This window comes from Chrysoperla carnea, chromosome 3, assembly GCF_905475395.1.
Source record: "Chrysoperla carnea chromosome 3, inChrCarn1.1, whole genome shotgun sequence".
NCBI lineage: Eukaryota > Metazoa > Arthropoda > Insecta > Neuroptera > Chrysopidae > Chrysoperla > Chrysoperla carnea.
This window is the reverse complement of record NC_058339.1, coordinates 84637756-84781934: the sequence shown is the minus strand read 5'-3', so window position 1 is coordinate 84781934 and position 144179 is coordinate 84637756. Positions and strand designations below refer to the sequence as shown.

The 144179-nt window shown below is 28.6% G+C and overlaps 2 protein-coding genes across 4 annotated transcripts; both read right to left on the bottom strand.

Annotated features, from left to right (window-relative positions):
• Positions 1–73232: 73232 nt before the first annotated feature.
• Positions 73233–75201, bottom strand: LOC123296612. The gene is made up of 3 exons (XM_044878159.1): positions 74989–75201; positions 73425–73588; positions 73233–73367 (listed from the first exon to the last, which is right to left on the bottom strand). The coding sequence occupies exons 1-3, from the start codon at positions 75185–75187 to the stop codon at positions 73233–73235; spliced, it is 498 nt and encodes a 165-aa protein (XP_044734094.1). The 5' UTR covers positions 75188–75201.
• Positions 75202–82283: 7082 nt separating this feature from the next.
• Positions 82284–135879, bottom strand: LOC123294847 (protein numb). 3 transcript variants are annotated; one of them, XM_044876020.1, is made up of 3 exons: positions 135835–135879; positions 84107–84343; positions 82284–83683 (listed from the first exon to the last, which is right to left on the bottom strand). In XM_044876020.1, the coding sequence occupies exons 2-3, from the start codon at positions 84314–84316 to the stop codon at positions 82352–82354; spliced, it is 1542 nt and encodes a 513-aa protein (XP_044731955.1). In that variant the 5' UTR covers positions 84317–84343; positions 135835–135879; the 3' UTR covers positions 82284–82351. The 3 variants fall into 3 exon arrangements, with proteins under 3 accessions (XP_044731955.1, XP_044731954.1, XP_044731956.1); XM_044876019.1 differs by lacking the exon at positions 135835–135879 and adding an exon at positions 87274–87371; XM_044876021.1 differs by lacking the exon at positions 135835–135879 and adding an exon at positions 84803–84821.
• Between the last annotated feature and the right edge of the window lie 8300 nt (positions 135880–144179).

The window sequence follows — 144179 nt, the reverse complement described above, 5'->3', positions numbered from 1 at the left end:
TTTTACATTCTAACCAACAAATAACAAATAATCGTACGTCGATTAAACAACCAACACAACTACCACGTTTTTGAAAAGCGCAACAACCCATCAGTCAAGCAAGCGCTTCACAGAGTCGCACAATATTAGCGCAGAATGTTTAAATAAGAATATCTTTTATTAGGAACACAGAACATTTATTTACTAAAGAGCATCATTGCGCGCGAACACATACATAATTATGTACTACGATAAAATATATAGGTAGAACGAACACATTTTTTATAATAAGCACGTTGAAAATATAAAATTTCTCAAAAAATAAATAAATAAAAATGAAAATTTGTGTTCCCATGTTCACTTTTTTTTTATAAATACAATTCATGTTATGTACATAATTTTAAATATTTTTCAACAACAATACATGAATGGTCCTGAATAATAAATTTTAAATACAGTGTACCACACCGGTACAAAACTGTTACTATATAGATATACTAGCGGCCCCGACGGACGTTGTCCCGTAAAAACGTAACTCCAATTCATGAATACCTATACTACGTTTAGCCTGTCCGCTAAACCCATCCCGCTAAACCCCAATTTAACTCCTATTTATTGGAGTGGCCTGACCTTCGACCTTTGGCCTGACCTTTGATAGTAGAGCTCGCTGCGCTCGCATATGGCTCTAATAAATGCCTATTGACAATACCTGAATACTATTAAAAATACATAGTACACATAGTATACATAATGTGATATGATTTATATGCGCTCCCACCATTTAATGAAATTTCATTTTTTTGGTACGGAGCCCTCAAAAACAGTTGTACTGGACCAAATTGTAAATCTAAACCATTCTCGAATCTCCACGAACACACACAAAAAATTTCATCAAAATCGGTCCAGCCGTCTAGGAGGAGTTCAATTACATACACACACACACAAGAAATATATATATTAAGATATTTCGAGATTGAATCGTGGAATCTAGCTTGTCCGGAAATGTCTGGACATTTTATGAAACACCAACGTTTTTTTTCATATGATATCGTGGATAGCTGTGGAACGGTTTTTCTTGAACACAGTGAAATGAAGTCTAGCGTCTACGAAAATGTTTCATTAAGGGTTTGCTATGAAAAAACAAGTCAGTTCACTATGTTGATATGACAGTTGAGATATGAATCACTTGAAATATATTTACTACAGATAATATAGAAACTCATTACTCTTGTCCATAATGCACTAAATTACAGGAGTCAGTTTCACGTTCTGAAAGTAAATGCACAAGATCTTTACAAAAATAAGCGGGGGAAGTAGCTCTACTTTAATTGAAACCGTTTTGAGCTATATCTCCATAACCTAGAAAAATCAGCTCTGTACATGGTCGTGTGTGTATGTGTGAATAAGGGAATATAATTGTTTTTTTTTTAGTGTTTTTCACGTTTGTTATTTTTTATCAAGAAGAAACTGAATAATTAGATGATAACTAGGACAAACGTTATCATGGTATAAGGAAAAGATGACCTATAATTACATGAAATGACGGACCATATCATGGCAGAAAAAACTCTACAATCAGTCTTTAACATGCAGCACACGATTTATACGGATAAAGATAACCTTATAATAGTTTAATAGATTTTATGTTCTATGTAAAACACACTTTAGTGACACCAGTAAAATTTTGCAAAAAAAAAAAAAAAAAAAAAACTAATAACGCAAAACGAGATGTAAAGTTGCATTTTTGGTATGTTATTTGGACCCCTGAAGGAAGTGTGAAACTACGTTTTGCAATCAAAACTGCAAAATTTACCGACTGTTTTCAGTTTTTGCACTTTAATTCAAAAACTATGAACTTTTGACATTAGTTCCTGCTATTATTTTGAAAGTAAATTGATTTTGAAACAATTGAAGCCTACCCGTAGCTCCGTATATCAAATACTTTTTGAGATATGATGCTTGAAATATTTACATGGTTTTCAGAAACGTTAAAATTTTGAAATATGCTTAAAACCATCAGAGATAGAGCAAAAAATTAAATGTAAAAAATGTTCCTTATAAAAACATAAACAACTTTTGTTTGAAACAATTTTTTCAAAAACATCATTGTTTTCTCTTGAGATGGCAAATTAGGGCAAAACTTTGGTGTCCATTTTGAAAATATAAAAGATAAAAATTTGTCGGTAACTTCAACTAGTGAGTGAACCTTATGAAAAATTTCTGCAAAAAACGAAAAAAAAGTTTTCTAGAAAATACCTCGAAAAATTTTCAAAATTTTCCAATACTAGTACGAATGGCGACCGGAAGGCGATTAAAGCTGCTTTTTTGGTATGCTATTTGGACCTCTAAGTAGAGTCAAGAGTGTGAAACTTCGTTTTGCAAGCAAAAGTGCTATCTGCGTAATAAGTGTAAAACTTAAAAAGTCCGATAATTTGGAGCACAATTTTTTTTGCTTGAAAATCGTAGTTTTGCACTCCCCTAAGGTATCCAAATAGCATTCCAAAAAGAAGCTTTACATCACGTTTTGCGATTTTATTGAAGAATTTGACTGGCTTAGATTCTCAATACGAGTGTGTGTTTGGTTAGAAAGACCTATCTTATTAAAAGGTTTCTCTAACATGTGTGACATAAACCATAATATCCTGTATGTAGTAAGTTTTCTTTGAATAGATGTGTAATTATATTACAGTAGTGTCTAAATTTTGTATATATTTTAAATTTAAAATTGTAGCATATTACGTCTTTTTATATATACATATAAAAATATATACATGTATAATAACCCAATTAAAACAAAGTATTGATGAATAAAAGTTATGAAAATTTTATGGTCGACAATAGGCGTAGGTAACTTTAATTTGGTTGATTAAATAAATACTTCAATTCATATAAATTTACAATCGAAAATTTTTAACAGAGTATCGACATAAAATATCAGTATTTGCTCCGTGAATGAAATTTATTTCAGGGAATCACCATAGTAACGCCTTACTATTTTATTAATATAATTGGATGGTATAAATTTAATTGGATTGCTATGGATGGAAATATAAGTCTATGGATTGTATATATGTTTTACATTGAAAATTTATTACTATTAGCGAATTGCCGAAGGAAATGAAGCTATTGCTTTTGTACTGATGGTGATAAAATTTCTTCAAATGTTCATCGATCCTACCTAATTTCCTTAAGACAATTCATGGTTTTTACACCGCGATAATGCATCATCCTATACTGCACTCATAATTCGTGATCATTTCGTCAAAAACTCAATCAATAGCGTTCCGCAACCACCGTATTCACCTGATCTGGCGCCGTGCGACTTCTGGCTGTTTAGCAAGCTTAAAAGACCGCTCCGGGGAAACCGTTTTGATACAATAGAGGAGATTCAAGCCGCAGCGAAGACGGAACTGAAGGCAAGCCCGGAGAGTGACTACAACCAGTGTCTCGAAGATTGGAAAATCCGTTGGCATAAGTGCATTGTATCGGGAGGGGATTACTTTGAAGGGGTTGAAATTGATTTGGAAGAATAAATAAAGAATTTGCAAAATAAATACAATATAACCTTATTTTTTGGGCACAGTAGTACATATGTATCTATACGTTTATGTGTCTGTAAACTCTCTAGCGGTCGCAATCAATTTAAGTCCGATTTGAATAAAATTTGGTATCAACAAGGGGTGGGGGGTCCGCAAAGTACAAAATTTTGAATTTTTTCAAAATAAAAAATAGTTTTGTATTTTTTATTCAGTTTTTCATCTTAGTTTTTGAAATAAAATTGTTGAAAAATAAAAATGCAATATTCGATTTTTAGGAAAATGTGTTAGTTTTTCAATCTCTGAGGGAATTTGCTTATCTAACGCAGCTCCTGCGCTAGAATTTATTTTATTAGGGGCAACCCTACTCTTATACAATAAAATCCAAAGCGTTACCTCCCCTATCGCTAAAATATTTCAACATATTTCAAAACAAATGAATTACGAATATCTTCATGATTATTTGATATGACAAACCACATGTATACAAAATAAAACGTAAGTACATGGATTTGGTTTATACAAAAATAATACTTTATAAAGGAAAAAAATGGATTATTTAATAAATAATTGAAATAAGGTAAGCCTAGAGCAAATATTGTTGACATAAATATCAAAGTATATGAAAAATAAATAAATTTAGCCACATGCTTTCGGATTACACACGTTAAATAATGTAGTTATGAAACTGTACCCAAGAGCACTGGTATATTGAAAAAGCACTGGTCGTAGCACAGGAGCTGCGTTAGCTAAGCGAGTTCCCTCAAAGATTTTTACACATTTTACTTAAACACATTTTACTTAAAATCTAATATTGCATGTTTAGTTTTCCAATAATTTTCATTTGGAAAACTAAGACTTGGAACTGATAAAAAAATACAAAAATTTTTTTGCTTAGAAAAAATTCAAAATTTTGTACTTGTTAATTCGAATATTTACCGCTTTCGCTTAGGCATACCACGCTATTAGTGACGCTGCGGAAAATGATCATGTTTCCATCAAATCTAAAGAAGCAAAACCATTCAGCAATGTTTTAAATGTGATCCAAAACCACGATATAAGAAATAATTAAACCACATTCCAGAGACGATGTTACCAGTTCAAATTCCTTAGCGAAAAGAGAGTAACCGTCCTTTCAGAGACGATATTCCCGCCCTTGTCTTGCCGTCAACTTAATTTTGAATTATAACAACATCGGAATATTTAAACATTAAATTTTTTCAAATAAAATTGCACTATCACCAAACAATTACTTAAGTTTTAAAGTAGAAATATTTTAAGAAAAAAGGCTCTTTTTACTTTCAAAACCGTTTTCGAGATAATTCAGTCAACGATCGTGCTCCGTAGGCATCCGTTTCAACGTTACCGAAAGTTAGAATAAAACGTGTGTTTTCACGTGATATTTAATTTTCACCATCCAAAATTTAAGACCTATTTTACGAATTCGAGTTTTTATACAATTTTCTTTCGATTGGTAGCAGTGAATTACCAAAAATAAACTCAGTATCTTAAAATATAATCATTTATCGGCCAATTCTTTGGTAGTGAAATATTGTGTGTAAATTTTTTAGATATTATATTATATTTTATAATAAAATTTAATATCAATGAAACTTTGATAGCTTTATTGTAAAGATAATTTTATACAATTAATGTTTGAATATGATTTCAGTCATGTGACCTTGCAGGAACATAATTTTGAAAATTAAACAACTTTCAAGTGCAGAAAATTTAGGAATTTTCAACACTTAAAACACCTGTAAAATTCTCCAAAAATCCAAAAGTGTATTTGTGAGTTCAACCTAGATTGATATTCCTGAATGATGTTTTACTATGCAGCTTCTTCATAGCATAAAAAAATTACTGAATTGACATAAACGTGTTAGCTGTTAATAGCTGTTGTTATTCCTATAACAAGTAAATATTTCGTAAGTTAACGATCTTAATAATAAATACAAGAAAACAAGCTTTTGACTGCTTAAACATTTAAATATAGTACATATTTTCTTGAGTCCAGAAAAAATTTATCTGCTACCATAATAAGAACATATTTTCTTGCAACAATTTTTTTACTTTACTTTGTATGTTTATCGTTAATGCCATAAAGTGTTCAACGTACAAATTACTTTGCACAAACTAAACAGGTACAAAATTAATTATTTTTAATCTCGTACAAAATTTAAAGTTTGTAAACATTTTCCAAAATTACATTTTTCTATAAATAGACTTCATCATTTATACGTTGTGGCACATAAGTAATGAATAATTTGAATTGAATTTACATATTCAATTAGTGTCTACTACAACATATACAACAAATTCAACGACCTATTACTGTATATTACGGAAGCTTGAATGGCTCACTGTCAATTTATGAGATAGTGGGGCTACAATAGCGTATTTTTTAACTTGTGCGTGTTACTACGCACAAGTAACACGCACAAAATCATTAGTTCACTTCAACAAGTGCACTTGTGATTTGTACCATTATGGAAACGAATCTTTTTGAATGTGTCGGTATTTTGTCATGTGCAGATTTCTAATTAAACGTCATAATAAACACGTCATAATCTAAACACTTAAAACGTTTCAAATTAGTAATGTACAGATGCAAAAAAAAAATTAACAATTAAAGCATTATATTTTTTAAATAATACTCAAGAAAATTTTTAACTAACTACATAAGACAAATTATAAACTTGATCATATTACGATTAAATCCGGCCGAACAATTATTAATAATTCCAGACAGTTTCGGTAGTGTCTAATTAAAGGATAGTCATCACCAACTGGCATCTTCAAAAATATTCGTTTCCATAATGACACAAGTCACAAGTGCACTTGTTGAAAGTGAACTAGTGGCTTTAATAAAAGTTGATTTTATACTAGTGGGTAGTATACATTTAAAAAATAAGCTATTGTAGCGCCACTTTCTCATAAATTGACAGTGAGACATTCAGGCTTCCGTAATCATATAACAAAACAGATTCTATTTTGTACCAAAATTTGTAACTGAAAATAACAATTCATGTGTACATACAAAAGCAGTGTTACACAATACATACACATATACTATATGAGGAGAATGTGTATAAAACACGATTAATTTTCAAAACAAATTGTCATTGTCAAAAGTAAATAAACTGAAAATACAATTACTTTTATGTATACAGTCAAGTACAGTTCTCAACCGAAAAATTTGACCATCTTACTTGTGTACAGCAATAACGATTTTCAATTATGTTCTTCTCGCATTTCTTAGTAATATATGAAAATACTGTCAAAGATGACAAAAAGTGAAATTAAAATCGGTCGAGAAATACGGATGATATAAGCATTTGTTTAAACTACTAATAAGACTGATATGATACAGATTAAATTGGACACAGTATTTGACGCCATACGAACTCCATTTTTTTGCCAGAAAGTAATTATCTTGCTTGATTTTAGAAAAAAATGTCTTTGCTGTTACATGAATGAATTTTTATTAGCAAAAAAAAAACATCGATATTCCATATTCACAGTGTAATTAGCTACGAAGTAAAAATATCACTTCAAAAGGTCCACAACGTAAAACACTGAAGTATGTCATAAAATTTATTTTTTTTGAATAAATAATTTCGAAGTACTATGTAATTTTACGATATTTCAGGCAATCCTCCCTTCCCACAGATTTGGATAAATCAGATTTTACTAGATATTTTTAACCGAAGAAAAGTAATCAACCAATAGAACATCGAAAGAAACCAAGTTATCAACAATCGATAGAAAGTTTGTGTTTGAAATTGAAAGCGCTAGAAATAGTTATAAAAGAAGAACAGATATCGACACCTGGAAGATTCCAGTATGGCAAAGTGAAGTATGACAAAGAAACTATTTTCCTTTATGTTAAAAATTATGCATTTTTAATTTCTTTGCAAAAAAAATTTTTTTTTAAATAAAAAAATCTATTGATGCGCTTGCGTTTGTCCTGACAACCTTCCACGTGAGGAGCGGCAACTGTAGCCGAAAGATCACTTCCGTGGTCTCTTCGGAACTATATAAAAGTATATCGTGCATGACCGACATTTTTTTTTCTGATCTCCATCCACCGAACACGACATAAAGAACATAGTTCCAAAAGTTATTTTTCTATATTATCTAAAAGTATTTCCTGACATTTCCACCAATAAATGACACCTAAACTTCCTTTTTAGACAGAAAAATGTGAAAATCCGGACACCCTCGATTTTGCGTAAAAAAATTAGTTATTTTCGAAGCAAAAGTGATTAAAAATTATTCAAGAGTAGGCTTGAATTTTTTTTGCAGGGAGTGAACAATTGATACAGTGCGGTGTCAAAGTAAGAGCCCCGACTAATTTTTCGGGCGGGGAACGTACCTACTACGATAAAAATTATTCCTGATTTGATCAATTTTATTAAATGCAGATGTACCCACAATGTCCGTCGCTGGTATCTACATCCTATTTACACAGGGATATTCACAAACAGTTTGTGCAATTATTTGCATCACTAAATGTATAAAGATAACTTGAGAGTATGGAATTGTGTTATTAGTCCTATACATTAGAACCCAACGATAATAATATAGTCTCCATTACAACTGTTGTGAATGTAACTTAACAAGCTCACTACAGGAGTATGGACTCGTCATATGACTAAAGAATGATTGTCATACGCCTGACCCGTGCGACATCTGTTTAATTTAACAATAACATCACTAATTGTGGTGACCTTTGATGTGTTATTACATATGTTTACATTGTATACCTTTACATAAATGTGGATAGATAGTTTACATACAGAATGTGATCTGACTGAAATCATATCTAGACGAATAATTCGACACAAAAACATATGTATATGTCACAGCTAACTAGCTTATTTAGTAAACCAGCTACCTGAACAATAGTCAGCCATTTAATCGATCAGCCAGGAAAATGACTAGAATCGATAACGTTTTAATACTTGTCTAGAATTGTCATTTAAATTTACTTACTTTTTGCCACCTGTGACGCTTAAACCCACACACTGTCAATATGGCGTCGATAAGCAACAATATTGCTGGTGTTTCTCACAGTTTGATTGCATTTACACAAAAAAAGTACAATGAAAGAGTGTAGTGACAAAAGTTGGAACCAAATATGATACTATTAAAAACTGATTTACTTGGCAAGAGTTTCAGTACCAACTCAGATACAAATTATGTGGACGAAATTTCGGAGTGTTCAATTTTTTTTAGAGAGGCTGTGGTAACTTAGTTACTTTTTGATGGCCAGTCATAATAAAAATCTAGACAAAGTTGCTTCCGTCTGTCTGTTTCTTATCCTCTTTAAAACTACGCAACGGATTTTAATGAAGATTTTCGAATGGATAGAGTGATTCAAGAGGAAGGTTTTTATACCCGCCTAGCTTGTTACCCGCCCGTTTCAATGGGCTTAGTAGTTAAAACACCGCTTTATAGCCTCCACCTCTCTTGATGTGCACAGTTTTCAATTTTGTTAAATGTGAAATAGTCATAATTCATTGAGTACCTATATCAGAAAAGTTGGCCATGAATGCTTTGGCATTTACTATTTTAAATTTTTACAGAATACTTTAATTTATGGTTCAAAATGAGGATTACAGATCTGCTCCATCTATAATTATCATTTTGAACCATAAATTAAAGATTTCTGTAAAAATTTACCCTACCCTACTGTATGAATGGCCTAAGCATCTGCCAGCCAATTCATTAAATGTTGTATTAGACGCTACGGCTGAATATTATTCAGGCCGCTAGATGAACGAGGCCGTTTAGTAAAACGGTTAGCCTGTAAACTGAAGTTCTAATTAAGCTAGTTAACTGTGACATATATATATATATATATATATATATATATATATATATATATATATATATATATATATATATATATATATATATATATATATATATATACGTAATTGTATGTTGGAAATTTGAAATTTGGTATTGTTGAAACAAAAACTATTGTTGAAAAAGCTTTGTCTAATTAAGTAATCTTTTGTTATATTCAAAAGTTTGTTTTGAAAACAATAGGATTTCTAGTGTTATTTTTTAATTAAACAGGTCTTGAATGATCTTCCCTTATTTCAATGATATTCAACTGGTATATTCGGCATATAAGGAATTCATTGATATCCAAAATCAAAAATTTATTCTTATTAATAATAAAAAAACTGTTATTTACGATACAAGTGGATTGAGCATTATGAAAGTACGCTTGGAAAATTTTCACAACGAGTGCGTAGCACAAATTAGTAAGTCGCAGAAGTACGTTAATAATACGCTATCACACACATGTTATTAGTTCAGATTTGAGCATTAATTTGGCGAATTTGAATTTGTTTGATTTGTTGATGTTATTTGTTTGAAGTTTGAGAATATTAGAAACAAATTTTCATAAAATAAATAACTGAATTAAAAATGTTGCCATTTAGACTTTAAACGACTAAAACATAATTAGAAATATGAATCTATCATACGAAACATCCGCCATTAACAACAATTCACTGCAGATTATAACCGAAAATTACATAATATAAAAATATGAATAACAAATTACCAAAATTAAATGAAATAAACTAAATGACTACCAAATTTAATTTGTAATTTTATTTTTCTACTAAAATATTAACAAAAAAGAGCGTATAATAATAATATTTCTTCAACTTTAATTGTTTATTTATACAATTTTGTTTTTTTTTTATTAACGCTTAAATAATTTTTTTTGTATTTATAATTTTCTTTTTTTTCGCAGTCGAGTCGAGTCGAGCGTCCCTTCTCACAATAAAGCATACACAGAGTCCATTCTAAACGATCTCTAGGGCAACATTATATAATAAATAACATTTGGACGGTGACCATTTTTATGTATGTATTTTCAACGAACAAAAGTGTTGTTGTTTATGTCAATGTATATGAATGTGGGTTTGTTTGTGTATGTGTTGTCCATTATTATACTTTAGGGATTCGTAGCTAAAAAGTCAATGATCACAAAATAGAATCCTTGTGTAATTAACTTAAATGGTTAAAACAATTAATGGGGAGTATTCATTTAGTGAAAAGTACGTGATCTATTCTTTGTGATTTTCAATGGATTATACACGCATTGATTACGGTATAAATATTTTCAATCACACGTCCTTTTTTACTTGTATAGTCAAACTTAGATACCTTGCACACTCAGAAATATGACCACCCAATATATTTCTTATAATTCAAATAATATAGTAAAGACTTTAGTGCAAATTGGATTTTAGTTGGTACTATTAAGGTAGTACGAGCGATAAGGTAAGTTTAGACTTGTGGTTGAAATTATTTGTACCTTATTTTCAACCTTGATGAGGAACTTTGTTATAACTTCATGAATGTAGACGAAAAATAAGAATAAAATTTTCAATATCTGCCTTGGTTTTCAATATCGAAAGCTAAATAATTAAACAAAATTTTCAATTTTCGATATTTTGAAAATTACGTGAGATATCGAAAAATTTTATTCTTACTTTTCGTTTTATAGTGTCAAATTATAACATAATTCACCATCAAAATTAAAAATATATAACTCCGACCTCATACGTCCTTTATAAGTCGGGCAAAATTTTAATTTAAATACTTATTTTTATAAATTTCCACCGACTATTTTTGGAGAAATCTATGAAAACATATCATCCATTTACCGTTTTCCCATAAGACGTATGTTAAATATGCCTAATTTTGAAGCTATTTATTTATTTATATAATCGGGCAAGCCCCTCCAGCCAAGCCTTTTATCCAAAATTGTCCTAGCGCTCGTACATCCTTAACTAAGATTATTTCATATATGGCGTCTACTGGCGTATTTCCAAACTGATATAAGTGCACGAATTATACCTATTAGAAAACTGAGAATAATAATTTAATTCGTAATTTCAGGCTAATGATTGCACTGGATTATCCAAGGTATTCAATAGTGATTGATCATGGTCTTTTATTTTAAAAGTTGTATAAAGTTGGTTTTAGGGGCATGGCAAATGGGGTCTTGTAGGATTACTAGGACAATAGATACCAAAGAAATACAACTTGTAATGGATATTGTAGTCCGATTGGAAGAGTATTGCAAAGGGTACACCTCAAGGAAACGTTTTAGGCCCAAAGTTGTTTTATATTGTAAGAATGTGCCATGTAAAGTTTTTCTTTATGCTGATGATATCAAAAGGATTGTACATGGCAAAGATTTGAAACACATAGTTTTAAACTAAATAAAGTTTCTACAGAATATAAGTTTATTTTTGGAAGTAACATCACCATTTCTTGTCTGGAACTGGGCACTTTTAAAATCTCAAAAAAGGGATGTATAGGGTTCAGCGTATGCAATTAATTTTAAAATTAAATAAAAAAATTCAAGTTTATGAAAAAATTATTAAAAGTATATATAAATTTTGACAAGTAAAATATACTTCTAATCGAGTTTATATACAGTCTACAAACTTTCTAGTTTATAAAAAGTTATAAAATGTCACTGAACCCTCAAAACTTTATTTTCATGGTTAATCGATTTTTTGTTTTATTTTATACGCTTCTAAAATTATTTGTTTCAGTACAGAGAAAAAATACCATTACAGAAGAACATGTTTAATTTTCATCTGAGCGTACATTAAAAGTTTTTCATTTATACGTACACAGTATTATTATTAAATGAAAATTTTAATTTAATATATTATTTAATAAAAAAAAATCATGGATAAACTGTATAATATATATAATTTAAAAAATTTTTTTTGTATATACAAAATTTTTTTCATTTTCGCATAGCAAGTACGCAAATAATTTTTGTCTCTGTGAAAGTTTTGTGACTTTTAACAATGTATAATTATTTAATTCCCATTTTATCTCGATATATTATGCCAGGAAATTATATGTTAATGAATGTTTCCAGATTTTCACTATTTGTACATAATTTACTTTTTAGCGTGCTTTCACTAGCTAAGTATGTAACTGTCCAAAACTCTAAATAAATTTTGAAACTCAATTTAAATGTATTTCTAATTTTTGTACTGATTTAAAAATTTAAAATTATGTTCAATTCTGATGGACAGTTGATGATTTTTGATGGACACTAAAATGGTTCTATTTTCGTAATTTAATATTGAAGTTCAAATTTGCTACGGAAGATAAATTAAAAAAAAAAAATCATTTGGTGGTTGTGATAGAAAAAAAATTATAAAGGAAGTAATTTATGAAACAATTCATTTATTTGAAATATGGAATAAAAATTATAAGATAATTTTTAATTGAAATTTTAATGGTATTTCAAAAATAAAATTGAAAAAAGTCGATAAAAAAATATAACCAAATTCTACAGTTGTTAATTTTTTCATATAAAAAAAATCACAAATTGAAGACTAGGAAAAAAAGTTGACCCTAAGTTGAAGATGAAACCGCTCACGAATAAAAATCCTGATAACTTCGGAAACTTATTTCTCCAAATGAACAATTTTCTTCATTAAGGGGTCGAAACTTATTTCATCATCCAAATTATCCAGTGTTCTTCATTAAGGAGTCGAAAAATGATAAAGCTTCTAAGATGAACGTGCTCTAATGAAAAATATAAAATAAACTATTTTAAGGACAATCCTAAAGTAGTCAAAGCTTTGCTCTAAAGGACCATAAATTAGTCATTTTCAGTATTGGCTCTTGAACCATATAACTGTTTGGAAGCAAACCTCTTCGCTCATCTTGTAGAAAAATTTCATAAAATTGTTAGTCTCGCCCAACAGTTAAATGAACAAAATTTTCATCGAATAATGAATAAATTGAATATTCAGTCTATCAAAGATTGTATTTATTAATTAAAAAACAAGGGAAACCAAACAATGGACTGAGTTAATTGTTGAAATACCATGTATAGAGAGTGTTGGTTACAATCACATTACACATATACCTATACATGTCACACATACATAACTGATAAGCCCATATTAATACATACTATAAAATTTGCATCTAATGTGTACCCTCGAGAGTAAACAATGATGTTTACAAAAAAATGTTTCAAAAAAAAGTTGTTTATTTTTTGATAACATTTTTTACATTTAGACTTTTGTTCTATGTCTAACGGTTTACCAGATGGGTCGTACAGACCCAAGACCCAATTGACCTATGTTGCTCACTTACAAACTTGACAACACTTTTTGCGTCCTGAATGCGCTGCAAAAATTTCAGCCTTATATCTTTTTTATTTTCGAGTTATCGTGTTCACAGACGTACCGACGGGCGAACGAACAACCGAAAATGGACTAATTAGATGATTCTATGAACATCTACACCAAAATTTATTCGTAGCATCAGTATTTTTAATCATTACAAACTTGGGACTAAACTTAATATACTCTGATATATTTCATATATATATATGGTATAAAAATGTATGTAGGGTTATTTACGTTTGATGTTCGTAGAACCTTATACGTAGTACTTTTGTAATTTTTCCACCTTTGACGTCGAATGTAAAAAAAAGGCACAGTAGTTCAAAGTATAGCTATGTGTATTTAATTGCATTTTACAGTATTTGAAGTTTCATATTAGGTGTATGTTTGTTGATTTTTATTAAACAAATTATTTTTTCTTTTCAATGTGATTTTTGTTCCTGTATTATTTTTGTATTTCACTTTTTATACTGAGTTTTTAAACAGAAAAAATCCTCCCCCAATGTAGGAAACTAAAGTAAATTAGCGCCGGGCAGAGAATGCAAAAAAAAGAAGATAATATGTCTCCCAATCAAGAAAAAATTATGAACTTCATTATTTTGGTTTAATTTATGACCTTAATGTCAAATAAATGACATTACACTCAGGTCAGGAGAACGGCATCACAGCATAGCACGTTGGCAACTACAGTGGGATGCCGCAGAGAAGGGTAGATGGACGCACCGTCTCATTCCAAGGATTGATGTCTGGCTGAACCAGAGTCATGGCGAGGTCAACAACTATCTCACACAGATGTTATCAGGACATGGCTGCTTTCGGACTTATCTGTACCGTTTCAAGCATGATGATTTATCGGAGTGCCCGTCCTACCCAGGAGTCAATGAAGATGCAGAGCACGTTTTCTTTGAGTACCCACGATTTTATCTACTCCGATATTTTTATCCAATATATTATTTCCAATGAGATGAGCTGGAGATGATCCTGAAGAAGAGAATTCAACCAGAGACAATAGTTGAATCAATGTTGTCGAGTAAAGCTGCCTGGAACGCCACGTACACTTTCGTCACAGAAGTCCTTACTGATCTGCGTTCCATTGAAAGAAGAAGAGCAAAAGACAGAATTTAGAAGGAAGGTAGAAATAGCACCTTAACCAAAAAAAGAAAGAGCGGTAGCTAATTCCTCCTCTGCGATGTAATGCCTAGAAGGCGGGTCCGTAAGGGATGGGAGGATAGAAGATAAGGGGCTTAGAGTTTAGTGGGTATGGGCGCTAGCGAGTTTTAGTACGACACTGCGTCGAGTCTCACATATCAACAATAAAAGATAAATGAATAATAAACGAGCAACATACAGTTTATTCGCAAAAGTAAATTAAAGTAAATCCAATACAAAATATTTTATTTTACAATTATAATAAAAATTCCAAGCGAACTTATTTGAGAGCCACTGCTTTAAATAAGATTATATGTTATACATGGGGAGTATTGTATAAGTTATGATAGGGCAGGCTAAGATTTTTATTGCTTTTGACCTTATCTTAAAATGCATATAAACTAGTCTGCGCAGTAAAAGACGAATTTTGGAGGTCCAAGAAAGAATAAACGAATAGTACCCTTATATTATAATAATTTCTTGGAAAAAAAATTTTTTTTCCCAAATATTCTGTTTAATTTTCATCTTCTTTCCAGTAATAAAAAAAATTTTATTACAGATATGACAACCGTTCAATATTTATACAAAATTTGAACGATCAAAAATACGAAAAAAAAAATCTCCGAATATCATTTTTATTATTAAACAACCCCAAGAAAACAAAAAAAAAAATTGAAAAAAACTTTTTTTGTATTTTGTTATTGAACAATCCTAAATCAATATAAAAATAGGTACTATAATTTTTTTAGCGTTCAAAAAAAACTGTCTTACTACCAACAAATGTCAAATATTAAATTAAATCTGATATTTTTTGAATTCTCCCTTCCACCATCGTGTTCTCATGTATATGTAATATTCGATATTATCAGAACATCTTAAACTCAATGTTACAAGACGGTTATTATGTTTTGATATTCTTTCAACAGAATTCATCACATTTGGAATTCCGTTTCACATATACCTAACGTAGTTTTGAAATGGAGGAGGATTATACATAAAGCAAAATAGGCACGTAGGCCTACCGGCGCGAGAGTAGATAAGGACGCGGCTGTGGAAGTTTTTCAACAAACATAAAACTGATTGTGGAAGTATGCAAAAAAAGTATGCAGTTTGTTGGTATTGACTTTTATAAGTACAGTTATTCAAATGTATGAAAAACTAACTCATATAATTTTTCCAGAAAGAGAAAACTTAATAAGAAAAAGCAAGTCACGTACATAATAATAATAATAATAATAAGGAGCCTTGATCCCAGTAAATGGGCAACGGCCTTTTCTTTCACAAATGTGAATGTAATCACAATAAGGAAAGAATGTCTAATGCGTTTCTCCACGTCTGTCAGTAGCAATTCTCGACCATGAAATTCCACCGTAGTTTCTAAACTCATCCGACCATCTTTTACGTTGTCTCCCACAATTTCTACTATTCATTCTTGGTGTAAATGAATAAATACGTAAAATGTGTCCTGTTCAGGTCCACTTTAGCCTTTTAATAAACTTTGCTGAGCGAATTTGTGTTTTTGAACGTATCACCTCATTTCTAATTTTATCTCTCCGGGTAATATTGAAAATACAGCGTTACATTCTTCTCTGGCAGATATCCAGATTATTGCTATTGCTCATGTGTGTCAGAGCCCAAGATTGACATGCATACATTAAAACTGGTGTTATGCATGTATCAATTATCTGAGCTTTCATCCTTAAAGAGTAATCAGTTTCACCCTTTAAGTCTCGTACATATCAATAGTCAAAGAATATGAAAAGGTCATAAAGAAGATACGGAAAACACAGTTCACTACAGATGAACTAGCACAATTAAAGCATATTTAAAATTATCAGAGAAATTATGGTTTGAAATTGCGTTTGCAAAATACAATTAGTGCCAAATTTTGATTGGATTATTTCGTTCATTGCAAAACAATATACTTCTAAAACGTATTGATTGATTGAAAATTGCTGAAAGCTTCTGATAGAAAATGCTTGAGAAATTTCACTAATTTTGGGCAATGGATTTAATCGAATATTTTGTTTTTAATACTCTTTAGGTTATTGTCAAGTAATTAAAAAAAGTGAATCTATCCTGAAAATTTTAGTTCAATTACTGGAAAAAGTTAACTAAATAAGCAAAAATCTCGACATAGGTACAATTATGAAGTATCGAATCATCTTTTACTTAATATTGATACATACTTCATTATTTTGATATAATAATAATAACGTTTGACGCTTTTCATTTATTTAAAGAAAAGAAATTTTCATTTTGACACTCTCTCTTTCTCTGTTTTCCAAATCCCAAATGATATAATCTTCTGGTAGCTATATTGTAGCTATTCATATAGTTTGAAATATCTACAACCAAAAATAAAATGTGTTTAAAAGCAGAATGGAACTTTCAACAACTTTAGACGTGGATAAACAGACATGAAATTAAAAATCATTTATAATAGCTTGACAACCAGTTAATAGGTTAAACTGTACGTAATTATCAAAAGGGTAACGATGGTCACCGCACTAGTCGTCGTAGCGAAATCGGTGGACTATTAAACGATTATGGACTATTTTTTAACACCTGAACTAAAAAAAGAGGTGTTCACAGTTTGGCCGCTATGGGTGGGTGTGTATGTCTGTCTGTCTGTGGCATCGTAGCGCCTAACCAGATGAACCGATTTTGATTTTTTTGTTTCGTTTGATAGGTTATTTAATGAAGAGTGTTCTTAGCTATGTTTAAAGTGCGAGCTTAGGATGCTGTACCCGAAAAAACTAAAAAAATTGGCCATAATCCATAAAATCGGATCAGTTTGGACAAGGCTTTAAGGAAAAAGTAATTTAATGAAGAGTGTTCTTAGATACGTTTTTCGTGCGAGTTTAGGGTACCGTACTCCGTAAATTTTGCCGGGGGTTCTTTAAAATTTTGTAAATTTCACTTTTGCAAGCGTTATTTTATGTATTCCCTTCTGTCATTCACGAATATCATCACTTTTTCTACGGTTCCAATAATATCCATCATACCGATGCAAAGGCGGCAAAAGAGCTGTTATTTGATTATTGTTATGTTATTTGATTGATTTAAATTTATCATGTAAATGATTAGTCGTTAATAATTCTTTTAAAATCTTCTGTTTAACAGCTTTGTTTTTTTTTTCATTAATTACGTAGTTGAACCTAACGAGTAAAAATATTAAGTTAACATCTCCAAGTCTACTACATAAATTATTTCAAATAGATTAAACAATAATAGCAAAAGACAAAATTAGTTGTATTTATATTTATATAAATAAATAAACTGGTTTGTATGTTGACTTTTCAATCGGATTTAACCTTAAAACTATTAATAAAGTTTAAGGAGAGCAGATGAGAAAAACCAAGAGACCTTTATTGTTTAGCTATCTTGATACCACTATGTGACATTTGAAAAATAGTAACATCTGCGTCGATGTTGTTTGTACGCTAACTTGTTACACATCGCACGTTAAAAAATTGTCTTTATTATTTCTTTCCAACTATCAGAGGATATCTTGTTTAAATCCATTTTCTTAAGAAATAAAAACTAGTAAAAGTGTTCTTCTCAGCCACCAACTTCTTAAAAAAAACAAAAAAAATTTGTCAGTAAAGAGTCGTGGTTTGATTGCAGCGGAGAGCGGGGGGGGTGAAGGGATTGAAACCAAAAATTCTTTAAGTTACTTTATGTTTATTTTTTCAGTTTTTTTTATTTTTTTATTTTAGCTACGTTTCGATCAATATTTGATCTTCAACAGGCAGGCATCTAAATTAACAAACACAGGAATACCATTGTCAGAACTAGACCAAACTGAAACTAGAACTAGACCACACGGGAAGCACGAGCCTTCAAAATCATCAAAATCGGTTCACCCAGTCAAAAGTTCTGAGGTAACAAACATAAAAAATTACAGTCGAATTGAGAACCTCTTTCTTTTTTGTCTGAAGTAATATAATAATAAATAAACATAATTTTTTTTCGTACACATTTATGTTACCAAAAAAGTAACTATAAATTTATCATGTAATATATTATTATACAAAAAGAATATATGGAACATGATTTTTCGTAGATCGATTCTTGTGTCGAAACTGCTTCCAATGATTAAAATTGGCGACAAAAACATCCTCCAATTAATATCTACAAATGACCCAATTAAAAATAATGTCCTCGACATATATCCTGTTGTGGGTCATTCTCATTAAAATATTTTTTTAACTTTGATTGAAATAAATATAATTTGTTTAGTATTTATGAAAATTTCAACACACACACAATTTGTTTAAAATTTTATTGAAATAATAAATGTTACATAAACAAATTTTAATTATATACAATTTAGTAAATTAATTATTTTAATGTTTTTTGAATAATTTAGGTATTAATTTATGGTTTCAATTTTATAATATTTATATAAAACAATTAATTTACAAAAATATTCATTTTGTTTTTAATATAATATGTAGGTGGGCAAGTTATTACTAAAATTAACAAACTAACACCAATAATAATCTTCAAACAAATAATATAACAAAAACGAGAGGTGTTGTGGGACACCCGGTAGGAATTATGTTCCTTTCGTTATAAATTATTTATTTTTGAATAATATGCACAATGAAGAAATGATAATACAGTAGTATACTATACCTATGTTTTTGTACCATCTAGATATATGAATATCACTAGTATTACAGAATACATGCGTTAAGGAATGCATCTAAGTGAGAGGTATTATACATATGTGTGCAACAAAACTCCCACTCTCAGCATGCACACAACAGAAGATCTGTCGTATCGTATCTGTAGAGGCAATTACATACTAAACACATATATATACAATACCTCTCACTTAGATGCATTGATTAACGCATGTATTCTGTCATACTAGTGATATTCATACATCTAGATGGTACAAAAAAACATAGTATAATAAATGAGTGTATCATCAACGTGAATAATAATCGAAATTCGACTTTGATGTTTAAATTTGGATATAAAATTTATTAAACAAATAAAAGCCATAACTAATAGAAAAATTCTTTAAATTGAAAAAATTGCACGTTATGTCTAGAGTACATTTTTAATTTACTTTATTTTCCGGTATTCTTTAAAAATCTAGAAAAGAAAATATCGTTTTACAGGTTCAAAAATCTTCAAATAGAAATTGTTCAAGTCACTTTAAGACACTCTAACAATCATTCTGGGATATTTTCTCTTTCATTTATTGTTAAAGTTCGTCAAGTATGTTTGTCAAGCAAATTGTTTGATAGTCTACTACAGTATTTGATGGTTGACGACATTGTTTTTCAAATAAGTTTGACGATATTTTACTATAAAATTTGGATCAAAATGTTTTAAAATACGAGTACAGAGGAAATTTAATAAGTATTAAAATATATCGCTCGTAGTTTTATAAAACAGAGTTTTTTTACAACAAATTTAACTCTACATATAATAAATAAAAAATATCACAACAATACTGTTCAAAAAAACAAAACAAAAACACATCATTTACACACCAAAATCACAACAACTGCAAAGTATCAATGAATATGTCTTTAAATTTAATGTTCCACCACAAAAAGAACAACTCGTACAAAATCAATCGAATCATACATGGATGTTGACAATATCGATAATAATATAAACCATCCAACATATGAACATTATTCTTGAGTTTCCACAGCAAGAACACCAACAAGACTATGGTTGGGAACTAGGGGTAGGTAGATTGAATGTCGCGAATAAATTTTATATAACATCAACATTAAAATGTATTGCAAATCGAATATCACACACAATATGAACCAACCCAAATATGTTAAAACCCAATCGTCTATAACATGATCGTAACTACCATGTACGAAATAACATACAGACTTTAAACATTGAATTCATACCATTCGATTTTATAGAATATGTATTCTGTATTCACCAGACACAATGGTTAACAATAACGGTTTTTGAAAAATTTGCATAAAAAAAATAAAATTTGACATTGGGTCAAAGCATTCACCATTAAAAAAAAAAAACTTTTAACAAAAAGAAAACCAAATTCAAAAGAAAAACTTTTCCAAAACAAATTAATATGCACTAAAAGTAAAAAAATAACGATAATATAATGTAGTTAAAATTATTGTTATTTTTGGAGTCAGTGTCAGCCAAGGAAACAACTCTGACAGAACAGTTTGCTACATTAGCTTGGCTGACGTCGATAATTTTAACTACATTATATTATCGTTAATTTTTTACTTCTTATTGCATATTAATTTGCAAAAGTTTTTCTTTTGAAATCGGTTTCCTTTTTGTTAAAAGTTTTTTTTATTTTGTGATTTTTAGTGAATCTGAAGTACACTAACTAATTTGTCACTAAAAAAAGAATCATCGAAGTTGGTTGGTGTGATATTGAGTTATTTGTCCTCTTGTAGTGCATACTTAATGCAAATTTAAGACTTTTATGGTTTTCTAAAGAAATGTCGTTGTCAGAACTGGACCAAAATGAAATGAGACCACACGAGAAGCACCTGCTTTCAAATAGATAAAGAATCATCAAAATCGATTCACCCAGTCAAACAGTCAAATTGATAACATCCTCCTTTTTGTTTGAATTCGGTTAATAAAATAACTATTTTTTGTTCGTCAAGCCTAGTAAATAATCTTTATCGGGTTCATCGGAATTACGATAAAACAGCAGTTTCTTGAAACTTTACTGGAACTAAGGCGTTTGGTGGATGGGTACAAAAATTAAAAAAATGCCCGGCGCTGATTCTTTTTTTCCGACAGACCGACACTTTGTTTTATAGTTTATTACATTGAAAAATATTATTAGTATTGTCAAAGAGGCCGTGATTTTGTGATTACGGTACCCGCTTCTCATGCGTAAGGTCTTCAGGTTGCCACCTATCCATTTTAAATTTTTTTCAATTAAAAATACTTAAATTTTTGCAAAAATAACACCACGGACTTAAGCAGTCAATTTTTTTTTGTTCTACTTTAAAATTACTATATTTATATTTTAAAATTGTTGAGAAATGGCAAGTATTAAAATTTTTTTCAAGCCCTTCATCTTCAGATACTTCCACGAAATTGCGTTGGATAGAAGGCTTGATTTTTTTTTGTATGTAGTTGGGCTAAGTCTAAATCAATCCTGAAAATTTTAGGAGAGGTTGTCCGATTATTTTTTAAATAAATGAAAGTAGATAACATGATATTTAACATTGGTTTTATGAGAAAACGGTAGATGGATCATATGTTTTCATAGATTTCTCCAAAACTAATCCATAGAAATTTTAAACAAACTACTCAAATTAATATCAAACCCTTATAAATAATTTAAAAAAAAAAAAAAAAAAACGTTCCCGACTAATTCAGGATCTATGCAGCACGGTAGTGGGAAAATTTTTTTAAATTTTGATGGTGAATTATGTTATAACTTGACAATATAAGATGAAAAGTAAGAATACATTTTTTGCGATATCAAGATGTTGAAAATTGAAAATTATTAACCTTTCGATATTTCGTAAACTAAGGCAGACATAAAAAATTTTTTGCTTTTTTTTCGTCTACATTTATGAAGATATTACAAAATTCATCATCAAAGTAGCAAATAAGGTACACATAATTTCAACTGCAGGTGTAAACTTGCCTGGCGTTTGTACTACCTTAAATGCTTATTTCTTCTGCTTTATTCATTTAATCAATATCTTTTTTCAACTTTATTTTCCTTGCCGAAAATGCACTTACGAAGAGAAATATTGTACTGAAAAGAGAAGGGATGTGATGTTTTTTCGTAGCCATACAGTCCGTAATATGCTACAAGGATGTTTTCAAAATGTAGTGGGTGTACAGTATATGGTACAATACATATATATATACTGGAATAATAATGTCAAACCAATATTTTTTTTTGCACTGTATATAGCTATAAAGCTACCGTCTATTTTTTTGAACTTATTAGCAGCCAGTCAAAAACTTGTATGGGTGTAGTTCTGATAATAAAATGATCTGGACAAGGCATAATCACCAATTTGGAGAAGAATTATGTGTGTGTGTACGTATGTACGTTCATGGTCATTATTTTCCTGATCGATATCGCGTGAATATGATCCGAAAAGAAGTACATCAATCGGTCGAGTCGTCTCTTTTTTATACTGGGAAGTTATTCGTGTGGACTTCAAGGGTCGCACGAGACCAACCCCACGGTTATCTTCCTACTGAATCCAGAAAAAAAAATCCTGAAAAACGTTTCTCAAAATCGCTCTTGCTCAGTGTTGTTAGATTTCCTACAGACTGATACCACACAAATTTTCGATTTGTTACAAATAAGTTCGAAAATGTACTGTGGCTTTATACCTAATAGTGAATGTTGGTGTACAAAACATAAAAAAATATAAAAATTTTCGTTCAGTTATTTTTGATTTATGTGTATATATTTGTGGGTAATAAATTGTATATTTTATTGTGTTATCGGATAAAAATAACATGATTAGGGTACTAATTAGTATGAATGGTCTCTAAAACACTCTACTAATCCCTATCCCCTCCTTCCAATCTCCAAAAAAAAAAAAATATCAATACAAAATAGATTAAATTTTATTTGAAATTTTTTTTTAAATATCAAAACATAGAACGACTAGTAGAAGAGGCGACAGTAGGCAGTAAACTTTAATTGTATTTGTTAGTTTTTATAGAATTGAAAGAATAATGGGGGGTTTATACGTTTCTAGATTATTAATAGAAACGTAAACACTTATAACTAAATCATTGGTAGACGCATCTTTACACGAAGTTAAGCCAGCAACACTTATTCTATTTCCTAAAATACCTATATGAAATTTAACCTAAAAGTGTTTCTGCTTCTTATAGATATTTTTCCACTGAAACTGGATAAAATCTTCAAAACTTCTATCACGGTAGATTTTCTAACAAAACTCATTCTGAAAAACAAAAATTTAAGAAATTCAAGGGAAAAATAGAGAAAAAGGTGCTAACTCAAGAGGTTAGTTCGCAGTCTAGGAAATTGTCAGTTCATGATACTACAACAAATGAAGTCTACTTGACTAGTTTGTGATAACCCATGGGTTTTGCACAAAAAACAGACGTGATAGAAGTTAGTGGATATTATTTTTGGTTTCAGCATCCTAATAAACATAAAATTTACTAAAAATATCTTATGCAGCTGAAAAAATAACTTTTTTACAGATCTGCGATGTATCTTTGCAAATATCGTAATAATTCACTCTAGCATAGCTCAACTCTTTTTCCTTTGAATCTCCTCTCAAGGATCTCCTTCAGTCTGGAGAGCTTTTTTGAGTGAAATTTAAATTAGGATATCGTAATTGTAATGATAAATTTTTGGCCACGAAGCCGGATATTACAACTGGTGCAATATTTTGGGATGTTTTTATTGCCAGGTATCAAATCGCACCACTGGCCTTTGTGTGTTCCACTTGATTGAATATTGTATGCGATATATCAAGAGTCATAAATCTATTCGTCAAAAGTATTCCGATTTTAAATCCGATCCAAATAAATGAGCTTTTTACTACTCTTCAAAAATTAAAAATTCTGTGCATAACTCAACATTAAAAGTTCTTCATAAACAATATATGTATCTTTATGGTTTGTGTTGTTTTATTCATGTATATTTCATTTTGATTTTAGTTTTAAAGGTGTAATGCTACTGAAGAGGATTGCCAAAACTAATTAATTTTTAAATAAAATTATTTTTAATGTTTTTATTGTGTGTCCTGAAGGAGATATATATGAACAAAATGCTTCATATAGCAAACGGAATGCTCATCTTAATTTGAATAACATTATTATTAACAATGTGTTTCGTCTTATTTAGCCCATATTGTTGACAATCATCAGTAAGTAATTTGAGATTCAATATTTCATATATATATTCTATATAAACTAAGTAATGGTGACCTCTTAATGGTCACGTAACTAATTTTCGATACAATCCTCAGGTAGTATAACTGAACCAGATTATGTATATACATCATAGTAATAAATACTATAAAGCTTCAACGCTTTTAAGCAACAAATTTTCAAGTAACAAATATCTAAATAGTTTACCTAAGCATACCCATTTCTATTCACAGTTGAATCACTTTATTTATTTATAGACTTGTCAAAAGAATAATTTAATGTATTAGATAGAAAACTCACAAATAGAAAGAAATAGAGTATGTGTACAGTTTTGTTTTGTATTCTTGTCTTTTTTATTAAATTTTCGGAAAGAGTTGTGTTTTTTGTCAGTTTGATAATAACGAAAATTGAACCTTTGACAGTGAGTCTTCTGAGTCCCACCAAATGGCAATTAGTCTTTTTCCTCTGAAAATTAAAAAAAGATTCTCTAGATGTAGCCCCCCCCCCCTAGTGTTGCCATCTAGCGGATCTTTTTTTAATCTTCTGAGTAAAAAGACTAATTGCTAACTCCTTCCCATTTTTTTGACGTATTGTGTCAATAACATTAAATTTTCATTATGGGAACACTTGAGCCACAATCTATAAACCCATGAATTTTCCAAATTATGTTTTTTCCACCTTAAACTTCATAGAAAAGCATTGAAGAAAATTAAGGTAGTTGTCCAGCTACAATATTGTCAAAATGTTTTGGATTATATGTGCGATAAGAATAGATGAGCATATAGGAAAGTCAGCCATAGTTTTTGTCTAAAACCGTATCCGCGGACGCTTCGCAAACATAATAGGTGTTCACAATATTCGACTATAGTTGTTTCTGTTACAACACACATTACTCTACTATATAGTTATTTCTGTTCAACTCGTTAGCTTGGACATTTTTTCATAAATTGTTCAACTTTGCATTATTAAATCTCAGCAATGAAAAATTCAAAATATTTTTCTTTTTTTTAAACTCAGAACAATTACATCAATGACCAGTTAGTTTTTTTTTTTTTTTTTAATTTCTGACAGGTTTTTCTTTCTAGAATAAAGAAAACTTGTTTAAACATTTCCTTTCCAATGCTCTTTGTGTTAATGATCCTTTAATTGAGTTAGAGATGCCAACTGAAATTTTTATGAAATTTTTAAGTTTTTTATTATGATACTCTTACTAAGTAATGTAATGTAACTACCTTAAGTAATGAAGAATTGTGGTTCAAAACAAATGGTATTGTGTTTTTAAGTAAATTCACTTATTCTCTGCTGCACTCCGTATAACATTAAACTATAGAACCTCGAAATTGTTTTTTAAAATTCTTTTTTCTCTTGAAAGAAATTTATTTTCAATTTTGGTTCAAAAAAACTCTGAATGAATTTGATACACTACTTTATACATTTTAAGAGAACTTGATAGGCCACTCTCTAACGCAAAAAAAGAGTCGGGACTCTGATCCAAGTGTCACTCATTTTTATGTCTTAAAATATCTCCAAAAAACATTTATAACCAACTCCGATTCTCAATAACATTTATTTCGCCAAATAACGCTTTGCCAATTCTTGTTTTTATGCTTTAGGGCGAGAAGGCAAAAGTTTACGCTTTTCAATTTATCGACCTTTTTTCGAATCGATTTTAAATTTAAATGAAATAACTGCCCATCTGAAATTTATAAAACACTAGAGTGATACCCAGCCGCTTTGCTGAGTTTAAATGTAAAGATTGATAAAGATTGCTCTCGCTTATCCCCTTTCTATAACACTCGAAATAATGGTAAGGATTGTTTTATACAGGTAAAATTCATGTATGGTTTTCTATTTTTTTAAATATAAAATATTAATTATTCATTAAGTATGTCAGGGAAGATGTCAAATTAAATTTATTTTTATTTTTTTTGTTTTTCTTAATATATCTTTATAAATTATATCTCATGAGTTATTCAGAAGTATAAGCTATATTTCCTGTACAGTTTCATTAAAAACCATTCGCTAGTTTTAGCGTGAAAGCGTAACAAACAAACAAACAAACATGCTTACTTTCGCATTTATAATTTATAGGGATTTACAGTTCAGTATTGAAATAACAGGGCTTATATTCAAGAAAGAAAATTCTAATCATTATAAACCGAAGCAAATGTGAATGAATTATCGAAGGGGGCGAAGTGGCGTCCACATCAGAATTCCGATTGATTTTGAGAGCTGGAGCCTTGTCTATGTATATAAAACAATTTTACAATAATTCAAGAACACGTTTCCAAAAAGTCCTTATATGTGTATAATTTATTTCCATACATCACAAAATACAAAGCAAACCATCGTATTCTCCTTTAAAAAAATTACGAACGGGAAAAACATAACATGAAAATGTTCTTTAAAAGAAAGGAAAAGAAAGTATTAAAAAGTGTTATAGAAAATTTTTAGGTATCTACGGTTGAAACGCACAAATTTATTTCTTTGTGTACAATGAACTAAGTTACTTACTTTCTAAAAGAATAATATAATCTTTCCTTTTTGATACATTTTAATAAAAGTTTTTTTTTTTCAATTCTTTCTATATGAAAGTATTTTAAACTTAATAACAAATTTTGAACTCGTATATTTTCAATCAAAAAAAGACGAGAGGTTTCGTGGGACACCTGGTAGAAACTATGCTTCTTTCGTTAAAATTTTTTTATTATTTAAAAGCAGATACCGTGCTTGTCGGACATACCACCGAAGGCACTATATAAAACAAAAATATTACACTTCTTACATTTTTTTTCTTTAAAAAAATCTCATAAGCCGGATGTGTTTGTCCAAAAAAATTTCAATAAGGTATCCATGAGTCCATCCAGTATTTGACACTTTCAAACCATGCAAATCCGTTGCATAAATATGGTGGGAACGCAAATAATACTACAGTTTACCGTAAGACTTAATATGTTGTATGATTTAACTGCGCTTCCTCCAATATTTATTTACTTTTATGAATTTGTGATCCAATTGAGTTTTTAACCGACTTCAACCAAAAAAAGAAGAGGTTATCAATTCGACTGTATTTTTTTTTCTTTTAATGTGTGTTACCCCAGAACTTTCGACTGGGTGAACTGATTTTGATGATTCTTTATCTATTTGAAAGCTAGTGTTTCCCGTGTGGACCCATTTCTTTTTGTCCAGTTCTGACAACGGTATAAATAAGAAAGCCATAAAAGTCTTAAATTTGCACTAAGTATGCACGACAAAAGGACAAATAACTCAATACCACGCCAACCGATTTCGATGATTCTTTTTTTACTGATAAATTAGTTAGTGTACTTTAGTTAGATTCACTAAAAATCACAACAACAAAAAGTCTTAACAAAAAGAAAACTGACTTCAAAAGAAAAACTTTTCCAAAACAAATTAATATGCACTAAAAAGTAAAATAATAACGAAAATATAATGTAGTTAAAATTAATGTTATTTTTGGTGGCGGTGTCAGCCAAGCTAATGTAGCAAACCGTTCTGTCCTTGTTTCCTTGGCTGACACCGACTCCAAAAATAACAATAATTTTAACTACATTATATTTTCGTTATTATTTTACTTTTTAGTGCATATTAATTTGTTTTGGAATAGTTTTTCTTTTGAAGTCGGTTTTCTTTTTGTTAAAAGTTTTTTTTTACAATTTTAATTTGATTTAAAAGAAAACGAAATGTGAAACCAAAATAATTTATTTATAATTTTAGATATTTATTATATTTTTTAAATAATTTCATTAAATCAACGCCTCTTAGAAGTAACAAAAAGCCTTTTTTTTCGCAAAAAACATCCATTTACACATCCAACCCACAAAATCACGCAACAAAACTGTTAATTTTTGTAAACATAATCAATGAACTGTATTCTTAACTTCAATGTACCCGTTTTGCTTATTCAAAAAGCCATTTAAGAAAGAGTAAACTTAAAACGATTTTATGAAATAATGGATCTACGTGAACGTAGATATGGCTACATTTATTAATTTTATTGTCTGTACTTTAACATCAAAATGATTTATGCTTGATACTTTACAATCATAACCCTCCTCTGAATGCAGAAAGCACTTTCAAAGTGTTACATTATTTATGCATTTGTTTGATGTCTGTTGCAATGCATGCATAAGTTTTTGATTTTGATTTTCGCTTGAATTTACAATAATAGTAGAAGGTAAGAATGTAGTACCAGGGGTCAAAATTTACATTTATGTGTTTCTTAAACCATTTTTTAAAATATAACAATGGTAATAGCCTCTCCATATAGCACTAATTCCTCCCTACTTCTAGTTGAAAACCAAGTTTTTCCCTTATTAATTCGTATTCAGCACGTCAAAAAACTTTCAAAAAGTAAACTCATGTTTCTTGGACAAAATATTTTTTGATCAGACTAATCAAAAAAACTCTTTAGTTACTGAGCTTTGGAGGATGTATGATAATATCAGGAAATAGAAGAAACTTCATGAATTCTCGAGTCAACCGATCAAATCTGGTGATGTAACAACGGTAGATGCAAGGTACTATACAATGCCTTATTATTATCTTTATAATTATTGGCTTAAATAAATATACGCCTCAAGATAATTATAATTAACTGATCATAAACAATTGTAACGTTATATAAATTCTCTCATATTATTATTATTAAACATTTAAATTTTAAGATCTAATATGACAACATCGTAGCATAAGTTGTTCCTTCATTATTGTTCAGCATGCCACTTTTAATTAATAAATTGTTACATTTGATATTTAAACTTTGTTAAATAAGGAGTATTATTATATTACAGGGTGTTTGGGATAAGAAGAAGAACTGTTTTATATTTTTGGAAAGATATTTGATGTATCGTAAGAAAAACCTTGAAAAATCCTTGGTTAATGAAATAGACATTTTGAAATTTTAATACCTCTATATTTAATAATTAATGGAAGGAAAATAGGTCAGACAGTTGCAAATTTAATTTCATAAATATACGAGAAAATATTCGAGATAAGGTTAGACCATCTTGATGTGTCTTTCTACCATGTGCTTGCGAACGGCATTTATGAGTGCAAGTAGGCACTAGATCAGAACCATTACCATTTCTCTCTGTCTTAGTCGTATTACTGGTTGACACTGGTTAGGTTGTCGCTGTCTTTCTCGTTATTTAGTTACAGAAGTCTGAGGAACTTCTCTGAGTCACATTTGCCCATGCCTGTTTTAATGCCGTAGGTAGGCTCCAAAAATTCTTTAATGGATATTATTGCATTTCTAGCTTAAAAATATATATCATGTGCATACCTTTAGCTATTACATTAGCATTCGTGCAGAAAATCGAAAAGAATTTTAAATACCCACGAGACGATACCAGCTATTTTACAACTACAAACAAAGCGAAGATATAAAGGATAAAACCATGATGTACAGACATGAAGTTTTGTATTCTACCATTCCAGTAAAATGTACAAAGTACCTTAACAAGAAAATATCAGTATCATGTATCAGTATCTTGACAGACTCACAAAAAAGGGACAATTTTTAAATAATAATCTGTATATCTAAAATCCGATAAATTCATAAAACGACTCAAAATTAAATTTTGGGAAAAAGCATTTTATAATTTTAGAAAGTTTGTAAAGATATGGCAGAACAGTTCTTCCTATGTCACTATTTGCAAAAGAACTTTCGCAATCTCGTAATAGCAATATTATATTTACAGATAAGATAAAGCAAGGAAATTGACAAATACGTGACTGTCTCAATCTCTGTTTATTTTAATGCAGATACAAAAGAATAGCCTTTGACTTAGCGTCTCTAAATTTCAAAAGCCCAAGTTTCCAGGAGAGGTTGAAAAAAATTTATTTCAATTTTAATTAAACAAAAATAAGAAGCTTCAATTTTCTGTGATAAGATATGAGCCAGCACTACCAGCATATATACCATCGAATATCAGCAATACTTTGTGTACCTTTTGATTTTTGATCGTGGGATGAGTTCAGACTCACTTTCTGTTTGATTCTTTTTCTTTGTCTAATAGAAAGCATGTTCCTGTTTGGAGCACACGTATGTTTGTACATATTTTTTCTGATGGTATGTTAAAAAGTATAAGAACATATTCCTCTCTTCAATGGTTGGTTTTTTTTCTTTCATTCGAGAATGTTATACATCACCAATTTCTATTCGATTTTCGTAGGGAAAAAATTATTATTTTTTCTTTTTATAAAAGTGTAAGAATAGTTTACAATCTTTTTTTTGTGTGTCTATTCTTAAGTTTAATAAAAGTTATTTTTTTTCTTGGATTGCATTTCACATATTTTTGTCGAAAAAAACGCATACAAATTATGTAACAAAAGAAGAAATAAAAAATGTTTATTACTTTTTAGTACAATTTTCTTCAGTCTCCATGTTACATGTCTTATGAGATCCATGGTTACTATCTCGTAGATATTGTACCCTTACAAAGTAGATTACTCTTAGAAATCCAATTACTCTTAGATAGAAGACTTCCTAAGGCTGCAAGTAAATGGTTTGATTTAAGACAATATTTTCTTGCTATACTTTAATTTTTAAGAAGTCAAATACTTATTTTATTCCAGCAACTCAACCTCCTTTATAATAAATTACAAAAAGACCCATCAAATTTTTTTCAAAAAATTATTTTATACGTTTGGGTAAGCAATCCCTATCCCTATATATTATAAATATGAAAGTAAGCATGTTTGTTTGTTTGTTTGTTTGTTATGCTTTCCTGTAAAAACTAGCGAATGGTTTTTAATGAAACTGTATAGTATAATAAAGATATATTTTTTTTAAATAAAAACAATGAATAAATAAATTTTAATCTGACATTTACTATTTAAATTTTATACGTAAAATCTGTAATTTATGGTTCAAAATTATGATTATAGATGGAACAGATCTATAATCATCATTTTGAACCATGAATTAAGATATTCTGTAAAAATTTAAAATATTAAATGTCAAACCATTCATGGCCAACTTTTCTGATATACTCATTGAATTATGACTATTTTACATTTAACAAAATTGAAAACTGTGCATATCAAGAGAGGTGGAGGCTTTAACGCGTTGTTTTTTACTTTTAAGCTCAGTGAAACGGGCGAGAATCAGGCTAGTTAATAATATATCGAGAGAATTCAGATTTTTATATACAGAGCCTAACTGCCCGATCAACCTTAAACATTGGCAAAGTAGACGGCAGGAAGACGTCTACTACAAACATAATATAACCGATTTACCTTTTGCATAAAATATTCTAGTTATATCATGTTTACCTGATACAAAATATTTGTATTTTACAATTCTGCGTCTATTAGTGCGTCGTATATATTTGCGCTTGCTTATGTCATACACATACAGATAGATGTGTGATGATCATGACATTCAGATTCAACACAATATATCATATCTCTAATCAACAACAGCGTCGTACATTTCTCACCAAGTCAATAAAATAAATGGTGTGCTTTAATTTATAATCTTGACTGTTTTACTACAACATATTGTTATCGAAATATGTATGAATGAGGGTGAAAAATTGTGTAAAACATCGATAAAAATGATTATTTTTATGGAAAATCACCTTTAAAAAAAACTCCCTCGAATCTGAAAACGTATATTGCTTTTAGAAATACGCATAAAGTTAAATAAAATTTTGTGAAAACCGATAAACATTCTCATTTTTATAGAAAATTGCTTATTTAAAAATAGCTTCAGAAAAGAAAACGCATTCGATTCAATAAATTTATTGTTTTAGGTACAGGCAAGTCTATTAAAAATATGGTGAGCTTTTTTAATCTGATTGTTGTTCAGTTTTTAAAATACATATGAACGAGGGAGGAGACATGTTTATGGAAAACAACCCTAAAAAGCTTTAAAAAATAAAACGTACTCTAATTTCACGATTGTGTTTTACAACATATTGTTCAAGAAATACGCATGAATGGCGATTATAAATAAAAAATTTGTATACAAAAACCTATAAACATTATCCTTTTTATTAAAAACCACTCATTTAAAAATAGCTCCCAAAAAGATGGCGCAATCAACTGAATAAGTTTTTTGGGTAACGAGGTGCAAGAACAATGTATTGGTCTGTGTATTCAAAAATCTCCTTAAGCAAAAAATTAAAATAAATATAGTATTTTTGACATAAATGTTCAAGAAATTTTGAGTATTGAACAAGCAGTGAGTGGAATTTATTATGGAAAGATTTATCCAGTCTTTTTATAAGAGTATTTCGATTAAATTTTATGTGTAGTGAAATAAGAGCGCCACTATACTGTATTTTTAACCGACTTCAAACAAAAAAGGAGGAGGTTATCAATTCGACTGTATTTTTTTTTTAATGTTTGTTACCTCAGACCTTTCGACTTTGGTGAACCGATTTTGATGATTCTTTATCTATGGCTGGTGCTTTTTGTGTGGTCCTATTTCATTTTGGTCCAGTTCTGACAACGACATCCATGCATGAGAAAACCATAAAAGTCTTAAATTTGCATTAAGTATGCACGGCAAGAGGACGAATAACTCAATATCACGCGAACCGATATCGATGATTCTTTTTTTAGTGACAAATTAGTTAGTGTACTACATATTCACTTTAAATCTCAAAATAAAAAAAAACTTTTAACTAAAAGAAAACCGACTTCAAAAGAAAAACTTTTCCAAAACAAATTAATATGCACTAAAAAGTAAAAAATTAACGATAATATAATGTAGCTAAAATAATTGTTATTTTTGGATTCGGTGTCAGTCAAGCTAATGTAGCAAACTGTTCTGTCAGAGTTGCTTCCTTGGGTGACACTGACTCCAAAAATAACAATAATTTTAACTACATTATATTATCGGTATTTTTTAACTTTTTAGTGCATATTAATTTATTTTGGAAAAGTTTTTCTTATGAAGTCGGTTTTCTTTTTGTTAAAAGTTTTTTTTATTTTAAATTGCCTTACTGAAAATTGCTAGATTTAATGAAATTTTTGTATGCATAAGTTTTCATAATCAATCAAATAACAAAATGGTCAAAGTGGCATAAAATGAGGCTATTTTAATTATTTAAAAATTCCATTATCATGTATATTTTAGTGGAAAAACCTTGAAAGTGTATTTTAACCATGATCACTTTTGCAATCTTTGAGGATAAGATTAAAAAAAAAATGTTGCCACACGTTTATTTATCGTTAAAATTTCAAAAAGTACCCCAAAAAACCCGTGTGACGAAAGTGAAAATGTTGGGAACTTTAAACATCCAATTACATCTTTTTAAACACTTTTTTATTAGCTTGGTAAGTATCTAAGTATCCATGTAACGGGCGGAATCTTTGAACGTGATTTTCATCCACTTCAAAACGTTGAATTGAGTTCAAACTTCGTAAACTGTTCAAGGAACGATGATAATACACTAATTTAATAAGTTTTTTCTATTATCCTTCAGGACTAAGGATTACCTTTCGAGATCTTCAAGATTATCTATTAAATAAATTTAAAAAAAAAAACTCCCTTTTGTAGCCAGCTGAACTAAAAAATTGCAAATAATTTCTATAAGTTAAAAAAAAATTTGAAAATTTCATAATGACTTTACTTTTACAATATTAGCCAATAAATTATATATTTTTTTTATACTTATGGAAATTATTTTGTACTTTTTAACTCAGCTAATTACAAACGCGGGTTTTTTAGTTTTTTCAATCTATTATTTAATTATGTTTAAAAAATGGTTATAAAAAAAATGTCGATACTAAAACCCAAAAAACCAATTAATTATTTTACCTTATTTTTAAAAGCCTTACAAAAGAGTGGAGAAGGTGGAAAATTAAAAAAAAATTTGATCAACCTAAACTATCCAACAAAATCGTGGTAAATAATTTATTTCACAAACTTTAATGAAGGTAGGCCATTTTGTTCGAGATCAAATCATTTAAAAATTAACATACCTGCATTAGACAAGTCAAACAATTAACGAAACTATCCTGGCATTATTATGTGTGGCCATAAAAATTCAGTTTTCCCAAAAATAATCCTAAATGTCTTACTTTGATGTTTACTTCCAGTAATATTCATGCTACGGAATCCTAATAGAAATATATTATTTCTATAATTATTGTATGCAAATTTTCCTATTTTGTGATACTATTTATGAAAATTATATTCTATTATAAGAATTTCGTATGATAATTTTTCCCAGTGAATAAAAGTGTAAAGTCGATATTTAAAATATTATAACCAAACATACGAACAGTATAGATAAAAAGTTTTTATAATTCTGCGGCGAATTTGCATTGCGCGAGGCAGATTATTAAATAGTAGACAAGCGCAAATAACAAGTGTCGCACAATGTAGCGCAGAGTATAACTGATTATTAGGAAACTATAAGTAGTACATATTTTGTTTCTAACCTTGTAATTTTTTGTTTAATTCCTAAGGTAGTTCCGACCAAAGTAAGTGTATGAGGAGAACAGTTTTCTATATTGATCATAATAATTATATTCTATTACGGAACTTGTTTAAAATGGACGAAAAGTAATAGTAGAATCTTCGAATATATACCTACGTTTTCAGATATCCAATCATGGATATTGAGAATATATCATCATATTTATAAAACAAAAATTGAAAAATGTCGCTCATTAATCGAGAAACAAAATTCCAGGAAATTATGACTTCGTTAAAAATTTTGATTAAAATAATTTTTTTTAAAAAGTAAAACCGACGAAAAATGCACTTAGGCTTTAAGCCTAAGTAATTTGCTCAAAAGGGAATTATTGAAATCGGAACTTTAAAATTACTTTTTACTTTGTTGTGTATTTTTCGTTATTTCTAAGAGTTTACAACGTCTACTTTCGCACGTAATAAACTAAATCAGTTACACGTATATTTAAAAAAATACCAAACAGAGTTTGATGATGGAACCACCTGGATAGAACCCTTTCAAACAAAATCAGTTTCCCTATTTTTCAACCCTTAGAGTGGGATTTTTTCTAATTTGAAAAGTTCTAATTTTGAAGCACACCCTATCCAATGACAAAGAATTGGATTGCTCTCTAAAAAGCTATGCGGTTAAAATATAAAGTAAAGATTAAAACGATAACTTTGGACAATTTTTGTCACACATTGCTGATGAATTAACTTTCCAAATGAAACCTAAAAAATTGTTATTGTTTTGTAATACAATTTTGTATCGTTTGACGGACGCATTAAAAAATGTATAATAAATATATATTTATTCATTTTTTCTAATAAAATTTATTTTGAAAGATTTTGTAGTACCTACCTTAATTAATTCGATTAAAAATGAATGGACATATTTCTTCTATTTGTAGATTTCATCTATTCGTAGGTCATTTCTATCAGATACAAACATTATTCATTAGTCATTTCTATCTAGATAACAAACATTACCACATTGAAAAGCAAGCTACCTCAAAATCATATCAGTTCATAAAATTTTACAATATTTTGTATTAAAAATTTAAAATTATATTCAAAAAATAAAGATATAACTTTAATGTTATTCAAAAATATGAAGAATATATTCTTCTTTAAAATATTCAAAAATTTATAGATCCATAAATTTAGATAAGTTTAACATAGAATTTTCGAGTAAAGTAATTCACTTGAAGTTATATATAGTTAAGAAGTTCACGCTATAAAAGCAAAGTGTTGTATAAGAATGGTCTATAGTTATTTATATAATAAATATAATATAGGAAAAACCACTTCAATTGAAAATGAGATGTGAACGAGTGAGTATGAACTACATGCAAATATAGTCTATTTTTTATATTTATTGCATTCTAAGGGATGTTATATAATAAGGCCGTTTTTTTTTTGGTACCCAAAAAAAAAACTTTCATTATGGTATCTTTTAGATTGTTCTCTCGTAAGAGTAAAAATTGAAAAATTCACAGTTTTAAAATGCATGGCATAAGAACTGTCTCATTTAAGCATTCGGGAATATTTTTATTTAAAAAAAAAAAAAAAAAAAAAAGCAAAAATAAAACAAAAAACAAAACAAAAAAAAAGAAACAAACAAACCAACAAACAAACTATCCCAAAAAAAAAAAAGAATGTAACATTTCTCACATCAAAGATAATTCAGTGCAATTGTCGTTGCGTCATCAGAGGGCTCGAATTAGTTGAGAAGTGTAAATAAGAACAAAAAATAACAAGGGAAAACGATGACTTTTGTTACTCTAGAAAAGCTTGCAATCATTCCTGGAGTAGTAGATTGAAGATTTTTACGTATCAAAACCAGTTGTATGACCTAAATGTATTCCACGATAGGACCGCTACCACCATCTAATCTAACCTAACCCTTGGTTTCAAAACAGAAAATGAATGCTTGAAGAAACAAATCCTCTTCATTTCGTATTAACAAAACTGTTGATCTTGAATCTTTTAGGACTTTTGATCAGGAGATCATAATTTAAATATACATAGTGGGTAGTATAAAAACACATTGCTCAGATATAGATAGTTAGTTCTATCACACGCATAAAGTAGGTCAATAGTATATTATATCTAGGTAAATATGTCAGGTAACAAAAAAATAACTTCATAAAAGTTTTTAAATTTTCTTTTTTTGAAAGATGTACGAAACAAGGAAGTCAATTTACTTACCCCTTGTACCTACTGTCATATCTTTGCTCCCAAATAGGTAGATCAACATCAGTAGATGTTTTTAGAATAGGTAGATCAACATCAGTAGATGTTTTAGAAGGAAATTTATTATATTACAAAATTACCAATATGGCGGCCACCATTTTCAAAATTTCCTAGGATAGAGGAGGAAGTTACAAAATAACCAATAAGGCGACCGGCCACCAGTTTCAAAATTTTTCTTTGCTCGTCAGTCTTAGCTAAAAAAATTTGCAAAAAGTCCATATTTCCATTTTCGCCTTTCCATTGTGGGGCTCAACCTTCACTGGCTTCAACAAATGGAGTACTACTAGAAACATGGTAATGGTTTGCTTAACATAGAATAAAACAACACACCCCCCCCCTCAAATATATATTGCACTACGGAGTCCATAATTAGGGGCAGTTTCGGTAACATTTGATAGGTTTATTAACAAAAAAGGTGTCTTTTTCAAAGTTACTACCTCGCAAGGAAAATTTAACTATTTTTTAAAAGCGGTAGTGACGTATTTACACCCATGGAGGATGTGAGCCAATCGGAATCACGCTAAATTATTCAATTTGTTTCTCAAAAAATAATTTTATAAAAATTTATTTTAATATTTCTTAGTAATTTTTAGTAAACTTTCGAAAAAAAGTAAAATTAAAAAACATGCAACTTCTCTATTGTTGAGGAATACAATGCATATAAAAATTGTACTAAATCTGCAAGAAATATATTTTGAGATAAAATTCTATATTTACTACTCAACCAAAGTTTTGTGTTGGTGGTGTTTGTTGTTTATGTTATAGTTACCGCTTTTGATAATAACTTCTAGGTTCGTAAACGTTATAACGACTTATAGAAGAAAACTAAATATTATATCGCCTTCTTTACCTACCAAATATTAAAACATTGTCAGGTAAACATATCTATTACCTCCGTCATAACTATAACACAAACCTAATTTCCAAACAAAAAGTTTTCATCAAGTTTTTTTATGTGTTTTCAATATACACACTTTCATAAATTATAAGATCTATAATTTCATTATGGAATTCGTAAATAAAACAAGTTTCTAAAAAATAGAAAAAGTTTAGAAATGAAATGAGCCAGAGTTTTCAAATAAAATCTCTTCGAAATATAGTTCACATTTATACTAGAAATCTCAGGAAAAAATATTCCTCTGTAAATGAACTTTTGTACAATGATGCGTATTACTTGCCCACTACGTAATTCGCTAAAATTGGCCACAATCACCCCGTTAAAGTCTATACCCAGTTCTTCCTCCTGATTTCTGTTAAGCAAGTAAACAATTTAAGCGTTGTGAGTCGTTAGTAAAACGATTCATATCGTAAATGGAATGTTTGAGTGGGGTTGAGTGTGCAAAATATGAGTACCGCATTTTTTCAAGTCATTCTTGATCAGAAAAGCTTGTAGATTAATATTGTGAATCTTGCCAGAAATCCTAATGGTCAAATTTTTGTATACCCCTCTCCTAAAAAACAGTTAAATGACATTTTTATGCCCTGTTTTTTAAGCTATTAAAATGGCCTTTTTATAGTTTTTCCAAACATTAAACTGTTAATATCTCGAAAAGGAAGAAGTTTACGAAAAAATCACAAAGGGTCCCTTTTTGACGTTAAATAAACCATAGAATCAAGAGTAACTTTTACTTGATTCAAAAAAGACATTTAACTGTCTCTTTGGTGGGGGGGGGCATACAAAAATTGAACCAATAGGTTTTCTGGCAAGATTCACAATATTAACGGTACTCATATTTTGCAAACTCAGCCCCATCCAGAGCCTGTTCTAATTTAAAACAAGTGAAAGTTTTCACAGGATTCTAATTTACAGAGATGCAAACACAGAAAACTGAAAATCGGCACACTTATTTAAAACTTAATTGCAAAAATCAAATTGACCAGAACTCAAATTGTTCAGTAGATGCGAATAATTGAAGGGTCAACTTCATAGTAGTAGTTATTCTGGGTAGCCCAAGAAATTTTTCTGCAGCCACTCCAAATTAAGTAGGGTGATCTGTTTTACGAAGACAGGGCAAGTTTGGTTTGGGACATTCAAGCTTATTCTGATATCTAATAAGCGAATTTAATCTGTTAAGAAGCAATTTTGATAAGAAAATGCCATAATAATTTTATCTACGACACCCTGAAAATTGAAATTTTCAGGCTTTTGGCAAATGCCGATTAGAATACCAAATATTTTTCATGCGCTCAAATATTTTCCGAGTTTAGTTTTAGAAGAAAAATTTTATTTATTTATATTTATAAATAAAACTTATATTGTCAATTGTATAGTTGAATTTTCTTTTATGTAATCCGCTCAAACAAACAAACAAGATTGTTTCATTTTTTAAGAAAAATGTATTTTCTACCAAAAGCACTGTATTTAACGTAAATGTTAAAAAAAAAAACTTACATATTTATTCTTTTAAACAAATTGTTCTATAATAGCAGTAAAGTTAATGTTTTAAAATTTCTTTATGCCATATATGAAGTTTTATGCTATGAAATACGCTTCCATAGTTATTATATACCATGTGTTTAAAAAGTTCGAGACTCCCTCTGAATTTTAGAAAATGATAACTGAAAATCATGACCAAGACAAAAGTTGTGAGATGTCTTGGAACAACCACCTACCATGAAGGTTACTTGAAGGTCAAGTTGATATTTTTAAAGTAATAGAATAAAATTACTGAATGGTTTTCATAACATTGGATTGAAATACAAAAAAAAAACTAATTTTACCAAAAGTTTGCACGTCACTGTTCACATCGAAGTTTTGTTCCGACGCACTATGTCTTGCTTTATCATTAATTTTCTGCAAATTTCTGTGAGGTAGAATATAATCAAGACTTTATTCAGGTCTTGATTATAAGAGATCTCACGAAATTTGTCAGGAAATTAATCAATTTAAAAAATCGACTTGACCTCAAATCCAAGGTTAAATTGTATGATCGAAATCTTACAACTTTTCTCTTTGTCATTTTTTTCAGTATTATCTTTAATTCAAGGGGGAGAGGTCTCAAAATTTTAAAGCACCATGTATATATATTTTCCAAGAGTCATCAGATGTACAATATGGTTTGTATATTAAATGTTTTGGGAGTGAACTCTCGCCTAAACTATAGAGTATAGAGTTTGTGTGCCATCTGTTGTATAAATTGATATGCTACTGAGGGTTTTCCATGAAGAATAATAAAACCGTAACTTTAAACACATATTGCTAACAACTTATTTCAGTTTGTCGGACAAAAGAGGTTTATTTGAGAGAAGTATATTTATTAAAAGCTAAGTGACATACACGTATTAATAGTTAACAACTATTCATTGAAAGTTAATAAACTATACTTAATGAATTATTTATTAAATTATATAAAATACTAGCTGTTAAAGCCGCTTCGCTGGGTTGTTTTTGCACATTTAAATATCAAAATTGTTAAATGAAAGACTTTTTTTTTAATTCTCTCTGTGTGTACGGAACAGTAAGATTTTTTTGGCCGATCCCAATATTATGTCTACACTCTCTGTGTGTACGGAAAAGTAAGGGAAAGATCGATAGAAACCCATGGAACATTCCAGAATATTCGAGAAAGTTCTAGAAAATTCGATAGAAATCCATAGAACATTCCAGAATGTTCGAGAAAATTCTAGAAAATTCGATAGAAATCCATAGAACATTCCAGAATGTTCGAGAAAATTCTAGAAAATTCGACAGAAACCCATGGAACATTCCAGATTGTTCGAGAAAGTTTGATAAAATTCAATAAAAATCCATACAACATTCGAGAATATTCGAGAAAGTTCTAGAAAATTCGATAGAAATCCATAGAACATTCCAGAATGTTCGAGAAAATTCTAGAAAATTCGATAGAAATCCATGGAACATTCCAGAATTTTCGAGAAAAATCGAAAGACATTTGCGCCAGTAGCGCCATCTAGTGAAAATTGCACTATTGACAGTGGGGCCTATTGTACTATTAGAACTATTTTTTTAATCTATTTTCTATGAATTCCTAGATCAATCATTTTTAATTCCACCCCCACCAAACTCTCTTATTCACAATGGGAGCCTAAGGGCTACCCAATGACATAATCCCCTACCGAAGGTCAATGGTTAGTTTTAGGGAAAATCGGGGACATACAAACAAACACTCTCTTTTTATATATATAGATATGACAAAAAACCACGTTCATCAGGGAAAGAGGAGATGGATTGCAGGACAAGCTACGTAAGGCTACATGAAGGGAGGGAGGGGTCTAAGAAAGTCTAAAGTATGACCACGTGGTTTATGGACGCTCCCTTTGTAAATCAAACCCTCTACATTTTTTAATACACTAGCTAATTAAAAACAGTTTGATTATTCTATTATCATGTTTGAGAGTGGAAATATTAGAGTAAAGAATTAATCTAGATAATTATATTCATTTTAACTAATATCATCATATTTCTATCACGTTATTAGACTAACAAAAGAACACGAATACTACCGAAAATTTCCGAAGTTAATATTTTTTTCCTTACACCTTTGCTCACGTGATGAGTAAAGGTGGTAATTCTCACAATTTCCGAAGGACTTGAAAAAAAAACCTATAGGTTGAAAAAACTGAAAAATTCATAATTCAAAAAAGATAAAATTATATGAAGACAAAAAATTTTTAATCACATTCACCATTTGAAAAATAAGAGTTATTTATGTTTTAAATCGAGCTGACAGGTTAATTGTCGAAAAACAATTGTTTTTATTATTTGCATTCTTGATTCAATTAGAATGACAAAAAACACAGATATCCAGCAAAGTCATATACTTCTTAATGGAAAACCTTTTACTAGTAGCAGTAATGGATGGTTATTTTGTGATTGTTAAAAGCATTTATATGATATTTTCACTAAAACTATCAACATAAATTATAATATTAAGTAGTTATTATAAGCAGTATGACAACAGTGACACTAGTGACAACAGTACCATGTTTTGTGTGTTGTTAGAAAACTATAATACGGAGAACTATATAAAAATAATCAATCACCAAAAAAAAAACTATAAATAAAACTGTTATCAAACATAAAAGTTTGAAAGTATTAATAAAAACGTGGCACAGATTTTATAATAGTTGGAATATATAAAATGTAAAGAACTACTTGTTTCACATAGATTCAAAAAAGCTGACCGGAAAATAAACTAAAATATGAATAAACTGATCTCTATCTCTATCTCTATGTATTATAAATGCGAAAGTAAGCATGTTTATTTGTTTGTTACGCTTTCACGCAAAAACTAGCGGATGGTTTTTAATGAAACTGTCCAGCAATATAGCTCATACTTCAGAATAACACATGAGATACAATTTATAAAGATATATTAATAAAAAAAATAATAAAAAATAAAAAATTAATTTAATTTTACAATAGCATAAATTACAGATTTCTGTAAAAATAGGTAATATAAAATATTTCACTGCCATCTTTTCTGATATACTCAATGAATAATTACGACTATTTATTTAAAAAACTAGAAAACCATACATATATTTTACCTGTGTAATATGTGATGAATTAACAGTTGAGTTGAGTTGCAAACATAAGAAACTGAAATTGACCCATTCCTTATATCAGGGCTTCTTAAACTATGGGTCGCGACCCCATTTGGGGTCGCGTAGCAAAATTCTGGGGTCGCGAGAGGTAAAAATACAATTTAACAGAAAATGTTTTTTAACTTGTAAAATTATTGTTATAAAGATAAAATAACAATTATCGTAGATAAATATATCATAAAATCTTCTAGTTCGTAAAGATTGTTTGTACCTGCATTTCTATTAAGAGTATTATAATAACTTGAATAACATTTACTATGAATTATGAAATGTTATTGGAATTAATATAAAATATAAATTTATTTTTGCCAATCTCTAAAAGCCAAAATAATCCCGAGAAATAATTATCAACAAAATTTCTTGGTATTTTTGCTGAAGAAACAGCTTTAACACATATTAAATCCCAATATCGTTCAGCGATAAAAAATGTTGAAGAGGTCTTACGTCCAGCAGTTTCAAACATTCCACCAAGATTTGGTTTGTTATGCAATAAAAAACAGGCACATCCATCTCATGAAATTTTTAACTTATACTTTAATTTAATACTTACCTACCACGCAACTACTTGAATATATTCGAGAGAATTAAGATAGTCAGAATCCACTTTTATTTTTGAAACTATAATAAATACAATTTTATAATTTTTTGTGCAATTTTTAATTTTAGATTTTTATGTTTCAAAACGAATTCTAAACTTATATATTTTCATATATATATGTATATTGTTACCTAATAAATAAATCATCAAAAAATATTAATTTATTTTTCTTTTATATTTGTATGGGGTCGTCAAGAAACTCGCAATCATAAATGGGGTCGTGAATTACAAAAGTTTAAGAAGCCCTGCCTTATATTATAAATAATATACCTTTATTATAAACGCAGTAAATAAATGGTGGAAACGCATTTAAGTGAGTTAATATATCAATACTTACCATGTACTAAGCATTTATCTGCGTTTCCACCATATTTTATCAACTAATTTACTTCTGAAATAAAAGTAATGTGATATTATAATACCATGTTCTTTCAAGCAGGTCATTTTTTCTAAACGAGACTGTATGTGATATACATAAAAAGTAAAATAAGATTATAAACTTATCAACTAATACTCTAACTGTTCCAAAACATATTTGACTTCCCAACAGCATAAGCTATTGTTATCAATATTTAAGCAATAATGTTACTTACATTAAATAGCACTACATTTGGGCAATACTGTAGACAAGTACGAATTTTTTGGCAAGATGAATATATAATAATTTTTTTTAATGCAATTTTTCGACTTAGCATACCCGTGGAAATGACAAGAGATGTAAGTTTTGTCATAAGCAAATTTAATTTGGCAAAGAAAATTGTATATTGTTTCCCAAAATTTTTTCCTAATCGGATATCAAAAATTAAAATTTTATTTCAGGAAAAAAAATTGTAAAATAAATTTTTCAATTATCATTTATATATACTTACATTTAAATAAATGTTATTAATACATTTAAAAATATGTTACACTAGAGTGATACCCACCCGCTTCGTTGGGTTTAAAAGTAAAGATTGATAAAGATTGCTCTTGCTTAACCCCCTTTCTATAACACTCGAAATAATGGTAAGAATTGTTTTACACAGGTAAAATATATGTATGATTTTCAATTTTTTTAAATGTATAATAGTAATTATTCATTGAACATCAGAAAAGATGGATGTGAAATATTTTAATTGACTATTTTCACAGAAATCTGTAATTTATGGTAATGTCAAATGACCAATTTTACAGAAGTCTGTAATTTATAGTAATGTCAAATTAAATAATTTTTATATATTTTTTTTATGAATACATCTTTATAAATTATATTTCATGTGTTATTCTGAAGTATGAACTATATTTCTGTACAGTTTCATTAAAAACCATTCGCTAGTTTTAGCGTGAAAGCGTAACAAACAAACAAACAAATATGCTTACTTTCGCATTTATAATATATAAAGATTACCTGAGCCTAGAATTACAGATTCATCTCTTAGACTATTATAAACAAATGATTGTAAAACTAATTTATTAACAAATTTAAATTAAAACATCGTTTACAATAACAAATTCATAAAATAATTTGTTTTGTTTTTATCTAATATTAATTTTTATATATTTATACATTTTATTTTCTTTTAAATATTTGATAAAGGTGGAAAAATCCAACGAAACGTTGTATGAATATTGAATAAATATTCGAAATAAAACAAATATTTTAAAAATATATAAATATTTCATATATAAAAATTCATTCAATTTATATCATCCATATGAAAAATTTTTCGTAAAATTACTTCTAACAAAAATTGTTTTTATGTTTTTATGTTTTATAAATTTTTAATATCACCAAGTAAATAAAATTATTAAAAATAATAATAACAAGTGAAAACAAACAACTGACTGAGTTAATTGTGGAAATACCATGCATAGAATGTGTTAATTACTCTATCACATTACATATACATACATGTCACACATACGTAACTGATATCCCCATATAATACATATTATACAATTTACACCTAATTTGCACCCTAACGGGTAAACAGTGATGTTTACGAAAAAATGTTTCAAGCAAAAGTTTTTTATTATTTTTTAAAGGAAGATTTTTTACATTTAAACTTTTGTTCTATATCTAACCTTTTACAAGATGGATCCAACGGACCCATAAGTCAAGACCCAATTGACCTATGTTGCTCATTTACGATCTTGGCCTCACTTTTTACGTCCTGAGTACGCTGTAAAAATTCCATTTTGATATCTTTTTTTCGTTTTTGATATAAGAATAGTGAAATTTTTGGATGCGACTTGATTTTTCCTGTTACATCATTCGTACTGAATACGAAAATTAACCCTTTTTTGAGTTGAAACCATTGCTGAAACTTTGTATTTTTTGTTCTTATTAATCCCTTACATTGAATTAACGACAGAAGTTGTTTTTCTAGGTGGATACTATATACGAATTTCGAATAATAAAACAGGAAAAATATATTCCGAAAATTTCACTGACCGGCTTATAGAAGAATTTTCGAATAGTAATTTAACACATATATCCGTCATATTATATAATAATCTTATTCAATTATAGTAATTAATTAATTTCATTTAATTTAATTAATATACTATTATCAATACTCATTTATTAATCAACAATTTTGATTAAATTTTCGATTAAATATTAATAATCATGTAAAGTTTATATTATTTATTAAAAGCATTTTGATCGATATATTCATTACTTAAATGTAGGGTATATCTCTCATCAGAAGGACATTTTATAATAGTTAATATATTAAGGCTTTAGAATATATATACAGCCCACAATATCATAAATCCGCATACACTATTGAAGTTATGTATACTAAATAATTAATATTTGAAGTAATTAAAATACACTTGTGAACAAAGCTTTGGGTTATTTTTATCCGACTGTTAAGGTGTGATTATGTTATTTGTGCGTATTTTGTACTAGCTTGATACCCGCCTGATTCACTGGGCTTAAAATTAGAAACCACCGCTTTATAGCCTCCACACCTCTTGATCTCAGTTATCACCTTTCCATAACACTTAAAGGGATTGTTTTACGCAGCTAAAAGATATGCATAGTTTTCATTTTTTTAAATTGTAAAATAGTCATAATTCATCGAGTATATTAGAACAGGTGGCTCGGAATTGTTTGACATTTACTATTTTAAATTTGTGCAGAAACCTTTAATTTATTCTTCAAAATTATGATCATAGATCTACTCCATCTATAATCATCATTTTGAACTTTTGATTTTGAAGTTAAATATACAAAAATTTGGGTAATTCACGATTTATCTAAATATTTTCCATCATCTATGGGGACTCAAAGACGATCCAATATTTATGCCTAAGAGTATAAATTCATTTGTGTTCAACGTAGATATTATAAACTGTAGGATGTTGAGGAGATTTACAATAAATTACTTAATCGAAATATGCCAGACCGTAATTTTAAATATTTCAATTTTTTAAATGTTCTTCATTTCAGACCACACAGGCATGAAATGTTGTTCTCCAAAAAAAAAAAAAAAAAAGTTAAAACAAATTACTTAACACTGAAAAAAAAATTCTTTAAATAAAATCATGAATTAAAATCAATGTCAATTTCCTAGATTTTTAGAGGTAGGAGGAAAATGTGGTTAAATAAACAAAAAGTTTTTTATAAATTTTGTCTTAAAAAATTAGTACCTAAGATATTTTTATTTATGTTTTTCTCTTTTATTTTATTAATAATATAACAGTTTCAAGAAAATATCAGAATGAAACCGAAAAAATTTTCGATGTAAAACAGCACAGCAGCACATTGTTACTACCACTTCAAAAAATAAAATATTTGAGGTAATTTAAAGACTTCTTTATTTCAAAGGAGTCTATTTATATAATAGAGAATCTTCATAAAATAAATTTTTCGAATTCCCACCTAATATTCTTAACACCCACGTTAAAGATCATTGTATATTTTCATGAGTAAAGACAATCGTAAAAAATTAAAACATTATGATTGCCTGATACATGCATGTTAATATCTTAGCATTCTGCGCTTTTTGGTGCGACTATAAAATGCGCTTGTCCTCTATTTGAATCGGCGAAAGGACGAAAAATTACAACAGAATAAAATAGACATATATACATACTATAACTACAACACTCATGCTACTGACACGTTGTTATTTCTTTGTATTAACTATATTGATACTGTGTGGTTCATATAAGCTGACCATACATAACTAAAAACAATTTGTTATCATGAGAAATGTTTCAATTAAAGATGTTGTTTTCAAACTGGACATCTTTTGATGGCCATGATTTTCAAATTAATATTTAGTTTAGCTTTATTAAAAAGATAAATAAGATGCGTGACTGATAACGTAACTTAATAAATTTACCATTTTAAATGAAAGAATTGTTCTTTATTTTTAATAAAATCATTCTTTGGAATCGAATAGATTTGGAAAAACATGAATTTACAATCTGTCTATAATGGTATAAAAATAAGGAAGGTCACGAAAAAATAGACCTAAAGATGGCAGAATTTTGGATATTTCATTTTTTATGGAAATAGGGTACGAGTGCTTTCCCTAAAAAGGCTGCAAAAAGTGTTATTTTAAAATCATTTTAAGACATTTTTTATTACCCGACTGTCAAGAAGTGTTTTTTGCGCATACCTTCTACCTATGTATATCTTGTTTGTAAATTTCTTTATTACCTCATATCTGTCAAACAGCTCGATGGATTTCGACAGCTAAGTTATCGTTATGTTCGTCTTAAAAACCAAGTATCTTTAGTTAGGTGTTTGGAAAAAAAAGACGAAATGGCGGATTTTTGGCGCAAAATAATAATATGTTACTCAAAAAAATTAAACAAACCTATGGAGTAGAATATCAAAATAAAAAAAAAACAAAAAGGGATTACAAAAATATCGAACTTTAATAATCGGGGTACATTAGAATCTAGACTGGCTCAAAATTTCTGGTTTTTAATTTTTTAATTATGTATTTTATTTAAAGCATTTTTAGAGCCGATTGGCAATATAAATTGTAATTTCCAGATAATACAGCCGTATCTAACACGATACCAGATATTTGTCTAATAATTAGAAAAAAACGCTTCCAAATCATTTTAGTGTGGCTCACAACTGTCTTTTTCAATTCTTGGTTCACACGTTCAGTTACAGCATATATGATCGAGCTGGTAAGACGCTTGGAATGACTCGAAGATATTATAGTTCGATTCATGGTAAATTTTTGTTTCAATTATCTTTCATTATATGATTAGTTTAACATATTTTTTCTCGATACGGGTTTAATGAATATGAAGCTTATTTTTCGAGCAACTAATATTTATCAGATTAAATGAATCACCTAGTACTATACACAATATAACTTGTTTGAATATGTAGTATGCACCATATATCATTGTTGTATATATATAGCATGCCAACTAACGCAAGCGAACATACGTATATGTACAATATTCGAGAATTCTCAATGAGGAAAACTTGCGCACATATTACAAATAAATTCTGATAGTATTGTTGCTCTAATATATAATAATATGTACCTACAACGTCCATGATAGTCGCAATATAGCACACAAAAAAATATTCATAGACTTGTAAATCATTTACAAAATTTCCATAGGAAAATTAATTTAATGTTGAATTTTTACTATTTCTTACCTTACCAAGCGTATATAGGCATGAAATACGTCTCTATGTTTGATTTAAAGGCTCAAAATTTGTTTGTAGGTAGTATTTTACTCAAAGAATATGTGGTTAAAATTTCAGCTTAGGTAACCGTGCAAATTTTTAAGAAAAAAGTCATTAAAAATCGATATAAAATACATTGGCTCTTATGGAGGAATCTCAAAAAACGACATATTTTGGAAGTTTGTGATAATTTTCATTTGGAATGAATGAAAACAAATTTGAAAAAAACTTTTTAATAGAAAGTAAACATATTAGCAATGAATTAGAAAAGAAAAAATCTAAGTGTCACCGTCCATATAAGGGTACATTCCTTATACAGAGCAGGGTAGATTAAGGGTTGAAATTATTTTTATCTTATTTTCAACTTTGATGATGAATTTTGTTATAACTTCATGAATGTAGACGAAAAATAAGAATAAAATTTTTCGATATGTGTCTTGGTTTTCGAAATATCGAAAGCCAAATAATTAAACAAAATTTTCAATTTTCAATATTTTGAAAATTAAGCCAGATATCGAAAAATTTTATTCTTACTTTTCGTCTTATATCGTCAAGTAATAATATAAATTTATCATCAAAATTGAAAATATCTATTTTTAAATTTGTGCCCCCACTACCATGCTCATACATCCTTAAACCATTAGGTGTGTTGTCTCACTAAAAATAAGCTCCCAGTAAACGTAATCGCTCTCAGGTGCTAGAGACTTCATGCATACCTACTTTCAATAAGAGAAGAATAATCCAAATTCCAGCCGTCTTTAAAATTCACAATAAGTATATTGTTTTGTTTTAAATTTCACAATATATTGTTTTGTTAAAAAGTGAGTAATAAACAAAATTGTAAAATATTTTATTTGATTTGGAACAAACAATACTTACTTATACTTGTAACTGTAATAAGTATTAAGACGATACGATTACGATTGTCATGAATGCTGGATCTAGGATAGCATATTATATATATTGAAAACATTTTTATTTTTTACTTTATTATTAGCTCCATATAACAAAAGATATATACACATATATTTAAGGGGGAAAGTTGTACCTTTCATCATAATTTATAGATCAGTCTCTAGTCCGAAAAAGGATTGGGATCTGATCTGAATACACAGCGCATCAATTGTAAGAATCCTTCCAGAAAACGTTTATAGTGTACTGCGATAATTTTCATTCACGTTTACTCATTAAAAATGGCCTATTTAACGATTTAAGTTAGGCTATTGATAAAAAACAGGACAATCACGAACTACGGCGTTCACGGGTTTTTCTTGTATGAATCGATCCATGGGTAATTAAAGAAGAAGAAATCGCGAAGTGCAATTAAATAAGATGGTAGAAATTAAAGATAGGGGTGGAAAAGTACCCCTTTTTTTTCTCCAGATAAGTATCTCGTAAACTAAACGTAAAATTTTATATCGGATTAGTATTTTTGAAAAATAAAATAAAAATGTTTTCATGCCAAAATTGGAACAAATAGGAAAAAAATATACGGATTGAAGCACACACAAAAAATAGATTGGCTTTCAGTTTAAAAGGTATGATGAAAAATTTTTGGTAAAAATTGACCGAGATATAGTCATTTCAGCCTGCCTTTTTTCCCGCATTTCATTCCTCGTTTGCATTCTATTATACAAATCATTGTTTTACTCAACGAAAAAAAGTATTTTACGTTTATTATTTAGGAATATATGACAGTTACAAAAGTTGATAAAAATTGACCTAAATATAACCATTTCAACCTATTTTGGGCAAAGATTGGTATGTCGTTTATGAAATAATTGAATACAAGTTGCACCAATATATATTCTTGAGGTAGTTTGAGGATGCCAACGTACTAAGATACAATGGTTTGTCTTTACATAGAATTTCCTGTCCGTCAAGTAGCTGTCCAGTATATTACAATCAGATACCGTGAGCAGTTATTTTCAACCAATTTGTATATTATACCGTGGTCGTGAACGGGTGTTTTCAACCGGTATGTATCTCACGTGGTTTGGAGATTACGATCTTAACCATAGAGACCAACAAACTATAAATTTACTAAAAAACTACTTTGACAATAGCTCAACGTGTCTAAAGAAGTTTTCGCTTAAAAAAAACTGTGTGTTCCAAGATTCAGTACCATCATGGTAGAACACTTTACCATATATCTGACTGTGCTTGTTCTTCTTGTTTGGATATAGAATAGAAAGATAGAATATTTGTAATATTTTTTAGTGTGTTGTTGTCTAGACAGTTGTATAGTAGTATACTATAGTGCATATATTAAAAACATTTTGGAATACAAAAATGTCATTCAAATATTTATATGTTTTTATATAAAAGTATATTTTATTCGTTTTTGTTAATTTACACGATAACGGTGATAATTTTATCTAAGATCCGGTTTAGGTTAGATTAGAGTGGCTGTCCTGGGGTAGGACACACTTAGACCATATGGTCCGTTGTGATACCGAAAAAGGGTTGGCCCATCCCCGGCCACTACTCCATGAACCATTTGGAGCTGTTTAAGAACAGCAGGAGAGCTTTGACGTCGACGGACTTTAGATCGGAGAGATCATCAAAGAGAGTCTGGCACAAGTAAGCCCATCTCTTCATGAAAAGAGCTGGGCAGCGACAGAAAAGATGAGACATTATTTCCTTCTCTTCACCACTGTGACAGCTCCTGCTGTAGTCGTGATACAATGCCAGGCCCAAGCGTTCAGCATGCCTGCTGCCTAACCAGTGTCCTGTAATAGCCGCAACAACTTTGCAAACAGAGGCCCTTGGAAGTGATATAAGATTGTACTCATACCATATCTGTCTTGTAGTACCACAAGTACGTTCCTCTCTCCAGCTAAGATTAGCCTTTTATAAGATATCCTCTTTAAGGAGCAACTTGCAGTTTGCAAATGGAATTCTGAATTTCTGGCAAGCTCGTTGCCTTCGCAATTTCCTGGAATGTCTCTGTGTCCCAGTATCCATACCAGATTTACATTCATTTGTTCCGCCAGCTCATTTAAAAACGCACGGGAGTCCTGTACTACGTTTGACATTAGATAGACTGAGCTGAATGATTTAAGAGCTGCTTGGCTGTAGGTGAAGATTGTAATGTCCCTGCACCTAAGAGTGTTCAGTCTTATACATTCGCATACCTCATGAATAGCCATCACTTCCACTTGATACACGCTACAGTGAACCGGCAGCCGAAATGATAGACGCAGATCGAGATCTTCAGATAAGATCCCACAACCCACGTCAGTGTCAAAAAAAAACGACGCCCTTTGGTTTAACCAGGTTCTCATCTCAATCCTGTCTGGAGGTTTACAGAAGATCCGGTTTACAATACGGAAAATTTTCATGTCAGTGTTAGCAGTGCTATCACGATTTCATAATATCTGTAAGAAAAAGAATCCATAAATGTTCTTCATTAATTCTAATTTCAAATGTTATAATTTACTTTAAAAAAAAAAAACGATGAATATTTAATTTCATTTATTTCAAAGATGATTTATCAACGAATTAAATATATTTTTGTATTTTCTTCCCCCCCCCTCCGCACCTTAAATTTTTAGAAATGATTAAGACCTAGCCCAACTTGATATCAAAAAAATCAAGCTTTTTATTAAAAATTACCTTGGTGCTCGTACATCTTTAAAATCATTTTGAAATTATAGATTTTAATGAAAATCGGTGAATGCAAATTTTCGACTTTTTTAAAGGAGTGTTTCTTATAAAAATGATTACGCTAGCGTTTGATTACATGAACAACGAATTAATATAATATGCTATATATTTAAAAGATATATATTATTCATTCTTATTATTTAAATGCTATGTATCACTATCACAGATTCTTATAATACTTTTTATTTTACTACTAGGTACTTATACAGCGATATTAAGATCATAAAAATCCAAAAAATAAAATATTATTATGGAAAAAATAAATCCATATCCATAAAGTTTACCAGCCACCAACAAAAAATTGATGAACTACAAAACCGTAATTTGAATTCTTTACGAACGCTATACGATTTTGATTTAAGACAATAAAATTTATTCTATTTTTAAAGTATGATGGTACTCAAAAGGTAGAAAGTTCAAGAATTTTTCTAGTATCTATAAAAATAGGTTGAAAGAGCAACGATATCTAGCTTGCTAACAGTCATTTTATATTATTTTGTCTATTATACAAAAGATAAAAGAAATATGTTTCAATGTCTTTCGGACTAAGTCTTAACTTTAACTAAACGTTCGTCTTAAATAAATTTTTATACTTTTATAGTATAAATCATCAGCTTCATAAACTCTTATTATTGGCTAGAAGTTCATCAAAATTATTTTCTAATTCCTACACAAAACCCATTTTTTAAGGAATGAAATTTATCGCCTTGTCAGACTGGGAAACATTTTCTTAATTTTGAGGGAGGGATTCTTCTAGGGGAAAAATCTTTTATTAATTTATGTGTTTTGGGGAAAAAAGTGTTTATCTAGAACGGTTTTAACGTTATTTAATTAAAGTAAGTGAATGATTTAGGAAAATAAAATACGTCAGTATTTTACAGATTTAAGTATTGTGATATCAGAAGAACGATAAAAGTCTTGGGAAGAAAAACCTTATTTTTGAGAACATTATTCAAGAAATAGAACGGCCAGTAATCGATGAATGATCGACCAATCCATTAATTATCGAGATCCGCTCAAGATATTTTTCTAGGTTCAAATTCCTGATTGATAAAAAATAAAAATCTATTTGCTGAATTTATCTAAAGCTACCAACAAAGGTATTATGGGTAGATTCAACATATCATTTACAGATTTCCTTGAGATGCTATTCGTCGGATTTCGATGGAAATCGATGGGTAGGTTATAATCTAAAACTCTTAAAGATTGAGTCTGATATTTGTAACAATTTTTATTAATTTTTTCATGTATGAGTAGAACATTTCAAGTCCAAAATATTAAATAGTTATAATAAAATTAATTTCATCCGAACTAAAAAAATTAAAAATTGAAAACCTTCAATTCTGCATAAATCATTGTTTTAGAACACGTTTCAGGGGAAAGTGTACCTAAAAAAATTTACATTTACGTGTATTTTAAATCTTATTCCTCAATATTATGTATTTTTTTGAGAATTTATATACAGATCGTTTTTGTACCATCTAGGAATACCAATATCACTATTATGGCAGAATATATGCGTTAAGCAATGCATCTAAGTTCTAAGTGATAGGTATTATGTACATGTGTTGAGCATGTAGTTGTAAGACTACAGATACGATACGACAGATCTTCTGTCGTGTGCATGCATCTTACAACTACTATTCTGTCATACTAATGAGATTTATATGCTGGGATGGTACAAAAACGGATTGATTATAAAACATATACCGATAAAATCATTTATGTTAAGTTTTTTTGAAAACAAAACCTTATCAACACACAGTCTTGAGTCTGTTCGCATTCTCATAAAATACTCTCATTTGTATTGAAGTTACTGTATGATAAAGTATTGCCGTAAATAGCTATAACAGTCGACAAACTTAAGACGATTCAAGGTACTACATCTTTCCCTACATGAAAATTTTACTGTATTTTTCAACCATAAATAACTATTATAAGCTAACAGCAATGATATAATTTATGCTTAAAGCATAAATAAATTATTACATGATATTCATGCATACCATAACGTCATCAAACCAAGTCAACAGTTTTGGGCAACCAAGTGCGAATAAATATTCCTTATTATTTATTATAACTAAACTTTATGAAACTGGGAATAATAATTATTATCTTTGAGTAGAAATCTAGTGTTAGACATTTTACGAAATCGTGGGGTGTGTATATTTTTTCAATGCTCTGAATTGTTAATTTATTAAGAACCAATTATAAGAGAATGATACGATGTCATCCACCTGATATCATAACGAAAATATGAAAACGAAAAATATAAAAAATTATAAAACAGGAAATAAATGTATTTGATGGTATTAAGAACAAAAATTCATAATTTTGATTTAAAACTAAATTTTACTAATAACTTTATTAACATTTGGACTAAAAATTCTTTAAGAAAAATTAATTTCAGTGTCAAAAAGCAAAATTAATTAGGCACTTTGTAATTTTAAGTCAACATGTTATAGACCGTGCTACACCGTGGACCGTGGTTTTTGTTAATTGATGAATGCATAGTTGAAAGTTCGTAAGTAGCTTCTTTTTGACGAGTCTATCAAAATTCCTCTACGCTCTCCTCTCGCTTAGATGCATTACTAAACGGACGTATTCTGTCATACTACAGATATGTATATGCCTAGATGGTACAAACACACATGGTATACATGTTATTATAGTATTTGCCAAATAAAATAAATTGTATTTGGAGAGAAATAAATGATATTTGGACTGTACAATTTATATGTATTTATGCAAATAAATGAAATACTACGTTTAATTTACTGTATGTATGCGGAAATTGTTATACAAAATAAATTTCTTTTTAAAATATGAATACTTTTTTTGTTGGAAACATGTTTAAATAGAGAATATTATACACTAGCAATATGTTTCAAAAGTAAATCAAACATATTCACAAAACTTATTAAAAGAACTAATAAAACTTTTTTTAAACAAAATTACATTTTCACGTCTGTATACAGTATTGAGGTAGAAATGAGGAAATAATCGAATATCTTAAGAAATATGTAATCGATTATTGCGAAACCTTTGGGGTCAAATGCTCCAAATTATTTAAATTTTATTCTGGATGTTTACAAATCTGAAATGAAAATTCATAGATTTTATTCTTCATGATCTTCAAAACCGAGTAAGTTACCCTTTAATAAGAAATAGGCAAGTTGAAATGGACCAATCCCTTTTATAGTCAAAATACCAGGGTACAGTTACACAGATAATAATAATAATAATAATAATAATAATAATAATAATAATGAGGTTTAATCTTCGTTCCTCAGACGTACACGTCAATAACAGAGGCCACCCACATCATGATTTTTAATCTTTATTTATTTAAACTATACATCCGAATGCATACAATTAAATTTTCTTATGATGTGGGTGGAGTCGGTTACTTCGATCTTATCCAAGCGACGACAGTGTTATCAATTTACCACCCCATTAATTATAATTGATCAATTTGCCGCTGCCTGGATTCGAATCCGCAACCTCCCAGTCTAAATAGTCAAACTTTTTTCTTTTTTTCTTGCAACCTAATTCAGAAAAATTTACGCTAGCTTTACACTCCTGTAAATTAATAGTAATTTTTATTTATTGATAATATAAAAGGGTCAAACGGTTAGGTACAGGCGATTGCACCTTTTACTCGGTCGGTCAATTAGCCCTACAGTTACATAGATACGTCAACTTTTTTTACTCAGAGTTCAAAAATAACATATAAATGCCGAATATTACTGAAGAAATTTCACTAATAGAATTCCAACGGGAGTAAGGAATTGGAGATTGACCTAAATAAACAATAAAAATCTATCCACCATATGGAAGTGACGTGAGTATTCCACACCAAACTTTATTATATATTTTATAGAATTAATCTTCTTCTTTTTATTATAAAATTTTAAGAATTAAATAAAAGAACACAGTATTTATCATTAAAATGTAAAATAAACAAAAAATTTATTATTAAATATATTATTTGTTTGAATATTATAATTATTATTATACATTTTATTTATTTTTGTGAACTATGAGAAGAGAAAATATCCTCATAAAAGTATATTTATGTAATCATTAAACTTTATGTAATTATGTGTTTGCTGCTTACTTGAGCTTAAGCTTATACTTTGGCTGGTACGTACGTATATCTATGTGTTTTAAAAACTGGAAATTACAAAAAGCACTTAAAAATGCTTTCATATACTTCTTAATTAACCCAATCTAGAAAAGTTTTTCTCTTATTTTCATCAAATCAAACAATATAATATATACCGGCAAGTTAAAAAATATTCAGCGTAGAATTACTTTCTAAAAGCATACATTCATCTACGAACTCCTGCAGAAATCAATTTGTGTTGGCCACACATACTGTGATTTTTACGTAAATTTGTCGGTCGACCTAATATGGCTGATGTTACGCTTAAACAGGGTGATTCATATTCATCATAACAGCACAGCTTGATCAAATGGTAAATAACGATTATGTAATGTAAATTGAATCGAATGTAATTTGTGACTTTTCACTTGTTGGAAAAATGTTGTTATCACTTTTGTAAGTCTCTTTCGACGAGATATCAAGCAGTAAAATCCTTATTTGTCAGTTAACTGCATATTAATCATCTCGTTTCTTTTAAATTTCAATATTCCATACTCAACTGCCCTTAATATCATCTGGTCAAGATCATTTTGGGAAAACTTCTTACTCTAAAAAAACGCCTACTTAATGCAAAATTTAATGCGAACAAAATTTATCTCACGCAAATAAAAATCTGAAATTATTATTTGTATTACACCTTATTACTTCTTCATTATTTGGAAAACTTTCTGTATATATAAAACAATGAATTTTTGAGGGGGCGATTTTTTACAATTATTAACGTTGGATTACACAACTTAGACAAAGTTTTATGTACCCATTTTGTAATTATATACTTTTAAAATCATAGTAAACAAGGGTCAGTTACAAAGAGATTAATGAATTATTTAATTCAGAAAATATTTTATTCCTAGGTTTGGAGTAAATAAAAATTGATGATTGATTCTCTTGTTATAATAGATTTTTATTGACAATCCGAACTTACATTTTTTAGACCGCCTGTCGATTTTTTTTTCAGAACAAGAAACACTAAGTTTGTGAGAATAAGAAACGGAAGAATTGAAAGTTAATATGAGACAAATGGAAAGTTTTGTAATTATCTATCATCTGCCCTTATAAATTTACAGAGATATTTGTAATTTTTTATATTTTGAAACACAAAATTAATAATTTTTCGGTTAGGTTAGGTTATATTGGCTGTCCACGAAGGACACACTTAGGCTATAGAGCCCATTGTGATACCATATATGTGTTTTCCACCGTTCCGCTGATAATTCCCTGTATCAGCTCCTCAATTTCAGAGGCTGAGTGTACCTCCTTCATGCATATACTATGCACTACACCGGCGCATCATAACTATTAATTAAATTAATTGTGTTGCGACGGCTGGATTAGAACCCGCTACCCTAAGCATACCGCGGACGGAATTAGTTACGCCTTAATTAACTGAACTAATAGAGCGACAATTTTTCGGTTAGTATTAATAAAATTGAAATATTTTAGCATTAAACTGTTTTTTTTCGTACACATGAATGGCATGATGGATTTTAATATTCTTGTCATGAATTTAAAACACACGCAATAAATTAAACATAGAATGAAAATATAAATAAATAATGTGTCATTGTCTCTTTGTCTATCATCCAACAGACGTAAAGTCTGTATTTTCTGTAAAATAATTTAAATAAATCTTCACAAGTTGAATGATTTAGTTATTTAGTTATTCTATGCAATGATTAGACATAAAATATATATGAAAATTAGACATAAAATATATATTAATTACAACCTATAATCTATAAGTTAATTAAGTTGTTCAATAGTCTAATAGTATAATGTTTTTAAACGTTTTACAAAGCTCTAACACAAAATGAATTAGCAAGGCCTTAGAATTCGTTAAATACTTATATTGGCCGGGAATGGGCCAACCGTTTTTCGGTATCACAATGGACCCTATGGTCTAAGTGTGTCCTACCCCAGGACAGCCACTCTAACCTATCCTATTTTACCAATTGGTATAAAACCAGAACAAGGTCACTATTCAAATCATTTTAGTATGGTATATCGATTTTTACGAAAATACAAAGGATTAGGACCAATCAAAATATACAGATCGGTATTTTAATAATAAAAAACTTTTAACAAAAAAAAACCGACTTCAAAAAAAAGAACAAAATAAAAATGCACTAAAAAGTAGCAAAATAACGATAATATAATGTATAGTTATAATTATTGTTATTTTTGGAATCGGTGTCAGCAAAGCAAATGTAGCAAACTATTCTGTCACAATTTTTTTCCTTGGCTGGCACCGACTCCAAAAATAACAATAATTACAACTACATTTTATTATCGTTAATTTTCTACTTTTTAGCGCCTTTTTATTTTTTCACTTTTTGAAGTCGGTTTTTTATTGTTAAAAGTTTTTTTATTTTTTTATTTTTAGTGAATCTGAAGTACCTAGTTTGTCACTCAAAAAGAATAATCGAAATTGGTTGGCGTGATAATGAGTTGTTAGTCCATTTGTCGCGCACATAATTATCAGAACTGGACCAAATTGAAATAGGACCACTCGGGAAGCACCAGCTTTCAAATAGATAAAGAATCATCAAAATCGGTTCACCAAGTTAAAAGTCTGAGATAACAAACATTTAAACAAAAACTACAGTCAAATTGAGAACCTCCACCTTTTTTGTTTGAAGTCGGTTAAAAATTAGAAAAAATCACCAAAAACACGAAAATATTTTCATTAATGTAGATTTTTCAGAAAATATGAAAGCTAAGAAAAATTTAGATATACAAATCAATCGGAAATTTTACGTACAATAGCTTTGGGCAAACCTATTTTTTCTCAAAAATGTGTAATTTTCGATTAAATTTCAAAACAACGTGCAAAACCATTGGTTCTACAGGTAAAAATATAAAAATCGGCATGTGGCATTGCTGCTGGAAACTTGATGAACTAATAGACAAAATACCGGATATTTATCTCATGTTGTTTCTCATTATTTAAACCATTTTCTAATTAAGTCTATATTGCCCAGTTTTATTTGAAATCGTTGAAGATAATGAAAAATATATTAATGAATACTCACATCAAATTTGCTGTCTAAGCTTATTAAGGAAAAACTAATATAAAATGCATTATGATTATTTATCTTTCGAATTATTCCATTTTGCAAGAAGAAGTGTACTTGGAAAAAATCAATTTTTAAGCACGTATAACATACATGTCTACCTGAATGTGTATCTTTCTATGTCACTATATCTTCTAGCCGTAATTGTAATACTGATTTTATCTATGTCTGATGGAATGTAAAAGCCGAAGAACTAGTACAAAATATTTTTAATTTTATAATAAATTATTTTCTGCCGCTTCCATAATAAAAATCGAATAAATTTAATTCCAAACTTCGGTTATTGTTTTATTATCAAAGCAATCCCCTAGATTTTAAAACTTCCTAGAATTTATATTCGAGATTGAGAATAATTAAAAACATTATTACATCAGCAGACATTATAATTTCTAAATTTTCCACTATCATATATTAAAATCAAATAATTTGCATTGTTTGCACGAAATATTCCACTACATATTTTCGAATGACACTTCAAGAAGTTTCTGTAGTCTCAACAGTGTGAAGGAAGAGAGTATGGAAGCTTTTTGCAATTTGTATAATATTTATTATGTACCTAACAGCAAATTGCAATGCTTTCAAGAAGTACACCAGAATCTAGCAGGAAAAATAGGTCGGAATTCTGATCCGGGTGCGTCTTTTGATCCTTCCTTTTGATGCGGTGCTGAAATTAATTCATGCAATATTTCTAACAGCTATTCGAATAATTTTCATTCACGTTTACTTTGAACAAGGTTTGAAATTTGTCCTCATTTCAAATCGTCATGTATATCCATACTAAAATGAAACGTTGTAGGTTTTTATACCATGTATATATGAAATATACATGGTATATTAAGTTTAGTCCCAAGTTTGTAACGCTTAAAAATATTAAAAAACCTACGAAAAAAATTTTGGTATAGGTGTTTATAGAATCATCTAATTAGTCCATTTTCAGTTGTCCGTCCGTCCGCCCGTCTGTCAACTCGATAACTCAAAAACGAAAAAAAATATCAAGTTGAAATTTTTACAGCGCACTAAGGACGTACGTAAAAAGTTAGGTCGAGTTCGTAAATAAGCAACATAGGTCCATTGGGTCTTGTTTTTGTGTGCAACTTTGATCAATTTTTGCCCTATTAGCTCTGTTGGTTAAGGCGTTACCAATACTGTCCGCGGTCTGCTTAGGGTAGCTGGTTCGATTCCCGCCGTCGCAACAAAATTAATTTAATTAATAGTTGTGATAGGTTTGTGTACTGCATGGTATATGCATGAAGGAAGTGCACTCAGCCTCTGAAATTGAGGAGCTGTAGTAAGTACTAGAGTCTAAGTTTATACTATATTTAACATACTCGTGTAAAAAATTGCCCATACTAAAAAGTTATGGGACGAAAAAACTCCTTTGTATATAAAAAAATTTATAGACCCTGCTGAGGGTTTTAATGGCATTTTGTGGTTGGAATAATACTTGAACTACATATTTTTTTTTCATAATTTTGTTTTTTTATTATTTTTAAGATATAAACATCAAAATCCTAAAAAACCAGCGAAAATCGATACATATATTGTAAAAAATATAAAATTTGCTAAGTACTGTGAGAAGTACGGGTCCCGAAAATACTTAAACCAACAACTTTAGATTGAGAAACTGCTCGTTTCTGAATTTGCTTGGAGTACCAGTTTTCAAGCTAAATACCGGTCTAATAAGTGTTATAAAACAAGAGAAAACAAACAATTGACTGAGTTAATTGTCGAAATACCATGTATGGACAGTGTTGATTACTCTGTCTGATACTATAACTGATACCTATAACCATAACATACATACTATACAATTTTGTGCTCTCACGGGTAAACAGTGATGTTTAATAATGAAAAAATGTTGTTTAATATTTTATAAGGAACATTTTTTACATTTAAATTTTTGTTCTATCTCTAACGGTTTACAAGATAGGTCCTATGGAGCAAAGACCCAAAGGACTTATGACCTCTTAGACAAATTTGAAAAAATCGTAAAAAATTATTTTTTTCGGAATTTGATGAAACTCAGTTTATAAGGTAATTTTGACCCAAGAAATTCAAAAATCGATTATTTATTTTTTTTGGCGATTGGCCGAGTAATTTTCGAAAAAAACGATATTTCAGATCGATTTCCGATATTATCTCGAGAATTATTCGCCCAATCGTTAAATGAAACCGATTTTTGTATTTTTTGGGTCAAAATTACCTTATATACAGAGTTTTATCGAAATTGGAGACGATAAATTTGTATCGATTTTTTGCAATTTTTTCAAGGGGTACCCCTTAGAAAAATTCGAAAAAATCGTAAAAAATTATTTTTTTCGGAATTTGATCAAACTCAGTTTATAAGGTAATTTTGACCCAAGAAATTCAAAAATCGAGTTTATTTGGCGATTGGCCGAGTAATTTTCGAAAAAAAACGATATTTCAGATCGATTTCCGATATTATCTCGAGAATTATTCGCCCAATCGTTAAATGAAACCGATTTTTGTATTTTTTGGGTCAAAATTACCTTATATACAGAGTTTTATCGAAATTGGAGACGATAAATTTGTATCGATTTTTTGCAATTTTTTCAAGGGCCCTTAGAAAAATTCGAAAAAATCGTAAAAAATTATTTTTTTCGGAATTTGATCAAACTCAGTTTATAAGGTAATTTTGACCCAAGAAATTCAAAAATCGAGTTTATTTGGCGATTGGCCGAGTAATTTTCGAAAAAAACGATATTTCGGATCGATTTCCGGTATTATCTCAAGAATTATTCGCCCAATCGTTAAATGAAACCGATTTTTGTATTTTTTGGGTCAAAATTACCTTATATACAGAGTTTTATCGAAATAGGAGACGATAAATTTGTATCGATTTTTTGCAATTTTTTCAAGGGGTACCCCTTAGAAAAATTCGAAAAAATCGTAAAAAATTATTTTTTTCGGAATTTGATCAAACTCAGTTTATAAGGTAATTTTGACCCAAGAAATTCAAAAATCGAGTTTATTTGGCGATTGGCCGAGTAATTTTCGAAAAAAACGATATTTCGGATCGATTTCCGGTATTATCTCAAGAATTATTCGCCCAATCGTTAAATGAAACCGATTTTTGTATTTTTTGGGTCAAAATTACCTTATATACAGAGTTTTATCGAAATAGGAGACGATAAATTTGTATCGATTTTTTGCAATTTTTTCAAGGGGTACCCCTTAGAAAAATTCGAAAAAATCGTAAAAAATTATTTTTTTCGGAATTTGATCAAACTCAGTTTATAAGGTAATTTTGACCCAAGAAATTCAAAAATCGAGTTTATTTGGCGACTGGCCGAGTAATTTTCGAAAAAAACGATATTTCAGATCGATTTCCGATATTATCTCGAGAATTATTCGCCCAATCGTTAAATGAAACCGATTTTTGTATTTTTTGGGTCAAAATTACCTTATATACAGAGTTTTATCGAAATTGGAGACGATAAATTTGTATCGATTTTTTGCAATTTTTTCAAGGGGTACCCCTTAGAAAAATTCGAAAAAATCGTAAAAAATTATTTTTTTCGGAATTTGATCAAACTCAGTTTATAAGGTAATTTTGACCCAAGAAATTCAAAAATCGAGTTTATTTGGCGATTGGCCGAGTAATTTTCGAAAAAAACGATATTTCAGATCGATTTCCGATATTATCTCGAGAATTATTCGCCCAATCGTTAAATGAAACCGATTTTTGTATTTTTTGGGTCAAAATTACCTTATATACAGAGTTTTATCGAAATTGGAGACGATAAATTTGTATCGATTTTTTGCAATTTTTTCAAGGGGTACCCCTTAGAAAAATTCGAAAAAATCGTAAAAAATTATTTTTTTCGGAATTTGATCAAACTCAGTTTATAAGGTAATTTTGACCCAAGAAATTCAAAAATCGATTATTTATTTTTTTTGGCGATTGGCCGAGTAATTTTCGAAAAAAACGATATTTCAGATCGATTTCCGATATTATCTCGAGAATTATTCGCCCAATCGTTAAATGAAACCGATTTTTGTATTTTTTGGGTCAAAATTACCTTATATACAGAGTTTTATCGAAATTGGAGACGATAAATTTGTATCGATTTTTTGCAATTTTTTCAAGGGGTACCCCTTAGAAAAATTCGAAAAAATCGTAAAAAATTATTTTTTTCGGAATTTGATCAAACTCAGTTTATAAGGTAATTTTGACCCAAGAAATTCAAAAATCGAGTTTATTTGGCGATTGGCCGAGTAATTTTCGAAAAAAACGATATTTCGGATCGATTTCCGGTATTATCTCAAGAATTATTCGCCCAATCGTTAAATGAAACCGATTTTTGTATTTTTTGGGTCAAAATTACCTTATATACAGAGTTTTATCGAAATAGGAGACGATAAATTTGTATCGATTTTTTGCAATTTTTTCAAGGGGTACTACCCCTTAGAAAAATTCGAAAAAATCGTAAAAAATTATTTGTTTCGGAATTTGAGAAAACTCAGTTTATAAGGTAATTTTGACCCAAGAAATTCAAAAATCGAGTTTATTTCCGATCGATTTGCCTATACCAAAATTTTATTCGTATCATCAATATTTTTAAGCGTCACAAACTTGGAACTAAACTTAATATACTATGTATATTTCATATATACATGGTATAATGAATATACACTGTTAACCTATGTGGTAAAACTAAAATTTAAATTATTATTCTATATACAAATTTATATATTATTTACACTTACTAAGAGTAAAGTAAACTATCATACTGTGACTGTGACTGTGACTGTACGAAGTGATGATGTTTACTATTTTAATTCATTCGTGTATTTACATACGACGAAGAATAAGAAACAATGTTCCTACTTAGATGTATACATGTTGGTGTTATACAAATACCTGTATTACTTGAGTAATCTTCAAGGTATTGAACGAATCTACATAGTTTTTACTTAAAGTGTTTATGTTTCATAATCGATTGTTTCCAATCTTTTGATATCACAAATCCGAGTATAGAGTGTTTTTACTCCTGCTCTTTTTGAATTTTCGAAAAAAAAAACCGTTTTTTCAAACGCTGATATATCAAAAACGATGAGAAATGTAAAAAATGTCACGAGATAAAAAGTGTGTAGAATTGTCCGAAATATAAAATCATATAGTTTTCACATCAAATTTTTTACCAGAACAACAAAATAATCTTTATTTTCGTCATGATCGAATTTTTGGGAAAAACCCATCTTTATTTTTTTTAAACGCTTCTGTATCAAAAACAGTGACTTTTAGTGAAAATGGTCACCAGTCAAATTAAAATCGTTAAAAATATAATTTCTAATAGCATTCAAATTAAATTTTTGAACGAAACAACAAAATAATCTTTATCTTCGTCAAAAACAAGTCGGCGAAAATCCGAATTATTGTACAAAATGTTGAGAGTTGTCCAATTTATGAAATCCAATAGTTTTTTTAATGTTAACTTAGAATGTGAAAATGTTTCCAGAAGAGAATTAATGTGGTGTTCAGAAGTAGAGTACTAAGCCCCCCCCCCTCTGGGCGTAAATCGAAAAAGCACAAGTACGCATGTATATGACTTTGTTGAATAAACTCACACAAACATTTTCCACTAGCTCCCATAAAAATCCACTGTCGAGGAGAGAATTCCCTGGTCAAATGCTTCATTTAGCTCCCATAAAAATCCACTGAGAGAATTCCCTGGTCAAATGCTTCATTTCTTACAGTTGGAGATTCTGCCCTTTTTAGTTTAAAATTCTACGAATTTTCTATGGTTCTAACTGACTTTTTAGCCTCCAACTAATAAGAGGATTTAACGTGTCTGTGTATCTGTATATCTGTGTGTTTGTCTGTAGCATCGTTGTTCCTAAATGGATGAACCGATTTTAATTTTTTTGTTTTTTTGAAAGGAAATTTGATTGAGAGTGTTATTAGCTATGTTTCAAGTTCGAGTTTAGGATTCCTCGATCTTTCCCGATCAAAGTACTTTTCAAACAAAGATTGTGCCAGATATTTCGTTAAATTTTTAATTTATGTGGTAAGAAATTATGTAGTACATTAGCATATTTTACTGAATTATTATTAATTGCGCTCCCACCATAATTATTGACCGACACTACTCTGCTTGCGAGAGGCGAAGTAGTAGTGCAGTATCAAATTTTCTAAAATGTAACCTGATTCAAACAATGCTTTTTAAAGCTGAAATATTTTAAACGAAGGGATGTAGAAAATTTCTGGTATTATAAACACATTGTCTATTTTTCAAAACAGACATAACGAATCTAAAATCGTGTTTACTTTTGACACTGGCATATTGCAAAAACAGAGTTTGGAATGCTACAAATACAAAAAATTGTCTAAATTAGATAATAACCGATATTCATCATGTACATAGCTTGGAATATATAATTAATTAATGAATATTAAGTAGTTGTTACTTAATATATTTGATTTAGTATTCAATGTAATTAATATATGTATGAATACAAAATTACATATTAGTAGGTTTATGTATATAAATATGTTAAGAATGTAAATGGAAGTCATTGATGTATTCTCCATAAATTATTTTCAATTGAAATTCTATACTTTGGTATACAGTTAGTTAATTGTAAAAATATACATATTTTAATAAAAACAAGTGAAAACAAACAATTGACTGAGTTAATTGTTGAAATCCCATGTATAGACAGTGTTGATTACTCCATCACATTACACATATACCGACCTATACATATCACACATACATAACTGATAATCCCATATAATACATACTATACAATTTGTGTTTAATCACACGGGTAAACAGTGACCTTTACGAAAAAATGTTTCAAACAAAAGTTGTTTATTTTTTGATAAGGAAAATTTTTTCATTTAAACTTTTGTTCTATCTCTAAAGGTTTACAAGACCCAATTGCCCTATCTTACTCATTTACGAACTCAACCTCACTTTTTACGCCCTGAGTACGCAGTAAAAATTTCAGCTTGATACCTTTTTTTGTTTTTGAGTTATCGTGTTGACAGACGGGCGGACGGGTGGACAACCGAAAATGGACTCATTAGAAGATTCTATGAGCACCCATACCAAAGTTTGTTTCGTAGCATCAATATTTTTAAGCGTTACAAACTTGGGAAATATACTATGTATATTTCATATATACATGGTATAATAATACCATGGTACATGATCCAGGGTGAATCAGTCTCATCAAGTCACATTACCATCCCTTGAAATGTAAAACTAAACTTTATACCATGACAAAATTTGAAAGTAAAATTAAAATTGATTAAAAGACGAAGAAGTTATAAGCAATCAAAGATTATAAGCAACCGAATATACTATTTGGCCCATTTTGTCGAACATTTACAGAATGTTTCTGTTTTGGACCAGCGATGCCGAGGGCAATGCGTCCCCAGGAGGGGGATATCGGAATTCTGATTTCAGTATCGTCATCAGCGACCCTAAAAGCCCCCGGGTATACTTTTTTTTGACCATTTTGTTGAATATTTACAGAATTTTGCTGTGTTGGGCCATCGAAGGGCGAATAACCCCAATAGAGGGAGAGTATATTAGCATTTTAACTTCGAACTCGTGATCAGTGACACCAAAAACCCCCGAGTATACTTTTTTGACCCTTTTTGTTGAATATTTATAGAATATTGCAATTTTGGACCAGCAAGGCGAATAATCCCAGAGGGGGGAGTATATCGAAATTCTGACTTCGGAATAGTGATCAGCGACCCCGAATATACGTTAATGGCCCATTTTGTTGAATATTTTCAAGGTTTTAAAATTTTCAAAAATCACCTCAGAAATGGATTCTAATGATTCGACCTATTTGTCCCAAAGCAATGACCAAACTTTCTATCGTAAAAAAGTTATATGTAGATTTTGATATATGGACCTTCTTAAGCATTTTTGTAAAAAAATTGACCCGATAGGTTGAGGTACAAAAAAATTATCTTTGAAATGCTAAAATGACACGACTATATGTAATCTCTATGGCGCTACCCACATATAACGCCACTGGTGGGTATCTTCCTCTTTGTTTTATTAGGAATTTTAAACATTCATATCTTGCATACTAGTATAAATTTTTAGAAACCAACTTCACTTTTCCATTCGTGAAGCGGGAATTCTTCATCTGAAGTGATAACAAAAATTTAGTTCGATCCTTTATTATAGCGGGTGTACCACTGGGATATATACTTTGTCCTGTACTTTATACCATCTACAACGCAGACATCGTCACTAATGCTAATTATTCAGCTATTTTAGGTTGAAACCAAGATACTTAAGCTGTATGAGTAGTAATGTTTAAAAGAGTCATTGATGAAATAAGTATGTATTCGACTACCTAACAGTTTGAATCTAATACCTACAAATATCTGCAGACACGACAACTTCCCATGACTTTAACGTAACAATTACCAAATCCACAAAATCGCTCTATACAAGCAAGGAGTGTATCGATTGGCAAACTTTGGAAACGACCTCGTTTAAATACTTATCAACACTTACACTATTCGAAATTCAGAGCATGAAACTCCAATTACCTAAAGAACTATTTTCATTCAATAAAATAAAATTGTAACAATTGTAACACGATTATAACAATAATAAATATTTTTATTTTCAAATCAATAAATTATATAAATTTTAAGTAATATATCCAAATTACGTACATATTTTAACACACAAAAATCTATAGAAATGGTAAAAAAAATTGTTGTAAAGAAACTTACGACAGAATATTTATTGCCTATATTAAACGCACTCACAATTCTCACTTGTTAGGAAAAATGTACGTGCACTTTTCATATATTGATACCGTCATATTTTTTTCATTCAGTGTACCGTGTGTTTTTAAAAAATGTTGCACTGAATTATGTCAGTTGTCTTGCTATGGGCATAAGTAGTGTTAGAAAATGTTTATATGCTTATTAAGATAGTATTCTGGTGTAGAAATTTGAGGTTCTCTATACGGCGAGCTTCTGCTGCTACAAAAGAACACAACTCGGTTAGGAAAAATAAATTTGCAAGACATTTCATATGAACTAGAAGAAGGTCCAATGTATGGAGCTGGGATCGCCGATTAATCCAAAGTGAGTAATATTATTATCCGAGCTGCACTGCCGGAATTGTCTCGCAAACTTAAAACGCATTTTTCTTGAAACTACATTTTTTAAACTGGTGAACATGATATGTCAAGTTCTACTCGATCGATTCCTTTGAAATTTAGTTTGAATGTTCTTTATATATCTCTCTATCATCTAAACCTTGGGTTTTTAAAAATTTCAATTTTGAATATCTCAAAAAAATTCGAAAAAGTCAAAACTAAATTTTTTTTTTCATTTCTGAGGTCCAGACGATAGCGACATTTAATTTAGGCTTCTAAACCATGAATACCTCCTTAACAATATTATAATACGATGACCATAAAAATTTAAAGTCAATTCTCTATCGTCTCTATCTAGAGATAAAGTTAGTTAAAGTTAATTGAAGTTCATAATTCATTGAGTATATCAGAAAAGGTGGCCATGAAAATTGTTTGACATTTGCACTTTTAAAGATTTCTGTAAAAATTTAAAATAGTAAATGTCAGATTAAATTTAATAATTTATATCTCATGTGTTATTCTGAGTTATATTGCTGTACAGCTTCATTAAAAACCATGCGTGAAAGCGTAACAAACAAACAAACATTCTTACTTTCACATGTATAATATATAGGGATAACTAGAGTAGGAAGTTATTAATTTGTATACAACTAATAACTCTTCGAGTGTTGTATGCGTATTCAGTTGAGTGGTACAGTATAGACAAAAATTATACTTACCTAAATTCACTAAAAGTTCATATAATCTTGCCATGCATATAATCCAAAACTTTTTGACAATATTGTAGCAAGACAACATCCGGGTAGGTAGTTTAATTTTAAAACAAGTGAAAACAAACAATTGACTGAGTTAATTGTTGAAATACCATGCATAGTCATTGTTGATTTCTTTAGCACATTACACATACAAACATGTGACACATACATAACTGATAATCAAGTATAGTACATATTATAAAATTTCCGCCTAATTGGCGCCCTCACGGGTAAACAGTGATGTTTACCAAAAAATGTTTCAAACAAAAGTTGTTTAATTTTTGATAAGGAACATTTTTTACATTTAAACTTTTGTTCTACCTCTAACGGTTTAATGGTTGGGTCCTACGGACCCAAGACCCAATTGACCTATGATGCTCATTTACGAACTTGACCTCACTTTTTACGCCCTGAGTACGCTGTAAAAATTTAAGCTCGATATCTTTTTTCGTTTTTGAGTTATCGTGTCCACAGACGGACGGACGGACGGACAACCGAAAATGGACTAATTAGGTGATTTAGTGAACACCTATGACAAAAATTTTTTCCTAGCATCATTATTTCTAAGCGTTACAAACTTGGGACTAAACTTAATATACTATGTATATTTCATATATATATAGTATACATGGTATAATGAGGCACAATCGGTCGGTATACACATATGTGTATTATTATATAGTATAAATACAATTTTCATTTTCATCAAAAGATTAATGTTCTTTAAGATTTACGATGTTATTTTTCATCATACTGCCTTGCTTTCTACTTACTAGAGTGGTGTTATGTAGTCGACTAACTGCTATCGTCGTGCACACTTTAAACCATTTTCGTTAACATTTTCTTCTACTTATTTTAATAAATCACATATATTATGAAATCGTTTTACCAATTCAATTGAGGCATTAATAAATTTGTACCCACCCAAGTGATGATTACAAACAAATGTTTCAAACAAAAGTTGTTTATATTTTGATAAAGAACATTTTTTACAAATGTGCTTTCATGGCTCGAAATCAGAATATTTAAGTATATTTTTACATAAATTTTAACTTTTTTCAAATTTCCATATTTATTTTTGACTAACGATAATACCCTATTTCACGATTTTGCCAAAAATTGCACCTTTTTATACGTTAATCTTCTGTCGTCTATAGGCGTCCACAACAAAATTTTTATTTTCATAGAGTTTGAATTAAATAAGTGAAATATAAACGACTACGTTTTCGATAAAAAGTAAAAGAAGTCACTGTTCATACTCGATAAAAATTGTAAAGCACTTCCATTATTCACTTTTTATTATTATTCATATAAACGACATTCAATAGTGCACACAGAAAAACATATAAAAAAAAACAATGACTGCAGGAGAGAAAATGATGGTGAAATAGTTTTTCAAGTGAAACAAAAAGCAAAATGCAATAAAAGATCGGAAAAATACCAATGCCAATATTGTTATATAAAACCTATTTCTTAAAGGTGTTCGACTTCAAAACTATAAAACTAGCTACTTTAAAGTGAAGACAACAATCATTTTATTGAAAATACATTTGTATTTATAGGTGAAAGAGTAACACAGGCTTGGATTTAAATTTTTTGAAACAATTCTTGTTTACGAAAAAATCGATTTGTGTATAGAATCGTAGCTCCCAAATTGATAAACTGATTTTGATTTTTTTTTTTTTTTTTTTTGAATGGTACTTTGATCGAGAATGTTTTTAGCTATCTGTCAAGAAAATCTGCTCAGCTGTTTGAAAATCATTACCTCTTTTCTAGTTGTGAACTTGAAACAACACTACTATCAAATAACCTTTCAAAAAAAAAGAAAAGGTAAAAATCGAAATCTTTCACCCGTTTAAGAGCTACGATTCAATAGACAGATACACAGGCACGTTAATTTAACGCATGTATTTGCAGTTAATCGGGAGTTGAAAAGGCGAAAAAATAACTATTGTATTGAATGGGAATTTTTGATAGTAACTTATTCTTTGGAAGGATCACTGAAATTTCTCAAGAGTTCAAAATAATAGTGAAAACATTTTAAAAATAAATCTTGACTTAAATTAAGTTTTACCTTAATTCAACAAAAGTCTTGTGGTTGATTCCCAAAAAAACACTAACAATTAGCAGTTCGACTCGAGCAGATTAATCACAACCTTTCGGCTTTACAGCTAATTTTAACTAAAGTCTTCTTACATTAACAACTCTAGAGGATTATTTACATCGACCCTATAAAAATAGCCTAAAAAACCTGTCCAAAAAGCTGAGTGTAATGTTAAGAATACCAAATTACCAACATCAGACAATTTGATTTTCAAATGATATTCAGTTCAACTCATCTGAAATATACGTTCCTGAGATAGTCAGACTTCCTTTCAGATTTCATTGTAATTTAAACATCTGAAACTGAAGTAATTTACAAGTGAAATTTTGAAAATTGAAAAAAATCGACAAAGGCGATTTTTTCCTTGTAGATCTCTGCAACTTTTTTTTTAAACATAACTAAGAACACTCTCCATTAAATTACCTTTCAAACAAAATCAAAATAATCCGTTAAGGAACTACTATGCCACAGACAGACACACACACACATAGCGGTCAAACTTATAACACCGATCAAACTTATAACACAATTTACGTCGGGGGTTAAAAATATCTAACCTGCTAAAATATAAAGAAGCTATAATTCTTTAAAAAAATCCAAAAAATACTTTTTGTTATTTATAACCTAATAAGTTCCAATATTTTTCCAATAAATTCGTAGAAAACATTTTCTTAGAGTCATTTATTTATCTGTTAGATAAATAGTGAGACAGAAAACACGAGAATATTGTTTCGAAATATGACCTAATACGAATCTGTAAGTATATAAATATTGTTTCTAGGATGGTTTTTAGAAATTCAAGTAGCATTGGAAAGGCAGAATCGATTATTTTGTATGAAGATGTTTTGAAATTCAGTTTCAATAGTGCAATAAAAACTAAAAACCCACAAAATGCATTTCCTGCTTTTTATGTTCACTACCATGTGTATTATTTCATCGAAATGTTAATAAAGTAGAGAAATTTTCTAAATTTCCTAGCTGAAAAACCAAATTTAATATTAATCTCTTTTTTAATATGTATTTTAAAATAAATAAAAGTAATAAAAATACATGCTATTTTATTTTTGAGTTCAAGCAAGAATTTTTTTTAAAGTCGACCAAAATTTTTCATTTCTCTGTAGGTAGCTGCTTGATCATGTGGACGGACTAAAAATAATCTTGTATGGTCGTCGTACAATTCTACTGGTTTCTTTTGTTGTTTCACTTTGGATTGACGGTAAGTCTACAAACAAACAAATATTAGCAAAGGAACAGATAGTTCTAGTTAGTAATTACTTACTTCTATTAAATAAACCACAATTAATACAAGCATTACGGACAAAAAGTCTGAATACGAAAAATAATTTGAATATTTTAATTTTTTGCCAATTTTTTCCACAGTTATTTTATATTCAATCGTTGGCTCAGCAATATAACAAAAATATATGGACGTTAGAAATACTCCTGGAAAACGAAAACCAACTTTTAGTTTGAAAGTCATATGACTTTCACCAGAATTTTCAATACAGGAAGATTCTGAAAGTATTAAAAGATTTTTTTTGATAAGAAAAATATTAAAGGAACTAACAAAATTTCAAACAGCTGTTGAAAAACTGCGAAAAATCAAAATTGGAACCATAATAGCTCGTTTGAAAACTTTTACTTTCTAGTTTTGGAATCTATTGCTCAAAAATTTATCATCTCTTGCCGCTTTGCACAGAGAGTTGAAATGGTGAGAAATGTTATCCCTAAATTTTTTATGAAGTTTAGAAGAGTACCAAATAGAAAGCTGGTTTATTTTTCTTGAAAACAAGCAATAAAATATTCCCATGCGATCTTTTTGGACCAAGACATTCGCTTTCCAAGCAAAATTGACACTTCTGGATTTGAAATCCTGTATCTTTTGAAATAATCATCGCACTGAAATGTTTTTCATTCGAAAAATTAAACTGCCTTCTTTAAAGCCCCTTCATATTGTTTTGAAAATATTTTTATCACTCATCCCACTTTTCGTTTTTAAAAGATGCCCAAAAGCAGAATTTTTCCATATTTTAGGCGTTTTTTCACCTGTTTGCCATTTTATAAAAAGGCATCATCTAAAATCTTATCATGCTCATTAGAAAATTTGTATTTTCTAGTTTTCAATTTCAACCTTCTGTGCAAAGCAGGAAGAGGTGATAAATTTTAGAGCAATATACTCCAAAACTAGAATGTACAAGTTATCAAACGAGCTATTGCGGTTCCAAATTCGGTGCATTTTCGCAGAGATACAGCCTTTTTGAATTTGATAATAATTTTTCCTTTCTTTAGTCCTTCTAGCAAAAATCCTGTAATACTTTGGTTTAGTATATATCAAAAATCTGAAATTTCTCTTAATTTTCGAACTATTACGCCTTTTACATTTTCCAGAATGCACATATCTTAACCTAGTTCACATTTCTTCCTGTTTACTCTCCTGGTAGGATTTACTAGTATTTTAAACGCTAATCGTCATAAAAGGATAAAAAGAATCGCTATTTTTTCCACGTTATTTTTGATCATCTTAAAACTTTTCATTACTGAAACAACAAATAAGGAACTGATCTTGCTTGATATTATGATTTTTTTTTTTTTTACAAATTTTGCATTTTTGAAATATGCAAATTTCATGCCAAACCGTACTTGTTCAGATTCACCTATTTATAGATATTTCTTCATTGTATTTTGGATTTTTAATTTAGCCCTGTAAAATTGGCACCTCAAGAAATATAGGGTCATCGAACGATACCCATTTTTATTCATAGGTTGTGTGATTAATTTAATTTTGAACCTTGATTAATATTTTCCACAAAAACATCAATGTAAAAATCCTAATAAATGCTTACCTAATACAAATGAACAGAAGTTAACGTCTAACCCATACCATTGCGATTTACGTGATCGTTCGTGATGATTTCGCATATTGATTAATAAATATGTATAAAGTCGGTTCATACAATCAAACAACAAATATAAAATATCTGTTTCATTTAGTACATTGAATAATTTTTTTAAATATGCAACAAAATAAGCGATTAAAATCATTAGACAAAACTAAAAATGTTATATTTATTTACTTTTTAGATAAATTTTTAATACGAGAATTTAAGTCATTTCTGTAATTATACAAATGTTACTTGTCATTTCTATAGCAACAAATAGAAAATGATATAAACATTCGTAGTTTTTCGTAGTCATAAAATAAAGCTCCGTGAAAATAGCACCCCCCCCCTTCCGAAATTAATGTTCGAAAACTACTCGTTAAAAAATTTTGTACCCGTGATAGCTTTTGATCTATTGATTACATGCCTAGAATCTTACTCTAAAATAATGAGACACCTTTAAAGTTTCCATTTTCTGAAATAAAAAATAGGAGAAATAAAATCACCAAAAACGAAATTAATTAACAGATAATACTTATAATTATTAAATATATTACAACGATGTATAATAGTAATTTGAATAAACGCAAAAAATATATATTATATTAAAAAAAAAAAGGAAATATTTTACATAGGCAGAATAATTAAGTATGTATTGTATTAAATTATAATAATTAAAATAAAATCATATTAATAAATGGAACGAATATTCATTTCGATACAGATGTTCTCTACAACAGATTTAAGTTTTCTTTCTTTTTACTTTTTAAGTGTACTTTGTGCCATTAAATACGTCATATTTTGTACAAAAAAGAAACATTTTTAAGGTATATTGCAAACTATAGTCTCCCCATCTGTGAATGAATTAAACAAGTTACTTTGTATAAACACTTTTATATGAATGTGTGTGTGGGTAATAATAAATATGTATATGTGTAAATATGTATAAACGCGCAAATTTTTTCTAACTAGGATCAAAAAATTCTTTAATTTCTTAATAAGATAATTTTTTAAAAAAAGCTCAAACTTGTTTCTTTATGAAACAGTTTTGGCTGTCAAAATGAATTCCACAAGGCTATGTAAGAGTAACAAGGACACAACTATAATATCCACATTCATTTGCAGGAAACCCAAACGCGAGAAAAATTTCCTTTGAGATATGTATTTATTAGATAAAAAACTTTCTGATGCAATATACCTTAATATGAAATCAAAATAGAAATTTTAAATGAACATTTTTGTTTAAATTAAAAAACATAATCACAATAAAGTGGATTCTTGTGTATATTAATATATTGCTCAACAACTAAGGTGAAAAAGGCACATTTTAAAAAATGTATCACATTTATTTTGCAAATTTTGGATAAGAATCGTTTGGGAATGATTTATTAAGCTTTTAGAATAGAATATAAAAAGCGGTTAAAATTTAAATATAAAATTAAAAAATGCATTGATTTTTTCCTTGTATCTTTATAATGGTTTTTTTTTTTAAAATCTGCTTTTTTCCAAAAGTTTTGGAGAAATCCACTATACAACAGGAACAAAAACATATTGTTGTGAATTTTTAATAGTTTCGTCAGGACAAAATATAATGCATTTTAGAATGTTATAATGACTTTTATAACCGTCTGTATTTTTTTTAAATATTCAAATTAAAAATTAAGCTAATTTTCAGGGAAATAATCACTTGTAATTTCCTGTAATTCGGTTGGCTCAACAATCAAAATCGAAGAATAAAACCCAAATTAATATTTTTGAAAATTACTCATTGTGATTGAAGTTTTTTAATTTTAAGCACTATTTTTATTATTTGATTCGTTCACATAACAAGAAAAATATTAACTATTTAATTTTATTTACAAAATATATACAAAAATAATAGAATTATTGTAAACAAAAAATGATAATAAAAAGTAAAATTTTTTTTTTTTTTTTTTTTCAAAAATGTTCCAAATAATCTTTTTCTAACATATATTTTATATAAATCTTGAACTATGCATTGACATAAATTATTGTAGAATTTTTTTGGGAGAAAAACAAATTGTAGAGCTTCTAAGTAAAGCTTTGTATATAACGTTTATAAAGTCACGATACATATAATTTGTTCAGTATGGGGCTTTTATGATCAAATAAGTTGTTTTTAAAAAAACAATATAGTCGTTGCATACCTAAAACCGGGTCTTTAGGATCAGATTACACGCATCATCCCATTTAGGTGTTCTCATTTTTATAGAAAAACAATTACAATTTATATTTACCTAGTATGAGAAAATAATTTCATTTTATTCCTGGCTGTATTTTTTTTTTTTAGAAAATAAAATCCCAGAAAAATTGCGACTATTACTATGAACTTATTTACGAAATACACTAATTTTCTTTGTACAGTGTTTTATATGGAAATGTAAACCTAGTGTAAATGTTATCTTACACTGTTTTGGAATTGAGCTTATAGTACAGTCAAAGATGTAACAGATTAAGAAAAATAAAATAAATCGCTAAAACTTGGTGGAATGGGTTTCTTATTTGTCAAATATCATTCGAAAAAATTGAGTTAGTAGCGCAAATGTTTATATTTGTAAATAAACAATAAAATGTTAATTAGATGAAACAATCCATATAAAGTTAACTTAAAATATTAATAAACAGGCAACTTGTATTACGTACACATATAATAATAAGAGTAGTATTTTTCATGAACGATTGTTTAAATAATCGAAAAATACGAAAAACAAGTTGCCAATTTATTAACTTTTTAAGTCAACGTTATATAAACCGTTTCATTTAAATAAAAATTTATTGTTTATTAACAAACAGCAAACGTTTGTGAAAATAACTAATAGTTTACGAATAATATTTGACACCTAAGGAACACATTCCAACAGGTTTTATCAAAGAGTGATGGTTTATTTCATTTTCCTTTATTAGCCAATTTTTTTTTACATCTTTTACTTTACTATTTGAGATAATGCTTGATTTTTTTATTAACTACTACTAAAATAAGCTTGTTCTAAATATTTGAATGTAGTTGAATTCTTCGAAATAGAAATCAACAGGTTTTTTTATTTTTATTCAAATTAAAAATTCATGTTGTATTCAAATATTGTTCTTTTGATTAACTTCAATATTTAAGTACTCAAGATAATACTCACAATACACTTCCCCGGCGAAACAATGACGCAAGTGCAAATTTTCTTTCTTTTTAAATAAATGCATAATTCTAAAAAATTTGCATTTGGATTGTTTTTGCACCAAAGTGGTGTATTAATTCTGCTTCGCGTAAGTATAAGAACAACTTTAATTTAAATGGAAAATACTGCCATCTTTAATACATAAAGATATCCGAATACAAATTTTATTCTAGAAAATAAGATGCATGTACAGTAATTGTATTAATCAATTTTTTTTAAACATATAATAACCTCAAAGATAACACAGGATTGTCGAACGTCCTTAAATGAGCTGGTGGAACAAATGAATGTAAACCTGATATGGGTCCTACCCCAGGGCAGCCACTTTAACCTAATAAACAATAAAAACGACTAACATATAGTAAAAACGATTTTGAATCGTTCGGCGATTTATAATGGATGGGAAAACTTCCGTTTTATGTTAACAGCTCACCACACGAGAAAAATTCCTAAAATGGGAATACAACATATGAATTGATTATACGTTTTACATACTTTTAAATTATATGATTGAAAAAAATCGATTAATTGTACACATATAGAATTTAATTCGAGTATCTTATATCTATTTTCAATCGTTTTCTTAAAAATGGGACGCAATAAAATGAAAAATAAAGTATAAAGTAAACCGAAAATGAGTTTTAATATTTATATAAAAATGAAAATTTTTATCGATAAACGGTATATCGATATTTAATTTGTTCTGAGAACACAATTCTACAATTTTTCCATTTTATTATTGTATTCAAATCGTGCATTGATATTTCAAAAATTTGATCCCAAAAAATTATAGAATTGCGAATGTAATGATACTTGGTATCGAAAATACATACATTTACTATACAATTTTTTTTCCAAAAAAATTAACGATTATTAAAAATTAATTTAAAGAATATGTATTTTTTACATTTAGTTAAAAAAATGAATTTATTTTTATTTTTTTGTATGTACAAAACATTGCACATATAGTCCAGGCATTGATTATTGGCAAATTCAAGTATGTGACTTCTCTTTAGCTGTATCGAAAAAAATTCGATACAGCTTTAAGGACTTGTATATTTTAGATTTTTAGATTTGAAATTCACTCAATCTAACAATCTGCAATACAAATTCCCGGCCAATAATATTAACGATTGCAGTGCTTTTATCAATTCGAAATATTTTGGACTTTTTTTTTCGTTAAATAATTGAGAGCCCTAAAAAATGTTTAGACATAAAAAAGGATTGTAACTAAAATTTTCTTGTCATTAATGGATTATAATAGACAATTATTGACTATATTTATACTTCAATTATCAAAATTAATATGCTGATAAATATTTGTCTTTAAATTATTTAATGTGGAATCCGCCCTCAACATTTCATTATTTCGCTTTTCGAACAAAATTAATTTTCTTTAGCTAAGTCTCTTTCGATACTATTAGAATAAATAATGATGATTGAACGAAAATTGTATTTTATCAAAGAATTTCCAATATTTTTTGACAAAGTAATATGAAAAAACAAATTTTAACGGAATGCGTAATGATGTTTGATATTTTCTATGTAAGTTACGTTAAATAGAAAATATCAGGAGCGAATTTCAGCACACCGTAAATTATTAGGACATAAATTTATTGCAAAATCCATGTGTGTTTTTTCTAAAATCTAATTTTTTGTTTAAATTTGCATTTTGTTTTTAGTATGACATTATAATTATTTCTTGTCATTGCATATTTTTAAGCAAATCTTTGTTTATATTAAATCTAACAAATGTAAATTTTTTTAAATATTGAGAAATAGACATATTAAATGATTTGTAAAAAATAAGTACAATATTGTTTTTGTAAAATAAATTCTTAAGGTAGTAAAGCAGTATCGAGGATCGCAGTCAACTAATGTTTTATTCAACAGGTTCCCTTTGTTAAGAGAAAAAAATTAGATTTTTTTACCGCAAAGTTTAAGATTAATAATTAATTAAAATTCTGCCAAATTACATCGATTCTTGACTCTATTCTTTAACGCCAGATATTGATGGTTTAAAAAAATTATTCACGATATAGTTTAATTTAATTTTTACTATCATAATTTAATTTTTCTCTCTGTTGTTAATCGGAAATATAAAAACTTTTTTAGATTATTTATAAAGAGTTTATGAATTTGCAAAGTAATATATAAATAAAAATTACGTTGCCTTTTCTTACAAAAATGGGCAATTTTGAGGTTATGTTTATGAGTTAATTTAAACAACAGCTGTTCATTGAATTTGACAGTTAAATTTTAGTCAACTGAGTTTTTTAAAATGTTAATATAATTTTTAATTATTGTTAATAAGTATTAAATTTGATCAATAAAATATGATATTGTTTTAATTATTAAACGGTTTTCCTTCTCGATACTGCTATACTACCTCAATTGATAATAATTTTTTAAGTATGAATGCTTATATTGTTTAAAATTTATGAAGCATTCTCTGTAAATTTTGTTTTAATACTGTAATTACAACATTAATTTATTAATTGCATATTAGATAATTGAATATGAGCAACATATTCTGTTGTACTTCATCTGTATACCAAGGTTACCATCTGTCTGATTTCCACACGAACCTTCTATTCATTCGGGTGCAAACTAATTGAGATTGATAATAAGCGTATATTTCAGAATATGGCATAGAAAAATTGCTTTTAAACTAAATATTTGTTGACTATTTTATCATTTGATGAACTGATACATCTGGCAATCTTGATACAGATTTTGAAATGACATGTAATATAAAAATATTACGAATAACAAATTTTCTTTTTTCAATAGTTTGGAATGGATGCTATAAATGCCAAAAAAAAAAACGCTTTTTCAAAATGAAAATTGAGATCACAAAAATCTAACTGTTGTTAATTATAAAAAATTTTTTTTGTATATTCTGCACAGCTTAGCACCAATGAAATTATTTATAAATATTTTTGTTTGAAAAAAAAAAAATATGATGTACGCAAAGAATTCTTTTTTCGTTGAGTTTTATGAGAAAATTAATTAACTAAATTCTAAAATTGTTAATTAAAGTAAGTACAAGAAAAATAAATTGGTTTTATATTTTAAAGAATTTGCAAAGAATAACTCCGACACTGAATTATTGTGAAAACCAATGGGACCATTGAAAAGATGATAAACTCTGTTTTTTTTTTTCTGAAATTAAAATTATCATTCCATTGTATCCGTTTTTAATCGATTTCAAAAAACTTAATTTCTTAAAAGAACTTTAATATTGGCAATCGTCTACAAAGAATATTTCAAAGATTAGAAAAACGCTGAAGTATTTTGCGTCGAAAGACTCCATTTAACGCAACGTTTCAAAAACATGCAAATTTTAAAATATGAAAACCAATTTATAAAATATAAACTCCTAATAATCAAATAACGTTTAAGGAAGCCACAGCCAAAATGCTATAAACTTAAATCCCTAATTAAGTACTTTTTTTAATATCTGATGTATAAAAAAAAAAACTGTGTTTTATTTTGTTTTCTCAATAAATTAAGTGGGGAAAAACGCAGCAATCATTCTAAAAATAATTATTACTCTGAAAAAAACCATAATTTCGTAAAATGTACGAAATTTAATTTAAATACTGCATATATTATTATTTTTTTATATAAGTACATGTTAAAATTTTTAATTGTTTTTACTAAATTTATTATTCAGTGCGTACTATGATTGAACTAAATAAGACCAAAGAATTACAACTACGTCAAGAATGGAAATGAACAGAAAGGATTTATCCAATTCTACTTAGAATTCCGGCCGAACAGCATTAATTTCACTTTGAATTTAGATAAGTGTAAATAATACCAATTATTGTAATATTTTCCTCTTTTTTGGTTAATTTTAAAACAATTTTTCAGATGCTGAATTGTATACTCCAAGATCCGAGGATAAACTTTCATGGTCGTTTTCGTTCTTGATGTAATCGAAACTCTTTGCTTAAGACTTTTTTCATGATATTTTAAACATTTACTAATAACAAACAAGTTTTATACAATCAAATTGTATCTATAGTTTTATCTTTTTTAATAATTTAACTAAAAAATGTGCTGCCTCTCTTTTATTTAAGTTTTAAGTGCGTATTTTTATATTATTCTTTAAAAAATTTTTATTAATTAAGCTAAAGCTGTACTTGAAATGGTTGAGGTGTTGAGTTCCCAACAAGGAATGGATTCGTATTTTGTCCAACTGTCTCAGGTTTTGTGGCAATCGTAGCCCATTCAGCGTCAAATGGATCTACGTGATGTGGACCACGCGAAGAATATCCTTCAGCTGAACCTAACGATAATGTACGGGAATGAATACCAAATGAGGGAGCTCTTCGTGGTGTTGAATCAAATTGTATAGGACTTGCAGAATTTACAATTTGTCCTAGCCATTGATCAGGTTTTGGTAAAATTGATTGTGTTGTGTTTGAGGATCCTATTGAATTTAAACTGGGATTTGGAGATACAGATGGCTGTGTAGATGATATTGAATATCGTTTTGTTAACGATGGTACTGGCGATGTTGGTTTTGTTAGATTTGGACTAAATCCTGTTAAATTACTTGATAATACACTTGGTTGAAACGTGTTTGAGGAAGTTATATTATTGGATAATATTCCACCAGAACTTTGTGGCAACGTGGTTGATATTGTCAAAGGTGAACCATTAGTAATATTATTTGTTAATGCCGTTGACTTTGTGGTTGCGATATTATTTTGATTTATCGACGATTGACTATTAAAATTAAAATCATCTGAACCACTATGTGTAAGTTGACTTAATCCTTGTGATAATTGTTGACATAAAGCTGTCACTGAATCACCTGGTGATATTTCAGGTATTGGTGAAACTGGCTTATTGGCTGCAGTTGTAGGTGTTGTTAAGTAACTTCGTTGCCGCTCTGCATTACTTGGCAAATCATTAATTCGTAATGACATTTGCCGTTTGAATGGTGAACTTTGAGCTAATTGATTAAAACCACGAAAACTTCCTTGGCGTTCTAACATACTGGGCGTTGCGTGAGGACGTTCAATTGCAAATGGATTTACTGGCGCAGGTTTTGCATTGACATCAACCGCTCGTTCTAATCTTTCAGTTAAACCGGGTTGTCGGAAAGAGCCACTACGTGTGAAAGTTGAATTTTTCGCATCAAAAGTCATTGTAACTCCACATTCTTTGTCACGCCGTTGTTTACGTTCTAAACAAGCAGCGAAAGCACAACCCACAGCATGAGATAATCTCTCACCAGATTCTCTAAGAGCTAAAAATCCATGGCACATCCATCGACGAGTAGTACCATCACGACATATATAACTAAAACCACGTTCATGATTTCTATCTGGAGCACAAAATGATACTTTTTCGATAGTTTGATCAACAATTAATCCTTTTGTTTCTTCTTCTACTACTCTTAAACCATCACCACTTACATGAAGCAACGCACGAACTGGACGTCTCCTGGATGTCTACAAAAATTAATTGAATATTAATTTCAGGTTATTTCATTTTAAAAACTTTAGGCAAACAAAAATTTAATCCATTTAAACGATTAGATTAATAGTTTCCGGAATACCGTCAGGAACATCTCCTCGAATAGGCTCTTCCTATAAGGAATGTAAGTTAAATTGCCATATACAAGCAGTTTCATCGAAATCGGAAATAACAATTTTTCCTCAATTATTTACGATTTTCTTAAAACCCTAAAATAATTTTTGGCTGTGGTTCTCATCTTTTAAAAGGTTAGTATTTTTATTCTAAGTAAATTGAAATATCGCGTGATTATTTTAACAAGCTTGTAAAATGCTAGCTGTAAAAACTTAGAAAAATTCTCAGTAGTTCACGTATTTAAAAAGAATAAACATCCCATCTTTAAAAGAATAAATACGCACCCTTAAAACTTTTAAAGCTTCTTCACAAACTTGCATTCCTCGAGACTCGAATACTTCAACACAGCCCAAATATTTAACACTAAATGTACAAGTTCCATTACGAACAGCTACCTCATCCGCCTGCCATTGATGTGGTTTCGAACTTTCCGGTACTCGTTGTTCCTTACGCCGACGAAACGAATCTCTAAACGAGCGACGTAATCGATCCATTTTACGCGGGGATCTTAAACTCCGTCTCTGTAACAAAATAAAATGATGACGTTTAAAAACAATTATTCATTTTCATAAAAACGTTTCAGACCCTTTATCAACGTTAGAATACATATATTCTAGGACCAGGCATGGTATTTAACAGTCATTTCAGGACGGCTAGAAATTTGGGAGGATATTGTCAAAGTCGTTTTTAAAAATAAATTATTGAGCTCAAAATTCAACAAGGTAGCGTGCTCTGCCGTTAAAATTTTTGAGTTATCGGGAAAAGAACTTCTTATTTGAATATCGTTCTCAATAAATATTTATTAATTTTAAGGTCCCCTGAACGAGAGGCTCCCGGTTTTGAAAATTTTAGACACAAAAAAGTAGACACGATCTTGACAATAACCTATCAGACTTCCAGCTGTTATATATTACTGCAATAATGACTGTCAAATATTACGCCCGGTCCTAGTCTATAGAAATATAAATGTAAGTAATTACAATTGCATGTTAGACAAACAAGTTATTTTATTAATTTTATTTTTAAAAAATAAAAACAACTACTGTGTTGGCTTCTCCATTTCAATAAAGAATTTTAATTAAGGTAGGTACTAAATGTTGTATTGCTTACAACTTGATAGAGACAGAGCCCAGTTATTACTGTTTACTATAAAATAATTACTAAGAAAATAAATATAATTCTACAATTACATGTATTATTTAGATCAGGAGTATGTTATACTGCTTTAAAAATAATACCCGAATTAAAATGTCGAAAGTTGTTTGATTTGTGGCACTGTCGTCAAGTTAGTTGTAGTCAAGCTCTATCTCAACCCAACTTGAATGTAAGTACAATAACTTGACTGCTCGCATTTTAATAAATTGATCACATTGCTAAGAATCATCGCATTCAAATGAATTTATTTCTCTTTATCGTTGCAAGGGAGCGTCCATAAACTACGTAGCTCAATTCCAGGCTCTTTGAAAACACTCCCTCTCTTCATTTAGCTTAACGTAGCCTCTACTCTGATCCCCCTTCGAATGGAACGTTTTTTTATTTTCAAGCTAAGAAGACATTTTGTATTTACTGAAACATTGGCATTGTAAGAATATAGCGTTCGTAAAATATAAAAGTAGTAAATGTTTGAAATTAAATATCCATATACCGCAACTTAAATTGAAAATTATTTTCATTGTACTAAAAAATATATATTAAACCGCCTTTTGAACAGGACACGTGGTTTATAAATTCTTCTTAATTAATCCGCAGAATTTCTAAGAATCGACTTGAAAATAGCTCTCGTAAAGATTTCAAGTAAGAGTTAAATCAACTTAATTATTTTTACGGTTCGTTTTCCTAGCTTGTTTCACGACTTGTGATCTATTAAAACAATTGTAAGCTGGCCTATGTGTCTCAGAAGCGCATAGCCACTCTTTAATAAGGTTTTTCATCCAAAATAAAAATATTTTAAGAAAAAAATGCTTGTATCATAGATAGGGTAAGTAATTTTTTTAGTTTCTTATCTACATGAAGAAATCTAACTTTTAACGCAACTTTTAATTCTCTAATAGATAACGAGTAGTAGTAAATAATGCCAAGATAACCTCCTGATCACTATATTCTTATAAATGAATTTAAATACAGTACTCCATAATTCCTTAGTGTTTCAATTTCATAAAGAAAATTATTATCAAGGTAAATTATTATATTTTTAAAGAATACTAATTATTACCTATCCTACGCGTGCATACCTAGTCTAATTTTAATTGCAAATTTAAACATATTTTTAAGAGTTGTTTTGTCTTGATACAACTTCCAGCAAATGTGGATGTTGATTAAAGACTACAATCTTTTTAGAAGACTGTTCGGTTGTATGATAATATTCGCCTGATGAAGTTTAATTAAAATTAACGAAACGTAGCCAAAATTAAATACAAAATTTACTGGTTTTTAATCTACAAAATATTATGGAGGGTTTTCCAGTAAGATGTTATCACTCATAAAGCACTTGACTATCCTTGTTTAAAACACTGATGGTAATGTGTTACACAAAAATTTGTTCAAATATATAGAAGTGGTAACATCTTACTGAACAACCCTGTATTTTGTATTTGAATAATATTTTAATCTACTAGTCTCAGAAGTTGTTTCATGCAGTGAAGTTGAATCAAAAAAGTCATTTTACTGTTCATTTTTAAAGAACTAAAAATAAATAATTATAAAACTATCGAACAATAAATTGACTTTTGGAAATTCAATTGAGAAATTATAGAAATTTATAAAATTTATAGAATTCCATTTTTAGACTCAATTAATAATTATTTAGAAGAGGAAACTATTGAAGAAAAATCATTTAGATAAACAGTTTACACGAAATTAGTTTTCAGTTCAATAACGAAATATTTGTTCCCATAATTTAAAAGTATGCCATTAAATGACGTATAAAACATGCATTGCGTGATGGTCCATTGCGCATATCTATAAAAATACATTTTTAACTTTTTTTGTATCAATTGTTAAAATGACAAGTGGTAGAATTAATAAAAATCAAAACTGCGCAGAAACTACCAGTGCATGAATTAATAATTAATCGTTCGTAATCTTTCGATCTCTTTTGAATAAATTTATCTTGACTGAATAACTTCGTGTGAATTAGATATAAATTAAAAAATACTGTTAATTACAGTTTAATCAACCTAATCAATAAAACTCATCAAAATTAAATAATTATTTCATAACGATGATAATTTATAAATTAATTCGATGTAAAAACAAATCTGAAAATTGAACCTAATAAAATTAATACACAAAACATAAATCCCGAATTCCCAAATAAAAAAATACAATTTATTATTACTACAAGAAAAACAAAATATTACCAATAACAAAAAAATAATCGACATGCATATACAGAAAATACATTTTTATTTCGAAAATAATAGAAAATATATTGGTTTTGTAATCGCCTTACCACTGTAACATCTCCAAATCGACTAACACTGCGTTCCAACGGTATATGATTCGAATTAGAATTTCCCATTTTGTTATCTCGATATTTTAATTTAATTTAAACAGTCTTATAAAGAATATCACAAAAATAATTGCAAAATTTGTTTATACTAAATTAAACACAATTATTTTTTCTGTTTTTAGAATGTTTTTGAAACATAATATTGAAAAAATATTTTTCAGAAAATTTGTGCATTTGGATTTAGGACCTGTTAAAAAAAATAGAAAAAAAAAACTAAAATAAATAAAAAAATAAAATAAAAAAAATCAAAATAAGATAAAGTCTATTTGTAAGGCTTTAAATAATAATTTCTAGTAATATTAAAATTTATTTTAATTTGTGTTTTTAGAAAACTTTTTAAGTATAAAAATTTGCATTGTAGATAAAACATTCTCTTTTAAAAACATTACATCAAGGATATTTAGTTATTTTATAAAATATTCACTTGCTCTTGTAATAATACATTACTTGATATCAGCAAGTAAGTAAACTGCCTACTATTACATAATAATATAGATTCAATGATCTTCTACATAGAATTCCACAAATATTAAAGGTGAAAAATTGTTTCGAATTTTGACAACTTTTTATAATAGTACGAGATTTATGCCGCAGAAGCGACCAATATTATTAGCAAATAAGAGCTGGCTTCAACGACCAGTTGACTAATTACTGCGCAGTTAACAATTTCATAAAAGTGCAAGTTTAGAGGATGGAACTGTAACAGATTCACGCCCGCTATTATTTGAGGTGCATTAAAAGATACTAAGATCGCATTCGCATACAAAGCATAAGACTCTGATGAGAAATGAACTCATAAAAATGTCCCATACAGCTCCTGCCAATGTTTCACTCACTAATAGGGGATAATCCTGATGTCGAATTGGCCATATTACCCATAAAAATATAAAACTAGACTTGATACCATGGCAAAATTTGAAAGTGAAATTAATTAAAAAACGAAAAAGTTATAAGCAATCAAAGATTGCATTCAAAGATTTCCCCTCTTCTGTTAGCAAACAAAGTTTTATATGTAATCTCTATGGCGATACCCACGTATGACGTTACTAACGTATGACGTTACTAGTGGGTATCTTCCTCTTTGTTTAATTAGGAATTTAAACGTTCATACTAGTAAAGATTTTTAAAAACCAACTTCACTTTCCTGCAAGTCCCGTGAGAATTCTTCACTTTAAGTGATAAAAAAAATTTTGTTCGACCCTCTATTCCACTCAAAACTGTTTACTGGGTCATTAGAACATAATAATGAATTTTTACTGTTCATATGTTGAAATAATGCAAAGGTAATTCCTTCAATTATTTAGGAATTCTTTGTAGAAAATAACCAAGCCCCTACAGTATTTATGTACAAATTTTATGTATATACCGAGTACACAAATACATAAGCAGTTTACGCAATTAACTGGCATTTTTCATTTATTTTTCAGTTAATTTTTTATTTGACACAAATTCATAAAACTTTATTGACTTCTTTATAATCAATAATTATATTGTTACATGTTTAACCTGCTGAAAATGTCATCACAGTTTATGTTTTTTTATACTTGGGCGTTAGTTTTATATTCTTTAAGGCGTAAAATAATTTTATATTCCATCTTCAATATATATATATATATATTTTATGATAAACAATTTTTAATTTCCGTGATTATTAAAATTGATTTTAATCATCTGGAAAATTGAAAATAATATTTCAATAAAATATATATTCACTCAATCATGTATAAATAATTTTTGTAATTCAAAATAGTGTTATGTTTTAAACCGTCCGCACTGAACTTAGCTATAAGAAGGGTTGCACTAAAATTTACGCAAATGATGAGATCTGAAACCTTTGAATTTTCTTTGCTTTAACTTCGGGGCATTCTTTATCAGGCTAAGGACACACATCAAACGTGCGTTTTAAGCATAGAATATTATAAATAGAGAATGCAAGGGATATGCTAGCCTGTAAGTGAATGCGATATGATGAATGAGAGAGAGACTGTTAGTGAGTTTCCCTGTGTCCTTGTCATAAACATATGTACATATACTTACTAATACATATAATAAGTATATGTATATGTATTAGACAAGGACAGAGAGAACTTACTGGCAGACTTCTCTCTCGCTTCGCATATCGCATACACCTACAGGCTAGCGTTCTCTATCTTCATATCTCTATGGTTTGAAGTTATCACTCCTGACATCTCTGTTAAGTTACAGTAAATATTATAATTTTTAAGATTTAGGCCATCGATAGAAATCTTTTTTTTGAAAAAGTTGATAACAAAAAATTTTAATCTGTGCTAATTTGATTAACCTTGGCTACAAAAAGTATAATAAATTACAAGTTAATTATTGTTTTTCAATTAATTGTTATCTTTTATATATTTTCATTTGAATATAATCAGGCTCGGAGGCAAGATTTCGTTCAAGAGATCGGGGTGAGGTAATTTTAATGAAAAAAAAATAATAAAATAAAAAAATAAAAATAAAAATAAACTACACATCTTCAAACCACGAATCAATCCTAAAATGTATAAGGAAAATGGATAATGCTATTATTACATTGTAGTAAGCCTAATAAAATTGCCGAAATTAATAGCTTGTTGTATATAAGAAGTACTGGGCGAATTATAGGATTTCGTTCCGATACTGAATTATTTCGTAGCCGAACTTATCTTCCTATGACTCCGCTGCATTCACACATGAATTAAAGTTATTTATTCATTCATTTATTTAAAAATTGAAACTTAATTGTTCAACCAAACTTCATGATATTTTACCAGTAATTTTGTAACACAACATCGAAAATTTTTAATTAAAAATTTGGATACCTCTACCAGAATGTGTTGGAGAAGTGGGAGGGGGGACTTCCCTACTGCCCCCTTTATCCGTTCCTGAATGTAATAAATGTAAATTTAATAATAATAAATTATAATTACTCTGAATGACTCTGATTCATTACCATGAGATGTAATGTTATATAAATACTATTATTATTATAATTATTATTATCAATTTCATAGAATAATAATTGTTTTACTACAAAAGAAAATGAATATAATGTTTTTATTTTAAGTTTCATAAAACTAATTTCTTTTTGTTTTCATTATTTTATGTAATATTTTTATTTTGTATTACATCAATGAATACGCTTACTTTAGGGCTTTTCCAAACAAATATTGGCTGCAATTCTATCTAAGTTTGTTTTGTAATTCTAACCAGTTTTTACTATTTTTCAAAAAAAGAAGTTTAGGCTATAAAATGGATGAAGCTTTTTCAATTGATGATTTTACGATCTTTCAAGGCTGACTGCTTGCATAATTATGCTGTTTTCAATCGACAATATGGACTTCACACACCAGGATTACTATTTTTACTAAGCGATTGTGCGTCAAAACTTAACATTTTGTTATAAAGTATTATGGATTTTTTACTATGGATTAATAAGTCAGGATACCAAAAGGCTGAAAGCCATTCAAGACAGTCGTAATTACCATCAAGTGACTTTAAGGCTGTTGTCTTGCTACAATATTATATATATGCGCGGTAAGAGTATTTAAGCTTGTAGTGAAATAATATATAATTTTTATCAATACTGTACCACTCAACTGTTTCTCATACAATAAATATACAGTGTACGATGAGTTGTTAAATGCTAATATAGTTACTTCTCTTCAACCACAATACTCTAACTATACTTGCTTCTGTTCAACAATAAAATGTTTTAATTTTGCATTATTATATCTCAACAATGAATTTTTATTAAAACTCAGAACAAATACATCAATAAATTAGTTATTTAAAAATTTCTGACAGTTTTTTTTTAAATTAAAAAAGTTGTTAAAAACACAACCTCTCGAATGCCCTTCGTGTTAATGATCTGAAATTAATTAAAGTTTATCTCGAGTTAGAAGCGGTTAATTGACTTCAAATTTGATTACAGACAGCAAGACAAAAGCCTTAATTAGAGTGTCCAATCTATAAATTTTTTTAAAGAAAACCTCGACTACCTACAAAAATCATAAATTGTTAAAAATGTAATTATACCTTTGAGCAATTTTATTTTTAATAAACAAAAAGGAAAATTAATGTTAAAAAAAAAATATAAGACTGGAAAAACCGGATTTGTAAATTGCCAATAATACGTGTGTGTATAAAATTAATTGATTAACACCTTCTGCCTACGTTAGACATATTTTGCTTAATTTTTGTTGAGAAAATTATACTAAAAAATTTGCAAAAATAAAATCGTTAAAATATGATTTCGGTACAAAGTAAATTAAAATTAATATTGTCTTTCAGAGCAATCTGAGCAATAGAAAATATATAAAACCGATAAATTTAAATCATAAATTGTTACGGTACTTAAAATAATAGTTAAAAGTTTATACAATCCGACAGATGTATCCAAGGACATAATGCATAAAACAGCATTTCATAAAATAGTTTTATACAGAGTGTTTAGAATATAACCAGTCCCGATTTTGATATACAGTCTTTCACAACACCAATGAGATAATTAAATATATTGCACCAATTTAAACCAATAATTTCAGATTTTTATTGAAATTGATCGTTTTAAAAATTACAAATTTTACACACAAAAATAATAATAATATGTGGGCCTAAATATGACGAACTGAAAACATTTCTATTCGGTAAAAATCTCCAACATACGATTTTTTATATATTTTTTATTTTACCTGTATATATGTAATATATATCAAGATATACTAAGTTTAGTCCTAAATTTGGAACGCTTAAAAATATGGATGCTACGAACTAAATTTTGTTATAGGTATTCATAAAATCACCTAATTAGTACTTTTTTGGTTGTTTATCTCTGATCACGATAACTCAAAAACGAAAAGAGATAAAAGATGAAATTTATATATTGTGCTCAGAACGTAAAAAGTGAACTTAAGTGTTCGTAAATGAGAAACATGGGTCAAGGTCTAGTAAACTGTTAGAAATAGAACAAAAGTTTAAATGTTAAAAATGTTCCTTATAAAAAAATAATTAATTTTTGTTTGAAGTTTTTCGTAAACACAACTGTTTTCCCTCGTGAAAATTTAAGATAAAACCTTGGTGTCCATTTTCTCCTAAACTATAAAATATAGTGAGTTGAAAATTTGTAGATATATTCAACTAGAGGTCTTGTGAAACATTCTTGAAAACGAAAAATATTCTAGAAAATACCTACGAAGTTTTCGAAAACCAAATAAATGGCGACCGAAAGCACGTCATAATTGTGTTGATTTTTTAAACTCTTGAAAATTTATAAAAAAAATAATGCAAGCACTAGCATTCAACATTTTCTATACAGGGTATTTATTAACTCAATTGTTTGTTTTCACTTGTTTTTGGGTTGAGATATCTTTTTATAAGTTCAGTACTTGAACACGAAATCAATTTTGTATGTCCAAGTTAAAGTTTGGAAGTTATCTTGTTAAAGAAGAATTAGTCTAGCCGCTAAGTTAATAATTTTTCGATCGCCTGAAATGAAAATGGCTAATGAAAGATCAATGTTTTTGAAACAAGTCACAGGTCATATTGTAACGAAATTGTTTGTAAATTATTTCTTTTCCGTCTTTAGATTAAATTAAGTTAGAAAAATTCCCTATTAGGTCATTTTTAACTTAAATAAATAAACTCTACAACCAAATTACCGTGTGAAAATTTTTTAAATGCATAATAAATTCGTCAAAAAAATTCTCACTGATAAATAATTTGTAAAATCAAAATTTTAAAAAAATATTTTTTTTTTTTTGGTACCTATATGAGATAAAATTTCTGTTCGCATGAAGGTTTATACTCTATACTCTCTCTCACCTGACGAACAATTATTTTACCTGACAAACAGAATAGGTCCCATAATCAGTCAGAAAACGAAAATGTTTTCATGAGAACTATTGTTAATAAATATCGTCTGTGTATACAAACAATGAACTTGTGCCAACAACGACCCAGTCATAGCAATGTGTACATGGGTATTATTTTTTTTATTGATTCAAACATCTGCTTCTTCGTCCCTTTATTACAATTTTTTTACAATAAACATACAATAGCCTTAATACTACATAGGTATGTGTTGGATTTACTATGGAAGACGGAAGTCATCATTAGACTTGGTACAAGAGGATTCGGACAATAGGGCAGTAGGTGCAAAGAATAATAGGGAAATAAAATGTTTTAATTTTTTATATACTTCCCGTTTTAGAAAAAATATCGTTGGTCACTAGGTCAAGTTTGTACTGGACCAAGGTATTTTTATTGGATACAATTTTTGAATGAAATTTGAAACAAAAAGTTTTTTCATTTGCCAAGCGGGAAAATCAGAAAACAATTTTAATTTTGTTTTTATTCTTTGTATTTTTTTTTAAACTTCTAATTATGCTTAGATTATCCTATATCACAATATTATTTAATATCAGAAATTCCATGAAAGTCCTTTTTTGGATTTAAATAAGTGTTTTATTTGATGTGTTTCGATACTAAAACGAAGGTGTTACCAAAGTACTGAAATTTTGTGTGTCAATAAATGAGTATTTAATACGCCTTCTGTATAAATTTCAAGTCAGATCTGTGTACGGTTTACGATAAATTAATTATTAAAAACAGCCATTTTAAATTGTGGTATATGAAGAAGTCGTAATAAATGTTGGTTTTTAGCCAATAATTGCTTTTAAAAACCATTCACATACAATTTATTTTATCACTATTCCTCAAGTTTTAAGCTTTTAAATCATACCAAAATTAAGAACTGCGCATAAAAATGAAAAACTTTTTTTGATAAAAACACTTACTTTGATAAGTAATTTCTCCTAAACCGTACAGAGAATCGATATGAATTTATCACAAACGATGTATAAGAAGATGATTAATTGATAAATAAAATTTCAAATCTTTGATATCATTTTCAATTTACGCTATCAAAATACCTTAAAGAGTTGAAATGAAAATGATAATAAAAATTTAAAATTTTATTTATTCATTAACCACCCTTATTTGTCTTTTGTGAAAGATTCATATCGATTTTCTGTACGGTTTATGAGCAATGTACCCTTTTTTGGTAAAAAAAAAACTGACTTTGATAGTTAATTTCTTCGAAACCGTTCAGAGAATCAATATAAATTTTTCACAAAAGACGTATAAAAGAATGATTAATCAAGTACCAAATACTTTTTTGGTATCGAAATACCTTTAGGTTTGTTACGTATTTAGCAACGGAATACTAAATATTTAATATTTTAAAAATGAATCACGTAATAATTATACTGTAAAAAAACTTTTTGTTATGTTCAACATATGTTTAGGCAAATAATCACATACTCTTTAATATAGAAAATGTATCGAGATAAAACTTAGTCATTTCAAATATTATTTTAATAATAATAAACATTTATGAATAATCAAGTTAAAAATTATTCATAATTTTAAGTTTATTGTAATTTTAGATAATTTCCAGAGAAATTATAATTAAGGTGGTCTAAAAAATAGAGTTTTAAAATTGAAATTGAATAAACGTTCTCTAATGACATCCAGACAAAAATTCTCAATAAAAGTTGAAATTAGGTTTCACTCCAGGCCAAAAGTATATTTTGATAAATCATTCAATTCAGGATGAAAATTTTTTAGGCGTTGCTAATGTCGCGTTTAACAACTCGTTTTTTCTATGAAAATTGTTATAACCGGGGAAATCATTTTTACACTTTTAGAAGTCAGGGAATTTTTTAATTGCGAGGCAAGTCTGAACTGATGAGAATTTGTTCTATGAATTTCATAGATAAAACTGAATATTGTTATGAAATTTGCAAATTTCGATTAAAAATGTAGTTCTACAGAAAAATCGGTGGGAAGTAGAAAATGCAATAATATAACTGTAAATTAGTATTCGTTAAATAACATTGAAGATGATTTCCTCCATTGAAAACTGCATCGAAAACACGTAATACTAAAATGTTTTACTATACAGAATTTTCTCTCTTAATAAATAAAAAATATGTTTATGACATGTAAATTTTTTTATAAACGTGAAAAAAGGTGATGACGTAAATAAATTACGTAAACAGATTTATGAGTCATAATAAATTGTATTTGAGAATATTATTTATACAATTTAAAACTATACTGAAAAATAATGTTAAAAAGTTGAAAGCTCTGCAAAAAAATGTTTTTTTTTTTTTTTAAAGAAAACATATAAATAAAAATCATGTTAATAATTGCATTCGAAGCAATTTCAAATACAAAATAAAACGATTAAATCGAAATAAAGTTTAATAGCAACATATTGTTTAACAGATTTTTATCACATTAAAAACTAGTTCGTAAACAAGATTCATAAACTAATCGTAAAATTTTAAGAGCTATAAAATACGATGTTTATTTTAGTTTAAGTAAAAACGAATTAAAAACGGAACACATATGGAAACCCGGGTGTGGTGTTTACCTTTTTGTCCGTTGCGGTCGGCGCTTTTATCTCAGAAATGACTTAAAATTATCAAAAAATTAAAAAAATTTTACCTTCGTCTCGTGTTTTTACTTTTCCAGAGTAATAAGGACTCAAAAGTAACGAAAATCTAGTTTATTTAACTAACAGAGAAGTATTTTTTAAGAAATTATCTGAAATCGATTAGAGTAATTCCTCTTCATATATGATTTTCGACGATGTCTCAGAACCTATGGTTTTAATCTTTCTTTCGTATTTCTCCGATTTTCGTATTTTTTGGATTTTCACAATTATCTGAGTTTTATTAAAATTTCAGACAACATTTTTTTCTCATTTTTCCTAATTTTCTTAAGGGATACTACTCCTTCGAAAGAAATACAAAAATTCATTTGACGATTCTTCGAGTATTTTTTACGTTATCGCCTAAAATCCTGTATTTTGGAGACATTTTCAACGCTACCTCGAGAACTACTCATCTAGTCGGCAAATGACCTTATTTTTTGAATTTTGTGGGTCTTTGAAATCGATTCTATAAAACACTGCTATTAATTTTTTAAAAAGTTTTGTAGTCACGTAAAATAAATCGATATTTGTACAATTATATTCAATAGATATGATTTTATTGCAATTAAATTCAAGTTTTGTAAAATCTATAATAAAATTGAATAAATTAATTAATTATTAATAGAATACACAAGACATGCTACTTATACATAATCGAAATTCAAATCGATACATAATTCAATCACGTCAATCATTGTTAATTTCTTGGAATGAATGAATGCTAATGCATTTATTCTATTACAACGTGGCTCAAATTACTTTAAACATATCAATCATCATAATTTTTTTTTTTATTATGGAAATTATCAAGAAGTGTACAATTTTAAAAATTAATGTATGTGTCAAATATACTCGGTTCTAAAATTAACGCAATAAAAATTTATTTTCACTGAATTTTAAATAGTCGTAATTTAAAATTTGTATATTTATTGGATTTAACATTTGAAGATACCGTTTTAAGAAGATTTACAAGAGTTTTAACTTTTCAATCCGTCATTTTGCTATCCCTTTACAAGTTCACGAATAGACTACAGAAAAAGTTTAATCCACGAAATACAAAGAATTTTGCTCGTGATTTTCTCTAAAATTTTTGTAAAATGTATCTATTGAAGATTTTGGTTACATACAAACCAGAAACTTTTAGAGACAAAACGTGGTCTTACATTTAAAGATATAGTAAAAAGAAACAAAGAAAGTTCCAAACTCTTGTTAAATCCTACTTAAAGCAGAGACCTCATTAAAATTAATATAGTATATAAGTTTTGAAATATGATAAGCTTCCGTAAAGTTACGATTATTTAAAGTTGAGTGAAGTTTTGATAAAAAATTTTGATGCATTCATTTTGTCGTCGAATGTAAGTATAATCAGAAGTAATTTTTGTATAAATTCCCACAAATTTCAGAAAAATTTAAAAACAAATTTTAGATTCAAACTTTATAATATAATTAAAATTAAATTTTTAGTCCATATTTCAATTTCAGTAAAGAATGTTTTCTTATTTTTTCTTAACAAAGTTTTGTTTAAATATGCATGTTAACATGTTACTTTTTATTACTTTTTTAACGTGTTAATAAGTGTTTTGTCAAAGAAAAAAAAAACATTTTTGTTTAATTTATAACAAAAATGTATTAACTACGATCACTCCCCCATTCTGAATTAGACACTATCAACCAGTTTAATGACCCCTAATTGTTCAAATATATGGAGATGATTCATCTTACAATTAGTTACAACGTTAAAATTCCTCAATCAATTCGTAAAAAAAAATTACGCGGAATTTCGTAGGTGATACAATTCCATTGAACTAGGATTTTTTCAATCACCTCCATCATAGTTGTTTCGGAAAATTTTTCGGTAAAAATATTCATCGAAAATTAATTTCCCGTTACATTTCCTGAGATAAAATCAAATAGATTTTAATTGGAAATTATTTCATTTCTTTTTTCTTCAATTTCGATAAAGTGGTATGTAGTGACAGTGATGTTATTTCTATAAATATGTATTTTCATGATCGTACGATTAATTTAAATATATTTTTTGTTATTTACGCTTCATATAAATTTTTCATTCTGAATAATATTAAATCGGTAATGAACTGGAAAAAATGTAATACACTTCCTCCCGGGTTATACTTACTTGATTAGTAATATAAGTACTGTTACCATGATGGTATGATGAATAATGGAAGCAATTTTTAAATAATATATTGTTCCAATTACTAATTCATCAAGTTTATTCTTCAATGAATCACTCTGCATGGGATTTCTTAAGGTTATTCGATAGCAAAGCAAAAAAATATTCAAAATATGTGCTGTAGAGTCTCAATAATCGGAACACTCGGTAAACTGAGACGTGCAGTAATCAGAACACTTTTCGTCCGCCCGTTCTAATGCTAATTTATTTTATTTGTATCCCTATATATTATAAATGTGAAAGTAAGGATGTTTGTCTGTTTGCTTGTTACACTTTCACGCAAAAATTACTCAATGGATTTGAATGAAACTCTACAGTAATACAGATCATACATAAGACTAACACATGAGCTATAATTTATAAAGATATATTTAAAAAAAAAATTATTTTTAATACATTTTACTGCGCCATCTTTGAGCATCATTTTGAACCATTAATTAAAGATTTTTGTACAAATGAAATGAAATACAATTAATGGCCATCTTTTCTGATACACTCAATAAAGGATAGCTATTTTACATTTAAAAATAATGGAAAACTGTATATATATTTTACCTGTGTAAATCAATCCATACCGCTATTTCGAGTATTACGGTAAGGGGTAAGTGAGAAGAGCAAGGGAGGTGAGGCTATAACGTGGTGGTCTTTACCAGTCTTTACTTTTAAACCCATGGATGGGTATCGCCTATCATATTAAGAGCCATTTTTCTTGCAAATTTTCTGCATGTATTAATTTTATTAGCCTCCGCTAATATACTGAAAGCAGCGCAGATTTTGAAATTCTTTAACATGATGGGATCCAAATTGCTTCTAAATTTAAAGAAGTAGCATAAAGAAGAAGAATTTTGGGGAAAACCGAAATATCTCTTTTCGTTGCCGAGAAATTTAAGGACAATGTTTGAAATGGACAATTTTTATTGTTCGTGGAAGAATTATCGAACAACCTTAATGATAAATAGAAAATACACTCTATATACACTCATTCTTAAATTTATTTGTGTGAGTAATCAAGATTTTAAGGTAGAGGAATTACCTTTTTAGGTGTATTAATTTTGAAAGTTGGAATATAAATTCTTATCATGTTAAAAATTTTAATGTGATATTGACAAATACATATTTTTTGAAATAAATTCTTTGTCAAAATATCCAAAGAAAACAACATTCTTTGTAGGTATTATAATAATTTTTAATGTCTCTTTTTTTTAATAGAACATTCGCATGTCTAGTAAAAATTAATATTCTATATCACAAGAGGGTCACCACCACCCCGCGTTAAATAAACAAGTTGTTTTTACATGAAACACAAGAAAATAAAAATATTTATACATGCGTTGTGTAATGAGTTAATAAAGGATGGTAACTTGCAATTTGAAATATTTTTAAAACAGTATGTGATTGACAAACAAAGGTAATGCGAGTTGTGCAACTTTTCTCAGGATAGACGCCAGATATTAAACTGCAAAAAATTAATACAAAAATTCTATCATTTATCGAACCGTAAGATAATCACAAGACAAGTCCCCAAGTGAATAAATACGAAATGTATCTGGACAATTCTTTAGTGTTTTATCATCCTTCTATCGTTCTCAAAAAAAGGATTATATCGGACGACTAACCAATACCATCTCCGCTGAACAGTTGAGCATCCTCCAGAAGGTAGTTTTTTGTATAAAAACATATAAGGGGTCAATATTGCAATGAAGGAATTTGTCGACGCGATGAAAACTATTTATGGTAAATTAAACTGGAACTTTTGGATTCATTCAGCGGGACTCTTGAGTTCAATCCTACACAAGCACAAAATAATAAGTTTAAAAAATATTTACTGGACTTGTTGTTATTTGCCTTTATAGTGTACGCCATTGTATCGTATATATTATTATTAATCGAAAGACTCTGATGTTAATAGTCTACAAAATTTAGTACACAAACAAAAAATAATATGTTTAAAAATAATGCCTCTGAAACTACCAGCCGAAGTAGTTTAGGTCAATTAAAATTTTATTTTAGGACAATTTTTTTTCTTCTAGTTTTCTTGGTAGTATGCACTTGTTCTCCAAAGTGCACAGAAGAAGCCTAGGTAATTGGACAGACGGACTTGACCTTTAAGAAAGGCCTTAAGGAAAAGTCTCTTGACCTTGAATAAAATGGTGAAATTCGACTATTCTGTCTTTCAAGTTAATGGGAATTTTTTTCTTTTGTTTTTTTTTTTTGTTTTTTTCCTCGAAATGCAAAACGACAATCACCCAGATGATTGGAAAGACTAGCTAGACCTTTATTTTCTGTCACTACCTTGGCGGGTAGAATCCAGTCATTGGTAGTTTTAGAGGAATTTTAAATATGTAATATATTTTATATAATTATTTGGCAGTAAGTCATTGAGCAAAATTTTTTCCGAACAACATATTTGGAACTAAACATGACAAAAATTATATTATCTTCAGATTCCAGAATTTTGTTCCTCAAATATCAGAAGGGAGAAGACAATTGTTAGATCTGAAGATTGTAAAAGTTTGTAATTCTTAAGATAATAAAGATTCGAAATCAAATAAAAAAAAATTAATTTTTTTCATCTTAATTATTAAAAAGAAAATTATTCAATTTTCTAAAGAAAAACGATATTCATTCAATACGATAAGAAACATCATTGATAAACAAACTTTCCAAAAATTAATTTAATGCATGAATTAATAATACCTACTTGTATAATAAAATCATTTTCATTTCAAATATTTCCAATAGTAAAAATGAATGTTTTTAACAGTAGATACAAATTTATCATTATTGATTCAAAGAAATGCAGACTATAGCAAAACCAATTCTGTATACCCAAGTGAGTATTATTGATACAGAGTCAAGCACAGTCTACATTACTATATTATGTGTACTAAAAATTTATAGGCAGTAAATGTGTATATGAGAACTGAGAAGGCACAGGTAAATAATAATAATAGTGGATGTCCTTGTAAGTGTATGACATGGCAACGAACGACTGAACTGACTCCTATTATAATCAACTTGATGTCGACAACCACCAATGCATATATAGATAGATACGATATTGCTTTTTTGCTTTAACTAACCAAACTCGATTAAACGTTTTATAGTATGTTTTCATAATGACGTATTGTATAGTACCATAGGGTAAAAATACATCTAGAGATGAAATTCTCTGCAAAGATTTGCATGACGGAGCTGAGTACCAATTCGAACTATCACAAAACTGAGAATTAGTGGCCGGATTCTATAACTACTTAACAACACCTATCACTACCGTTAAGCTTAGCTAACTACATCAAGCTTCATCTAGGCGATCGTTAAAGTTACAGAAGGTCGGTACCGACGTAGTCTTTTCAAAAGGTCTGGAAATTTGAGAGAACATTGTCAAGGTCGTGATTGTTTAGTATGTTTTCATAATGTATTATATAGTACCATAGGGTAAAAATACACCCAGAGAGGAAATTCTGTGGAAATATCTTCATTTTCAGAGCTGGATATCAATTCAAACTATCAAAAAATTGAGTATTAGTTACCGGATTTTATAACTCCTTAACGACACTCATCGTTATAGTTAAGCTGAACTAACAACATCAAGCTAGATGCAGGCGATTGTTAAATTTATAGAAGGTTGGTACTGGCGTAGTCTTTTCAGAAGATCTGAAAATTTGAGAGCATATTGTTAAGGTCGTGATGGAGAGGCTATTACTAAAATACGTCACGTAAACAGCGCTTAGCGTGATGAAGTGTGGCATGAAAGGAGAGAGACTTCAGAAAAATTAAAATTTTCATAAGCAGGAATTTATATTTCTTCCATTCATAAGGCCTGAAAAATTTTCGTAGAGGAACAGGCTGTAAGAAAAAACTTGTACGACTACCCCTTAATTGATACGTACTGCTCTGGGAACTTTTGAAAACTAAAATTAAACAAACTCACTGGAAAAAGTATATATTGATGAAGAATACATTTCCTAGAACGGAATTAGAATCACACAGAAAAAGGGTACATTTCGGAAAGAAATCCATCAGATTTTGTATCGTTCAAGAAATTATTTCCTTTCTATGTGGTTGCTCACTTTATGATCAAAGGTATGCGAGCCTATATGTACTGTTAAAATATTCATATGTCATGAAGTAGAGAATTTATTTCAGGAAATATTTAAATTCTTTGTATCCATCGTATAGATATTCACAATATGCAAATTATTTTAAAGTTTTTTTTTGTTCGACTACTTCCCCTCGCTTCTTGGTTTCCTGAACTGCAAAAACATTTTGTTATTTTCATTCAGTGGAATTATTATACTAATTTGGAATTATTAATTTTGAATTATCAGAAAACATTTGATTTTACATTAGCAAATAACTTTAAAATTCATGTTCAATGAAAAATACAAATATAAATTATTTGAAATTATTAAATATGAAAGCATTAAGACAGCTGGGCGTGCTATGGATATAGTGTCAGAAGATTCTAAATTTTTAGGACATTATAAATAATTACCATCAAAATTTGACTGCCTCTCCGAAAGTCTATTGCCCATCTCTAACTCGAGATAAACTTAATTAGAGTTCGGATCATTAACACCGAGACCATTGGAGAAGTTGTGTTAGATTTTTAATTCTAGAAAAAACTGTGAGAAATTTGAGCAAACTATTTTCATTGATGAATTTGTTCTGAAAAAAATTGAAAATTTTAAAGAACAAAAATAATAAATTATTAATAATTGAATAAATAATACTTTGAAAACGAAATTTCAAAAATACACCGTAATTTTGAAAACCGTAAATACACCGTAAAGTTGAAGTTTTTTTGGTTAAACTTGAGTTTATACGATTTTTTACCTTTACCTTCAAATTGTGTCAAAACTGTCTGATATTTCACTAGGTGTTCTATGTTTGAGAGATTTACATGGGTAGCACCTCATAAGTGATAGACGTAAGACAAGTAGAATGGAACCACTAAATTTTTGCATAATAGCTATTAGCTATCAGCATGGAATCTCTGCCTTGGTCTAAATTAAATTATGTACTAAATTTACAATAAAAATTGCACAACAAATGATTTATTTGTAATATTACCTACAATAAATAATAACACTTTATCACAGTATGATTCAGTAAAACTCATGATTGCTGGAAATTATCTGCTGACATGTATATAATTATTTTTATATTCTTATTGTTTTTATTATAATATTTTTATGAAATAAAATCTTTTTTCATTATTAATTTTTTTAATTCGAAATTTGCATTTTTTTCAAAAAAAGAAGTAAATAAAAATAATGTTGGTTAATATAAAACTGAAAAGGTTAATGGCTGTATTGAATTAAATAAAAAGTTTTAATTAAATTTATTTGCTGAGAATACCTAAATCAACTTCATTGAATTTTGTTATTACAAAATTCAATTTAAATAATTGTTGTATTTCGTTTGTTTTGTGGCTTCTGAGAATTATTCCAATTATTTTTAGATATTTTATCCTATATTTAAAATACTACACTTTTATTTAACGTTACTTAAGTTACGTTAAATAAAAACTGAAAAAAAGTCTAGTAGTTTTACAAAGCGAATTTAACAGTCGAGATCCATTAAAAATCAAAATCTATTCAAATAATTTATTTTACATTTTTTAAGATTTTCAAATACCTATTCAGTGATACATTTAGGTTAGGTTAGGTTAGAGCGGCTGTCCTCGGGTGGGTCACACTTAGGCCGTAGGGTCCGTTGTGATACCGAAAGAGTTGGCCCATCCCCGGCCACTACGCCATGAATCATTTGGAGCTGTTTATGAATAGCAGGAGAGCTTTGACGTCGACGGACTCTAAGTCGGAGAGGTCGTCAAAGAGAGGCTGGCTCAAGTAAGTCCATCTCCTCATGACAAGAGCCGGACAGTGACAGAAAAGATGAGACATTGTCTCCTCCTCCTCACCACTATGACAGCTCTTGCAGTAGTCGTGATACACTGCCAGGCCCAGGCGTTCAGCATGCTTGCCGCCCAACCAGTGATACACTTACCATATACCTAATCTATTTTCAATTAGAAAAGAAATATAAAAAAATCAAGCAATTTCAAAATCAACTTTTTCTTGGCGTTGTTGCCAGGATTTTATACCATAACGACTTTGTTCCTTTTCATTAAGTAATTATATTAAATGAATTGAACAAAATTAATTATCTTTATCTCTGATATCATCTTTTAAATGAACAATATAAATTTTCAAGGACAGATAATCTACTTAGCATGTGGGATGGATGCTGACAAGATGGTGCAGTATGATGAGCTTATATAATACTCTTAAATCAATTAAAAATAATTATAAAAGTACTAATATTATTAAATTTGTTGGATTAAATTTTAAAAATAAATTTCTTGGAAATATATGAAATTGTGGTTTATATGTTTTTACTGCTAAAATAAATATTTATTTTATGATTATTTAAATAAAGCTTTTAAATATAGTTACATTAATTTATCCTCTTTTATATATTAATTGAATTTACATAATTTTTATAAATGTTTTTTTAGAGATTATAAATCACGTCAGTCATATCTCGCATTAAATTTCCAAATCTTATCTTTCAGAAACATTATTAAATTTCTTTTTTATTCCAAAAACATCTATTAAAGGCTTCTTTTTTGTACTTTGTTATATAGGGATGTCTAAATTATAATATCAAAACTTCATCATGCTAGAGAACGTTAAAATCTTTGGTAGTGAAGGCATTCAAATGAAACAGACTTTTAAAGTCAACACCTTCATCAATTATTTTCACTTCAAAATTATTTCCTTTAGTTTTCTTGGAGGCTTTTTCTACTTAGACTCTCTGAAGATAGCCGTAATATCGAGACACAAGCAGGAGAAAATTTTAATAAAAAAATATATTATTGTGTTTATTGCGAAAACAGCTGCTTACGAAAATTGGAAATTTGACATTAAGAACTATGAATAAATTATGACTTAAGAAGGCTTAAGATGATAAATTACAAAAATCAGCGGCGGTAAAGATATGGATTGCCATCAACTCGTTTCCAGAAAAATCCCTAGCGCCATTGAGTATTACAAATCCTAGAACATAGTGTAATGCCCCTATAAAAAGGAGCGCCTTTTCGGGTGTAAGTATATTGAAAAATTATAGTTATTTTAAAGTTATCTATCGTCTCATAAAGTCTTCCCGTTAGACCTTGGACCACTCTGCATAGTATATTATTGATTGTTTGGTAATGGAGCGAATTATATCTATAAATATCTGGTAAATTTTCGAGAAGTCGCAGATCGAACACAAGACATTGTTTATCAATAGCAATGACAAAATCAAACAAATTTTTACCACGTACTGCCGTGGGCTTTAGAAACGCTACAAATTTTGAACAGAGAAATCATTTAAGGTGGTTACCTCGCTATAGTCAATTCCATAACAACATATGCTCTTATATTCGTGCACTATTTATGACAATAAGTATACTACACTAAGACTCAATACACACACACACACAACTGCACATTTCACGTTTGCAACAAAAGGATCTATTTTTTAACTCGGTATACATTTTGATTGTTAATATCACATTCCACAATTATTCAATTCCTATTTTATTGAAAAGCCATTTGACGAGTAAACTACCTTAATACACGATACTAAAATACATAGCTTGACGAAAACCAGCTGGTTTTAATAAACTCTCTTCTTAAATGTCACCACATTTCTGTCAAATGAAACTGTCTATAAATACCAATTTACAAACTCTTTTTCAATTCTCGAAGTGTTTATTTTAATAAAATGGTCTCGCCATAAATTACAAAGTGTAAAATGAATGTAATTAAAAATCAAACTAAGTTAACTCGGATATCTATTAAATTAAAAAAATCACAAGGGAATTGAAAATCTTGACGTATAAAATATAAATTAAATTAGTTTTATAGAAATTCTTAATCACATCACATGATGGCTGGCATACATACATTGCATGTAAAATATATTCATTCATTCTACTGCATGTACACACACAGCAAAGGGGTTATTTTCTTTTAAGGTCATATGACATAATAAGGGTTAGATATAATATTTCACAGTAGGTGGAATCCCTCTTTAATTGTAAGTTTTATTTCTCATGTTTATATAAAACCAGAGAAACAGAGTAACCATGCTGGTTTTTTATTTAATTACTTTTTTTTTCTATAATTTTCACAAATTAATCTAGACAAAAAGTCAGTGGTCACAGCGGCAATATGATTATTTGAAGTTTGAAAATTTGTTGAATTCCCAGGAGTTTATTTCATTTGTTTTTAATAAAGAAACTTTAATTATTTTATTCTAAAATTCTGTGCTGATTTTTTTCTTAAAAAATAGGGAAAAATATTAATAATCCAGTACACATTCGAATTTATATCAAAAAGAAGGGGACACTCACAATTTGGAATTAAATTTGAGTTCATAATTTTACATCCAAAAGTTGATTTCAACAATCAACAAATGGACTAGAAGGATTCATTTCACTATAAATTATGTATTACTTGTGAATAGATGTCCACTTGACGGCTTTCCGTATGATTCGCGGGCGCCCTAATCACAAAACCTCGTCCTCGTTAACGAATTATAAAATTCGATACATTTTTGGGACAATAACAACAGACTTATACAAAATATTCAAGTTTTTGATATAAATTAATTAATAATCACCTGCAAATGATGATAATAAAATATTAAAAATTTTCGAAAGCATAAATACATTTAGTATAATAAGAAGAAAGTGTTAATTTGTGTCTCAATTTTTACGGTTTTTAATTTACTAATAACAATAATAAACACATCAAATAAATAAATTATTATTGGTAATTATTCTTGAAATGATAATTAAGTAACAAAACTTAAAATTCCATTAATATATTAAAAACACTATGTACGTGTGCAAGTAATTAACTGGGAATGAGTTTGTAAAAAGTGGTGAGCGTATTTGTTGAATCAGGTATCTAGAGATTTCATTGAGTTCTTCTTTTGAATCTTCATCTCTTGGAGTAAGAGGGGCCTGTGTATATTTTGGCAACTTATTTTATTGAGGACAGCAATTTCAAAATTGTTTTGATGTCGAGTCTTGCGACGCTAAAAATTGTCTTGGCGGCCAATAGTACGATAGCTGATACATCTTTCCTCATTCGTATCAAACTTAGGAAGAGATAAAATACTGTTGCCCTTGAGAATGGGAGCGTTAACTAACCCTTGCAGTGTCCGGTCGTGGGAGTAGATCCAAGAGCTAGCTCATGTATGACAAATACCATAATTCAGCCGACTTTTAAATCAATATTTTCGTGACTTTACACAAACCGATCTTTGTATACTCAGCTCCAGTCACTCCCAACACACAGCATATGCATATAACTCCACATATAATTGCAATATTATTTCAACAACCTACTAACTTCATTAAATAAACGCATGTTAATTATTTATTCAAAAGTGAATTAGTTACAAAACAATTATAATATGTTATGACATAAAACTTAAAGACAGGCAGACACTCAATTTAAATTAATATACCTCCTTTAAAATATTATGTTCGTAACATATTTATTTATTTCATAACCTTCACCGAAATATTAGCATAAGCCATAAACAATTATGAACAGATAATATCTAATAGCGATTTCTTTTTTTTCAATTATTAGAAAAGAAAAATCGTGATAATCGTTTTTGGTATGCTAATCTGTATTGTGTACGGTTGATAAGGATGACATGTTTTGACATTCAATTATTCAGTACGACAATTATAAACAATGAATAAATAAAAAGGCGCCAATTATTTCGAATTAAGTAAAATATAAAGTGGTTTGGTTAGATTACTACCAGACAAAATCTAGCAGAAGACATCTGATAGATAAAATTTATGCACTTATAAGTTATCTCAGCAAATTCTTAATCAAAATGGCAATCAATTGCTGATATTACTTATATAAAGTAAAAAAGAGCAATATGTGTCATGGGACACTCGGTAGGAACTATGTTCTTTTCGCTATAATTTATGTCTTTTTAATTCACAAATATCTATTGGCGTGGATGTTTCTTAACCTAGAGACCTATACCACATGAGGAGAAAGCACTCTAAGCACAATTACTATTAATATTTCAAGTTAATAAATGATAAAAATTCGGTCGGTCGATCCGAAAAATTAGTGTTTGTGTCGAACACGTATCTTGTCTACAAGGTAAATAGTTCCAACCAAAAATATTGGTTTTACTTGCCTGTTGATGTTCTTATAATAAGTAAATATTTCTTGAGTCAACGATATAAATACTTAATTCAAGAAAATATTGCTTAAAAAAGTAGAGCAATTACTTGGACCACGTAAATATGTACTTGCTACCATGTTATGTCTTTCGAACTAATTTTTTCCCATGAATGAATTCTTTTTCAAAACAGTATCAAACATAAACAAATTCAATAGGAAAAATACACGGAACGACAGGTAACAAGGGAAGAAAAAAAAGGAGATTTATCTAAAAATTATTACATTTTAATTTTTAACCCAAAAAAATCTATAGGAAAATAGAATTCACATAGGTCTCATAACACACTATAAAGGAATGTGTTTACAATATTGTGGGAACTAACATTGATGGTGAGTTTCATCAAAATGACATTTTCCTACCTGTTCCTTCTTACCAATCATCAATAATAAATAGTATAATAAAGAGGGTCAAGGTTCCCTATATTTTTTTAAATTATTTAACAGTAGGGAATAAACCATACAAGGGGGAATATCACCTATAACTTTCACAGAGCAAAAAAATAAAGAATATAAAAATGGTTTTAGATCAATTATCATAAATTATAATTAAATATTAAATTTGTTGGAAAGAAGTATGAAAAAATTAATAATTTTTATTTAATTTAGTAATTAAACTGAAAATATAAAAATAATATTGACCTTGAATATGTTAAATTTTAATATTAATTTTTATGATTGTTTGAATAAAATTTTATAAAAGAATAAGAAATTATAATATCTTGTACGTTCCATATGAATATTAAATATGCTGTACAATACATTTTGCAAATTTTTATTATGAAGATAAAATATGATTCTTTGTTCTTATATTCGCATAAAATCAATTATTTTAATTATTCATAGAGAGTATATATATAAAAACGACCCAACGCATGTGTTTGGTGACAAAATTTCGATTTGTTTCTGTTCTAAGTATGTTTACTTCATCTTATGCCAAAGTTCTTGTTAACTATCAAAAACCGTGAATACAGCTTTTGAATCGTGGAAACATAAAAAACGAGCGGTGCCGTGGGACCATTTTCTTTTTATTCAAAATATTTCCGGAAATGGAGATCGAGAGAATTTACAGATTTTGTTAAATATAAATCGATATATTTCGATTTCATGTATTATGGAACGTATATAATGGCTTAACTTTGGCAAAAAAGGGGAAGCGAACCAGAAATGCTTCATAAACCAAAGGACAATTTTGGTACACCCATCACTCTTTGCCAGTTCAACTTTAAGTCCGCCTTTCGTTAAAATTTTAAATATGTCTTAGATTTAAGTTTTATAAGCTTCTGTCAAAGGTCCTCCTCTGGCCCATACCTTTCCAAATTGCTATTCACGCCGAATTGAGACGGCATAAATTGGCCTTTGAATTGATGCTTGTATCTTCTTAACTCATAGTTGAGGAAATATGACTTTTGAGGTCGGACTTAAAAAGTGAATTTACATCTCCGATTTTTACGGGACTGGATAAAACTGTGCGTAAGGAAATATAAAAAAAGTCAGTTTGGTCAGACAGTTTAGTTACAAGTTCGTAATAGCCACCCACTCTGAAAAATTTTTCCTAAACTTCTCCAAAAAATTTGATACTGCAAAAAGTAACAAGTAGTGTGTGGTTTTGATCAAATATTTGCTTCAAAATCAATTGGATCTTATATTTTGAACATTTCTAAATAATTTTTGTTGTTAATTCTTCACCCGATCTCACTGTTTTCGAGATGAGGACGTTTTTAATTTTTTCACGCTAAAATTTTATTGTCAAAAAGTTTAACGATTATCGAGTGGTTTTGATGAAACATTTGATTAGAAAACCAACTGATTTTATATTCTTGACTATTATCAACAAAAATATCAACTCTTTTTTTATAAAATTATAAATAGTTATTGGTAAGTTTTACATCTATTTAGAAATAAACACACGTCTATAAAATAATGCATTTCTACAAAATAAATATGCGGGTTTTTTTAACGATGAAACAAAAACTAAATATAGAAAACCACATCACACAACTTCCATTAGTTTCGTATTATTTCACATTTATTCGATTTTTTACCACCGATTATATTTTTAAGGTAAAATATATATATATTTCTGATTTCTTCTTTCATCGCATAATATGGAAGTTTGAAAAAAGATGAATTATTTCTGTTTTTAAAAACACCTATGATTTGCGCAGATGAAACACATACACGGTGAAACCATCTGCTTTACTCTTGAATATTATAAAATGCATGAAAGGGCCTTCTTGTGTTGCCTGCTTCAGTTTACTATATGTATATCAACAAATGTGAATACACAAACCATCTGCTGTCCTCAGTTCCTCACATGTATGCTACTAAAGTACTAAAAATCCATTACTGTACTCTTTTTTCTTTTCCATAAAAGATATTATCTATGATTTTTTGCCGTGTTTTGTAAAAAGGATATTAGAAAATACAGGGTGTGTCATAAGTCACGATGAACCTATAGAAAATAAATTTGTTATGGTAGTATGAGCGAAAGGGTAAGTTTAGACTTGCAGTTAAAATTATTTCTACCGTATTTTCAACTTTGATGATACATTTTGTTATAACTTCATGAATGTAGACGAAAAATATGAATAAAATTTTTCGATATGTGCGTGCCTTGGTTTTCGAAATATCGAAAGCTAAATAATGAATCAAAATTTTCAATTTTCGATATTTTAAAAATTACCCCAGATATCGAAAAACTTTATTCTTACATTTCGTCTTATATTGTCAAGTTTTCACCATCAAAATTTTAAATCTATATTTTTTTAAATTTGTGTAAAAAACTTAAGATATAAAAAAAAAGTAAGCCTTTATCAAAAATTGTCCTGGCGCTTGTACATCCAAAGTCAAAGTAAAATTGAAAAGTCTTCAGAAGTTTTTTCGAATCAATAACCCTCTATGCACTTCTGTTATTATAGCTTTAAATTTTCAAAATATCTCGAGTAAAATTTGGAATAGTTTTAATACATTTTACCATCAGAATATTTTTTCTTCAAGTTTAACATTATAGAAAAATTTTGTATTTTATAACTTTAACGTAAAACTAACTTAACCTGCAGTAAAATTGATTCTCAACAACTTTACTCCGAGCAAAAATATCGTTATTTCTAGTATCGAGAAATTATTAAAATTATAATCGATAATTAAGAAATCCCTATCTTGTAGGCATCGAAAAATTTTAAAAGACTTATTTTTATTGATGAATTTATTCTATAGAGATTCATCGTCACTTATGTTACACTCTGTATGATATTATCTCAACTACATTACATATATAATTTATAAAAACAAAAAAATCTGATATGAATTTCTTCTATATTTTATCTATAAAAATATTTGTGTTATACAAAAAAAAAGCTACTTTCAAAGTGAGTGCATAATCCATTCAATTTTTTACACCATTCTGTTTTATAAGCTCAATAACGTGCTTTTGCAAAAAAAAAACTAAAGTGTTTTTCGTGTACTGTATATAAAAATGCTATAATATGAATATGAACTAGCTATAATATGAATCAATAGTGTTAACATTCCTTCTAAGGTGGATTATAATAATCATAAAGCTTTAAGAATGTAGAACGTCAGAGCAATTTTCGATAAAACACTTGATTTTTTGTTTATATGAAGTTGAACTGAGTCCAAATATGAATTTGGAAAATTTTAGTGGGAAAACATCAGTTTTACTTATGGGAAAACGATAGATGGATGATATGTTTTCATAGATTTCTTCAAAACTAGTGGGTGGAAATTAACAAATAACTATTTAAAATAAAGTTAAAACCTTAATAAATTATTGAAAGAAAAACCCGTTATGCCCAACTAATTAAGGATGTATGAGCACGGTACGTAGTGGGTACACAAATTTAAAAATCATATTTTTTCAATTTTGATGGTGAATTATGTTATAACTTGACAACATAGGATGAAATGTAAGAATAAAATTTTTCGATATCTAGAGAAATTTTCAAAATATAGAAATTTTTTTTAATTATTTATCTTTCGATATTTTCGATACTAAGTGTCGAAAAAATTTATTTTTCGCCTAAATCATGAAGTTATATAAAAAATTGAAAATTAGGCACAAATAATTTCAACCACAAGCCTAAACTTGCCTTGGTGCTCGTACTACCTTACGTTTAATAATATTTTCGATTTAAGTTGAAACCAATGATCTATTATATATCATGCCTGCTTGTTTGAATAATTCTCTTTTATTTTTCAAGACCCTTCTCCTTGCCCTTCACTTAATTTCCCGCTGCTTGAACGCCCAGAGACGCTGAAGCTTGCGGAACAAACCATAATTCAATATTTCAGCTTCCTTAATATTGATATTCTGGCATAAATTAATTGAAAAATATTTTTTATCACAATCGCAGGCAAAGGACTTTTGAAATTTCCGCTCCTTGATTCAGAGTAATGAAATGATTTCTTTATTTGAAGCCAATTATTTCCAGAATCAATATCCACAAAAATTTAATCTTCAGACCAATTAAATTTCATCGGGGATAACAATTTCTAAAAAAATCCATACCATGGAATGTAATTCTATCCTTTTGCATTAAATTAAACAAATTTTAAATGTTTTGTAAATAAAACTTGAAACATTTACAGTTGATTAATATATATTTCAAGTAATTAAACTTAATTATAAACATTATCATCCAAACACATTTTAATGACAGTTTACATAAATTCTCATAATATTTAATTCGTATAATTTTATGTAAAATAATTTTTCTAAATATATAAAAATTCCCACACTTTATTTAATAAAATAAAATATATAATGCGGGAATAATTAGAAACTATATTGTACACATTATTACAAAGTATGAGAGACGAGACACCCCTAATATAAAAAGCATATCTATACTTGCATATGTTGTTCGAAATTCATCCCTTCAAAATATAAGATGCATTTTTATTTGTTATTTTTAGACTTCAAATGTATAAGAAAAATATATCTTTTCCTACCAAGGTTATATGGATTTAAGAAAAAATAGACCGAAAAAAAATTTCTGTAATAGTGTCCCATTTTTTAAGGCAAAGGGATTCAGAACCAACGAACTCCTCTATGGCCGACAAACTCACCCCAACCAACTCGCAATTACAACAATACTTCAGGTCTATCAAATTTTCGGTCTAGTTTTTTTGGTTAACATCTTATTTTTATAATTATTGTGTTTTTATAGATCCGATTGATCTTATGAATCAAGACAAACAGTATATGAATCGTTCAAAAAATTTAGGATCCCACGATTTTTATACACGGGTTAAATTGAATTTAAGTCAAAATATCTGAAACTGGATTTTGATAGTTTTTGAGTTGATGGACATGTGTAATACGGGACACACAAATTTTGTAGAACAAACCTGGCATAATTTGTTAACAGTCTTTTTTTATCACTTAAATTTCAAGGAAAATTTTTTTTATCACTTTATTTTCAAGTCATACCTATAAAAATATGCAGAAACGCGATCTCGTTTCGATAAATTACAAATTGGTGCCAATTACACACACAAAATTGTGAAAATTTTGAGGAAAAATTGAAGTCTTGGAGAGATTCGTACAAACTGTTTCAAGTAACACCAACGAAATGTGCTCAATGAAGTTGTGCAACGAAATGTCTTCGGACAACGAAATTTCAGTCCTTAATATGTTTTAAAATCAAAGCTTTGTTTTTTTGAAAACTTAACATAACTTCGGTTCTAATATATTTTATGATCTGAATTTTCCGGATGAAGTAGCCCTAACGAGTATTACTAGGGCTACATTATGCAGGCCACATACAACGAAATTTTTAGTTGCTTTCGATTACTTTTAAGAAGCTCTAGTTTCTCCTGTTCGTTGTTTGAAATCAAATTTTACAAGTAAAATGTGAGCCGTTTTCCAATTTCCGATTGAGCCGAAATTTTGCTTGCATATTAAATCTGATGGAAAGTATGAGCTGCAAAAGCTTGAGGAGCTTTAAGTCATCCTTCATATTTTAAATTGAGTGCGTCCAGTTTTTACAAATTGCCATGTGAATGAGTCACAAGAAAAATTACTTTTTACTATTTATTACAATAAAAGTTTGTTCTTAAAAAGTATTTTTAATTTAAATTTTGCCGAACATAAAAGGTTGTATTCTCAAACGTTTACTTTAAAATGTGATATTTTATTTTAATTATTTTGCCGTCTATTGAAATCGTGCAAAAAACACAATCAAGGTTCCTTTTCAACTAATTATCTTACTCTAACGAATGAAATGAGAATTAAATTCCCAAGTGGCAAAACCAAAGGACCGAATTTACCCAGGAGAGCCGAGATATTGAAGTTTTTCAAATAAAATAACAATTTCAATTGTAAAACTTTTTATAAGAACTGTATTTCAAGAAATATTTCTTTAATTGCACAGATTCGCAAGGTTATTGATACCAATAATAATAAATTTACAATCAATATATTATTATTTAAATACAAAAACAACCAAAACAAAAGGCGATCTTGTCAAAAAGTCAACCACAAGCTAAGAGTATTAAATCCAGAATGAGATGATGTGCATCACGTAATCATGAAATGCTTACATATTGTTGTTAAGTAAGTTAACTTTACTACACTTAGTCAATACGTTTTTTTTTTCTAAATCAATGACCCCTACTTTTTTATTACAATGTATGTACGATTGTAAGTAACAAACACATACCAAGTAAATCAAGATTTGATAACAGGTTATAAAACCATTATGAGAAGAGATATTTTTCTTATATTCATATAAAAATTTTAAATGCATCCTATTTTAAGGGGATGCATTTCGAATGATGCATGATGTAGTAAAAACGGTTAATTCTTTAGGGTCGTTTTCTTGTGTTCGTTCATTGGATGGCATAGTATTTTAATTTCAAATTTAAAGAAATCTTCGAAATAAAATCAGGCTTGATCGATCATTTATGGCATGGTAGCTCCTAAACGGATGAACTCAATTTGATTTTGATTTTCTTTTTTTTTTTTTTTTTGAAAGGTAATTTGAACGAAAATGTTTTTGGCTATTTAAAAAAAATCTGTTCAGCCGTTTGAACACCTCTTTTCTAATTGGTATCGGATACGAAAGCCTAAGCTAGCGCTTGAAATAAAGCTCTGAGAGTTCTTTCGATCAAATTACGTTTCAAATAAAAACACACCAAAAATTTAAATCGGTTCATAAACTTAGGAGCTACTACGATGCCACAGGCAGACACATTAAATTTATAACACTCCTCTTTTTAGTCGGGGGCTAAAATAGGTTATAATATAGGATGTACCATAATACACGACAAATATCTGGAGAAAGAATTTGTCAAGCAAAAATAGTTTTTAGAAGTTTAGTTTAAGTAGAGTTCTTTAAAGTTTTTTACTTCGTTGCTTCATTAACAAGATATAGCTACACCAATTATAAGTTTTTTTTTTGTCAAGTATAATAAATTTTGTAAAACAAATTTTGCAATTTAAAACTATGAACTCAAATTTATCAATAAATATTAGGCTCAAGAGGAAAAATGGTCAAATTATAAATTGTAATAAAATTGATTTTTCAACAACTTAACAACAAAAATATCGTTTTTCCTAATATTTTTCCTAATATCAAGAAATAACTAAAGTTTTTTAGAGTAAATTTAACTTGACGAATTTATTCCCCAGGCATTCGCCGTGACTTATGGTACTCACTCCCTTTATAATCGTAAAAAATTAAACATCAATATTTCAAGTTTGTATAAACTTGTGAAGAAATTTCAATGTTATTGAAATTTCCCAAAAATAATTTGTCATAATTACTTATGTACTTACTTATGTTTACGACTTAAACCAACTTGGGTTTTTGAGGTTATTCACACGCGGCTTTATAATCTGTAGAATTTCATTAACCAATTTAATCTCATTACCAATCCTTCATGGTTTGGAATTTGCTATTTAAAAATTTTTATAATTATAAGATGGGATAATAATATTTTTATGTTATGACAAATTATTATTTATTACTTAATCGATTTACTTAAATTCAAAAGCATTAATTTTTAAGACCATGTCACTAATAATTTTTAATATTGACTAGGCTTAGAAATAAAATAATTATGATAATCATTATTATAAGTATAATTTCTTTTGTCCCAAAATAAATCGGTAGCCTGATTTTTAAATTATTCTCGTATAACATGGTGTTTCGAAAATTTGTAAGACAAATTTTCCAAAACAGGTTGTCTAAAACAAAAAAATATCCAAAACAGCATGACCTGAAACTTTCAGGCTAAAAGATACATAAAAAGGAAATCGATATATTCTACAATAGTTTCAGGAATGTAAGTACAGTTTCATAGCAATTGTGAATATTTACTTAAAAGAAAATTTAGAAAACAAATTTTCCAAAACAGGCTCTCTAAAACAAAAAAAATATTCAAAACAGGATGACCTGGACTTTCAGACCAAAAGATACTTAAAAAGGACATCGATATATTCTACAATAGTTTCTGAATTGTAAGTACAGTCTCATAGCAATTGTGAATATTTACTAAAAAGAAAAATTCCAACGCAGAAACAAGTTTTGCATATTTAAATGATAAAAAGGAAAAACCCATACTGATTGAATACACAATGAATAGTGTTTCCTACCTGAGTAAAGTTACTTATCTACCTTGTTAAATATTTATTTTCATTTGAACATATAGGTAACCATAATATTTTTAAGATAATAATTTATAAAAATTTTATTAATTCCTTTCACGTTGTATTATTTTCATGAAAAAAAAATTAAAAAAATGTAAGCTAAATTTTTTTAAAGTGAATCAGACCCTAATAGTTTTTATATACAGAAATTTTATACCTGTTAGTTTTTACGCGAACGCTTGCATTGATAACAGTCAAGCACGTGTTGAGAAAAACATTTTTCACACGAGAAAAATTTGATAATTTTTTTTTTTAAATACAGTAAAACCTCTAAATAAATCGAATACATATGAGAAGATTATAATTCAAACAATATTTCTATTTTAATTCAATTTTAATTGACCTTAAATTTAAATTTTAAATATATTGTTTACTAAATAAATAAAAAACATAAAATTACATTTATATTTATCATTTTATATTTGTATTTCAAACATGCGTATCAATACGGTATGTGTAACACTTCATTAGGCATTATCTAGTTAACAAATATAGCGCAGGTGTTTGGATCGCAAAATAAACTACTTATGCCAAAGGGTACTGCTTATTATCCGAATTTAATTCGCCGTAAGGCTATTTTTTCTTGTATAATTATTGTATCATATACAAGCATATATTTCATAAAGATGAAGTTGTACTGACACGGCAACTTACATACCACAATCATTATTATAATGAATAAGAGACCGTATAAGTTATATATCACACTTTTTACGTAAACCGCATGGCATACTGTGCCTGTAAAAGATTTCGTTGTAAAAACTATAGCTTGATTACAACAAATAACGTGAAGCAATTTCAAAGTTTTGTATATTACGTTAATCCAAGACGCCTATTAGTGGAGAGAAACGATTTTTTCTTATAAAGGTGAGTAAATGTCTATAACTCTGTAAAACACACTTTGTGTAATAAAAATACACGATTCATATTTCTAAGATTGTTATTACATACAAAATAATTACTAAAGAATATAAATGGCGTCAGGGTACTTGCACGAGACAAAAAAACAACTAACATTAATTATGCTCTGTACATGTAGTTGTGTTGTTTATTATCTTGACAGACATTTTAAAATATAAATATTATTATCAATGTTTTTGTACCTCCATAATTCATTATTTATATAAATACCTGTTACTTCCATACGTTTAACAAAAAACTGATTCATGTGTAGAGTTACTACACTCCTAAGTATTAAAAAAACATTAGTTTTTAATTATTTATGTTTTGTTTACTAGATCTTGTATACAATTTTAAACGTCAAAGCCTTTCGGTTATAGTTGATGTTTATTTATGATGACAATGGCGTAAGCCGAGTAATCTTCAAGAGAATTGAAAAAAAAAATACACTCGCATTCCTCAGCCAAACGGGCAAAGATGCTTGAATTTTTTAAAAATATTTTTATTATTTTTAAACATTATTTTATTTCTTAAACAAGCAGAGAATATGGAGCTTATGGAATTGAAAATAGTCAGACACTAAATTTTATATACAAATCTGTTTTTCTAATAAATATTTCAAGTGTACAATTAATCGAAAAATTCTATTCTAATTCGTTAAAAGTACATCAGATGAAAAAATTTCCTGTGGCTTATTTGAAAAATTTTAACTGGCTTCCATGAAAAAGTTAATAATTTAACAGGAAAATAAGTAAATATCCTGGATTGTAAATGTGTATTTTAAATTTCCTGGTTTTAATATCCTCTTAAATTTTTTAGAATCATAATGACATTTCTACTAAATGGCATCATATTAATCATGCATAATTTAACATAAATTAATAATAACTATAATTAAAAGAATTACCAAATACCTTTAGGCAAAAATTCTTAAACGAACGTTCTACTTCATAATTTATTGAAGCGTCCGTCTTCCATATCTGCACGGAAGTCGTTTTTTTTTTTGCTACTTGTATATTATGAACATACCAAACTCATAGACAAAAAACAATAATAACGGTAATTTTCGTGTTTTTATTTATTTTTTTGTGTATATAAGTGGCCATTTCTTTGTCCACCCAAATGCAAGGTTCTAATGACTAATATGAACTGAGTCATGATAAAAAGTACTATTTGTATCATACTTAGCAATAATTATTATGAATTAACAGCAATCTATAAAGTATGCATAAATAATATATTTTTTCCAACTATAAAGTATAATTTAAAAAAAGTAATAAATACAAAAATTCCTTAAAGCAAAAACACTTGAAAGAATGGCTTTTCGGAATTCTTAAACATACTTGTAAAGGTTGATAATTGAATAAAATTTTAATGAAAAATATGTAGAAGTGTAGGGTTTTTCATTAAGAATGATACATTTAAAAATTGGAATTTAACGTATCAAAGTAAATTCTGCTATATTTTGACGCTTACACATCGATTCTTTTGTCATTTTTGTAATCGAACAAGTGAAAACAAACAATTGACTGAGTTAATTGTTGAAATACCATGTATAGGCAGTGTTGATTACTCTTTCACATTACACATACATACATGTCATACATATACCACTAGTTTGATTTACATCTAGGCATATAAATATCGCGAGTATGACAAAGTACATGCGTTAAGCAATGCATCTAATTAAGAGATATTATAGATGTTATATGAAATTGCAAAGAAGACTTGTATCGTGGCTTCGATGTCTTTTCAGCTATACAACAGTTCTTCTGTTGTGTGCCTGCATAGAGTGGGAGAGAACACATGTATATAATACTGCTCACTTAGATGCATTATATAAAAATTTCAGCTTGATATGTTTTTTCGTTTTTTAGTTATCGTGATGACAGATGGACAGACGACCGACAGACAGACCGAAAATGGACTAATTTAATGATTTTATGAACACCTATACCTAAATTTTGTTCATAGCATCAATATTTTTAAGCGTTACAAACTTGGGGCAAAACTTAGTATTTCTTGGTATATTTCATATACATAACTAAAGTACATAAACAAAAAATCGAAAAAAAATTATGGTTTCTGATTTGAATGAAACTTAGTATATAAGGTAATTTTGACCCAAAAAATTCAAAAATCGTATTCATTTGATGATTGAAAGCATAGTTTTAAAAATATCACCCATTTTCTCATATTTTGGCTCGATATCTCCGAAACTAGTTGCCTAACCGTTATATTAATACCATTTTTGTAATTTATGGGTCATAATAACCTTATAAACTGACTTTTACCGAAATTGGAGAGATAAAAATTTCCTCGATTTTTTCTATTTTTTTAAAGGGGTACCCCTTAAAAAAATTCCAAAAAATCGAAAAAAATTTATGGTTTCTGATTTGGATAAAACTTAGTATATAAGGTAATTTTGACCCAAAAAATTCAAAAATCGTATTCATTTGGTGATTGGAAGCATAGTTTTTGAAATATCACCCATTATCCCATATTTTGGCTCGATATCTCCGAAACTAGTTTCCTAATCGTTATATAAATACGATTTTTGTAAATTATGGGTCAAAATTACCTTATAAACAGAGTTTTATCGAAATCAGAGCCAACATTTTTTTTTCGGTTTTTTCGATTTTTGTAAAGGGGTACCCCTTAAAAAAATTCCAAAAAATCGAAAAAAATTTATGGTTTCTGATTTGGATAAAACTTAGTATATAAGGTAATTTTGACCCAAAAAATTCAAAAATCGTATTCATTTGATGATTGGAAGCATAGTTTTTGAAATATCACCCATTATCCCATATTTTGGCTCGATATCTCCGAAACTAGTTTCCTAATCGTTATATAAATACGATTTTTGTAAATTATGGGTCAAAATTACCTTATAAACAGAGTTTTATCGAAATCAGAGTCAACATTTTTTTTTCGGTTTTTTCGATTTTTGTAAAGGGCCCTTAAAAAAATTCCAAAAAATCGAAAAAAATTTATGGTTTCTGATTTGGAAAACCTTAGTATATAAGGTAATTTTGACCCAAAAAATTCAAAAATCGTATTCATTTGATGATTGGAAGCATAGTTTTTGAAATATCACCCATTATCCCATATTTTGGCTCGATATCTCCGAAACTAGTTTCCTAATCGTTATATAAATTCGAATTTTGTAAATTATGGGTCAAAATTACCTTATAAACAGAGTTTTATCGAAATCGGAGCCAACATTTTTTTTTCGATTTTTTCGATTTTGTATAAAGGGAAAAATCGAAAAAACCAATACTTGTAATTTTGGAATAATTAATAATTTTGAATGGAATACGCAAAGTTAATTTTTGATAAGGAACATTTTTTACATTTAAACTTTTGTTCTATCTCTATCAGTTTACAAGATGGGTCCTACGGACCCAAGACCCAATTGACCTATGATGCTCATTTACGAACTTGACCTCACTTTTTACGTCCTGAGTACGCTGTAAAAATTTCAGCTTGATATCTTTTTTCGTTTTTGAGTTATCGTGTCCACAGACGGACGGACGGACGGACAACCGGAAATGGACTAATTAGGTGATTTTATGAACACCTACGACAAAATTTTTTTCCTAGCATCATTATTTTTAAGCGTTACAAACTTGTGACTAAACTTAATATACTATGTATATTTCATATATACATGGTATAAAAATTGTACTCTAATTTGATAATTTGAATAATTTAAAAATAATTGAAGACCTAAAAAATCAATTTATAATTTAAATCATAGAATTAGTTGAGTAGTTAAAAATCATCGACATTTAAATTTTACCCTTCAAAAAAGCTGTGAAGTCTTCAGAAAAGCTGTGCTTCAGTGTCTTTAAGCAAAAAGCCAAGCAGAATTTACGTTCAAACCTTGAATTTTTTTTTTAATTCAAATTTTAAAATGTATCACTCATATTGGAAAGCCCTATATAATTTTTAAACAAAAATAAGTAAGTGTTTGGGAGTGTTACTTGCATTTAATTTTTATATTCAAGGGGTGAGCAACACATTTAAAGTCACAATAATTATGTAAGCTTTCATTTTTAAAGAGAAAAAAAAATTTATTTTTGAAGAGCTCTTTTAAAAATGTCAAAAACTAAGTATGCCGAATTGAAGAAAAACCAACGAAAGAAATTAACATTATAAATATTTCAAATGTTCGTTTAAACAATATTAAACTGTTTTCGGATTGTCGCGTTCATGCATTTACATAAGTAAGCTATTAGCAGGCAGAATAATCTTATACATTTCGCAGGCACCGATATCGCTATGAATATAAGCGATATCGATGATATCACGTCATGTACAGAATGCTTTAGACTGTGGATTTTGTCATTGTTTTTATAACGACCTGGTGATTGTTATTTCTTTTTGATCTAATGCAAGATCAATGAGATCCATGGTTACCATCTCGCATATATTAGTGATCCAGTGGGCCTTTAAAACTTCATGTTTTCTTTCTGTCCATTCTACCACTGAACATCTCATGCAAGAACAAGATCTTACACTTTCATTTAATATTCATTGCATATGCAACGATTGGTAACGCTATTGGTAAGATTTAAAAAGCATGAAGACTTTACCTTTTGGAATATCGCATAGATACAAAAAAAAATTATCAAAACTATGCAATTTTAGAAAAAAATCACGTAGTTCTTGCAATAATGCAGAATCTCTTACAATTTTTATGTTTCTACAAGTTAGATTCAACTACAAAAATTTTTTCTTGTTTATGACTTGCATACGTTTTTACTAGTACTTAACATTGATATTAAAAGATTTACAAGCTAAATATTCAAAGGTAACTCAAATAACCTTGAACTGAAATCACGATCATTCTTTTTAACTTTTACACATGTTCTCACTAGAAAATAATTCCAACAACTATAATTTTTCCATTTTATTTCTATTGTTAAAAATTATAGTAAGTAGAGAAGATGTCTTGATAAAGAATTTTTGTTTCTAAAATATTCTTGAAACATGATTATTATGTTTAATAGGATAACAATGAAAGTATCGCGTGACTATTTTAACATATAAATCTATTTCGTTTTTGTTTTTGTCATTTTTATGTTTTTTCAAATAAAAAGTAGATCGAAATACTACTAAATACTTTCATCATTATAGTCTAAGCTTCCATGATAGGAGTAACAAACATGACATTAGTGATGCGGCCAGAGAATGATCGTACAAAAAGAATAAGTCAATGAAGAGAGTGCCCATAGATATTTGAAAGATAGACCATAAATACTCAAAGTCAGACGATAGTTTTTCGAATAAATCTTTATTGATTTTTAATCTTAAGGCTTTTCTATTTTTTTTACTTTGAATTCTTGTTAAATGTATAAACCGAATAATATAATTATTTTTATTTGAATATCAAAACATTTTAAACTATAAAAACGAGATGAGATGAGACGATAGAAAATGGTAGAAACGAGGTGACGCAAGAAGATAGAAAATCTATTTAAATTCAGACAGTATGAGAGACTCGTTCGTCTCATCTTGAGGCAACACTAGACAAAATAGACTTAAAAATAAAAATGAGATTGTCCGGGCAAATAAGACATTTGGTTACTGCTTAAATTGTGAAACGGGAAAAATTGTAGACTAAGAAACTGTTGTTTGAGAATTTAAAGAAAAAAACAATAACAAATTTTCAATTCGCTTGGAATAAGAACAAGATCGGTAAACTGCTAAATTTTGGTTGGTTTAACTAATCTGCAATAAAAAAGTATAAAATTGATTATATTTTTCATTTTGATTTGGATATAATTGCAAACTAATTGTTTTGGATATAATTGCATAATATGAGTGTAGTGTGCTGGATGACCCTGTAAAAAATGATTTCATACCGGAAGTTATATTCAGTTATATATGACAAACTTTAATTAATAATAAGTTCAACAATGGAACACTACTGTAATTAAATGTATCTATAAATAAAAAAAATATATATTACTTTAATTGATTAAAAATTATTAATAAATACTTCGTGTTTTATTAGATACAAAAATAGAAGGGAAAATCATTTTTCTATGCGAAAACCGGTATCTTAATTAAAATAAAACTACAAGCAGACTTAAACTTGGTTTCAGCCGGCGTTGAATAAATAGATGGGTATTACGAAATCATAGTAATTTACAACAATACTGTTTACATATGCCAATTAATTGTCTAATAAAAAATAGTACTTTTTAATGGTCTAGTCATTTTATATTTATGTTTATTTTTAAGATGTAGGCTTATGACTGCTCTTTTGACCGCTTGACGAGAATTTTCCGATTTAAGAGCCAGAAAAGAATATCCAAGTCTGAAAAACACGTAAATTAGTGATTTTAACTTATTATTTCAAAAATTAAAGCGTGTTGAGATAGCAAAAATGTTATGAATGCCAAACGTACAACTCTCATATCTGATTAATTATTTTAACGCTGAATTTTAATTGCAAACAGAAACTTATATTTGCAACTTTTAAAAATACCTTACGTTTCCAACTGATTTAATAACCGGAACTGTGAAATATTTAAAATATTTTTATAATTTTATAAATTATTCAAAAATTTTTTAATTATTATCGATAAGGGGTTAATTATTTCTACTCAAAACATGGTATGGTACATAAATTTAATAGTCGTTCAGGGATTGTTATGCGATAGAATTCTAAAACTGCGTTGTTAGGGTCAATATACAATATTGAGGACGGTAGAATCATAGTAACACAAGTCACATTTAAAGAAGTTAATGTTTTTTACAGATTAATATTTATTAAAGGTATGTTGTGTTAGAAATAAAGTTTTTAAATCACATTTTAAGAAATGATCTAATTTTATTAATTAACATAATCAAAAAAACCTTAAACAAAAGCTTCAGAGTTTGCTGGGGGACATGACATCAGATTAGACTTAGTTCTTCGGGTTTCGTTAATAGCTAATTTATAAAACAAACAATAAGAGATATTATTTCATCAAACTCTGCAACTTTTAACGTTATTTTTTGATTGAATAACTACAAAACGAGATATTAAGGTGTATATAGATTAAAATGGCACGCACCCTGAGTATAAACATTTATTTTACCAGTTCTGACTTAGATTACTGATAACTTCGTTTAATTTACTCATAGGGGACAAGACTATAGTTCCCAATATACCCAAAACATTATTGAAATGATATTTTTATACCATGTATATATGAAATATACATAGTATATTAAGTTTAGTCCAAAGTTTGTAACGCTTAAAAATAATGATGCTAGGGAAAAAATTTTGTCATAGGTGTTCATATAATCACCTAATTAGTCCATTTCCGGTTGTCCGTCCGTCCGTCCGTCTGTGGACACGATAACTCAAAAACGAAAAAAGATATCCAGCTAAAATTTTTACAGCGTACTCAGGACGTAAAAAGTCAGGTCAAGTTCGTAAATGAGCATCATAGGTCAATTGGGTCTTGGGTCCGTAGGACCCACTTTGTAAACCGTTAGAGATAGAACAAAAGTTTAAATGTAAAAAATGTTCCTTATCAAAAATTAAACAACTTTTGCTTGGAACATTTTTTCGTAAACATCACTGTTTACCCGTGAGGGCGCCAATTAGGTGGAAATTTTATAATATGTACTATACTTGATTATCAGTTATGTATGCGTCACATGTTTGTATGTCTTATGTGATAAAGAAATCAACACTGACTATACATGGTATTTCAACAATTAACTCAGTCAATTGTTTGTTTTCACTTGTAATATTTTAGTTTTAACACTTTTTCGAAAGTAATGAAGTAACAGTTTGCGATTTATCGTGAAAAATGAATACAAATTTCACTTGGATGAATGTGGAATCTCATTTTTAAAAAAAAACTATACTTGGATCACTATAGTTCTACCATTGTCATTTATGAAAATTAGGGTTGTGTATTACACTTTAATCATAATAATATACTCTTGACCAATCAATTTAAGGGTTTATTAATGCGACATCTTTAATAATATATAACACAATACCCCTATCTCTTTATCGATTATAATAATTTACCTATGGGCTTGCTGGTAATATAATGAATGTATTATGTAATATAATAAATTAAAACATAAGATTACAGTAAATATAAATATTGGATAGGTACGTATAATTAATTATTAATTAAATCCTTGGGCTTGTTTGTTGATGCAAAAATAAATAAACCTCTTCATCAGAATTTACGTTGATTTAATACCTAAATATAAATATAAAAAAATTGTGTTTTTTTCCTTGATAATAAAATATTGTTTTTAAATATCATTAAAAATTTTAAATATAAATAAATTAGGTATATTCTGTTGAAAAAAAATTCCAAATTGTGAAAATTAGAAGATTATTTTTAAATACGGTTCTTTTGTAACGACCTGATTTCTTATTGATCTTATACAATATCAATTGGATATCTATGATTACCATCTCACATTTTCTGTTTCGGCTTCCTTGTTCTTTAGGAACAAGATTCTACACTTTCAATATTTTCTGCACAATATATAAGTAATTTTGAATGAAACAAATTTTTCAAATTTGTGATCAGCAAATTAATCATGATACTGGGAAAATATCGTGGTTGCCATGGACATGGCACACACACACAAAGCATATCTCGTTTTGTTACATGACGGTTTTTGTCAGTTTCCAAAAATAATTAATCGATTAATGACAAAAACTAATAACTTTTGCCTTTGTTTTCTTTTCCAAGGTTATTGCCCAGTTTGACAAAACTCAGAGATAGTTTATTATCTAAAACCACTTTTTTTGAAACACGTGAATAATTTATATGACTATGACGCATCAATCGTATTAATTGTTTCATTTATCTGCTGTTCTATTAAAGCGAGGTTTCTCTAATTCATTAATTATCATTTTCAGCTGACAATAATTTAAATATAATTTTTATTAATTGCAATATTGTTTTTGAATATTTGAGTGATTATTATTAATGATAACGGAATAATAGATTTTTAATTTTAATAATCAAATAGTTCAATGACCTCTTCAAATATTAAGTATAAACGTTTAATAGTTTTTCTAAAGTTGGTAATATATGTATAAAAAGTATCAAGAAATGATTACGTAATATATTCAAAAATTTATGACCTTTTTAATACACACCATTGTCTGTGTATTAATTCATGCATACATACAAAATGTCCTTTTACAGGATGAGGTAAAACGTTGAAGTGAAATAAAGCATTACTTATTTATGTAACAATAAAAAGTAGAAAATAACGTCTATTATTTAACTTTTTTCCGAAAATCCACAGGTAATTTATTTGATTTCCTTGCGAATATTCTAAAGTTGTTCGTCATAAATCAAAAATATCATCCATTGAGCGGTATCATTTAAAAATTCGCAGTGTTTCAATTAAAAAATTCTATACGTATTGATAGATCCGATTTACAGGAAATTGAAAATTCATTTAAAACAAGTGAAAACAAACAATTGACTGAGTTAATTGTTGAAATACCATGCATAGTCAGTGTTGATTTCTTTATCACATAACACATACAAACATGTGACACATACATAACTGATAATCAAGTATAGTACATATTATAAAATTTCCTCCTAATTGGCGCCCTCACGGGTAAACAGTGATGTTTACGAAAAAATGTTTCAAACAAAAGTTGTTTAATTTTTGATAAGGAACATTTTTTACATTTAAACTTTTGTTCTATCTCTAACGGTTTACAAGATGGGTCCTAAGGACCCAACACGCAACTGAACTATGATGCTCATATACGAACTTGACCTAACTTTTTACGTCCTGAGTACGCTGTAAAAATTACAGCTCGATATCTTTTTTGGTTTTTGATTTATCGTGTCCACAGACGGACGGACGGACAACCGGAAATGGACTAATTAGATGATTTTATGAACACTTATGACAAAATTTTTTTCCTAGCATCATTATTTTTAAGCGTTACAAACTTTGGACTAAACTTAATATACTATGTATATTTCATATATACATGGTATAATCAGTCAATGTTGTCATACGGATATCTTGAACTTTTAAAAATATAGGTAAATCATCTGATCTCATTTCAAAATTAATTAAAATGTAAAGCATGATTTAATTTCAATGCAAATAAATTTTTCTTCTAAAAATAAAATAAACAATTTTTACATCTAGATTTACAAGACAAGCTGATGGATATCTGATTCACATAGTTTTACTTTTCAACAAGTTTCTGTATGAAAAGTTCAAGGTTGAGTGATTTTTCATTTATGTTCCCATAATATAATATCACATACATTTTTACAATTTATTTAAATATATATGATTTTAATCTTGAATAGGGGCGTAGAAATTTTAAATGACTTTCATATTAAATTCTATATTGTAAAAAAAAAAAGATAAAAACAGTAAAATATATCTAAACAGTCCCAATGAGAGTTATAACAATTATTTATATCTATGTATTAAGAAATGTATGAATGTTTTAATTAGTTATTATATTAAGTTTGTTCTTTTTGGCCATTAGATAGATTTATGGTGGCTAGTTTACCTGATTCCTGGCACAGTGTACACCGGTTCGTACCGCTTTTCAAATCGTTTTTATACCATGTATATATGAAATATACATAGTATATTAAGTTTAGTCCCAAGTTTGTAACGCTTAAAAATAATGATGCTAGGAAAAAAATTTTGTCATAGGTGTTCATAAAATCACCTAATTAGTCCATTTCCGGTTTGGTGTTCGTCCGCCCGTCTGTGGACTAGATAACTCAAAAACGAAAAAAGATATCGAGCTGAAATTTTTACAGCGTACTCAGGACGTAAAAAGTGAGGTCAAGTTCGTAAATGAGCATCATAGGTCAATTGGGTCTTGGGAGAACCCATCTTGTAAACCGTTAGAGATAAAACAAAAGTTTAAATGTAAAAAATGTTCCTTATCAAAAATTAAACAACTTTTGTTTGAAACATTTTTTCGTAAACATCACTGTTTACCCGTGAGGACGCCCATTAGGCGGAAATTTTATAATATGTACTATACTTGATTATCAGTTATGTATGTGTCACATGTTTGTATGTGTTATGTGATAAAGAAATCAACACTGACTATGCATGGTATTTCAACAATTAACTCAATTGTTTGTTTTCACTTGTTGAGATTACAGTCTCTTCTTCATAGCAAAATTATTATAATTTTGTGATCTCGGAACAATTGTTCAAAACGAATAATTTTTATAAAAAATTGTTTTTTTTTTTTCATTTCAAGGGTATTTTGATCAAATATCGACCCAATCAATACAAAAAGTAAAATTTTGTACTAAAAAAAGGTGTCGTGCAATCTAAAATACCACTTTGAAACTGACAAAATATGCATATTTTATAAAAGGGAAATTTGCAACTTTTATTTAATTCTTTTTAGTGTAGGGAGATCAGTATAAATACGGACACGTCTGTATTAGAAGATATTTACCTTTTTGTGTGTCAAACCTAAGGGTATTAGATAGAGGAGAAAGCTGCCGTTTTGGCAAAAATAAAAAAAACAGGATTCGAGTTTCAACGTATCTCTATTGATTGGGGCTAGTCATAAACGCTCTTCAAAAAACTTCCTATTAGCAGAGCGTAGTTTCGATTTAAGGACCTTGGGTTATGCGCTCAGTACGCTTCCACTGCGCCACTCTTTTCTGTCTAATAATATCGTACTAACATGAACTGATTTTGTTGTAACAGGATCCAAATACTTTATGCCCATTGTGTCAGACGATATTCGAAAAAATTTGCAATGACGTCCTTATTAAAACCCTCTATAGTCTCTCTTTAAGAAGTCTAAAAGTCAAACGAAGCAAATAAAACATGCATTCGACTTTTACACATTCAAAACTAACTAGCGTTTGGTCTATGAATTCATATTTTTATTTTGCACCTTTATAAAAATAATATAAATAAAATTTTTTAAAGGTTAATTTAAAATTTTATAGTGTTAAATAAATAACACTATAAAATCGTATAATTTGCGTGATCATATCTCAATGCTCTGTTTTACTTTTTACTATAGCATAGAACTAACTCTCTTGGTCGTTATTTCAGTTGTAGATAACACGTTACGTTATTAAATATTTTAGCGCATGTACAGGACGATTTATTAAGGATATAAACAATACAATAACAATTGGAATGTTGACTTAATTTTTTTATCACGTCAGATGAAGAATTCTCACTTCATCAATAGAAAAGAGAAGTTGGTTTTGAAAATCTTTAAAAATACGCAAATAATGAACGTTAAAAAACTCCCAATTAAACATTGAGGAAAATATCAACTAGTGACGTCATTGCGCGCTTATCCCGATAGAAGTTACAAATAAAACTTTGTTTACAACTTTTTCATTTTTTAACTAATTATAATTTTACTTTCAAATTTTGTATCAAGTCTACTTTTACAATTATATGGGTAATGTGTAACTTCAAGAAACTACTCTATTGGTACGTTTAAACTCTTAAAAGGTTCAAAATCCTTTTCGCTTAATTTGCCAGTCTCTTGGTGAAAATTTGAGTAAATTCTTTAGAACCAAATGTGATCTTGCCAGGTTTCAATTTCCTACAGTTTGTGGAGCGAGCGTTAACGAAATTGCCTTCAAATTACTAACCAATTAAGCAATTGGTGAATTAGCCTGATAAATTTGATGTTAATCAGTGAAATAATAGGTTCAAAATGCAGAAGCAATATAGAACTTTTGTGATCGATAAATTAGAATCGTGTCTTCTCGTTTTATTAACTGTTAATTCTGATAAAGTTCGTTAACATGATGAAGATTTAACGTTCCTAAAACTCGAAATCAAGAATTGAAAACGAGGCAGCAAGATCTGAAAATATCCTTTACTATACATCCGTTTGGCATGAATTCTTTTAATAATCAATTCTTAGAGTAAACTCTTGCTCATACAATTCAACGAGATTGCCAGGTGCAGTTTTTGTGAAGCAAGACCAAGTTTTTGGAGAAGATCCAAATAACACAGTACTTTTTAGGTACATGATTATCTTGCTGGATTAAAATACAATCCTTGAATAAACTTCGTAAAAACGAGCGTAACAATAGAACATAACATACAGGGTTGTCTACACAAAAAAAACTGTTGAATATCTGAATATCTCCCATACAATTTTCTGAACAATAGTCTCAAATAAGTAGACATCATTTAAAAAGAAATAATAAAAGAATTCTTTGAATAGTTATTGAATATTCAAGAAAATTTTGAATAACCACGTGCTTCAAGGTTAAATTTAGTCTATAATGACAACGTATTTATTTATTAACCATGAATAATCATAAAAGTATTTCATGCGCGATGTTATACTATAGTTAAACCATTGGATTAGGTGGTCATTAACACCTAACAAAGGCCTTATATGACCAACGTTATTCAAACTATTAAAGTTTTATTCTTAAAAAGAGATTTTCCTTAAAAAAGAACCTTGATCTAATGCTATTTGTATAGGGGGCCCGCATTTAGAGGGTCTTTTCTTAAATACTATTTAATTGCATAATTTTTTGCAATCAAAATGAATCACAACAATTAAGTCGAGAATGTTTTATCCAAAATGTGAATTTTTAAATATGTATACCTGATACCATTGTACATCCTGTCTTAAAGCCTTACAAATGCACTTAAGTCACAAAAAAAATAATTATTTTTGCAAAATAAAAATAATAATAATTTTAAACACAGCACTAATTACCAAAAATAAAATTTCACAGATTAAAAAAAATTTGTTCCGAAGAGTATTAAAAAAAAACAACCAACGCAACACAAACAAAAAAAGTCGTTACAACTTTATTGAAAAAAAGAACTATAGAAGAAAATCCAAAAACACCACAAAAAAGTTACACTTTTTTTAAACAAAATTTAAATACTTGAAAAATTACACAAATAACCGGTAAAACAAATTCGCGAAAAACAACGGAAATAACAGAAATTTACAAAATAACAAAAGAAGAATTTGTCTACATTTCTGTATAATATTTTGTGAGAGAAGACCTACCTAACAACTGAATACAAACTAAACAGCCACACCGAAATACTGTGGGAATGTCGGTTAGGTAAAATAAGGCTTCTGTGAATGCTTATACCTCCCCACACTAACTTTTAATACCAACCGATATTCTTTATATGAACATATGTGTTTTGATAATCATATGTTATTAAACAAGGAGGTCATATAGTTTGTACAGGTAAAAACCACTCTTTATCTCATTTTAGTTGTATAGTGTTTAAATAATAAACAAAATAAAATATACAAGTTGTTTTAAAGTTTGACAAAACATAACAAAGATAACGATATATTAGTTTATCTTTATTTAAAATACTTACCATTTTACATTTTATGGTTTAAATATAATAATAATTATTGTATGTAGTAAAAAGAGTACATTTTATACACTTGCTAAGTGCTTATGAACACTTTTTCTTTTTTTAGTAAAATGCATTAAGTGTTTTTACTATAATTCATCACCTCTATATTAATATGAATTATGGAAACCCTCATATATCATGCTCGAATCCATTGCCTTGCGTCTTCCAAAAAGTAAAGAGGTGAACTGTTTTAGGTTAGGTTATATTGGCTGTCCGCGAAGGATATACTTACGCCATAGAGCCCATTGTGATACCATATATGTTTTACCACCTTTCCGCTGATAATTTCAGTTATCAGCTCCTCAATTTCAGAGGCTGAGTGCACCTCCTTCATGCATATACCATGCACTACACCAGCTCATCAGAACTATTAATAAAATTAATTTTGTTGTGACGGCGGGAATAGTGGGAATAATTACGCCTTAACCAACTTAGCGAAAAGGGCAACTGAACTGTTTTAACTTTTGGGTAATTAGAAAATAGCACAGAACTTGCTCCTAACTGCAATACACACTACAATCGCTTTCTTTTAAGTTTTCTCGATTATTAAGAAGTACCAGTTTAGAACATATCGACATATCTCAAAAACTCTTGTCAATCGTTAAATGAACCCAACTTTACTTAAGAATATCGCAAAAAGTCGAAAAATTTTCGAATCTCAAAATTCATACACAAATAGGATTTGGACGATTGAACACTGAACCAAAAATTTGAGTTTTGACTAACATGGTATACTAGCGGTGATGTTCCCGGCAAGGTTGATTACAATTACAATTTTGATAATTTTGAAATCAACAAGTTTGCTTAGTTGAAATATATAGAAGTGATGTGATTATTTCAAACCGTTTTTTATTAAACAGAGATACATTTACATGTAACGTTAATCTTTTTATCTTTATTCAATAATATTGTATGTTAAAAAATTGTCCCATGAATATGTAAAAAAGCCGGTTATAGAAAAATCCAAACAATTATTCTAAACACATGCATTTTTTTACGTTAATTTACGCGTGATAGTCTGTTATAATAGTTCTAATCGATTTTAGAATATTAATTACGCAAACTAATTTACCAATTTCATGGATTATAAATATTATGTTTTCTATTTGTAAATTTCCAAAATCGATTACGATATAGTTTACTTAGCTTTTTATTACTTAAGTAATAAGAGTTTTTAAGTATGGAAAATTTTTGAAGGTTTTACCATCTTGGTGTTTAATGAGGTTAATAGCCGTTAAATGCGCCTCATTAGATCAATTCTATTTCAATGTTGACGAAAATTAATAAAACTTTCCGAGGTTTCTGCGTATATGACATATTGGTACGAGGTGGTACCGTTTTCAAAAATTTATCTAAAGTCGATTGAATTTCGGATATTTTTTTCTTTATTTAACTAAGGTTGGGGTAAGGTAAGTCTTGCGTTTCAGAACGATTGCGTCAATTAGAGCGAGATCACTAGTAGAGCAATCGAATTTCTGTCTGGAAAAGTTACATAAAAAATTGAAACTACATCCTATAATTATTAAATCATATTAAAATTACAGCCCCACTAAAATTATTGGAAACGTTTTTTCATTAGCATAATATCAGACGCGGTATTAGCAACGGGTAAACTATTTGGCAGTTATATGTATTTTGTTAAAAATTCTTAAAATTAACATTTTTTGCAGATTTTTCGGCGTTACAAAAACGCATTTGAATGCTTAGTTGTTTAATTTTAAGAAAACAAATATCCAAAGCCCAGACGATTCAGCAAGCCCGTAATTAGAAACCCAGGTGCCCTAGGCACTAGAAATTTGTTTCATCCTCCAACCCGAAGCAATTTTGGAAAGCTAACGAATTAAACGTCGCGTTGCTTGAAATTTTTGATAAAAACTGTAAATTTTCAATTAAACCCTTTGATAAGGCAAACCAAGCTTTTGTAGGTCTAGGGGAGTCTCGGCGTTGCGAGATTAGCTTTGTGCGAGGTTTCTAAAAATACAAGCAATAAAATCAATTATAAGGTCAATCAATAATAAATTTTTATCAATATCTATACCAACGACAGGTATTAGTATTACATTATAACAAGTTTGCTTATCAGTTATTTATATTCAAACACAAAATATGATATTAAATTTTAAAATTTTCTCTGTAATGACCTAAATATTTACATTAAAATAAATTCTGCTTATTGCGTTAAATTTTATAAAAATTTTAAAATAAAGTCATTTGTTTTTATAAAATTTAAAAATATATTCTAGAAACAACTTTTTAAAACGTTCAAAAATATTTTACTTATAGATTTTAAAGATGTGCAACCTCTTAACAATTCTATTATTAACAATCAACTTTTCCTGTAACATATACAAAGCAAAAGGTCAGTAATTTCCTTGCTGACTGAACAGCTAAATAAAATTTGTCATTGCAGTTGGGGGGACCGTTCACCATGGAACACTTTTTAATTTATTAGGTCCCCCAATTGGAAATTAGCAACTTCATTTGTTTTTTCAGAATTATTATCACTAAATTAATACACAAAATTAATAATATCCTGTCTATAAAATACACAAAATAAACTAAAATCGCTATGAATAATAGATACAAAATATTATGATTATTATGATAATCACATACATATAATCATTATTACATATAATCAGGGCCGGATTTACCTTCAACGAGGCCCTAGGCAACCATCAAATTGGGGGTCCTATTTTTCACTTCCGTCCCCTTCTTTTTTCGATTAAAAAATACAAATTTATATCTTTTATAAAAATTGTATTGCCACAATGTAATAATATCAATAAAATTACTACCTACATTTTAAACATGTCGTTTTCTACATTTGTTTTCGGCAAATTCATCATTAATATTGATTTTGTTCAATAAATCTGACTCAATGCAAAGTATACCTAACATCTCGAGTCGCTCTTGTCTTGTGCGCATTTTGAGATAATTTTTTTTAATTATCAATATACTCTCCTTTCACTTCGATACACTTCTTTGCACGCTCATACAATTTGTCAAATGAGTCGGAAGTGTCCTTTTTAGGAACCTTCTCTAGTTCGTCGGTCGTCGCCTTTTGAATGCGGTCAATTGAGTTTTATTTATTTGAGTAAAATTTATTTTCTGTTTTGATTATACTTTTCTTTCACTCTCTAGAATTCTATGTTTGTAAGAAAATTAAAGTCTTTTTCAATTTTCGAGGGCCCTCTCAAATCGGGGGCCCCAGGCAACTGCCTTTTCTGCCTACTTGTTAATCCGGCCCTGCATATAGTTCAATATAAATAAACAGGTATAGGTTTATTTGTTGCTAATTGAAAATTATTAACAAATAAAATATTATAAATGTTTATGCAAAATATTATTCTGTTTAAAATTATGTTAAAACAATTTATGTGTAAATAATAACATTGCAATAATAATATTTATTTTTAAACCCTTCATAATAAAACATAGAATATAGCATAGGTTTGCTAGCACCTTTGTGCTAGAAATATACAAAAACGAAAAATTATTCGTAAAAACAAATAATAATAATAATATGACCCCTATGACACTTGAGACTACTTACTTCAAATAACAGCCCATGTAATGAAAATTCATAAAATAGATCTGGAAACAAAAAAATGAATTCAATTAATAAAATGATTATAAAAAAAAACTTAAAAATTCTCCAATTTTATAAAAAACAGAATATGTAGCAGTATTAACGAAAAACTTTTCTATGGATGACAAATTAATTATTTATAAACTTTTTATACCATGCATATTTGTAATATACAAGGTATACTAAGTTAGTCCCAAGTTTGCAACGCTTAAAAATATTAATGCTATGAACAAAATGTTGGTATAGGTGTTTATAAAATCAACTAATTAGTCCATTTTCAATTGTCTGTCCGTCTGTCTGCCAACACGATAACTCAAAAACGAAAAAAGATATCAAGCTGAAATTTTTACAGCGTACTCAGGACGTAAAAAGTGAAGTCAAGTTCGAGCATCATAGGTCAATCGGGTCCTACGGACCCATCTTGCAAACCGTTAGAGATAGCACAAAAGTTTAAATGTAAAAAAACTTCTTTATCAAAAAATAAACAACTTTTGTTTGAAACATCACTGTTTACCAGTAAGGGCGCAAATTATTCGTAAATTGTATAGTATGTATTATATGGGGATATCAGTTACGTATGTGTGACATGTATGTATGTGTAATGTGATAGAGTAATCAACACTGTCTATGCATGGTATTTCAATAATTAACTCAGTCAATTGTTTGTTTTCACTTGTTTCTATATAGTAAATATTCACATAGATAAAAATATAGAAAGAAAAAAATATAAAGCTCATTATTGATCTATTTAATCCGAGAAATATTTTCCTGAAGTGTACCTCGATATTCCGTGCTTGACTTCATTGCCACCTTCCTCTGGCATCGTTCAGCGTAGATTTTGCAGCCAATTCAAAATGGTACTCACAAAACGGTTTATAAGTGCCATATGAACTGTTTGACGTTATTACTGATTTTTCCAAAAATATTCATAGTATATGCATGAAACGACGAAAAAAGGAAGATTGAACAACACGAAATTTTGGTTATTTCAGAAGAAAATTCATACCGTTGATGATGGATTTTAAGTGTTAAACCAGGTCCCAACTAGACACAAGAGTATGTCGAAGCTTAAATTTTTCTCTCTCTGTATACTAGATCCTTGTTGAAAGGTACTATGAATTAAAACACTAAAAATTGTTCATAAAGCATTTAATAAATGTGATAACATATACGTGTACACAATAGTGATGGTACGAATGTTGTGGTTTATTCATTCGCGAATGCGAATGTTAACTTTCAAAATAAACGCTCGTAAATGGTTATGCATTAACTTCACACACAAAATTCTTCATTAACGTAAAGGAGTCCGACGTTCGTATAAGTCCATTAAAACAAACCGTTATAAGTCCGTTAAAGTCTTTAGCTAAAGATAAACTTAATTAAAGTGCGGAGAACACATGAGATGTATTGTTTTTAACAAGTTTTTAATTCCAGAAAAACAAATTTTCAAAAAACCAGAGTAAAAAAAAACAAAAACCAAAATTGCTGATCCTTTTATTGTAGAGATATTTTAAGCCCAATTTAAACAATTTTATACAATGTATATTGTATCTATAGAAACAGTTGAGGTGTACAGTATAGCTAAAAATTATACATTATTCCAGTTAAAACTATATGATTCTACCGTAAATATAATCTAAAACTTGTTTACAATATTGTAGGAAGACAACAATTTTAAGAGCAAACTTCAGTTTGTTTTGATTTGAGGTTAGTTTGTTATAATTGAATTTGTCCATTATTTTGTTATTTCAATTTGCGTTTGTTCAATTATTTACATAACCAGTTCTTTATTCAAATATGGAATAAAAATATATTTCATATTGTTTTTTGCCAAAAACATTCGCATCGTTTCTTGCAAATGCGAATGTTAAAAAATATGCGAATATTCGCCACATCTCTAGTACACAATATGCTCAATGTTCATACATAATTAAGTATGTTCATGTTTTTCTACTACACAGTCTGTTTATGTAATTTCATTATTAAATATTTATCTACACAAATTTGTTTAAAAAAATAGATAAAAACAGATACTTTTCTATAATTTTCACATTTTTGTCGTATCAGTATTATCAGCAAACTTTTATGATATTATCAAACTGAAATAAAATTAAAATACAAGGTGACTCAAAAAAAAGATTGGGAGAAATTAATCGAAACTTTAATCTGAACGCCACTCGCATCAATTTTTAGACTCCCATAATTATTATTTACTTCGAATTACAGCGATTAAAATTTTTTATACTAAAATATCTGTTCTTTTAATTGCAATTTCAATTGCTTGATAAATCGCATACGGCTTAGTTATTTAAATTAAAAATGGATTTGAAAAAAGCTGAGAATTTTATAAACGGCAAAAGTATAAACGGCGTCACGATCCAATTTGCGTAGCAAAAAAAATCAATCGTTAAATCGATATTTTGAGTCAACGTAAAAGAGAATTATTAGAGTAGGCTCTCAATGCTTTTTGGAGAGATTCTAATTCTCTAAGATAGGGAATTGTCTATAAAGCTGAGTTTTCGAGATAAAATTGTAAAAATTGAAAACTTTAAATGTTAGAGTATTTCATCGTGAATATATCATAACGATAATCCTATCTTAGGATTAAAACTTAATATTTTATGGTGTTTTAGGTGAAAGCAGGCAGTTACATTGTTTTAGAGGGTGTAACATAAAGATTTATTATTATTATAATCGGGTAAATAATTTTATTTTAATTTTAAGGGTAATATTTTATTATTATTTGTTTCAGGTTGATGCGGTCTTTTTCGGATTTGTAAATATTTTTTAATTTTAAGACTTTTTAATTTTAAGAGGTTTAATGCTACTGAAGAGGATTGCCAAAGCAATCGAAAGCGGTCTAGCTAATTAATAATTTTATAATCTAGCTAAATATTTTTATTGTGGGTCCTTAAGGGGATATATTTTAACAAAATGCATAATACAGCCCACAGAAATGCTCATCTTAATTTGAATAACCAGCTATATACATTTATTATACTACCGATAACCATACTATACAAATATACTTAGAACCAGCAACAAGCGTGTTTTTTAGTTTTTTAAACTATATTTATTTTTTCAAATTCTAAAGAAGTTTACTAAGCTTGGGTGCTTCAGGTTTCCCCTTGGATTTTATGCGATTTAAAAACATCCTCAGTATCGTTGCAAAAAATAAGGCTAGTGTAACAGATGTAAAATATTACGTCTAATTTTAAAGTGTTTTTATAACGGATACTACTACTAGATCCCATCCTGTTTATAAAAATAAATTTAGGAAAGGAAGTTTAAATTTTCTTATTATTATATTAAATATAATAATAATGATAAATCAGGTGGGTGCTATTAAAATTGGATAACAAGGTTAAATAAATACAAAATCTGTTTTTTATAGAATTTTTATTTACTTCCGTTTATTATCAATTTTTTTTTTATCTTTTATTGACTGCTGTTAAAAAATTGAATTATTTTTCTATAACAATTAATGACGTATCAAATGTGTTATTTCTGAGAGGGGTATACCTAAAAAAAATTTCGTATCGAAATTTTTTATTTGAGTTTTCTGAAAAAGGTTAGTGAAGTTAATAGAAACTGATCAAATTGAAATCGTCACTTTTTAGAGGCTTTAAATATACTATCCATATGCATATGCTCGGTCGAAAATTTTTTCTAAGTAATATCTGTTACGAAAGTGTTTACACTGGCTTTATTGGAAAGATAATTTAATGCTTTTAATATTTGAATATCATGCACTATTCGCTTTCGAAAGTTTCAATTTAGATCTGTAGTAATATCTAGGTGTACAGCTCCCGTATTTTATCGACGTAGCGATAACGAAAATTCTCAATACCTTGCAGAATTCAAAAACAACTAGGCTTAGAATATTGAAATTATGAATTTAGGACACCATTGTAACATCTAGTTGTGTACCTTCATTTTTTTTTTTGTACTTAGCGATATCAAGAAGAAAATTTCCTTTTTTTAATAGAACTATCCTGTTTGACTAAGCTTGAATTCATTTTACTGCTAGTTTTCTCTCATCAAATTTTTGTGTTTGGTACCAAGTTTTACGTTCAAGAAACTCAAAAGTATGAAATTAAAAGTATTATCTTATTTTAGCAAATAATCGGGGATTATCTAGATTTGAAGTAGAAACGAGATTATATTCGAAGACTGTATTTAAGTTTATAAATTGCTCATATACAAAATAGTGATGTGACGATGACGAATGTTTTATGTTTTACATTCGCGAATGCAAATGTAAATCTACAGTGTTTCTACACTAATATTATAAAGAGGAAACGATATTTTGTTCGTTTTTTGTTTGTTTGTCATCGATAAACTCAAAACTACTGAACCGATTATAAAAATTATTTCACCAATATCAAGCTACATTATCAGCAAGTAACATGAACTGTATTTTATTTTTTAACTAGTTTTATGCGAAAATCCCCGAAACTAAACATAAAAATGAATGAATATGACGAATTAAAAATATGAGAAAAAGAAAAACGGAGTGCTGCTAAATTTAATCCTTTAATTTTTCAATTAAACTAACAAAAAATAGAAAGTATTTCTAATTCAGTTGCCTAAATAAGGACTGTCCCGTAGTTATCTTAAAATAAAAATCTTATTACTAGCAGTATCATTACATATCCGTACATATTTTCATTTTGTTTGTCAAATACATTCCCCAAACATTCGTCACATCACTAATACAAAACATAATACATAATCTTAATGTAATCCAGACGAAAAAAAACTTTACAAGACAAACAACGAACGTCACGACTTATATGAAACTGTATTGATTTTATGATTATTTTATTTTAATTGGCCTTGATTTGGCATTCAAGTTGGCAAAATACCAAATTTCATCCGAATTTGTTAAAAAATATTTTAATGAAAATGATAACATAAATTCCTTTATAATTTAAAACAATTCAAGGTAATTAGACAAATAAATAATAAATGATATCGTAATCAATCCAAAATTATTTTTAATCCATAACGTAGTTTTTTCTACTATAATTGATCTGCAAATTTCCAGTATTTATCTACTTACTACTGTGCCCGAAAAATAAGATCAAATTGTATTTATTTTGAAAATTCTTTATTTATTCTTCCAAATCAATTACATCCTTTTCAAAGTAATCCCCTCCCGATGCAATGCACTTATATACCAACGGATTTTCCAATCTTCGAAACACTGGTTGTAGCCACTTTCCGAGATTGCCTTCAGTTCCGTCATCGCTGCGGCTTGAATCTCCTCTATCGTATCAAAACGGTGTCCCCGAAACGGACTTTTGAGCTTGCTGAACAGCCAGAAGTCGCACGGCGTCAGATCAGGTGAATACGGTGGTTGCGGAACGATATGGGTTGAGTTTTTGACGAATTATGAGTGCAATGTCTTTCCACAATTCCGGTCTTTTTAGGCGGATAGCAATACCGAACTTTTTGGTTTTTAGGTCTTTATACAGTTTGCAATTTAAAAACAAAGGCAAAAAAACTTTGAAAATCTTAGCATTATAGCGGTACATTTTTAAAAAATCGGCATCGGTAAAATGAGAGAAACCAATAAAAGTTTGTTTGCAATTTGGATAAAAATCTTTACTAGATCCTCAATAACCATAATTATTACCTCTAAAAAACATTTTTTTTTCTTTTCGGATCTACATAGGTATCCAAAATAATCCTAATTACATACCTGATTTATAAAACTATACAAGTTAGTAAAAGTAAATGTTAATATGCGGTTATTTTATCTAAATGTTTACATAATTATAATTTGTTCGATTTTAAAATAAATAAAATAAAATCATTTTAACTTGAATATCATAATTAATAATAATTATAAAAGATAACAACTTTATATTCCATCTGTTATTAGAATGTGTACGAATGGATAGATTGATGTCAGTCAGTGATTACTATTTAAACATCCATAAATATAACGATTCTATGCCTATGTAAAATTGAAATGAAAGTGATTTGTTTATTCAAATATAACACATTTTTCTTAGAATTTTGTATCAAATATCAAAAGGTTCATTTCGTTTGAAAAAAGTGATTTATTTTTAAATTTTCTCACAAAATTAAATAAGTTATATTACCCCAAATTATTTTTTAAACGCTTGATGTTATTTTGGCGAGGGGTGCGACGTTAATTTTTTTTATTTTTAAATTTTACAACGGTATAAAATAATATATTAAGTTTAAGTTTTCTCCACTTAGACCATCTACGAAAACCCGTAAAGATAAATATTTTTATTATGAACACACTATCAAATGAATTTTGTTTAATTAATAATTTATTAAATTGATTAATAATATATCAGAGTATTGTATGGTCACCATATAATATTATATCATATTTTTAATTACATATAAAGGACAAAATGATTGTTTAATTATGACAATTAGTTAACTATAATAATCTACATATATTATTAACTTGAGAATCCTCTGTGCTTAAGTCCTAGAGTGATTAAAATCATTTTTAACTCGGCAACTAAAAAAAGGGGTGTTATAAGTCTAACCGCTATGTGGGTATTTGTGTGTGTCTATCTGTCTGTCTGTGGCATATGTGTTCGATTGAAAAGTAATTTAATGGAAAGTGTTCTAAGCTATGTTTCAAGTGCGAATTTAGGGTTCCGTACCCGAAAAAATTGTCGGTTTTTTTTGTAAATTTCACTTGTTACTTCATTTAAAACATCTCAATATGTTTTAGAGCTTTCTAGATCGCTTTATATTGTGCTACAAGTGTTAACATTTACTTTTCCTCATCCCTAGTCGTACGAAAAGAGTGTACTTTCCTCTTATGAGCAATAAAAAGAAATTAGTAAGACAAGATCAACTTGTCTTCAAACAGGTTTCCCTTTCATAATAATAAACACAAAGATAAAAAAAAACGCTTTTAAATGAACTATAACACAAGTTTTAATTAAAATTATATTTTATTTTATATGGATATAATTAACTTTTAGTACACAAAGTGAACTTTGATACATTTGTAAAAGTGTCCTTCATAACTCATTAAGAAAAAAAATGTATTTTTTATTTATTTTATCTTTTATGTGTGTTAAAAGGAAAATAGCACAACATTCTTTTTATTTCATTTTGTTTCTGTCTTTTTTATTTTATTCGATTATACTACGACACATCAAGTTACAACCAGGGTAATCACACGTCATGTGTTTGTTCCAAGTACCTTGAAATACAGCTTAAAGGATTGAGGAATATGTGATATGAATTGTAGATGCTAAGTATGTAATTTATGATGTGATCTGACTGTTATTATCCACCCGCTTCGCTCGGCATAAGTTTATATGCTGTAGAATAATAGTTTTTGTTATTTTATCTCATATATCGGCCATAGCGACCAATTGTCATTGAATTAGTAAGCAAAACCGACTAACATGTGTTACATATGCAATTCTTTCACTTTAATATAAAATGTGCATGCATAACGACATCTATGAAAACTATACCAAACTATTATCAAAGTTATAACCCAATACATACAGAGTCATCTTTGAGTGTTAAATAAAATTAAATGAAATTTCAAATTTCTTATGTCATGACCTATACAAACTCTCAGCCTCTATTTAACTCCCTTTAAGATTTATTTTCGAAACAAAAAGTAGCCTATGTAAAGGATAAAGGCCCCATGTATTTCTATAGCGGAATCCAAAACTTGAACCTACTGAAACCTAAAAAATTTCTCTTCATCATTCTAGTCAGAATTGAAATACTTTTCATCCTTCTTGGATATAAAAACGATAAAATGCAGCGGTTTAACCTGTTACCATATTACGGTCTATGACATTTAAAATAAAAATTAGGCTTCTCCTTCTTGTATGATATTACACAAGAAAAATAAATGTCATTTTTATAGACAGATTTAAACTTTTGATTCTCGTGATACAAAATTGATTACAGAAGAAAAATTTCAAATTTTTATCTCACAGAATTTCAAATGTCCTGTTTGAACATTTGTGAAAACCACTTTTCACAAGAAACCATAATTTTGGATAAAAAAAATTATTTTAACCAGTATGTAAATTTATAAGTTTCCCGTAATCTTGTAGTATAAGAATACAAACTACAGTGACCTTGCCTGCGGTTTTCCCCTTTTTATGAAAAATATCAAAATATTATAGAAACTTTGATATCGATATAAAAGTAAAATAAACGGGAAAAAATTATCCACATCCGCTGATATTAAGATTTTGAATTATTTAAGGAATTTATTAAAATTTTATCAAAAAAATTGTTTACGATAACGGGAAAGGCGATTTTATGGTTAT

Coding starts and splice junctions, on each gene's coding strand:
- LOC123296612 (XM_044878159.1), bottom strand. CDS start 75,187: ATGATTTTAATCGCTTATTTTGTTGCATATTTAAAAAAATTATTCAAT. Junction 73,589..74,988: donor CTTCTGTTCATTTGTATTAG/GTAAGCATTTAT, acceptor TTCGTTTTCCAG/GAGTATTTCTAACGTCCATA. Junction 73,368..73,424: donor TTGTGGTTTATTTAATAGAA/GTAAGTAATTAC, acceptor GTTTGTTTGTAG/ACTTACCGTCAATCCAAAGT.
- LOC123294847 (XM_044876019.1), bottom strand. CDS start 87,342: ATGGGAAATTCTAATTCGAATCATATACCGTTGGAACGCAGTGTTAGT. Junction 84,344..87,273: donor GATTTGGAGATGTTACAGTG/GTAAGGCGATTA, acceptor ATTTTGTTACAG/AGACGGAGTTTAAGATCCCC. Junction 83,684..84,106: donor AAGCTTTAAAAGTTTTAAGG/GTGCGTATTTAT, acceptor TAATTTTTGTAG/ACATCCAGGAGACGTCCAGT.